Raw genomic sequence first — 144,179 nt, forward strand, 5'->3', positions numbered from 1 at the left:
CCCTTAAAAAAAAAACAGGTAGTTAAAATGATATATTATCGATCATTTTTGCAGATTTTACTTCATACATTTTTACGAAATTTAATTGAATCAAATACACCAATCATGATTTTAAAAATTAAAGGAAAATATTATTAAAAGCAAAGCATTTAGATAATTAGGGTCTGTACGTGCGTCTGTTCATCCGTACGAACATCTACTACAAGTAACAGTTAGCTCTTTAAGTTGATTAAGGCAATATGTTGATATATAATTAGGCAGAAAAGTGTATTTACGCAATTTTGTAGAAGTTTATATTATACATATATAAAAAAATATACTTTTAAATTAATATTCTGCTTTTATCTTCATTTACTTATCTTTGTAAACCTTCTTTAAGAAGTGTAAAAAATGATATACAGAAAAAACTTTCTTTTGTAAATTCAAATATTAATCTTGTTAACACGACAAGACATGCTTTAACAAGAACATAAATATACATACAATATTAGCTAAGCTTTTTGAAAAAGTCACTGAAATAAAAGTTAACTAGCAGCTATGTCACTTACTTTATAAAAAAAATATTAAATGCCTTTTAAATTTTTCATTTATTTAAGCAGTGGCTTCGCAGATGTGCTGAATTTAATTTCCAAATGTATATTTGGAAAGTGTTTCATATAATTTGGACAACAAACCAAGTAATTTAAGACTTGTAGAGTAACTTCGTTTTTATGATCATGATACTTTAGTAGCACCGTATATTTTCTTTCTGTGTAAGCCTGCTACTGTGATGTCATGCTACTTTAGTTTATCAACTATTGAACCAACCTTTTATAAATACTAATTTACATATTTTGATAACAAATAGTTTCCTTTGAGTAAACCTACTCTAAAATACACTTGCAAGCGTCTGTCATTTCATCTGTCTAATACTTTCTGTTTTGTATGTGTAAGACTGTACATTCCTTTCTGATCTTACTTTGTTTAGTGCGAGTGTTTATAATGAAACAATCATGCGACGAATGTTTTGTTGAGATTTTAAAGAACTTTTCTAGGAATCAAGTAGTAGTAAGGTTTTAGTTTTCCGGTTATGATCTCGCAAACCAATGAAAGGTCCATATTTAAGGGAAACTTCACATGGTTCCCTGGAAGGTTTTTGGCTTCTTTTTTCTACCCCCTTACCAAGAACAGCACAGATATGAAGATGTATATCAAATTAGATAGCTTTTTTACTTCAAAGATACTTATGTTTTCATTTTAACATTGAGATTTGCTTGTATGGATGTTGCTATCCTTGTTTTTATTAAGATTTAGGAAGCTTGTTGTAATTTAAAATTAAGTCCTTTGATTCTCTAAATTTTTCCTCATATCTTTATGGATATTATATTGTGGTATCCGCCTAGGTTAAATGGCAGACACCAGAGTTCAAATGACTACGGCAGTGCGAACAGACGTGGACACCTATACTATAGAGAAGCTACGCTTCTCTAGCAATCACTAAATAATAAACAGAGTCTATTCAGTTGTTCCTTTATTCAGGGTCTAAGGTTTACTAAAGTTATATACAACAAACAATAAAATACACAGATAGGAATAAGTAATCATAAACAGAATCAATATAATACATATACAATAGTCAGTTTGGGCAATAATGATCCCCCATCCATGGAAAGGGTGGGGGGAATTAACAATACAGCTTAACCATAATAAGGCTGTCAGAATCTATCATTAATTTTAGGCATAGGGAGGGGGTCGGCAGACCCCTTCCCCAGGACTCGGGGGAGGGCCCTCGGCCCTTCCCCGAACCCAGGTCAGGGTTGCCATAGGCATGGCTCACGGTTGCCGAATACCACAACTCTCCCCTCGGAAGGCTGGGAGGGGGTTTCCCTGCCAGACTTCCGACAGTGGTTGAGGCCTTCGGCCCGCTCCTTAGGGCTAATTTATATACAAACGATAATGATTCAATGGAATCCTAGTGGTGATTTTCAGGGCTGATGGGCTCCCAACGTGGGATAGAAGGTAGAGGCTGGCTTTTGTTGGACACGTAGCTCGGCGCCAGCAGGTGTCAGGTTGGCGTGGAGCACAGCCGCTGCGGGGCCGGTCAGTAACGGGGCATTCTGGTTGTTGTTGGCAGCGGCTGGGGCACTGGCTACCAGGTTGACCGTCTGAGCGACAGCCTGGCCTCCCGAGGGGCTGCGGGGCTTTCCAGAGTGTGGCCCAGGCCTGCCTGGGCGGTCATTCCCACTATCGGCTGATTGCATGGATACCATTTCCTCGGCTGCTTCCCGGCCGATAGGAATGGCATCCCAGTCTACTGAAAAGTCCCGGGACTTGGCATGGGTGAGCCTGGCTCTGGCCAAGGCCTTACGATACAAGGTTGGGTGGTACAGGAACACTTGTGACATCGCGTTCATGGCGGCCCGTACACCTCCTTGTGCGGCTGCCAGGGAAATGATGGTTAAGTGTCCCAGCAGCTTGAGGATCAACAACAGCAAACACAGTATGGCTGCGCCATCTCCCCACTCGTGAATAGCCTGTCTGAACCCAGCCCAGACATCCAGGGTTGCTTCTCCTTCCTCCGCCAGTCGGTCAATATCGTAGGACACGATCCCATGGTCTCCGGTGGCTGAACAGCTACCTTGCTGAACGCATGAGCCATACGACAGGCCGGTCAGCATGGCGGCCTTATACGCTGGGAACGCTAGCAGCTGCTGCCAGTCGTTCAGCTCAGCCTGCGAATACAAGCCTCCCGAACTAAAGTCATCCAAGGGCTCTGTCAGCAGCTGCTTGGGTGTATCCAGCGGGGGTGGCCTCTTCTTAGGTGCGGGGGTTAGCTCTATCCAGCCTTCCTCAGCGTGTACAGTTAGGGGGTAGGTGGAGGAGCAGGGAATTTTGGTGGCGTGGCCGCTATACACCTTTGTCACGGCATCTACAAATCCTGTGGGCTCCACCGGCACCTTGTCCCAACATTCATTGCTCTCCATGACAACATATTTATTGCACAGAGAACGTGCTCCCCTGGACACGCACCGGATGGGCCGGGTCTAGTTGCTGGAGCTTCCAGCAATTGGCCGCTACTTCTTCTGCTGCGGTGCTTCTCATTCGAGTTTCCAGGGTAAATCCGATGTAACCTGCATGTATCTGGGCCTGCAGGGGGACATCCACGTCCCTGGCCGATACTCTGGGCAGCGCTGCCGCGGCCGGGTCGGCTGCCACGAACAATGCTGGGTGGTTGGTGGCATGGGCCTCAAAGTCGCAGTTCACTATTGAGGTGGGGGGAGTCATGTTGATGAAGAATTGGGCTTGATGGTCAACCAGAAACGCATCCATCACCAGGCTAGGCTGGAGGCTGCGGATCAGCCTCAAGGGGCAATCTCTCCCCAGGTGGTCCCATACGTAGGTGGCCTCCCCAGTGATGCAGGACAGCTCAGAATGGGGACACTCTAGGGTCAGGTGGTCAGACTGGGACTCCACCCGTCCATTCTCGACTACATAGGTCTCTTCCTTGACCAGCAGCCGTCGCTCCTGGAGCACTAATTCGTCGGGGCTGTTGACCAAGGCGCCCACCATATCGAGGGTGAAGAACAGGGGATGGTTCAGCTGAAACGTCAGTGGCTGGGTCTTGCCTGGCAGAGTGTAGACTCGGTTCCTGGCCAGGTCTCGGCACATTTCTGGATCAATCTTGGTTGGCCGCATGAGGGTGGGGACCGAGGTCACCTTGAGGTGGCCCCATACTCCACACCTAAATGTCCACTGGGACACGGTGAGTTGACAGCTATATCCCGTTGTTTCCCTAATCTTGACTTGCTGCAGGACATGTACCTCATGGCCCAAGGGCACCTCCTGGTGTAGCGGCTCCGTGCTACACATCTTCTCCTTGTTGTAGGCTGTGACATGGGTGGGGTTGGCACAGTCCCACCCTACCAGGACGTAGCTAGTTGTAGGCCACACGGCTGCGAGCAGTAGTCCCCACAGAACCATCCACCAGTGTGAGAATCTACCAGACAGCCATCGACCTCGAGCACGCATCTGGGGATCCTCGGCTCGGGCCACGGCTGCTTCTTGGGGCTGGACACTGCTAGGCTGCTCCTGGCTAGATATAAATTTCCATTGAGCGTTATCTTTGGGTGCCCGGGGCATCCCGATACCCTCCCCAATGACAGACTGACAGGCGACTGGCGCCTGCCTGGGTGTCGGCTCCCCTAGCCCCAAGGGGTCCCTTCCCTTGTCCATGGCATGCCCAGTGGCATGGGGCTGGAGTGCGTGTGGCACAGGCTCGCCCTGTATTACATCCCTCCCCTGCCCTAGGAACTCAGGTGCATGTGGCACAGGCAAGTCCTTATAACCCCAAATTTCAATCTCCCCAGCCTCTGGTGCGGGAGGCACAGGCAAGGCTGGAGGGTTACAATACTTTGGATACAATACATTTGTCAAATTTAACTTATCCTGGCTCAGTTGGGAATGGTGGGCAGCTGGGTTCCCTCGGCTGGCAGGGGGCGCTGGATGGCGTATGGCTGGGCTCTCCCTGCGGGCTGGTGGCGCTGGCTGCTGGATAGCTGGACCCTCCCTGCTGGCTGGTGGCGCTGGCTGACTGGGGGTGACGGGTGTCACCCCTTCCTCTGGGGCTGCTGGCTCCTTCCAGGATCCAGGTATCTCGGTGGTGGTGATGGTTGTCGCCCCAGGCACCAGGGTGGGGGCGCTGGATAGCACCCCCCAGTCATCGCAGGTGGCGGCGGCGGTTGCCGCCCCGAACATCAGCTTGGGGGTGCGGGGGCGCACCTCTCGTCCTTCCCAGGTGGCGGCCCTGGATGGCGCCCCATACATCGACTCCGATGCGCTGGCTAGCGCCTCTTGCCTCTCTTGCTCAGCGGCAGCCAGGGCCTCCCCGTACACCGTCTCAGTGGCGCTGGGTAGCGCCCCTCCACTCTTGCTGGGTAGGCTCGGTCTGGCAGGCCCCATCATGTTGAGGCTGAAGGGTTGAGGCCTCAGGACTTCTGGCTCTGCAATGTTGGTGGGCTGCACGAACTCCGGTCCCAAGTGGTTGAGGCTGAAGCCCAGGCCAACCCGGTTGGGTTCAGCTGCTCCTCCCAGCACGTTGATCCTAGCTGGGATGGTTCCAAACTGCGGCATTCCTTTGGCTCGGCCCGCTGCGTTGGGGGCGGCTGCTTGCTGGAGTGTTGCTGGGGGCGCGCTCCCTTCCATGTTGGCTACTCTGCTGGGCTTTCCTGAGGGGGCGCCCTTGTCAGCGACGCGTCTCCGGCCAGCTACCTGGTCCCAGTCAGCCTTGCACTCGGCCGCTGTATGGCCTGCGTAGTGGCAACGGTCACATTTGGCAGGACGGTCACGGTGTGGCTGGGTGCGTCTCTCTTCTAGGCTGACCTCCATAGGCACAGGACAATCTCGGACGCGGTGGCCTTTCCCATGGCAGCGATAGCAGCGGCCTGGAATCTTGTCATCTGGGGCGACCTTCCCCATCTGGTGGAGACCCGGAGCCAAGGCGCCAATCTCCATTGGCTCCGACTCATCATATTGGGGCAACTGGACGCTGGCTGATCCCGTGAGCCCGTCGGTGGTGTCCACTAGGCACACACCCTCCTTCAGCTGCTTGGTGATCATGGTGACGGTAAACATGGTTCGCCTCGTGTACTCAGGTACCGAGGCGATCTCATGACCCATCATTTCACGTTTCACATTAGCGTTACGAATGCCACGATTTAATTCGTCTATCAATAATTCAAGGTCCTCGTGGCTATAGGCCTCCCTATACAATGCACACTTTGTGGATATGTATGCTTGTATAGGTTCTGTCGAGTGTTGCCTATAATCTCTGAAGGCTTGCTTCAGGGTCTGAGATTCATAGGCTGGACGAAATAACATTTCACACTCGGCCTTGACTTGTTCGTAAGTCAAGGCTTGGCCTGCCTCGCCAAACAGATGAGAGGCCATCTCCGCCGCTTGCCCCGCCAGGGATAGTAAAAGGGCGTTGCGGCGATTTAGTGTGTCATGGGGGGGCACACGGTAAGCCGCCCATGACATTTCGAGTCTCCGGATGTGGGAATTCCAGGATTGCTTGGGCGGTCCTCGATACTCCGGCAGGTTACTCAGCATCAGCTTGCGGTACTCGGCTGGAGCCAGCTGGGGATCATCCTGGAGCCATCCTTGGAGCTGGTCGCCTCCTTGCGCTTGTGGCTGCTCCATCGGGTCAGAGGGTCAGCGGCGGGACACGAAGTTTTAAGTCAATACTATAAGTGGTTTACACTTGAGGCTTTCTAGCCTAGCAGCCAACACTGTTTATCACTAGGTTGGTAGTTTAACTACAAAGATTTAAATTAGGTGTACCTAGAGTACTTGTCACTAGTTTCTGAGTTGTAGAGTAGGCTGGTAGGTGTAGATAGTTGTTGAGGGTCTGAACTGCTGTCAGGAACTGATTTGGTTTTCCTTATCACACTATAGATAGGAGGGAGGAGCTTGCAAGTCTCTTTTTTTTCTAAAAATATTTCTGTTGGATGCTATGGAGTAGCTCCGCTCCTGTGTGTGTGTGTGTGTGCGTGAAATATCCTTTCCTTGCAACGCGCCTACGCGCCGTCAGATTTGCGCACACAGGTAAAACGCGCACCTATCCCTCAATCCGCTCTCTCATTGGTCCACTTTGTCTTATTCGTCCGTTGAATTTTTTATACGTCCCGAGCTCTGCTGCGCGACCCGTAAATGTCGCTCTGTTCTCCCGGTCGCTATCTCCACACCGTTGGCGGACTTATTCAAGTGCGGGTAGGAGGGGGAGCGCGTGAGGGGACAGGGTAAAACCGTCCGTTCCCCCCTATGGGGAGGGGGGTGCTGTAGGTTTGAAGTAACTGGGTGGTGAGGTGATTGTGCCTTTTCCTTAATCCTGAGCTTATTGTTATGTCACCTCAATTGTATTTGCTTCAATTGATGGTGGGCCCCTCCCCTTCCGTTGGGATAAGGGGTGTATCTGTTGTGCTGAAGGCTTGGGGGGTTAGATTGTTTATCAATGCATTGTTATATTACATCTAGGTTCTATTTTTGGCTTTATCACAATACACAACAAATTTGCTTACCAAGCCTGTTCTATTTTTAGCTTTATCACAATACACAACAAATTTGTTTACCAAGCCTTGCTCATAAATCTATTGTTCAGCTTTCACACTAGGGTGGTAATCCCTAAACTGTGATATAATATCTGTTTTCTAGATGGGTGGCTGCGCTGTAGCCTCTCAGGATACTTGGAGTTAACGTAGTTTTTCTTCTGCTTGGTACACTACACTCGTATTTTCGCTCGCAGCTATTTGGCTTGTTTCAGCCTGTCGGCGGCAGGGAATGTCCCTTCCTGCAGCGCCGCTGGTTCGGATCCTGCTATCTCTTGCAGTAAATGTTGGCCTATTTTCAGCCGTTTGCACTTATTTGGCCTGTTTCAGCCCGTCCGCAGGCCTGTTTCAGCCCTTGAGCGCTCAATTCTCCGTTAGATGTCGGCGCTTCTCGCGGTTCTCCGTCAAGTTTCGCTTCTCTCAGCAGTCTCTCGTCCGATTTCGCTACTCTCCGCAGCTCGGGTTCCGCCACACTTAGTGGTCTTTCGCTAGGTTTCGCTTCCACAACTGCCGGATACAGAGTTAGACCTTGCTATCCAGGGTGGGTAATTCAGGTTGCTTGTGTCAGTTTTGCCAGTTTCACTGCTGGGAGTACCTTAGCCTCAGCTGCGCGTCTGCTCTACACTTGTGGTTTGCCGTAATCTCACACAGCTGTCACCAAAAGTTGTGGTATCCGCCTAGGTTAAATGGCAGACACCAGAGTTCAAATGACTACAGCAGTGCGAACAGACGTGGACACCTATACTATAGAGAAGCATGCTTCTCTAGCAATCACTAAATAATAAACAGAGTCTATTCAGTTGTTCCTTTATTCAGGGTCTAAGGTTTACTAAAGTTATATACAACAAACAATAAATACACAGATAGGAATAAGTAATCATAAACAGAATCAATATAATACATATACAATAGTCAGTTTGGGCAATAATGATCCCCCATCCCTGGAAAGGGTGGGGGGAATTAACAATACAGCTTAACCATAATAAGGCTGTCAGAATCTATCATTAATTTTAGGCATAGGGAGCACAGTTATGGATTCTCGACTACAATGATTTTTTTATCCAATCTTGACAAGTGAGGTATTTTTGGAAAGAGGAATATACGTAGAAAATGCTTATGTAAATTAGAAAATCCGCAGAAATCATATTTGCAAGTTATTTGCAAAAATCTGCAATGTTAATTTGCAAAATTTATTTCATGCCTTAAATGGCTTATTTAGAAAAAAATCTCTTTATGAAATGTGTTTATCTATAAGTTTAGAATATATTTAAGGCAAAAAAATTTCTTTACTGTTACTTTTTTCACCTTATACATGAAAAAAGCAGTTTCTCACAATTTATGATGAAAAAAGGTATAGGAACAAAAAATATGTTTTTTCTTGATGTAAAAACAATAACTGGCATAAAATCTATCATCCTAAATGTAAAAATCATATATAGACTCCTTTTTAGAGCAAATATAGTGCAAAAAGTAACCAAGACATTTTTGCAAAGTATGAAAATCTAAAGAAAATAGTTCTTTTTGATTTTGATATACATATCAGATAAATGTATATAAAATTAGTGATCAAAAACTATAAAACAAGTTATAACTTTTTCAACCCTATCATTGATTAAAATGCACTTTTAGGTTTACTCATTACAGTAGTTGCACATAAAAACTCTTTTATTAAGTTTTTAAACAAAATAAATTCAAATCATTAATTAGGCGTTTTTTTATAATGCAGTAGGCCATTTTGTAGTTAGTTTTTTGGCAGTTATTTTGTTTAATTACTACATAAAAAGAGTTTTTATGCACTACTTTGGGAATTCTTAAACCTAAAAGTGCAATTTAATCAATGACAGTGTTGAAAAAACTTATAACATGTTATATAGTTTTTAATCACTAATTTTTTATACATTTATCTGATATGTATATCAAAAGCAAAAAGAACTATTTTCTTTAGATTTTCATACTTTGCAAAAATGTCTTGGTTACTTTTTGCACTATATTGACTCTAAAAAGGATTCTACATCTGATATTTTCATTTAGGATGATAGATTTTATGCCAATTATTGTGTTTACATCAAGAAAAAACATATTTTTTGTTCCTATACCTTTTTTTATCATAAATTGTGAGAAACTGCTTTTTTCATATATAAGGTGAAAAAAGTAACACTAAAGAAATTTTTTTTGCCTTAATTATGTTCTAAACTTATAGATAAACACATTTCATAAAGAGATTTTTTTCTAAATAAGTCATTTAAGGCATGAAATAAATTTTGCAAATTAACATTGCAGATTTTTGCAAATAACTTGCAAATATGATTTCTGCGGATTTTCTAATTTACATAGGCGTTTTCTTTGTATATTCCTCTTTCCAAAAATACCTCACTTGTCAAGATTGGATAAAAAAATCATTGTAGTCGAGATTCCATAACTGTGGGAGGGGGTCGGCAGACCCCTTCCCCAGGACTCGGGGGAGGGCCCTCGGCCCTTCCCCGAACCCAGGTCAGGGTTGCCATAGGCATGGCTCACGGTTGCCGAATACCACAATATTAAAAGGGAGATTATTTACTTTTTAGATATAGGCTCTTAAAGAAATTTTGAAGGATTTATATTTTAAACTTTATCAGAGGCTTTGGTTCTAGACTTTTTTGACCTTTTCCTTTAAAATAAATAAATCTGAAATCTATTATTTTAGCATTAAAGTAAAAGTATAGAGAGACATATATATATATATATGATTTAACATAGAATGAATAACAAAAAGTTATAGGTAATACACTGTGTTTCGTATTGATACTCTTCAGTTACAATAACATTTTGATACTGACAATAAAATCAAAATTCAAAAGTTTCAACGATTTTTACAAAAAACATTAGAGGATTTTTCATGACATAATTTAAATTATAAATATTTTTTTAAAAATTTATATATATATCTAACTCTACTCCAGCTCAAGACCCTGTGACGACTTTCAATGAGATATTTAAATATCAGCCAATAGTGTCGGAATTATGAACAAAGCAAAGTAGTTTCAAAAGAGCAGAAAGCAACGAGATAGGTCCCCACCACTTGAGTCAGGTAGTTGTCTTAGTTATACATCTATACTTATACTTTTATTGCTTGTTCTGCCAGACCAACAGCCAGAAATACAGCAGAATATATATCAGTAAAATATCTGTATGTCAATCCCTGCTTTTGATACATCTCAGCTGCAATTCTCAGAGTCAAATAATTTGATTTTAGTCCCAGATAAAATTTTTGATCAAAGACCCCGTTTTTTTCTGTTGCTCCGTTCCATTGGATTAAAGATATGTGGAATAAACTTCTAGAACACATACATATGTAAACCAGTATATTAGAACCATACTAGATGTGGTATTGCTTACATAATGTCATATCAACTCAATTTTATTCTTTTTATACTTTTTCTTTGTAGATTTATGCAAAGAACTCATAGACAAAATTTCAGAAATACCTTAAATTATAAATATTACATCCAATGTTATTAAACAAAATTCACAAATTTTGTAGTGATGCTCTGAAATCCTTTCAATTCCCTTTTTTTCTCCTGTAATTCTCTTCCGTATTTAAATTCATAATAGTAATTCTATTCATTAGTATAAATAAGTAAAGGACAAAGAACCAAAAGTCTATAGATTGATGCCTAAAATGAAAAAAAATAGAGGGGAGGGTTCACCACCAATGAATTAATTTTAGTATAAAATATAGTAATAAATAAAACGGGATATTTAGAGCTGTATTTAAGCCTTTAAAACTTATGTCATACGGTTTTTTTAAAAACCGGAGAAAGGACATATTAAAGAGTAGCCTTTCTTAAATTAAAAAGAAACGGTTTAGTTAAAGAGGAGATGAAAAAATGTACTAATATCCTGTACTGTCTATATATTATTACTCTAAGGAAGGAATTTGAATTATGAAAAACAAAATTACTGTAAAAAAACAAATAACCACAATTAAGGCAAACTAATATGCCCATAAAAAAATAACGTCATAAATGTATATATATGACCAATGATAGGCCAATTACCAATTGTATGTCAGTATGACGTCACCATTTATAGGCACTAAATAAACTTCAAGGCACACGTCTGTGTATATCAACATACTTTATAAACGAACAGAAAGATGTTTTGTTAGAGAGTAGCGGTGCTTCCCTTTTAAGTGTCTATCGAGCACAGAAACAACCCAGCCCCCCCCCCCTCCCCCCCTCCTATTTGATATATTTGAAAAATATGAGGGTTAATTTTGTTATGCCTTACTCTAATGGGCTTATATCTAACATAAGGTACCCCCCCCCCCCATTCTTTGTTTTCTATTTCTTTTTACTGTTTTCTGTGCTTGACTAGACAGTTTTAGGAAAGCCACTAAAATCTCATACATGCACTGGAACAGGAAGTCTCTAAGATCTCAAAAACGACTTAAACGATACAACAAGTGCAACCTCTCCATACCCCAAAATGATTATTTGACACCCCCTGAAAAGTTCACTAAAAAACACCCATAATTTTAAAGGGTGCATTTAAGTTCATAAAAGATGTAATATCTTTGTCCCATTCTGACAAAATCCTTTAATTTTAGTTTAGAAAGTTTATCCCAATCTTTGTTTTTATTTCAGGATATTTTATATCAAATCCAACTAGTTTCAATCAGAATCAAATATTAACAAGGATATTTATGTCCATAAGTTGCGCAGCAATTACACATTTTTCAAATTGCGGAACAAAACATAACTATTATAGTGTAACAACAAGTTTAGAAAAGCATGCCAATATTTTATTATGTAAAGCAAAGCAGGCCAAATTTCTGACAAATTACGAAGAGTATGCCAATTTTTTGTCAAGTAAAGCAGATTAGACCAATATTTAAACTAGTAAAGCAGAGTATGCACAAAACGGAGTTTTAGCACACCCTGCTTAACTAGATCCACAAATAGTTATATTTTGTAAAGACTTTATTTAATACAGACTATGACCTCTTTTCATCGAAGTTTTTTTAGTCTTACTTTTAGACTAAGACTTCATTCGTTAATAACAATTGTCAAAGGCTCGGCAGATGCGCGTCTGCTGCCTGTAGACCTCAGGAAAATCAAACCTTTACAATTTTAAAAATCAGCTGAAAAACTATACCTGATCCAAATTTCGCAATTCCTCTTTTACAAAAAAAATTGCAAGGCATCCAAACAGTTTTAGATTTGAGGCCTTGCCGCGGCTGCCGACCTCTGGTAGTATCTATAATGATTTTAAAATCTTAATAATCCTTTTCAATAGAAGTGAAACCTTGCTGCATAAATGTAAGTTATTATGCACTTCATTTAAGATAAAGCCAAAAACATACCCTTAACCTTCAAGGGTGACTTTGATGGTTATTTTTGTTGTCATAAATTTTCTGGTCTTTTTATTAAACTTTAATGGATTTTAAATGTAACATATTGAATGAAATAAAACTTGTAGAGAGTTGATGCATTAAAAATAGTTAATTTTTGTCAAGGAGTATTTGCGAAAAAAAAGACGTCAGTCTAACAAAACACCTTACATACAATGCTAGTTTTTAGTAACATATTTGAACAAATGGATTTGAGTATATATGGTTTAGAATTTTAGAGTATCTTTTTAAAACATTTTTTTGTATTAAATAGAAACATTGGACTGTAAATTAAACTAGTACCCAAAAATTTATAACAACGACATCTTATTCGAAGCCTCAAAAAATCAAGGTACTTTGGTTGATTTTGATTGGATGATGTCCAAACTTTTAAACCAGTGATTTGAATCTTTAGAAGTAGGCGTTATTTTGCTTATCAGCATGGGGGCGGTGCAAGATTTATTTTTAAAACAAACTGAACAGTGTCCCTTTATGTAAAGTTAGAGTTTAGTTTACTTGGAACTTAATTAGTTAACATAAGTTACATAAGCTTATGAGGTCAATTGTTTTTTTAAAGATTAATAAAGTAGTTAGTCAAGTAAATTATTTGATGTTCTGAAGGAAAAAGAAATGAGATTTAAAGATATAGATTGTTTAAAATTCGGCATGAAAACCACATTTCCTATTAAGGTAGATACAAAGAACAGTAAGAAAAGGTCTGTTGTTTTAAAAGGTTCTCAACGGTTACTGTTAACTTCAACCTCCAGAGATAAGTAGCCCCTTAAAAAAATAACCTTTAAAATAATTTTGACTTCTATTTCTTTTTACTCATTCCATGTTGAGTTATATAAAAGCTCCCCACCCCCTCCCTTTCATTGTGCAGAGGTGCAGGCCTATTTGTATATGACGATGCTGTACGTATTGGTGCAAAAAATGGGGACAATTTTTAAATTGATTTGACGGGGCTGTTTATTTACGTCACAAGTGGGGGGAAAGAAAAGGGAAGCAGGAAAGAAACCCCCTAGAAAAGAGATGGGGGTATGACGTCACACGCCAAAACAATTTGAAATTTGTCCCCATTTTTTGCACCAATACGTACAGCATCGTATATGACTTGTAACTCAATCTAATACTACTAAACCTCTTATGTCTTAGATATTAGTATTTAATCAAAGTATACGATATAATAATACCAAAATAAACACAAGATTTAGTTTGTAAATATTCTGAACCAATATGGTTCTCCTTTACAATAAATCCTCTAAAAAGTCTTGGGAAGGTTTGTAACTATTTTAGAAGTGGGTACCACCACGCTAAGTTAGTGATAATGCCTTTTACAATTTCATTTATATTCTCCATTTTGAAGAAACGTCGTTGTTTGAAAGGAAATTTGCATATATTAGTTTAAACGAACTAACAAAGATAATAAATTAATATACATGCATGTAGATCTATCTATATGTACAATCAATTTATATTATTTCTCTAATACATGTACAATAAATTTAAAAGTATATATGTATAATCCATATAACTACCTGGCCCAAGTGTTGGGGACCCTTTCGTCTACTACCAAATTGATGTCTGTTCTTTTGTAGGGACTCGGCTGTGTTTATTTTTCCGTCGCTGATTTATCTGATTTCAAAGACCTAATTGAAAGTCGGTACTGGGTGCCCCCCCCCCCCCCCGGCCCCGTGGGTAGAGTTACAAGTAGCTCATGTCCCATCTATTCTTTTACTTTAATATATGTACATGATGTATATAGAAAAAATAGTTTAACTTAACCTTAAAGGAGGATAGATAGATAAATTCACCCCCCTCCACCCCTTCTTTTACACACTACTCTAATATTTTATGGTTATTTGATATTTATTTTAATCCTTAAATAAAAGTAACAGGATCTCTTTCTGTCTGTACCGAAGGATCTCGCTATCCACCAAACATATATGGTTCTTCTTTACAATGTACCTGCTCATAGGTCTATAGCTAAGGTTTATATCTAATTTGGGGTGTTGTTTTGAAACTGAAAAAGAAATGGAGGTCGAATTCACCCCTTCCACCTCAAATGCCCCTTTAGAGGCCTCTGGGGGCGTAGCCTCTAGTCTACAAATAAGTTGATATGTATGTATGTATAAGAAGCTATAGATAGATAGATACATGAAGATTTCTCCCATTTGTAATTGTTATATTGGCAAGGTATTTAATATGCATATAATATTAATTTCAGTCTGTATATAGTAGACAAAAAGATTATAGATACATCATTAATAGATTCATTTGTGCTTTAATTTAAGAAGAACGGTTACTCTACTTTTTAGATGACCTGACTTTAAGTGATTAAATTTTATTTTTCATTTCCATTAATCTTATTTTTTAATCTTTCTAAATGAAAAATTTAATCTTGATAAACATTACATTTAGTAAACATTACCATAAATTAATTTATAGTTTCCTTTTTTTATAATGATGCGCTTGTCATGCACGTAAGCAGCGGCATGCACAGAAATTTTCCAGTGGAAAAATTATTTTTTTGGACTGAGGGGAGAGAGGGGTTAAAACAATTTGGATGATAATCTTTCCTAGTTTAGGGGGTTGTTGACGCACCAAAACACCCCTTGACACAAGACCCTTGCTTCAACTTTAATTTACTCGATTAACAAATCTAAATGAACTCTATTATGAACTATGAAATAACTATTTGTCAATAGTGAAATAATCATTTGTCTATCTGTCTAAAATGAAAGTTCATCTTTATATATATCTGTCTGGTCTGTCAGTCAATCCATTTACAGACAGGGACAAGTATACTGAAAATATACAGGATAGAGTTAATTTATGTATACATTCAATATATAGTCAAACATTCTTACAATCAAAGCCCTTATACATCTTAAAGTCGGTCCGTCTGTCCGTTACGAGTAGCACTTATGTTTTTTTTAAAAAAAAACATGATAGAATTGTCCTATTGACATCAACCTTGGTATGATCATTCCTATAAGAGTTAGGTACAATTTAGAATGCATAGCAATTCTAATAATTACCAGGAAGTCCGTAATTTCATTATGGGATATTTTCTGAAATATTAATATTGGATTTGCACATGCCATTTTGGTTTTGCCGAAACTCATTTCTTGCTATGGTATTTTTGATGGGTATGACTTTTTATTTTCCCGATTTCTATTTGAATATTACTTGTAAAAATTCAAAAACATAACCAAAATAGTTTTTTAATTGTTACTTAAATATTTCGAAAAACTAAAAAGTCACCTTGCTTTCTGCTCTTTTGTAGCGACTCGGTGTGTTAATATTCCCGATGCTATTGGTTGATTTTATAAGGCCCAATTGAAAGTCGGCACAGGGTCATTAATAAGGGGACATACAGTTATTTCACTCCTTCCCACTCTAGTCTTTTCATTTGGTCTGTATTATAGTTCACATATATTTTCTTTGAACTTCGCTATTTACAAATATTGCCATACTTGTTTCATAGATAAATAAATTTAAGTTTAATAAGGATGACAAAATCCCTAAAAGCGAAGCACTGAAACGGTAGGACAAGCGAACATTAACACGTGTAAAGTGTCAGAACTGAATAATCATAATAAAAAGTATAAGAGTCGAAGCAAAATTATAAGTAAATTTGTTAAAAATCTGCTCGATACAGGATAATGTTTATGGACATACTTACATTTTTAGGACTTGATTATAGAGTTGCTTCGCTTTTAAAATTATAATACTTTGTTGTCCCAGGAATCTATATACCAAAAATCAGATCAAACGGAAAATTAGATCACATAAAAATTAGTTGTTAAAAAAGTAGAAAATCAATATGTTTTAAAGAAACGTATGGACATTCTGGTAATGATTATAGAGTTGCTACGCTTTCTATATCGTATCAAACAACTAAAGGAATGACCATGCAAAGTTTGAAAACGATAGGACAATTCTAACATGCCTAAATTAACGAAAAAAAGCTATCTATCTCGGACGGACGTACGGACGGACCGACCCTAATTATAGAAAAGCTTCGCTTTTAAAAACCACAAATAAATTCATCAAAATAATATTATGGTCTTAATTTGATTATAATATTATGCAAAACGCGACGCTATTAGAAAGCTTGACAAGGATAATTGTCTACTTATAAAGCGCAGCAATAACAATAAAAATATTTTGAATAAGAATTATATAAAAAATGATTTTTGGATGTAATAAATTGGAAGTTGATATGAAGAGAGCTGGGTTTTAAATCATTTAGTGGTGAGCCAGATCGGGGTGAGCCAACTTTCCACCAATGAAAGCACAGCACTTTATGAAATGCCGCGCTGTGATTGGCTGAAATTCGGCGCACCCTTATCTGGCTTATCAATAAAATGATTTAAAGATCCAGCTCAGCAAAACATCTTTTTCTACATTTGTATTTAATCATAATATACATAGCATATTAGCTATTTATCGCATCAAATTATAAACAGCATTTGTTAAAATATCTGATTTTAATCTTATGATTGTAAAATTTTATATCCGTAGAAAACTGGATTAAATGCGATGCTATACATTATTTTTCAGTATTGCTAAGAACCGGTCTTAATTCACCGGATATTAATCGGTTTCGAAGCGATACTGGAAATTACTTTAAGGTATCACCAATAAATATAAGTATAAAGGCAAATGATAAATTAATAACATAACTGCGGCAAATGTGTTTACGAGCACCGACGTACTGCCTTACATACAGACCTTAGCTATAGAGTAGCTGCGCTGCCAAAAAGAAATTTGAATAATGGTTTTACATGTTTATATTTGTTCATACATTCAAAATATGCATATGAAATTTTTTAAGTTCTTCAAAAACAGCTAAATTCGTTTTGACAAACTATCCCTTTTCAATCCTAAAAAAACAGATGCTTTCCCTAGAAGTGCCTATCGAGCATGGACCTCCTCCCTTATTTTTAAAAGTGAATTGAAAATAAGGAATATTTTATTCTCGTATTAATTCGAATCCGGTGGATAGGAACCGGTTCTCATCCATACGAAAAAACTATGTCTAGCATTGTATTATATCCAGTTTTCTACGAATATAAAAATTATTTTCGGCACCTCGGGGCTAAAAAAACTGGTTTTAATCTTATAATTGTACATTCTATATCCGCGGAAAGTTGTTGGTTTTGAAACCTCTTCGCCTATGGTATAAAAAAAATACGGAAGTATAAGTGATGTAATAAAAAATATTAAGTAGAAATGTTAGCTGAAAATATTGGGGGGCAAGTTTAAAGTGCACCTTTCTTACTTTTGTCAACCTACCACTACTAGATCTATCTTATTTAGATTTAAAACTTTACTGCTTTTATTCTCCATTTTTTTTTAGTTGAATGAAATGAACACCTAAAAGATTAATACCCAAAAACCACGAGACTTTCATGCTATTTCATAGATAATTTAAGCATAGATAGTTTAAATATGCTTACTTTTGGGGAAAATGCTTGTAATAAAAATATAAATAATTATAAATTTCATTTGGTAGCTCCTCGTTTATTAGGTACACATTAAAGTAAAATATTAGAGGGGACACGAGCAATATGTGCATAACATTACTTACGGGGTGGGGACTCTGTCTCAATTGGGTCTTTGAATATCAGCCAATAGCGTTGGAAATATAAACACAGCAAAGTAACTACAGAAGTGCAGAAAACAATTTGCTAGCTGACGAAAAAGGTCTGTCCTTTTGGGTTATGCATTTATACCTATACATTTATTAGAAACATTACCCTCTTTATACTTTCCAATAGTCACGCACTCACACTCTATAGACTACACTGTTAAAAATAATTTTTTTATTTAGTATCAATTGATACACTGGAGAGTATTGAAACCGTAAGTACGCTACAACTATATAATTAATATATAACACTATGTAATACTATATAACACAATAATTATTACTATACAGAACCCATACATTTTTTAGTATCGATTGATATGCTCTAGAATACTGGAAAATACGGTACAGAAATGTTTATTAAAATAGTACTATTTGATAGACTCTAGTGTACTGGAAAATACGCTGTAGAAAAGTTTTTTAATTTAGTACTATTTAATACGCTGTAGCGTATCAGACAATACGCAAGAGAATGGTTTATTAAGATAGTAACTATTCATACATTCTAGGGTACGAATCTGTACTGTAAAGAATAATTGAAACAGACACCATTGGTGCATACCTCTCATGGAAGTGTTTCTGCTTGGTCGTTTTAGACAAAGATGAAAGTTACTGTTTATGCTCACATTTATAGTTTTAATTTTTGTAATTATGACTGACCATAGTTTTTATTTTTAAGGATCATGTTTAGTCCTAAACATCTTTAAAGTCATTTTTTTACTAAATTTACATTTAAATTAATGTTTTATTGCTCTGCTTGGTATGTTTGTTGATATAACAAAATGTATATGTACATATAATAACCATATATTATAAACTGATCTTTCATTCAAAGTAAAACAGTTTCATACTGTACAGCGTATCAAAAATTATGATAGAGGATATCAAAAATTGCAAAGGAGTGTATTAAAAACTTACTTCTACCATATTGAATTTTATTCCCAAGAGCGTATTGGATAATACTCTACAGACAAATACATTATTTAGTACTACATGTTACTCCACAGTACATTATCTAATACCCAATACAGTATTGAAAACTTCCTTGTATCATAATTAGGTTTTTTTCCTATAATGTACGGATTGATACTATACATTAATGTGAAGAATATATAGTATTATCTGATGCTAAAAAAAAATTTTTTTTTAACAGTGTAGTACATACAATATACCAAATATGTATTAATGTTAGTTACCTTTCCACTACTGGACATGATCGTTCCTGTTTCTAAAACAATACACTCCCCCATAGATTAAGTTATATTCATACATGTTGTGTGTGTGTGTGTGTGTGTGTTTCAACAGGGATATAAAAGGATAAGACAATGGTTTATAAAATGATTTATATCCCCAATCATTATACACAAAATTACCCCTTCTGTAAATTACAATTAGTGGTTTAAACGTTTAAATACTCAACTTAATAAACCAACCAATCAAAATTCAATAAAAGTCCCCAAGGTTGATGATCCAATAAAAAAGAAAATGTTTTATAAATCTTGGGGACTAGTGTAATAAACAGCCCAATGTCCCCTCCCTTCCTGTTAATACATACAAGTTGTGTGTGTTTCAAAGTGAAATTGTGAATAATTTGCATGATAGTATGCTGGCAAAATAACACAAAAGCAAATCTTCACTTTTAGTCTGGGTGTTTTCGACAATTTTTCAGACTAGATTTTACCCAAAACTGCTTCACAAAGACACAAAAAACATCTCCCAAAAGTATACAAAATAACTATAATTTCTAACAAGTCTGATATATCCTTACATGAAATAGACAAAAGGCATGTCTTCTATGGCCTTAAATCTATATTAATCAAGCGACTCTTTTCAGTGACGCCTTAAGTAAATTAAATTTATACTCATTTGGGAGGAAAACTTAACCCTCCCAATATAAATGCTCCAGGAAAAAATAAACCTAAAAGGTTTTACAATTCCATGCTTTTGAGTTTTGTGCATTATTATGTATATTGAATGCAAACTTTTATTGAATACTGTATACTGTATATAAGATAAACCGAGTTTCCCTAATTTTCAATTAGATTCAGTGCATGCCAAATATAGGCATATTTATGCAGATTGCTAGTAACTAACAAATAAAAAATCCAGGCACACCGTTTGGGTGCTGAAAGAATTTTAAATGGAGAGATGAAATATGGATTTATTATTAGTTGGATCTTACACCAGAATATCCATTGAAGTGAAACTTGTAGCTGGCTAAAATAATGGCCTACACGATCCACTCCCTTTAGTCCATTCCCTTCAAACCTACTGGATGAAAGAACTGACCAATAAATGATGTCCAAGTTGGCAACCTGAATTAACGACATAATAATATCAACGTATATTCTATATCCATCTATAGAAGGAACATTTATAGGCATCCAGCTGACTTGTAATGGTTAAAAACTTAAGTTTATCTAAAGTTCAACCGCCGAGCCCAAATAAGGATCAATACCACCAATAAAAATAGGGATCAAAAATAATATTCTTATTCTTACTCATGGCATAGTAGCTTACACAAATTTTCGGCAGCCGCAGCATACATTAATCAGCTGATATAAGCCATCAAGTTTTAGACAATAGCAGTTGACAATTGCTGGATACCAAGACAGCTTTATTCTATTATACAGCCGTTTCTCTATTTTACAGTATGGCATGTCTGCACTTCAATTTATTAATCCAAGCAGCTGATTTTTAAAAAAAAATGATGGCCCTGGTATCCTTTTTTCCATATGATCTAAAAAGTACTTGACAATAATAATAAAAATTTCACAATAAAAACACAATTAGCTTAGAAATAAAATAAAAATATGTTTTATAAAAACTGTAAATAAAATTAAGATAGCCAAAACATAATGTAAATTCAAAAAACTTAAAATTGTACTATTTGTTAACATTATAAATATACAATTATCCTAACAAAATAGAAATAAACAATTATAAAAATTGTATATCGCTAATTTAAGAATGTTTTTGGTAAGATTTATAAAATACTCTAAAACATAGATTTGTCGTATCTATTAATTTTCCTATTGTTTTATCAATATTGTGAAATTAGCACTATTTTTACACAAGGATTTAGAGATATGGTAATGGCATATTTTCTAAATTTTTGATATTGTGTATTGTAAAAGCACATGTTTATTAACCAAAGTCGCATATGTGCATTTCAAGCAGTGTCATGGCAATTTTAATGATGACAAAAACTAATAATAATTTGCATTGTTAAATTGACTTTTAATTTTTATCTAGATTCTGTTTTAAATTTCTTAACTCCCCTAGTATATCGAAAATATAGCCATTGAAATAAATCGGGATATGTCAAAGTTATATAGTAGCTTCGCTACTAAATTTCTAAGAAACAAGGATGACAACATTCATTAAAGTGAAGCTCGGAAACGGTAGGACAAACAAACATTAACACTTGTAGAGTGTCAAAGCTGAACAATCATAATGTAAATGTATAATCATTAACAAAATTGAAAGTAAATTTGTTCCAAAGTACAGGATAATATTTAACGACATACTTACATTTTTAGAACTTGATTATAGAGATGCTGCGCTTATATTATTGTACTTTGTTGTCATAAGAATCAGTATTCCAAAAGTCAGTTCAATGGGAGAATTGTAACACATTAAAATTTGATGTTAAAAAAGTAAAAAACCAACATGTTTTAAATGGACGTACGGACTTTCTGGTAACAATTATAGAGTTGCTAAATCGTTTTCGTTTACTAAATCCTACCTCACTTCTACAGGAATCATCATGCAAAGTTTGAAATCTATAAGACAATTCTAACATGCCTAAATTAACGAAAAAGGCCAACCGTTCCAGACGTACGGGCGTATTGACCGATTAATTAGTAAAAGCTTCGCTTTTATAAAGAACAATTTCTATTTCATTACCACGGGGGTAATGCACCTTAGACTTATAAGTAAAAGGAAAAGTATCCAGATAAAAATAGTTAGATATATTATAGATAGTTATTTATTGCATCGTATTATAAAAAGCTTTCCGCGGATAATGAAATGTACAAGATGACGAAGACACTGGCTAACAAAACTGGTATTAATATTATAATTGTAGATTTTGATATTCGTAGAAAATTGGATATAATACGATATGATTTTTCAGTATGGCTTAGAACCGGTTTTAATCCAGTAGACATCAATCGTTTTCGAAGGCATACAGGTTATAGATTTATATTTTTCAACAGGGCATTTGCAAATAAATAGTAGAGCATCATCACCTACAGATTTAATTAGTTGACATAAATACGTTTCAATCATTGTTGAAAAGAAAAATTGTGTTGATTTGTATAATTCTTATCCTTTTAAGCGCCTCTAGGCTAGGAGCAAAAACAAAAGTTATATTAAAGTTAGGCCATCACTATTTGTATCTAAATGCAAAACAAATTCGTCGCCTTTCCAATACATAGCAGATGAGTAAATCAAGATACGACATACTGACATACGAACATTAATCCTATAATATAGTTGCATCCTATGAAATGTACCAAATCACAGCATGTCATAAAGCTTAGGTGGTTTCTTGTGTCATTTTTAGAGCAACATGACATCACAGAACCATGCTGGCAATACAGTAATATTATGGTGTCATCCTAAAGTATTGTACAGTTCTATAAAATTCAAACTAAGTAACAAATACATGCCAAAGGCAATTCATGTAAAAAAAAAGATAAATAAAAAATTAATTTTCAATGTTTTTATCCAATTAAGAATCAAAAAAGGATCAATTATAATGGATAAATGGTAAAGATATATTCTTTAGCATATTTAAATCCTTTATCCCTGGTAAAGGGACTCGCAGAGAATTAACCAAAAAATATTAGCTTCTCTCCCGGTGTGTCATTAGTTTTAGCTGTGTACCATCTCTATAATTTCATGTTCTCTTCCCTTTGAAGAAATACATTTTTTTTAGAAAATCGATGTGTTACTTGCTTTTATGTCTTTTATCGCCAAATTAAATAATGACTTGTAAAAAAAATCTTTCTTTGCCAAATCTTTATGTATTTCTTTTCCTTTATAATTTTGTTTATTTGTTCCAATTTTTTCTGTATATCTTAATTCTCACCTATTTATTTAGTTTATTTTTTTTATAATACTTAATTTCCTTTTCGTCACTTTTTTTTATTTTCCTATGTATATTTTTATTCTTGTTTTATTATTATACTCTAATTAGGCTTTATTACAAAAAAACTGGATAAAAAAGATTTCTAGCTAGGCCTTTATGTGATTAGCTAATTACAAATTAATTGATATTGCAAAAAAAAGGAAATCAATGTAATAGGATGGATCTTTTTATATGTATTTTTTGGACACCAAGAACTTTGCCATATAAAGGTAGCGGTTTGGTGCTTCATGACTGTCATACAAACAGCATTTATGACAATTAAATCAATTATGTCAATTAAATAGCATTAAATAAATGTGTCATGACTTATTTGTTTTAATATGAAAATATTTAATTAATAAAAGAAGAATTAATCTCACAATATAAGGAAGTAGGTTCGTTTGGCATGAATCTTATGACTTCAATAAATACTGAAATGTTTGAGTTCTCATTTTAAAGGAAGCTTCACATAGATTCTGGAACAGTTTTTGGCTATTTTACTTTAAATGAAGTCCTTGAGGTGGTTTTAAGCTATTTTTTCTGCCGTTTCTTTTCACTTACAAAGCACAGCTTCTAGATGCAAGATGTGCAGCCGCTAGTGATTAATTAGCAATTTAAATAAAAGTTTTTTTTCTAATTGTTGTATAATTATGGTCAGGTTTAAAGCTATTTTTTGTTTATTCTTCCATGTATTTATTTCTTACTTTTATATTTTTTATTTACTTTTTTATATCCTAAAAAATCCAAAAAACCTAGCATTTAAAGTTTAATTAAACAAAGTGTCAACGCTTTTTGGAAAGCAATTAAAATCTATTACAAAAGTTAGAAGAAAAATTGTATTAAAATGTCTGGAATGAAAAGGGTCCAAGAATCAACAAATAGTAGAAAAAGACAGGCAACAAGCTTATTGACGATCTTTTTAAATTCTTGATTGCCCTATCTAATGACTGTACGTCATGGTGTATATCATTGTCTTATCCCCCTAAGATTCCTGAGAAGTGAGGAAAACAAAGTATAGATCAGGAAAGGTACTTTTTTGCATATCTTGTATAGGACGTAGGGATTCGAACACGACACCTTACAATTAGCCCACGTTAGCATAACACATATAGTAGTAAATTTTGCATATATTTTGATATGGATTTATTTTATCTCCAATAATTTTATGTTGATATTGGATAATCAAATTCTAACTTTATATCTACTGAATGCACTTATTTGTAGCTTAGCTGCTCTATAACTTACTAATGTTCGTGGTTTCACCTGTGACGTGCACATATTTTTTAAAGGGGTTGTATGGCTTGAGAGGAGAAAATAGGCATTCAAAATTTCCTGGGATTTAAGGTATATTCTAATTGGCGATAATTTGAAAAACATATATGCCCCTTCTGTAAATTATCATAATTGATGTAAAAGTTTGGACACTTTAAATTTGTACAAACATATCAAGATTTTAAAAAGAACCTAAAGATTTTAAGTCAACGAATAAAAGAACGTTTTTGTAAAACTGTGGGTACAAGTAGAATTTATGATCTAAATTCCCATCCATTTCTGACAATTTGGGAATAAAATATGTCTAATATGTATGTTTGTATAATATATTGATATTCAGACTAAATGAACTTTAAATCGGATATCGGTGTTTCATCGAAACGGCAAAGAATAATGTTTAATTATATTCTAAAATATCTGAGAGAGGCTTGTGATTCATCTACCCCATTATTTCCGTCTAAAAGGTTTTTAAAGGCAAGATTTTAAAAAATCTTATATCTTATTGTTACAAGAATCATTATATTAAAAATTGATAATAAGATTATAAAATGTCTGAATTAATAAATAGAAAGTTGATGCATTCCATCTTTTGTTGTAATGTATGCACTATTAATCTAGATTTCTCGTAAATAAATAATCAGATTGGATTTGGAACTCTAGACTTAACAGGTATAAAGAACAAATAAAAGGGCAAAACGACAGAAAATGTCAATTTAAAAAAAGTAGTGTAGCAATAACAAGTAAGCAATTTCATTTTAGACTGAGAAATTCAGATATAGTACAAAAATGTTAGGAATAATTTAGCAAAAATATCCAGCTATGCAACATTAAAACTGAATAGATGATTACTTTGTTGGGTGAATGATTATATGCTTGTATTGAGTGAGGTTTTCATGCATGAGACTGTAGACCCGCAGGGTTATGCAATTGGCCCCAGAGGGTTAGAGCCCCCCGCAGGGCCTTGCAATAGGAGAAAATCTACTGTGGAAATACGACAAAACGCCCCTTAAGAGCAGTGGTTACGAAAGGGACTATACTCAAAAACTTTCTGTATTCTATGCATTAATCTATAAAGAAAGTTACACTCTTATCTCTTTAATCACATAACCTTTGGTGAAAATGCATTTTTGTGCCTTGTTAAGGAAAGTGTAAATGCATCCTTTTTTTCTAAAATCCAAATCCAAGTAAATATTCTATACAGATATACTTGTCCCTTTTCCCCAGGTAAAACTGCATTTACCTAGTCTAGACACTACGATTAAATATCACAAGGCGCAACAGTTCTTCATCATATTATTATCCTTATATAAAAGTAATAAGATGTCTGTCTGTAGCTTGAAATGTCGCTAAGCGCTAGACTGATATAGTTTTTCCTTTTCAGTGAAGCTTCTTATAGGTCCAGTGATGTCTTATAACTGTTTAGGGGAGGGGGGGGGGGGTCACACCTAGAATGCTACAAAGTAATAAGTTTTTTTTATTGTCCATTAAGATTTCTCTCACCACTGAAAGATTGAGTTCTACATTTTAGGGAAGCTTCACGTAGGTAGGTAGTAGCTAAGCTATATAAAATACATGTTGATTTTAGAAAAAAGTAATAAATGATGAACATAAATGTAATATTAAAAAAATATTTATATTGCATAATTTGGACAATAATCACGAAACCTAGACAGACAAAAACAAATGAAAAGAAGAGTAAAAGAAAACATATCTTAATTGTATAGTGAGTGTGCTACGAAAAAGCACCATTAAATGAAAAAAGCGTGTAGCGCTGTGTAGATTGGACATTTTATTTCAAAAAAGTAGCTGCTAGGTGTGAAAATTGGTCAGGAATTAAGGCATAATTCTACAATATTTCTAACAGTACAGAAGCTATTTTTTTTAAATCACTTCCTTTTTTATTTTTTGGTTGAGTACTAATTTATTTTGTCCTTTCTTAGGTATATTTTATACAATTGCATGACTAAGCACCCCTTGTTGCCTTTAAGGACACGTAAAATATTTTTTTGCAAACTCTGTTAAGATGTCTAAAATCCCGCTAGGAGGAACTAGTTATATATTTATATCTCTTGGAAGGGTGGTGATATTGTCCTCCAAAATAGCTACAAACCTTCACAGGTCCCATGAGAAGTTACACTGTAAAGGAGAACCAAGTCGGTTCAGCGGTTAACGAGATCCTTCGGTACAGACACACAAAGATCCTGTAACTTTATTAAAAGGATTGCTTATTACTTTGCGTTAATCTTATTCTTGTGATTTTTTATGTTTTTTTTGCATGTTTGTGTAATAATTTCATAATTGTGACTCTTTCATTTGTTTTTCTACTGTTTAACCATCTCTTTATTTGTGGAATTTAATATAGTTTTTACTTTTTAGTATTTCGTCAATGTCGTTTTAACAACAAGGAACAATATATCCACTCAAAGAGATCTTATAATATAAACTTAGATTTGGTAATTTTAGCATGTTTGTTTTTTAAAAAGGACTGCAATAGAAAATATTACATTTAAAAAATTATAAAGCATTTTGGGATTTTAAAAAATACTTTTAGAGACACAAATCAAACAAGCTATTGTTATTTCATTTTGGACCTCTGATTTTAGTATTTTTGTTATTGGATATCTTTGAAAAATAATATATACATCTACATTAGTTAATATGACATATTTGGTTGTAGGTAAGTATTTATTTAAATCTTATTAGACATACTAACCTATATAGAATAAATAATCAATAGATAATATTATGCAAAATGTTTGATAATCAACCAGAGGCGTGCAGAAGGAAGATATACAACCCCCCTTAGGTATCCACCCATATGAACTCTATTTCCAATTGTCTACGTCCTTTAGATTTAATGGGCGTTAGACTTTTCTAGCTTTGAGCTACAAAATCCCAAAACTTTATTCTTTTTTTTTACAAACCTAAAGTAAAGGTTTGGGGCTGAGTTGAAGCACTTAGAGTCTCAGGACGAAGCCGCAACTATTTAAAAATTTACCACTAATTTGATTAAAAACTAGGATTGTAATACTATCAATTAGTGTCAGACTTGATTAGGTAAATTCAATACTTAATAAGGCTGTCCATTTAATTTCACAAATTTTTTAAAAATTATTACTAATGGAATGATTTTTGTTCCCTTGAGGAATCCTGGTATGCATCTATGCAGGTTTTAATATATTTTTGGACAGATACATTATTGTTGTTGTTCTTATGAACAATAGTTTTATTATTAGTATACTAGCGGCTACACCCCTAGAGGCCTCTTGTGGCACTGTAATTTTTTTTATTTTTTTTTATTTCAAATATCTAATTTGAGAAATAAATTTTTATGTTGCGTTCAAGATTTTTTCAAAATTTCTCTTGGGAGGGTGTAGTACACTCCCCAAAATAGTTATATACCTTCCCGAGACAAATGAGAAGCTAACCTGTTAAGGCGAACCATACAGACAAACAAACAAACAGACACCCTGTTACTTTATTATATGGATTAACGCAACATCTTAAATTGATTATCTAATTTTGACCATAGTTATTTAGTTGTTAATTGTATGAACACTAAAATAATTGAATGGTGATGGATTTTACCTAATTGTGATTAATATGAGAATATTATGTAACTAAAATTTATTTTTAATCAAAAAAAGTATTTCCTAAAAACAACTAGAATTTATATCAAAATAGCTAATTAATTTATTCCTTTGTTTTTGAACCTGTATGAAAAAAAATCAATCCATCATCAGTTAACTTTTGGGAGATTTTTGTAAACAAAATCGCCAAATAGCATATTTATCAAACATTAATTTGATTTTAGACAATTTTTCCTGAAACTTAGTGACTGACATGAGGTAAGACTGTTCCTTGTTATATAGTAGATTCGCTAATAAAAGAGTATTTAACAGTTTTATTATAACTCCTCTTAGTGAAAGGATTCATTTTTAATAATTAGCTATCAAGTGATTAAGACATTTTGTAGATGATTGATTTAACAGATTTATCAAGGATACTCTACGGGCTGAAAACTTCAAAATAATTTAAATTGTCGGTGATTTCCCTGTAAGTGCCTAGTAGAGCACAGAAACTCTTCTTTTGAAATAAGTAGAAATAAAATCAGGTAGTGTAGTCTGGTTTTAATTATTACTTTATGCTAAGTTAGGTTATTTTATATTTTTATATTTGATAAAGACAGTGTAGTCCCGCAGTGTTAGTGAATCACGGGTATAGTCCCGCAGGGGTTAAGAATAAAGAAGACCTCCTTCTTTTGCTTTGTTCTTCTGTCTGTCTTTTATGTCTACAGACATTTTATAGAATAATGTTCTTACACAAGTTTCTCCTAATTTTTCTGACTAAAATCAAACATCCCTAAATCTTGAACATTATTGTAGATAGAGGGATAGACAGGCACAAACACTTATATAGTAACTTCTCTACTAAAAATGAGCTGTTATCAAGGTATTTTCGATCCTTGTCTTTTTGTCTCTTGTCCCATAACTTAACCTTATTTGAAATCTATGCTTTAATAAGGCAAAAAGACTGAAATCCTGTATTTATACGCACATAAGTTATATGAGCTATGCTACGCATGGTTTATTTGATTCTTGTTTTTTTGTCTATTGTCCTCTAGCTTTTTCTTAATCTGAAATCTATATCTTAAAAAGGTAAGAAAGGAAGGGTAAAATCCTCTATTTATTGGCAAAGAAAAGCAAAAGGATTGTTTTACAAAACAGCAAAAAAATTAGCAGAGTAAAAGTGAATATAAGAAATGATATGAGTTTTGGTAGACTGGAGAGAGGATAAAAAAATATATAAAAGTAATATAAGATAAGTATACTAATTACTAACTTTTTGAAGATTTAATAAAGATGCTCTTTGATTTGTTACTTAACCAGTATGTAATGTACATGGGAAATAAATAAAGATGCACCAAAAGATATTGAAAGATTAGGACCTTCGCAGTAAGAATGCTTTGGTCATTGAACAGGTGCAACTTTTCAACTTACAACTTTTAACTAGAAACCAAACCTTTGTTACTTAGCCCTATAATATTGTCCTTGGTTGTTCTAGCCTAGAAGTTCAAAATGCAAATTTAACTTTTTTCTTTAGAATAATTATTCCTAACCCTCTCATATGTAGAGGGTTCACAGCAAAGAGGGGTCTAAAATCATTTTCGCACAAAAACTTCAATGACTTTAAGACGGGTTTCAGAATCATTTTGTCTCATAGGTATTACATCACATTATTAGTCAGGCTAAATATAAAAAGTTAGTGTTATAGCTTGATTTAAATGACCCTGGAAAGCATACTTTGTGAAACACAAGTTGACAGCCAAAAGATACACTTGTCTCTCAATCATTGCAAGGTATGGTTACAGAAAATGAATCCATCAAGTAGTGGTCAAGAAGGAATTACTATGGATAGCTACTATGTCAGTCTCGTTGCAAGAGTAGCTCGTTCAAATTGCCATCTCGAGGCTATATTTAAAAGTGTCAGACCCCTTTATTTATAAATGAAAAGAATAAGTGGAGTTTTTTTTGTGTTCGACCATTTAAAAATCAGACCAAAATAAGCTGTAAAGAATGAAAAAGGCTGCCTATAGCCGCCATGATTGTTTTTAAATGCCTTATGATGGGAATGTTGAGAACAAAAACAAACATCAATCTCTAATATCAGCTGTGTAAATTAAAATAAGGTAATTTACTTTAATACAAAATATGTTATATCCCTAAATATTTGTATATTATGAAAGTGCAAGGATTGTTGGACACTATATATGGACTGAAAGAGACAACATTAGGAAGCTGAAATATGGTGTCTTAAGCTTTTAAAAGGATAATCTCATACCTTCATTTATCTGTATTTTTTTCTAGGGACGATTTTCTCTTAGAAGGGTGTTGGTACCCTCCCCCGTAATAATTATAAACCTTCCCAGGATTTATGATAAGTTACTTTGTAATATTGAACCTATGGTTTCAGCGGTAAGCAAGATCCTTTTGTACACATAGACAGACAGACACACATACATCCTATTACTTTTATCTAAGGATTCTACACTAATTAGCTCTGCTAATATTTTGAGAAAACATTACATAGGTTAGGGTAAGGTTTAAGGCTATTGTTTATGGCCTGGAATAAATTAAGCATGTCAATTATTTTGTAGGATTAATTGTGGTTTAATGTCACTCTTCTAAATATTTTAGTTTAAAACTAAATGAAGGAGACTACTTTTAAGAGGGTTACACATACGACCCTTTTTAGGCATTAATACAAACCAGCAAAATAAAACGCACTAATAAAGATATCTTCAACACTGTTTAACTCTTTTACAAGACAAAAAATAGTCTTTCTGGAGTAAGAGGTCAGTAATTGGTAAATTGGTAGGGGGAGAAAGTCACTCAAAAATGAGCCACGTGACGTCATAAAAATGAGAGAGATGAGAAGTGGGAAATGACCCCCCTAAAAAAGTGATCGATAATCCGTCATTTTATGACGTTAAGTGGATTATTCTTGAGTGACTTTCTCACCCTACGTAATTTGATTAACTTAAGAAATTTTTTATCAAAAACTTAACAATCAAGGGCACAATAAAGAATTTAAGAAGGGTTTTGAAGTTTAATTTATCCCCTATTGTCCTATTCACATATCTTAAATTACAGAGAGAACAACCTTGATAAATAAAAACAAACTTCTCGAAAAATTTATACCAATAAGCTCAGAGTTTTTTTTTCAATTAAAAAAAATTCTTTTACTGTTTTGTGCGACGCCTAAAAGAAATATAAAAACAATCAATATTCTTATGGTATAACATATTTTATTTTATAGCTTGTATCTTCTACAAAATAATATACTTATATAGGTTTCAAAAGTTGAAGATTTTTTTTTCAGTTGGTTATCGTCAAATTGTAGATATAGGTTCTGAACAGTAATGATTAAATCAAAAAGATGTTAATTTTATTAAAATGCTTTTGTTTCTTCATACTAGTATCTTTGGAAAGGAATATCTTTTTTTTTATAAAAAAAAATCAGCAATCTATATTAAATAGCAGTTGAGATATTCACATTTCCTTGTTTTTTTCAGAATCCTATTTTTATTACAATTTATAGAATAGCTTTATAAAAGTAAATCCATGTTACAAGGTAGAATTGAAATAAAATAAAATAAAGAAAATGTTCAGAGTACTATTACAATTCTATTTTTCATATAAAATAGTAAAAAAAAAATTTTCTTATTCGTTGACTTAACAACTTTTATTGAATTATGATTGGTTTGGTCATTAATTTGAATGGCTCAAGGTTTCAACCCATAATTAAAATTTACAGACAGTGTAATGTTGTGTATCATTATTAGAAAAGTACATCTATTTATCGGCCACTCTGTCTTTTAACCCTTTTTTAATCCTGCTTAACTCTTCAATTTGGAGTAGCTTCAGCCTTAGGTATAAAAATATTACTTTAAAAAATCTTATTTGATATTATATTCTCCTTTATTTTGAAAACAGATTCCATGGATTATTTAATTACAGTATGACAGTAAAAAATGCCTTGAGGAGACTAAAAACTAATAGTAACAGTGCTGCATAAAAATCCGTGGAACTGACTTGGAGTATAGACTGACAATATAAACAACGTTACTAGAATACCTAATATCTGTCGCTATCCATTTTATTCTTTATGTTTCTGTAGTTCAGCAAATAATAAATAAAATTTTATAACATATTTCATCCTATTATAGAAATGTAAGGTTACTTGCTATGTTTTTCACCTCCTTCAATTCAATGATGTGATCTAAAAAAATAAGGAAAAATGTCACAATGAGCTACAAAAAACGTCAACATTTGGATATTTAAGAGAGATTAATGTTAAATGTTGTCAGAAATTGTCAATAAATCACTTAAATTGACTATTTTGTTTGTTTTGTATTTAGATGTCTCTATAAAAAGCAACACAATCGGGGAGATTTCCTTTAACTTTCTGATATACTTTGCCATTCGTTCTATTACATATTTTTATTTTTTATTTAGCATTTTTGTTTGGATACCTTTTTTGGAATTCTCAATTGAAAACTTCTTTTCCTTTATAGACAAAGTATCCAGTAAGGTACAGGAGATGAAGTTATGAAAAATAAAGTAGGTCTAGATGACCGTTTTAGAATTTTAGGTTAGGCTTTAATTGTCCAACAGATTTCTATTAGTGTTTGCGGGTTTAGCGTCTAAAGGCTCTGTATTCGAAAGGGAAAGAAAGGGACATAAAAGTCATATATTTGAAAATTAAATAGCCTAAAACCATACATAGACCTGTGTGAAGAATCTCTTTAAAATAACGAACTCCATTGGAGGTTTGGTGGTTCATTTATAAAATAGGATTTTATTTGTGTAGATTCCATTAAAACCTAAAAATTTAATTGAATTATTATTTCCAGAACTATTTTCTATAATCCTTATTTATAATCCGTGTAAAATATCTTCAATGTTTTACTTTTTATCCTTTCTTGAAAAATTGTCGCCGAATATCTTATTTTAGTATGAAATATGTCTTTGTCTATTATTAAGTTTATTGCTAACCAACAGAGGCTTTTCAAGAAAGATGCCAGTACAAATTCAACATTTCTTATGCGCTTTTTTCATTTTATACTATTAAATAACAAGTTGATTGTGAATGTATGTTTACCTGCTAAAATCTCGTAAACAAAAGAGTAGAAAAACCTATAGACCAACAATTTTTTCAAAACATAGTAAACATTGATATAATAACTATTTAAAAGTTTCAATTGAATATGCAACCTCATAATTTAAAAAAAATATAAAAGAGTAACTACTCCATAATTGGTAAAAGTTCTTTTTGTTTGTTTATTTATAATGGGTTGTGTTTTAATAGACATTAAGATCATTTAAAATCTTACTTTATATTTAGCTCTTTAATTTATAATCATTCTAATTTAATATCAAAATCGAGTTAGCGGTTTACATTGAGGCTAAAAAGCCTTGCTTGCTGAGTTAAACATCGAGATAATTTTAGGTATTTTTATTTAATTATCATAATTATATATTCTAAAACATGGATTGACAGCCGCCAATTTGATGCATTGCTACCAGCAGCTTCTTCTTGCAAAAGGTAGTTATTTGTAGAATAAGATTTCAGCTATTCTGGCATCAACCAATATGTAGACTAGGGTTCAACATTTTTCCGGTCAGGTCAACATTGGTCTAGGAAAGTTTACAGGCGTGTTAAAAAAAAAGGGTCAACAAAACTATGTGTTAATCAGCTAAATGAAATTAGTTTTAGAAAATTGTTTTAAATGCACACCATTTAAAATTGTATTAAGATGTCTTCTTCTATAATTCCCCCTAAACAACAGACATGTATTAAATCTATTTTGATGACCAATAATTAATACTAAGTGCACATATTGCCAATACATTACAGCATGACCCTCAAAAAAGTATTTTTAAGCATCTGCAGCCCTTATTTCTCAATGAATTATTAAAAAATGCATATGTCCTATTCTCTATAGTATTCCACGTAAGTAGATAAAAAAATATTTTTTTTACCTCCATTAACACCGGAGATTTTTAGTGCTAAAGTTTTGAAAAAGTGACTGAGGAAAAAGTAACTTTTAACATGATACGACTTTTTTAGCGAAATTAAGCTAGAAATCCTTTTATTTTTGTTACTAGCAGAAACTTTATACAAAAATGAAATAAAAAATTTAGTTTTTTAGTAAAAAGCATTTTTTTACACATATTTTTTGAGTCTTTTTAGTTTAATGATATTTTGAAAAACTTACTTATTAGGCAAAATTGTTTAAGATTAAAAAACCAAATAAATCTCTATGAATATAGCAGGAAAATTGTTTTTGTTTCACAATCCTAACTTTAATAACAAAAAAGTTATAAAGAAAATAAAAATAAAACATAATGATTTTTTAGTCTAAAAAGCTTAATTTACCCCTTATTAACCCTTACAGCTCGGGCCCCAATTCCCACCTTAATAGATCGGGGGGGGGGGGGCTCCAATCTTAGTTATCCATATCAAATAATATATAAGGTGTGTCATCACTTCTGCAAATTGCCATTTTCACAGATTTTCAGTAAGATCTTATAAATAGCTTTAAACTACTTAACATTAAACCATATTAATCTTGGAGCGAAGTCAGTAATAAATAATAAAAGTAAAGCAAAGGGAAGAGGCATTTTTGGCTTTAGCAATAATTTGCGGTTCTTAACATTCAATAATATAATACATTTTGAGGAATTGATAGCTAAACAACATATAAATCAACAGTCAAAAAGTATTAAATAGATTTAAAGAATTTAATATTGTAATGTGTTATATAATTATATCTTTGGGTTTGTATTGATTTAATTTGGCTATTCCTGTAAATCTCTATTACTTTTCAGTTATTGACGACATGAACCATTGAGCCAAGCTTAGTTATTAATTTCTAGAATATATCCCTCTTGATTTTTTATTTAATCTATTGCCAGTAGAAAAAATGTTATTATTATTAGTTTGTCAAGATCTCGCTAACCGCTCAACTTATTAGGTTAAGTCACAAGTGAAGCTTTAATGAAGCTTTAACTGATTCTTTTTATATAATTTACATTCATGCAATGGTTTTGGACTATTTAACCCCCCCCCCCCCCAACATTTGTTTAGACTCATGTAATACTTTAATTTATATTTACCCCTGTAAATTAAGCATTGAAGATATATTTACCCCTTTTTACTTTTAATTTATTCATTAATTAATCTTCAAAGAGAAATCAATTAAGAAAATCCTTTAACAATATGGCGTTTGTGTGAACTAACATTTACTTACTAGTGCTAAGTTAATATTTTGCAGATGTGAATCTTATTGTGGTTGCAATTGAGGTCCGTGCTCTCTCGATCTGTCCTTTCAATCTAAAGGCACTTCCTTACCTAAGCCTTCAGAGCCATTCTGTTCGTCAAAGTTTGATGAAGTATTAGGGTGGTTGCCGCTTATAGTGGCATAATTGTAATTATGTTGGCTGTAATAAACTGCGAGGCGGACAGTTAGTCTTCTGTAAGCAATGTATCTGTATTTACTGCCAAGTCCTAAAATAATCTTTTATCTCATCAAATTATAAACAGATTTCCGCACATAATAAAATAAAAAATTTTAAGATAAAAGTTTCTGTAGATGGCTAACAAACTGGTATTATTCTTATGATTTTTATTCTAATATTCTGTAAAATTGTCTATAATGCGATGCTATTTATGATATTTCAGTATGGCTGAAAACCAGTTCGAATCCAGCAGATAATAATTGGTTTCGAAGCAATACTGGAAAGATAGTTATAACTAACACGTTTATGCAATTTAAAATATACTTCATTGTCTATCTAATAACAAACAAAAGTCCATTTAAATTCCAGATTGATTAATACAACAATAAAGGATAATTTATTTGGGTCTAAACTTTGACTTTGGGATAATCTTGAAAAACAAATAGTAGTACAGCTGCAGTCAAACATATAATTACAAATTTAGCAATAGTTATTCTTCACATCTAATCCAGCGGATATTAATCAGTTTCAAAGTCATACTGGAAAACAGTATAATACATTTTTAGTATGGCCTAGAATCTGATTAATACATGCTGGATTAGAACTTGTTTTGAGCCAAACTGAAAAAAAAATCATGTACTGCATTAAACCAACAGCCTTCTCCGAGGGCCAAAAAAGCAGATATTGATAATTCTTTTTAAAAATTTGTCTAATATCTATCCGAGGAAAGCTCACTATAATACGACAAATACATATAAATATATTTTCTTTTCTTTAGACATTTAGTTGATATTATGGACAAAAGAGTCATGGATTAATTTTCAAATCCATCAATTTAGAAAAAAAGAGTTACCTAACCTATTGTTTCTTAGTGACCTTAACCCTTAACAGTCGGGCCCCTTGCCGCACCTTAATCAGTCGGGGGGGGGGGGCGTTCAACGCCCCCCCTCATTATCTCAGTTCCTATTAGAGCTAGAGGGCTAAAATTTTTTGTGCAAGTCCCCTGTGCTATGGTGAATTTCCGACCTTAAGTAAGTCAAGGTCAATTTCCGCTTCCTTCACCTTTTTATTTAACAACCTTTGTTTTTAGGTCCTTTTTTACTTAAAAATTTCAAACGGCTGTAATTTTTTTTATTTTTAAAGCTAGAAGAAAATTTTTTTTGTAGAAAATGTTTATTTTATTTAAATTTTATATTTGAAATATCAAAACATAAGTTTCAGCGGCCGCAGCTGTACTTGGCAGCTGCCAGCCGCCGAAGTCGGCGGTCGGCGGGAAAACGGCAGCGGATCTTTATGAAATTTTAATACATTATGTAGACATGTAAGAAAAGCTTAAGTTTAAAATTTGAAGTCTCTAAGTCAAAAATTGCGGCCACAGGAGCATTTTAAAGATTTCTGGAGACCTGGAGGATCAGGACCTGCAGGATCATACCTGGAACCTGAAATTGACTTGAACACCTGTATTTAATATGAGGATGTACTACTAGAGGATATTTTAGTATTTTGGTAAGATAAAATGCTTTGTTTAAATCAAAAACAAATTTTTGTTCTTTACCTGGATGACCCTGCCAGGTTTGCTGGCATCCTGTGCCCGCCAGGATGGAGATATTCAAAAAATTCCAACTCTCAGTTATGTGTCATACCAATACTTAAAAAGTCAAGCAGTTTGGGTTCTTTATCTTTCGCACACAGAAAATGAGATAGAAAAAACCGGATGAGGGGCGTTCAACGCCCCCCCCCCCCGACCGTTAAGGGTTAAAGAAGACGTACAGATAAATTATTTTTACCCTGCTACGCTACTAAAAATGTAAAAATTGCTGAAATTTCCAAAACTTACAAAAATATATTTATTTTGTACAAAACACATTTAAATTGCATCAACTTTTAGAGATAGGTAATGTACAATTTTTTAATGACGAGGTTATACATAAAACTAAGTCTGTCCGTATGACTAACATTATTTCAATTTTTATACCAGATAATTATGTACTCTCATAAAGTTTAACTTGTAGCTGGCTAAAGTCACGTCCATCCCACAATCAACCCTTTTAACCCCATCCCTTCCCCTACTACTGGATGAGAACAGGGTTAACATCCCTTCACTCTTTCTTTTTTCTTTATCTTTTTATGACTAATGAATATCTGTTTAACAACTCACTTGGTCTATTTTTAAGTTTGCCTATTCATGATTGTGTAAGTGCTCCGCTACTTCTGGATGTCGCTATTCTTGTATGTGTATATAAAGTCCCTGTAGTGGAATTGCTTGCACACTCAATAATTTTTAACACCTTTACCCATCTCCATATAAAACCTAAAAACATAATACAAGAATATATAAAGCCAAAAAGGCGCTTAAAACCTAAGATTCTTTAAAAATAAAGAATAATGGCAGCCAAATGGTAATTTATAAAATTCCAAAGCTTAGTCTTTGAATTAATTCTTTTGTACTAAATATAATTTTTAGATCGACTAAACAACTTATTTGCTAACATGTAACGCTATTCTTATAATAACTGCATGTGTAACGGACAAAATAAACTATTGAGAAGCTACGCTTCTAAAAAAAATATTTAACGCGATATTTGTATACGTCAATTGTTAATGCCAGTTATACCTTATTTGGGGAGAAAAAAAGTAGATAAATTTATAATTCTAAATGTCTATCTAACCATTTATGCAGGGATAAGACAATGGACGATAAACTTATGAACATCCCCATTGCTGATAAACAAAATTACTCCTTCTGTAGATTACAATTAGTAGTTGAATCATTTGGACACTCAACTTCATAAATAAACCAATCAATATTTGATAAAAGTCCCCAAAGTTGTTAAACCAACGAGTAAGAAAACGTTTTTACGATACTTTGGGAACTAGTGTAGTAAACAGCCCTATGTCCCCTATCTCCCTGCAATCAATGTGTTTAAAGTTTATAATGCTATTTGTCATATTTAGATTTATAGACAAGTAAGATTACATCCATAAGTTGCGAATCATTCTTTGATAGTACTGCCAGTATATTAATATATTTGAGTTTGTATTTACAGAATTACATATACTCCTTTGTTTTTTAAAAGATTCGTTACTTTAAGGACCATTTAGGTTCAACGGTAACAACAGTTTTATGACGAACTAAATAAAAGAAATATTTTTTAAGAAAATAATCAGATAAGAGGATAAGTTAATCTATAATACAAAGTAGAACGATGTCTGTTTTCTGTCTGTCTGTTTGTTTGTTTTTAGCGAAGGATCTCGATAACCGCTGAACCTATCGGGTTCTCATTTACAGGGTAGCTTCTCATAGGTCCCGGGAAGGTTTATAACTATTTCCATAGGGGGTGGGATACCACCAACCCCCCCAAAAATAAAAATACCCGTCCCCCCAAAAAAAACATTTTTTATTCTTTTTTAAACTAAAATTAAAATAGTGGGGTCGATAACCCCCCCCCCAAAAAAAAATTCTCTCCCCTCCCAATTTTTTTTTAAAAATTTTCTTTTAAATCTAAAATACGAAAAATTGGTTTGATCAAACCTCTTGGGGCAAAGCCCCTAGAGGCTAGGGGTGAAGCCGCTAGTAGATGATAAATTGCCATACCCTCAAATACTTAATCCTTAAATGTTGATTAAATTTATTTGTGAAAGAGTTTACTAATTTATACCAAATGATAAAAATGTATAAAGGTTCACAGAGTTTTAAGCCAAGGACTCAAATAAAACTGTAGATATGATTCAAAATATTTTGATAGCTTTGATAACTTTTAAAATTTAAAAAAAAATGTACAGCACCATTAAGAAAATAATTCATTTGATTGAAAAAAAGCACTATTAGTTATATTTATCAAGTATTTATACTACGATTTTATTACCTTGAAAACAGATCAACAAAATAGTATTGCTGTTTTTAAAATGAAATTATAAAAATGACTTTTATAAGACTAATCATTTATCAGATTTTCTGTTTTTTTCATCCTAGATTATTATCTTTTTGTATGAATATTTGTCTATTTTTGTGTTGGTCAAAAATCAAAACAAATCAGATATAGTTTTAAAAATCTATTTTTGGGAAAATAATGAAATTGTTTCTTTTTCATACTGGTATTTTTTACTCTTATTACAAATCATAGTAATGCTATAAATATTTAAGACATAGATAATTTAATATTCATAAATGTAAATACATAAATATCAGAAAAGAAAAATATTGAAAAAAATGGCACAAATCATAATTTAATGTCTAAAAGTAGCGTAGCAACAACAAGCTAACATACTATGGTTGTATATCAGCTGCTTTACTGTTAATTTGCCAGAAGAAGAAATTTTAGAAATCTATGAATAAGTAAATTTTATGTTTAACTAACTTATCCTTAGAATTAATCCTTTTTTATTAGAATCAGGATGTTTGCCTGTCTGTAGCGTAGACTTTCCAAACTGATATGGATCTCCTTTACAGTGAGGCTACTGAGGGGTCCAAGAAAGGTTTATAACCATTTAGGGGAAGGGTACTTACATCTTCCCATGGAAAGTAGGTAAGAGAAAATAACATTTTTGACACTTTTGAAAAACCAACCGACATCAAATTCCCCTCACCCCTTTCCTCGAGTGCCTCTATAGATGCCTCTAGGGGCGTAGTCGCTATTTATAAAAAAAATGTACAGTTCTAATATTGTATGACAGTGTCCTAATGTAACTCATTTTCTAAAAACACATCTGAACAACAACCAATAAAATATTGAATGAAGTACTGAGTTGTTTACAAACAAAATTTAATAAAACGTACTATGTACTACTTGTATTGTCAGGAAAAAGAATACATAGGTATCAGTGTAAAACACTTGAAGAAGAAATTGTTAAAAAACTGTATCCCCCCATTGCATCAACCTTGTGCAACCTTTTTATTGGGTCATTGAAAATATACCAAATGATGTCGCTTAAATTAACACAGCCAAGTAGCAGAAAATAATTTAGAAGCAGACGAAAAAGCTCATTGAAAAAGGAATGGAGGTAGTTGTCTGTACATACATCTATACTATAGATCTGGTACGTAAGTAATATCAAATGTAATTTAACTGCTTTATAGATTTTTAGGGATTTAGCAGCTCTTTTTGTTAACATTTTAATGGACTAAAAAAAGAATGATTAAGTTTCTGACTATCTATGGTTATCTAGATTTGTTTTTAAAAGCGAAGCTTTTCTATAATTAGGGTCGGTCCGTACGTCCGTCCGTCCGTACGTCCGTCCGTCCGTCCGAGATAGATAGCTTTTATTCGTTAATTTAGGCATGTTAGAATTGCCCTATCGATTTCAAACTTTGCATGATGATTCCTGTAGTAGTTGGGTACGATTTAGAAAGCGTAGCAACTCTATAATCATTACCAAAATGTCCGTACGTCCATTTTAAACATGTTGATTTTTTACTTTTTTAACACCAAATTTTCAAGTGTTCTATTTATCCGTTTGATCTGATTTTTGGTATATTGATTCCTGGGACAACAAAGAACAATATTATAAGCGAAGCAACTCTATAATCAAGTCCAAAATGTAAGTATGTTCATAAACATTATCCTGTTTTTAAGCAGTTTTTCAACAAATTTACTTACAATTTTGATTCGACATTTATACATTTATGTTCCGATTTTTCAGTTCAGATACTATACAAGTGTTAATGTCCGTTTGTCCTACCGTTTCAGTGCTTCGCTTTTATGGATGTTGTCATCCTTGTTTTTTTTTTGTAAATCATAACTATTGTAAAACAATTTGTAATGGAAAAAATAAACATGTCAGACTTTCAAGATTAATTAAACTTCCTTGCTATATTATTCTTTTTCTTCTTCTTCTAATGTAAGAAAAAACCGTAAAGGATATTTGTGAAGATCTAAAATATTTTGGAACAAGTGTTGAAACCAAAATAGTATATAGTTGGGGCTGCAAAATAATAGTTACCATACAATCAAACCAAAAGTTTTGTTTTGGGAATTTTTCATAATTTTCTTATTTTTATCATGTCCGGACACCACCAAACAAAACCACTTGTGCTGTTTGGAAGGATTGCCTTATTTTTCATTTTTTTTATTATTATAAGCCTAACAATAACTGAAAGCCATAATGTTGCTTAGGTTGCTACGATTTCTAAATTTTACCTTAGTATTACAAGAATCATCATGCCAAGTTTAAAATTGATAGGACTTTTTTAACACACATAACCTTAGGAAAAGAGCTTTCAGTTACAGATTAAATTACCTTAATTTTAGAAAAGCTTTGCTTTTAATTTTAGACTGACATAGAAATTCTCGGCAAAATTGTATGATAACTATAAAATATCATTCTATTAGTTGGGTAAGGGAAGTGTGCAGGGGGGATAATTCCCCTGTGGGACACTTGTTCATAGTAGTAAACACAATATAATTACAAGAAATAGAGGATATCCATCCTAATATTGTTTTACTAGAGTTGGCTCGTTATAACTATCTCCCTATTGGCTAGTTTTCTATATGCATATTTATTTCTCAATAAATCTATTTTCCTCACCCGGCATTACTATTTAAACGGAAGTAAATATTTAATAATTTAAATGATCTTAAAAAGATCTTTTAAATTATATTTTTTTCTTTACATTACCATCACCAAAGGGTTTATTATATGATTACAATTTTAGTTCAATATTTAAACACACAAAGTGTCGCCACAATCGAATTCTTTTAAAACAGAGTTTTCTTAAATTTATTTTATCATAAATTTAAATTTTCTTTTTTATGATTAGAAATTAAATACTTCATTATAATGTAAATAGCAACATGAAATGAAAAAAATGAATTTGTTTTTAATAAAGTAAAATAATTGGTCTTATCGTTCTGGGCAATGAGAGTTTATTATGGATTATTGGAGCACTATGAGTTTTCAACGAAAAGTCCTTGGAAAACTTGAGCTCGTTTATAGACATTTATTTCCTATATAGATCTGACATGGATCTTGAAGTAATTAAGCAGGCCGTTTTGTACAGGTTAAAAATTGGAAGATTTCATTAAATAAAAGTTATCGCAAATATACTTAGTAAATAATGGCAAATAGACACAAATTTCATTTGGCTGCTAAAAGGGTGATAGCTAATAGTTTTTTTTTGTGAAGTTTCCCCTAAAAATAAATGGTTACCTACGTATGTATCAGCTCATTGTTTGACCTTTTTTGTCCTTAAAAATGTGAATGAAAAAGTAGATGTTCTTTATATTTTTTGATAGATTCCATGACTAAAGTACCGGGTCAACAAACTGGTATTTCTTTAATAAATTTTATGTTACTGTTTGTAGAAAATTGTCTACAATACGATACAATACATGATTTTTCAGTATGGCTCAGAACCTGCGGATATAAATCGGTGGATCGAGGCCATGCTGAAATACGGGGTTTGCTCCTCTACCTTTAAAATCTTTATTAGAACTACAATACTATGAATTCAGCAGGAGAATTGAAATACTAAACCATTGCAGACAGACTTACAAATTCAATTATCACTTACCAGATAGATAAATACATATTTTGATAGATAGATACACTTATAATATCCTATTATATAAAGTAAGTTTTTTTGTCTCTAGCGAATGATCTCGCTAATCGCTGAACTAACAACAAAAGGTCCTTATATGTCCCGGGATGATTTTAGCCTTTTATATTCTTATAAAAAGTCTGTGTATGGTGTTAGGCTATTATTCTCGCCTTCTATATCAATTTGATATACAGTCCTAAGATGCTAGGGGCGTTGCAGCTAGTATTTTTGATAGACAAATGTTTGTATTTTGTCTTACATTCAGAAAACATTTATATGAGTAATATTTTATTTATTCCCTCAATAACATAATTGTCTGAGCTATTTTTCAATATCAAAGACGACTTTTAATTAAATCTTGAAGATGATAATCCAGAGTGAAAGATATTTTTAAGGTAACGCTTTTATATAATTAGGGTAGGTCCGTCCGTCCGTCTGCACGTCCGGAATGGAAAGCGTTTTTAGTTAATTTAGGCATGTTAGAATTGTCCAAACAATTTTAGACTTTACACGTTGATTCCTGTAGTAGTTGGGAACGAATGAGAAATCGTAGCAACTCTATAATCGTTATCAGAATGTCTGTAGTTCATTTTAAACATGTTGATTTTTAACTTAATACAATAATTATCTGTTTTTTTGAATACTGATTCCCAGGACAGCAAAGTACAATGATATAAGCGAAGCATCTCTATAATCAAATCCAAAAATGTAAGTATGTCCTAAAACATAATCCTACATTTTAAGAATTTTTTAAAACAAATTTACTCACAATTTGTTTCGGATTTTATACATTTATATTCTGTATATTCAGTTCTGACACTCTAAAGGTGTTAATGTTAGTTTGACCTACCGTTTCAGAGCTTCGCTTTTATGGATGTTGTCATCATAGGCGTCCAAGGGGGGGGGGGGCGTGGGTAATGGGGCGATTACCCCCCCCCAAAATTTTTTTCATTTTACTCCCCCCATTTAAAATTTACCCCTACCATGGGGGTGCCGTAGGCACCCCCAACCATTTAGGAGGGGGTATTTACCCCCCCCAAACAATTTTGGGGGGGGGGTAAATACCCCCCACAAAATAAAAAATCTCTAATAAAAAAAAAATTTGCGCGCTTCGTGCGCATTTTTAATACTAAATATTTAATAAAATTTAAATTACCCCCCCCCAAAATTTTACCCCGGGGGTAAATTTTGGGGGGGGTAAACTAAATTTACCCCTGCCAACAGGTTTCAGGGGGGTAATTACCCCCCCCCCCCCAAGCAAAGCAAATTTTACCCCCGGGGTAAAAATTTTGGGGGGGAGTAAAAAAAATTTGCGGCGCGCTTCGCGCGCCATTTTACCTCCCTCTTAAAAAAATTTCTCCCCCCCCAAAATAAAAATCTTGGACGCCTCTGGTTGTCATCCTTGTTTTAAAAATAATTCACACAAACCAATTATGTAACTTAATCCTGTCACATTGCATGACCTTAGAAATTATCATATTATGTTACTTAATGTGAAAGTTTATAATTATGTATGCTTTTGCCATTGCTTATCTAGCATTAACCCTGTCCTTTGCTATGATAAGGATATGAGTTTTGTTTCATTAAAGATTCGAAACCCAATCAAGACCATAATTATAATTAGTCGAATCTGCAAATTAGTATATAACTATGGTTCATTTGAAATCTTTGACAATGTTCTTTAATTTTTTAATCGAAAAATATCTTAGGAGGGTTGTGGTGAACTTAGTAATAGTGTCTAACTTTTTATCTTTGTGACGTAACAAAAATCCATCTCTTTTTTAGGGGTTTCCTTTCCCACCTCCCCTCTCATCCTTCGATTTTTGTTACGTCACAAAGATAAAAAGTTAGACATTATTACTAGGTTCGGGTTGTGGTGCAAAAAATAGTTGTAACCCTTCCCTGGACCTTTGAGAAGGAGAACCATATTGATTGAGTGGTTAGTGAGATCCTTCGGTACACACAGACACTCATACAAATTTTAAAAAGTTTAAGCAATTATTTGTTTTAAGGTATTATCTTGCAAGTTTAGATCCTTCAGGTCTGAACGGCTAAACGCTTAACAATAGGTCCAAAAAGGGTATGTTAAGCCTCTTAAAAAATAATACCCTACTATTTCTATGGTGCCTTTAAGGCTAGATGCGTATGCGGTAGTAACATAGCTAGGGTTAACAACTGAAATAATGCATAAATACTAATTATATACATTATACAATCAGTAAAGTAAATTTCAAAGTAAAGCTAAATGCAGTTTAGGAATATTATTAGCAGTGCAGCCTACATATTTTAGGGGTAAATGTAAAAAACTATGTAAATAATCTAGGGAGCCTATTCTATCCTATTTTATAAAGTAGTAGCTTTTTTTGTCTGTAGCGAAGGTTCTTGCAAACCACTGAACCGATATGGTTTTACTTTATAGCGAAGCTTCTTATATGTACAGGGAAGGTTTTTAACTATTTTAGGAAGGGTATTTCCACCCTCCCAATAAAAATGCCCCCCGCCCATTTTTTTAAAAACTCAAATTTAAAATGGAAGGCGTCGAATTATTCCAATCCAACCCTATTATGCACCTAGAGGCTACTAGGGGGCGTAGTAACCTCTAGTACAGTTACATAAAGTAGTTTTGTCTTTTTTTGGTTGTCTGTAGCTAAAGATTTTGATTGGGTTCTTTATGGGATGGTTTTAGACTATTCATTTCAGCCTATGATGATTTAGGCCTCATGCTCTTCCCTACCACTTCGAATACAGAGCCCCTAGATGCTAAGGGTGTTGCCGCTAGTATTTTATATAATTTTCATAAGAAGATCTTTATCATGTTTGTACATTTTTGTAATTTTCTCTATCAAGAAATGCGCTTATATGGGGTGAATTATTTGCCAAGATGACCACTTTTCTGCACTACCTCTCTAATTTCGATCATTTTGGTGTACAATATGTATAAGTTTGATGAAAGATCAATAAAAAAAATATTTCAATTTTTTTTAAAAAGTTTTTGTTACCTACCTTTATGAATGAACACAGTAATAGTGTCTGACTGATTATGACGTAACAAAAAAAAAATAGCCAATGAGAGGCCGTTATTGACCAATGGTAAAATTTATAGTGGCCTCTCATTGGCTAATTTTTTTGTTACGTCATAATCAGTCAGACACTATTACTGTGTTCTTATGAATGTCTAGATATCTAGACATCTAGACATCCAGGGACTCTGAAACTTTTTTTTCTGCAATCCAGCTTCCTTGAATAACCCAACGGACCAAAATATAGAGTATTATCGATATCATCGGAGAGGTAGTGCAGAAAATTGGCTCACTTGGCATAAAATGCATCATGGATGTTGTCTTCCTTGTTTTGCTTTCAAAGCAGGATGCATTAATAATGTAAACATGTAAGGAAGTATACACTTTTCATTTTAATTGAAATCCATTTAATGCAGTGCAGTGTAAATTAATCAGATTTTCAGCTATACTAGAAAAAAGAGTAGAAAAGAGAAAAATTAATAAACAACGGTTTTGAATGATTAAACCGTTAAACCGTTTGAAAATATAGAAATCATATAAAAATATCATGCATATTAAACTCCTAAACTTTATTTTCGAAATGTTTTTTATTAAATTTGGTAAACAATATAAATTGTTATATGTGGCTTATTTCAAATTTAAACTTTAAAGAGATAAAAATAGGCGGAGTTGACCGTAAACAACGCTTCAAGTTTGATGACATGGTTTTTGAAGGGTAATGGATGGAGATGGGGGAGTTTGTGTGACCGGAACCTAACCATAGCTTGGGTTGGGGGAGAAGATAGGGTTAGGTAAGGTAAGGGGGAAGGTTTATAAGACAATGGTTTCTAGAACACGTAAGGTATAATAGGATGACCGTAAATACGCGCAAGAAATTTGGGGTGGGGGAAGATGCGAAGTTTAATCCGTGAAAGTTATAAATAAGGTAACTTTAATATCATATCCTTATTATTATATTAATTCTTTTAAAATCAACATCAAATCTATCACGATGCCAAGAAAATCCTCTAAAAACTTGAAGAACCAAACTACTGAAGATGCATCTGTAACCTGCATTCAAACAAGATGCCAAAAGAGGAAAGAGCAGCCGGAAGCCAATAAGACCGCTGTTGCCACGAAACAGCGTAAACTAGCCGCCAACAAAACCACTGCTGCCGCGAAACACCGCAAACAAGACGCCAACAAGACCGTTGTTGCCACGAAACAGCCGGAGACTGAGCCTGACACTGTCAACGTTGAGATTGAGCTTGTTGACATTTCCAGCAGCTTAACTGCAAGCAGTGTCGATCAGATTGACATCGATGGTATCAGCAACGAGGCTTCCTTAGAAGATGTCCTCACCACCGTTGGTAGCTACACTGACCCCGACATAACCAACCCCGCCTTCTACACCTTGGAAGCACTTTGTGACAACATTAACTTTTTAGAGCTGCGACCATTTGCCACCAGACATTATTATAGCGTCATCTGTTCAGTGGACCTGGATGATGCCCGCCATTTACAGGATTTTCAGCTGCCGTTTGAAATTGAGGAGGAGATTATTGATGTAAGTGACAGCGAGTAGGATATCATTAATATTTTTATTTCATAATTGTTTATTATCATTATTATTAACTACATTGATTTCAATTAGACCTGTGAATATAAAGTAACATATGTACAAATTTTATATATTCATTAATATTTTTTTATATATTAAGTCAGATTGTTTATTTATTGTTAAACTGTATATTTATTTTTATAGTCAAAATGTTTATTTATTAAATTGTATAATAAATTTAAGAAACAAACATCATTGGTAATTTTTTTGGTTTTTGTAGATATTCATTACCGTTTAGAAAAAAAGTTTCTTTGGTTTTTAAATTCTTGCTATAAACATGATCTTTTATTATTACTTTCAAATCTATAAATTTTAGAATATAACAAATTCGAATGTTTATTCTAAGTTCCGGATTTTTCTCACAATTATGTCACAATATCAAATAAGATTTGAATGGATGTATTTAACCCTTTACAGTCGGGCCCCTTGCCGCCCCCCTTATAATCTCAGTTCCTATTAGAGCTAGAGGGCTAGCATTTTTTTGTGCAAGTCCCCTGTTTGATAACGAATTTCCGACCTTTTATGAGTCTAAGTCAATTTTCGCTTCCTTCACCCTTTTATTTAACAACCTTTGTTTTTAGGCCTTTTATTACTTAAAAATTTCGAACGGCTGTAATTTTCTTGTTTTTGAAGCTAGAAGAACAATTTTTTTCCAGAAAATGTTTATCTTTATGTAAATTTTACATTAGAAATATCAAAATATAAATTTCAGCGGCCGCAACAGTATTTGGCAGCTGCCAGCCGCCGCAGTCGGCGGTCGGCGAGAAAACGGCGGCGGATCTTTATGAAATTTTTAATCTTTAATAAGTTATGTAGACATGTAAGAAAATCTTAAGTTTAAAATTTTAAGTCTCTATGTTAAAAATTGCGGCTACAGGAGCCTTTTAAAGATTTCTGGAGACCTGGAGGATCATACCTGGAACCTGAAAGTGACTTGAACACCTGTATTTCATATCAGGATGTACTACTAGAGGATATTTTAGTATTTTGTTATGATAAGATGCTTTGTTTTAGTCAAAAAAATATTTTTGCTCCTTACCTAGATGACCCTGCCAGGTTTGCTAGCATCCTGTGCCCGCCAGGATGGATATATTCAAAAAATTCCAACTCTCAGTTATGTGTCATACCCATACTTAAAAAGTCACGCAGTTTGGGCTTTTTATCTTTCACACACAGAAAATGAGATAGAAAAAACCGGATGGGGGGGCGTTCAAGCCCCCCCCCCCCGACTGTTAAGGGTTAAGCCTAAACATTATCTTTTTGGTATTCTTAGGTGTTAAACGTTTTTCTTCATTTTGGGCTATAAATAAGCAAAAAATCAAGAGATTATCAAGTTTTGATTATAATTGAACTACTCTTGATAACAATTAGCAGTCCATTTGATTTATTTACTTGTAAGCTTCACTTCAATGCATGTTTTCATTCTTGATTTAAAAAGGGTTGAATGTTAAGTTGCTTAAGATTTATACTAAAATATTTATTACATGAGATCAAATTGACAATATGTTTACAAATGAAATATTTTTATTAATTATTACTATTGTTGTATATTGTAAATCATGATGATTGTGGTCGGGTTCATAAAAGGTCAGATCCATGTAATCCAGATTCCAAGAAGGCATGTAAGCTATCCACTGTTACAAGAAAAGCTTGCCTGTAAAGCTGGTTCCGGAAAAGAGTAATTAATATTAATAGTAAAATGGTGATGTTGTTGTCAGGAGCGGTGGCTCGGTGGTGGCCCAAGCAGGACAAGGTGGGTTGGTTCAGGTATAGAAGTATTAAACTATAATAGTCACGTATGATGTAAATATTAATATTTGTTGGTAAAAAATTAGGTATGGTGTTATCTATCTTTAACAAAAGTACAAAAATTTATATCGAATTTAACAGGTAATCCTTAACTTTTTTCAAGTTTAGAATTCCATTAGTTTTAGATTTAGGTAAGCTTATGCTGATAAATATTGTATAAATAGATATTTTAGAGTAATTAGATGTATGTGTGTGTTCTAATCTCCAGGAAATTTCAAGGCATGGATTTTGTTCAACTATAATTTTCAGGAAAAGCTTGGTATTGGTCATACACAGATTATATTTGCTTCAGGAGTGTGTCAATTTCCCAAAGGGATTTGGACCTTTGAAAAAACAAGGATGAAAACATACATAAAAGCGAAGCACTGCAATTAAAGGAGAAACGGATATTAACACTTGTATAGTGTCAGAACTGAATAATCAGAATATAAATGTATAAGAGTCGAAGCAAAATTGTAAGTAAATTTGTTGAAAAACTGCTTGATACAGGATAATGTTTATGGACATACATATATTTTTATGACTTAAGTATAGAGTTACTTCGCTTATAATATTGTACTTTGTTGTCTCAGGAATCGGTATACCAAAAATCAGATCGATCGGATAATTAGATCACATAAAAATTTGTTGTTTAAAAAGTAGAAAAATCTACAGGAATCACCATGCAAAGTTTGAAATCGATAGGACAATTCTAATATGCCAAAATTAACAAAAAAAGGTATATGTCTTGGACGGACGTACGGACGGACCGACCCTAATTATAGAAAATCTTCGCTTTTAAAAACTTGATATAATTATCTATTTATCTATCTTTTAATTCATTTTTTATCTATGAAATTATCCATCTATCTGACAGCAACTTTAAATGACGATATGGCATTCTTTTATATTCTTTATTGTTTAGCAAAACTTTCCAGGAAGGGGGGGGAGGCTGTTTATTACACTGGTCCACAAAGTGTCATAACAATTTTGGGGACTTTAATGAATTTTGATTGATTGGTTGATCAATTTGAGTGTCCAAACGTTTTAACCACTATTTATAATCTACAGAGGGGGTTATTGTGTGTATTATCAATGGGGATGTATATCAATTTATCGACCATTGTTTTATCCCTTTAGATCCTTTAAAAATCTCTAGTTATTTAATATTAGAGTGACAGTATAATTTCTACCTTAACTTTCCCGCAATTGTTCTGTGACTAATTCTGGCACAAAAAGATAAATTTAGATTGCCCGTAGGGCTTTTTCTAGAGGGATACAGCCAGTTGGGATGTTCCCTTTCTAAAAAAATTATCTTACTTTTAACCTGTTAGATTATTTTGTCAAGAAAGGCAACATCTATAAGTAGCGAAGCGAAAAAGATGAACAAACGGACAAATTTAGTTTTTTTGTAATCATAAACAATGTGAGGTATTTGACTATTTAACAATAGAAAATCACGAAACCTCTTTTTTAGCATGACCGACAAACCGATGGATTTAAGAAATTGTATGCGGGATGTCTTTCGTACGAATATGATCAGCAGTCTTTCATAAATAACAGCCGAGGAAATCAATTTTCTGCATAATGTTATAGACGGACAGGCAAAGCGTATTATAGAGTAGCCTCGCTACTAGCATGGATATCATCATCCATAGTAACAGAATTACAGGCATTCAACCACCATTTGGAACAATAGAGAGATTTCAGTACTATTTTACAAATATTGGAGAAAAATAAATAAGATAAATAATACATTTCCATGTCTTTCCATCTGAAACATGATCATCCTTGTTCATGATTAAAATTCCCTTTCCAAAAAGCAGGAAGAAACACTTTTCAATTGCTGCGGGGCAAATTTTGAAAATTTAATTTGGGAAAAGTTTTGTACGGATGACAAAGCTTTAATCAAATCTTTTAAAACTTTTCCCTTAGGATGGTAAACAAAAATACAGGTTAGGAAAGGGTTTAGTATTCTAGTAAACAAAAATACAGGTTAGGAAAGGGTTTAGTATTCTAGTAAACAAAAATACAGGTTAGGAAAGGGTGTAGTATTCTAGTAAACAAAAATACAGGTTAGGAAAGGGTTTAGTATTCTAGTAAACAAAAATACAGGTTAGGAAAGGGTTTAGTATTCTAGTAAACAAAAATACAGGTTAGGAAAGGATTTAGTATTCTGGTAAACAAAAATACAGGTTAGGAAATGGTTTAGTTTTCTGGTAAACAAAAATACAGGTTAGGAAAGGATTTAGTATTCTGGTAAACAAAAATATAGGTTAGGAAAGGGTTTAGTATTCTAGTAAACAAATTACATGTTAGGAAAGGAATTAGTATTCTGGTAAACAAAAATACAGGTTAGGAATGGGTTTAGTATTATGGTAAACAAAAATACAGGTTAGGAAAGGGTTTAGTATTATGGTAAACAAAAATACAGGTTAGGAAAGTGTTTAGTATTATGGTAAACAAAAATACAGGTTAGGAAAGGTTTTTTTTTTATTCTAGAAAACAAAAATACAGGTTAGGAAAGGGTTTAGTATTCTAGTAAACAAAAATACAGGGTGGGAAAGGTTTTAGTATTCTGGTAAACAAAAATACAGGTTAGGAAAGGGTTTAGTATTCTGGTAAACAAAAATACAGGTTAGGAAAGGGTTTAGTACTCTGGTAAACAATTAGTAGAACAGGACAGATTTAGGAGGTTCAATCCATTTTTATAGAAGCAGAAATATAATCTATGAATACGGTTTTGAACCTCTAAAAACATAATGTATGGTTCCATTTTCCCCTCTCTTGGTTATGATTTCATCATGGCCGATAAGAATTTTGTAATGTACCATTCAATACCATTCAATGGAGACGAAACTGGAATGGTACATTAATGTTTACATACTACCGTATTAATAAACATTAAATTCCTTAATTAAATCGACATAATATTAATGGAAAAGCAAGTGCGACGTCCGACTTTATGATTCAAAACGCGCCAACTACATAGTTTCTTAATGCTGTGTAACCGATCGATTCGTTAGTAATATCTACTATTATCAGTGGATTGTCCAAAAAAGGGTAATTAAGTGGCTGCGGCTGTAAGCACCAAAGGTAATTATAGTTATTTCTCGTATCGTATTATAAACGGCTTTCCGCGGATATAGAATGTACAATTATAAGATTAAAACTAGTTTATTTAGCCCCGAGGTGCCGGAGGCACCGGCTAAAAAAACTGGTTTTAATCTTTTGATTGTACATTTCTATATTCGTAGAAAACTGGATATAATACGATGCTAGACATAGTTTTTTCGTATGGATGAGAACCGGTTCCTATCCACCGGATTCGAATGAATACGAGAAATACAATTAATAAACCAGCTTTATGTACAACATCTTTATTTAATATTATAATACAAGTGCACAAAAAAACTACTAAATTTCTTACAAAAGATTTACAAAAAAAGAACATCAATATATTTTCAAAAATGATTATTTAAAAAAACTGAGAAATTTCTTACAGGAATAATAACGTTCAACAGTAGCAACGTTTATGAATAGAAAATAGCATATAGGAATCAAAATAAATCAAATATAAAATACAAATGCCAGTATGACAAACATAACAAAAAAGTATAAAACTTGTAGAGTTATTTTGCTACTCTTTTTCAATTGTTTTTTTTTCAAAAAAATCACTCAAATTTTATCAATTATTAACATCTTATAAAAATCACAATTATGTTGAATTTATTTACAATTTTTAATAGTATATAAAAATTCACCCATGTTAACCAAGTAAGATTCTTAAAAAATGTATTAATAAAGAGAATTAGGTTTATAATAAAATAATATCTCATAGCATAATAGCCAAATATTTAAAGGTGCAATTTGAAAAAATCATTAAGGAATAAATACAATATTGGTTATAAGTATAAAAACAACAACTTTTAAAAGGGAATGCTTGTAAAAAATCAGTCTTTTTCTTTAAATCACAAACTAGAAACCTAACTTTTATTTCCCAAATGTTTGAAATAAATCTACAAAAATTACACCCTTGCTTGAATCTTGAATGACAGTTATTAACAATAAATCAATTTAAAACAAGCCATGTAAAATAAAATTGCATGATTTGATTTTTGTAATGTAGGTTAGATAAAGGATATATGATTGCAATGAACTAAATAATAGAAAAAGATTTAAACTTTCTTTAATGGAAAACTTCTGTTCAAACACATCTTTATTTATTGCAATTAATTTTCATTTCATTTTCAAAATATATTTGTAAAAAGAAAGACTTGAGCTTTCTTCCTACCTTTAAAAATAAGAGATTTTTTATATTATAATATTGGGGAAAGAATAATTTATCATCCATTGTCTTATCCATCTATTGATGACTACTAGTTGTTCAGAATGTCTACTTCGGTTTCTTGATAATGGAAATTGTTTATGTTTTATCAGCTCTGCAAAAATATTAGAAAATCGAAATTTTTACTACAGCAACAGATACTCTCCCCCCAATCTATTCCAAATTATAATAAACTAAATTCCTTAAGGGTCAAATGAAACTTGTCTAAGAAAATGTGGAAGAATGTTATTTTGTGTGGTATATTGTTTCCTTCTAACATATTTTAGCTATCAAAGAAAATTACAAATTAAAATCTATTCAATTTATTAAAAGTCAACTCTCATTATGTTTTATAGAAAGATGAGTTTTGTGGAAGTGTTTGGACACCAAGTAATTAAGTTTTGTGGGTAAAAGTTTTTGCTAATTGAGAAGTAACTTTTTTTGTATTGGTTACTTCTTTACAAATATTTTTGGTTTACTTTTTTGCGTTGTGTTTTGATTATTACTTTTTTATCAGAAGTGTAGCTTTAAATATGATAGGGCTGACTGTCAGTCACAAAGACTAAAAGAATGATAGGACTATTAATGATAATATTAACAACAGTTTATTAAATTTTTCTACCCATTGTAAACTGAATAAGATTGAATAATATATATCGTAACAGTGTTATTTTAAATCTACTAAAAAGGGTAATTTTGTTTATGATTAAATTTTGTGAAACACTTCCTAAAGTGCTTCTAATGTAAATTATGGTTCTTGTATTTAATTAATTCTTTTTACATAATTTCAATAAATAATAAAAGAACTAAAAATAGCCATGTTGAAAATTAAATCTTTTTCTTTTGAGGATTTTCTTTTAATTTGGAACATTTTTAGTACATAATTAATATTATTCAATAAAGATATGTTTTATGGCAATGTTGTTTGCTATTATGGCACCTTATATTGATAAGAATTATTGCACTTATTTAGAATTTTATAACGGCTAGAAAGGCTACCAACAACTACCCCCCCCCCCCATTAGGGGGGCGTTATCCCCTAATGAATATCCTTGTAGGTGAAGGAGGGAGGGGGTAGAGTTGGTTTACTCCACCTAGCAACAAAACAAATTATTGCAAAAACAAAATTGTTTTTATAACAAAAATATTTACTAAAATTAACATCAACTTTTTTATCATCATGATCATACAAATATCTTCTTCAGAAATATTTTTTATTAAAGTGATGAGCTCCTTGATAATAGTGATATTGTCTATTTCTATAAACAATTGTTAAAGAAAATCACATAAACCATTTTCTCGTATTCATTCGAATCCGGTGGATAGGAACCGGTTCTCATCCATACGAAAAAACTATGTCTAGCATCGTATTATATCCAGCTTTCTACAAATATAGAAATGTACAATCATAAGATTAAAACTAGTTTTTTAGCCGGTGACTTCGTCACCTCGGGGCTAAAAAAACTAGTTTTAATCTCATAATTGTACATTCTATATCCGCGGAAAGCCGTTTATAATACGATGCGAGAAATAACTATTCAGGTGTTGGTAGTTTTTAAAAATCATTACAAGTTTAAATTCATAAAACTTAATATAAAAAAGATATTTTTTGCACTATATTCTTAATCTTAATTCAAAAGATGAAATTATATTAACAATTCCTAATGTATTAAGTTCAATTTTTCTTTTTGTATGTGATTTAGTTATCCAGTGTCATAAAATCTACTGGACTATTCACCAATATAGTTCCTGGAATAGGTGCCTTTTACGGTAAATGTTCCAAAAATCGAAAAATTCTAAAAAGCTGCTGGCTTCTTATGCCACTTATAAGAATGTTTGCACGGAACATGTAAGTTAAGCCGTTTGGCAGCTTTTAAACTTAATAGATTTTTTTTGAGAAAATCGATCCCAGGATCATTGTACCGTAAACTGCACCAGATCCAAGTTTGCTTCATATCGGATTATAGATTATGTGATTGGTAGAAATTTGTACAGTTGTCTTTTAAGGGTTATTGGGGAGGAGGAGTGTAATTAAATATGTTCTCGGTCCTGTGGTGGTGAGTTTGGTCGGCTGTGCTCTGAAGGCATGTGGAAGTGCAACCTAAATATGAATAAGTGAAGTTTATAGTTGATCTTTTTTACCCCTCATTTTACACCCCTTAAAAGGAAAAGCTTAGGAAAATTGTCACACCCCAACACTTTATAGCCTAAAAACCTTTCTTCGAATATCACAAAACTTTTTTAAAACTGTGTAACAATCGGTACAGCCGTTTATCAGATCTTCAATTTGCAAAAAGAATGGGATATGTCCCAGCAAGGTATATGTTGACTGACCTACCAAACGACAATTAAACTTTATAGTAGCTTCGCTACTGTCTATACCTTTGAACTGGAGAGGAACTTCTTACTGGAGAAGTTGGAACAGGCAGAGTCACGGGCATTCCAGTGGGGCCAGATATACACAGGGTAGCCTTAACATATTTATATATATATAGATACATACTGATAAATATATATTGATAAATACAAACTCAAATGTGCAAATCCTTTGATTTAAAATGGAAAAAATGCTTTTATACCACCACAAGAGAAGACTTTATTCGAATATTCATACTTAACAATTTTGTCTACAGTTACTTTAACTTTTTAATAGCAGCTACACTCCTCTAGGGGCACTTTAAAAGAGGGAGAGGGAGTTTTAAAAGGAAAATATAGAATTTTTAGGAGATTTTTTCCTATCGGTGATTTCACTTAAGAGGATTTAGTTATCCTATCTTATAAATCTTCTTTGAATCTTAAAGAAGCTTCATTGTAAAGAAGAACCCTATCAGCTCAGGGGTTAGGACGATCTTAAGCTAGAGCCACACACAGACAGATAGATAGGTATACTACAGCCTGTTTCTGTGCGCAACTTATGGACACAATATATCCTGTTTGTTTTTGTGAATAGAATGCAAGACAAAAAAGTGACAGGTACAGGTAGAGGCAGGTGGATGGAATTACATTTTAACAAGAACAACAACATCCACAAGCGGAACAGTCTATTGTGAATATAATTAAAATCATAATAAAGATAGGAAAATTTTTCTTACTGTCTGTGTCTATAATACTTGCCAAGATCTGTTTGTTATCCTATTCTATAGGAATCTTTATATTACTTTCAGGAAACACCATATATAGAGAAACAATGATTCATAAGGAAGAGTGTTTATCTTATGTTAAGCATCAAATGGCTAAGCTTTTTAACTCATATATGTTTACAGAGTGGCTGCCCTCTTCAAAGAAAATAGTGTCTATCTTAAGTTATAAATCAATTGAAGCTCTGAATGGCTAGACTGAAATAATCTTAGATTCAATTCACTATAAAAAATTTGAAAACTAATGTAATTCGATAAAATACTACTACAAAATGTGGACTAGTATTGATATAACTTTCAGAGAATCTTTATAGGTTTTAGTTGATATACAACATTGAAATTTTTATTTCAGGGATCTAAAGAGATATGCCAATAGTCCATAAATTGGTAAAAATACAAAAATGATAATAAAAATAATACATGATTTTATTTCCATCAACAAAAGTTCTCATTTTTGTTGTTGTTGTTGAATATTTTAGAGTGTTTTCAAAATGTGCATCTGTTTTCTTTTGTATCCACATGGATCAGTTTCTTTAAACTATTTATCTTAATCTTCACACAAAACAGTGAAAATGATTATACTTTTGAATCCTACTATTTCTAACCTATAAAGGTAATTGATTCTTTTTATATTTTCTAAGTGTGCCCTGTAAAAAGGTTAGGGGTAGTACAATTATAAAAACTACATATAAACACAATGTGCAAAATCCTATAAATACGCCAGGTTAGCCTAATGTTAGGGTTAATGTTAGCCTTACAAATTAAGAGAAGAAAATTAAGACTTAGGAAACCCTTACGAGCCTAAGAAATTTTATAGGATATGAATCAATCTTTTATTTAAGGCCACACTGTTTTGTTACCTAACTCTTTTTAAAATTCTCATCTAAAACTTTTAGTATAGTTTGTAACACTTTATCAAGGCCAAAAACTGATTTCCACAGTTGTTAAATATTAGAACATGACAGTATAATATCTTTCTATGCTTTAAGTGAACAAAAGTAACATGAATTCTGTCTGTGCTTGTGTCTGCCTGTCCTTCTGTCTGTCTGTAACGAAGAATCTCGCTAAACGCTGAACTGATATGATCCTTTTAAGTGTAGCTTAGCTTAGATCCTGACTGTCCAACCAATTATCTACCTTTCAATGCATGTCTAATAAGGAATTTTAAATCATAAATTGTTTGTTTTTATATCTTTTCATCCAATTATCTGACAAACCACATATTGATGTTGTTATATTCCAATGATTATTAAGAAAATACATAATTATCCATGCATTTCATATCTTTCTGGCTATCCAACTATCTATCTACATACCTCTTGATGTCTGTAAGAGTAAGATGAATGTTCGCTTGCCAGATCCCCAGTTTCTAGTGACAGCGGATTCTAAAGAAAGAAAAAATCATATGCATGGCATTTTTAAAAACATTCTCTCATCCTAAATTGTCTGTCTGTCAATATTTGTTTTAAGTATACTCGTCATTTGGTTAAATTACTTTATTTGTCTAGTAGTTATCTTGTTTTGTCGTGTATTGGTCTTGTATTTAACTTTTATGTGTCTTGTTTAGATTATTTCTTTGTATATGTCTAGTATGTGTTGTGTTTTGTCTTATTTAAACTAATTTTATCTTTTTTTGTATTTTATTTTCACTAGCGGCTTCGCCCCTAGCCTCTAGAGGCTTTGCCCCAAGAGGTTTTATCAAACTAAGTTTTCGTGTTTTCGATTTTTTTTTTTTGGGGGGGGGGGTAGTATTTTTCGTTTTTTGGGGGGGTTAGGGGTGTTCCACTCTCCAAGAAATTAGTTATAAACCTTCCCGGGACCTATGAGAAGCTACCCTATAAAGGAGAACCCGATCGGTTCAGCGGTTAGCGAGATCCTTCGCTACAAACAAACAGATAGACAAACAAACATCGTTCTACTTTGTATTATAGATATATTCTATTCAATTGTAAACAAACGTTGTCTACAAAATTTATGTCTATTGGTCTGTCGAATGGTTAGTAGGGCAAATACATACCGGTATATTGTAGTTTGGATGTGTGTGCATGTTAATCAGCATTGTTGTACTCTAAACAATTTTTACTAATTGGTTTTATAGCAAAGAAGCAACTTTATAATTTTGCCCGTCCGTATGTCTGTCTCATACATTTTTAAGAGAATTTGGCTGCATTTAAAGATAGACGACTGAATTCTTTTGTGATTCTCAATCTAACTATCTATCTATCTATCTATCTATCTATCTATCTATCTATCTATCTATCTATCTATCTATCTATCTATCTATCTATCTATCTATCTATCTATCTATCTATCTATCTATCTATCTATCTATCTATCTATCTATCTATCTATCTATCTATCTATCTATCTATCTATCTATCTATCTATCTATCTATCTATCTATCTATCTATCTATCTATCTATCTATCTATCTATCTATCTATCTATCTATCTATCTATCTATCTATCTATCTATCTATCTATCTATCTATCTATCTATCATATAAAACCTGTTGTTGTTGTTGTGTCCTGGTAAAAGAAGAATATTCACTGCCCCTCACATTTCCAAATTCTTGTAATCCAGTCTAAAACAAAATAAATTGTCTAAAACTTAACAGGAAGGTAGTGGCCATTGTGCTATTTATTGCACTAGTCCCCAATTTTGTTTTCATTTTCTCTTGTTCGTTGGTTTAAGAACTCTGGGAACTATTATTTGTTTTGGTTGGTTGGTTTATTTAGTTGAGTGTCAAAACATTTCAACCACTAATTTTGATCTATAGAAGGGGTAATTTTGTATTTAATCATTGATGATGTACATTCATTTATAGCCCATTGTCTTTTAGATCCCTTTAGTTCCCTGAAAACTTGAAAAACAATAACATCTATGTCCATAGTTCATAAGTAACCGTATCATAACCTTTGCGTCAAGTGTGTTTATCAAGTTTAATAAAGCTATAAACCTAGTTAGGACGAACCTTTCCAATAAATAACATAAAATCAAAATCATGTACTTGCGGCTTTTTACCTAATTTTTTAATAATTTGAAGATCATCTAGAGATCTTATTGAACACACATACACACAACAAATAAATGCTAATACTCTGGTATATGATTAAGTGACTATACCTGCGAACTGTGTTGATAGGCAACGTTTACATGGAGATGCTCGCAAGATTTCGTCTAAAATTAATATTTATTATTGAATTCGTAGCTTTTACATGTCAAAAAAAGTTTAAATATGGTTAAAACTAAATCAAATTCAAAAATATATTTCAGTTATAAATGATTATCTAAAATATATTAGGTTTTGGTAATTTGATTTTTAATATCCGCTGGTTCTGAGCCATAGTGAAAAAAACATGTATTGTATCGTAATATATTTTTCTCGTATTCATTCGAATCCGGTGGATAGGAACCGGTTCTTATCCATACGAAAAAACTATGTCTAGCATCGTATTATATCCAGCTTTCTACGAATATAGAAATGTACAATCATAAGATTAAAACCATTTTTTTATAATACGATGAAAGAAATAACTATTCTTAGTGTGGTATTTATTAGCAGTTTGACTAAACAAAAGCTTTTGACTATTTTTTTTTGTCTATATTGAAATTATTCAAATTTAATGCTAGATATTGTTAATTGGATGTTGCACCAGATTTTTATGTATTCTATTGCGGTTATACTCACATCTGGCTAAAATAACAATACTTCCCCTCCATCCCCATCCCCTCCCCTTCTACTAGATGACCTAACTGACCAATAAATGAGGATCATGTTATAAACTAAATTGACTACAAATTTTGCCCTGTCAATATATGCACGTATATTCTGTATATCTATTGCTAAAGGATGTACTGTACTTCAAACCATTTTATGAACAAATCCCCTAGAACCTAAGGGCAGTCTTATAAACTGCATGCATTAGGGATATTTTTGCACAACCTTAAAATCAGCAAATTCAGCTAACACAATATCTTGAAAAGTTTTGATTTTAAGATTTGCACATTTTGAGACGATATAATTAAATGGTCTTAATTAACTAACAAACTATTTGTCTATTTAGTTATATTAGGGACAGAGAAAAATATAAAGATTTACAAAATTTACTTTATGTTTTTATGCTCAGTAAGATATTCTAACGGCAAAATATTCAAATGTTAGATTCATTGATAAATAATAAATTTAGATAATTTTCAGGCAAAGAGGGAACATTGTGTGTTTACTACACAACTCCCCAAAGTCTTATAATAACGTTTTCTTATTCGTTGGCTTAAAAATCTTGGTGACATTTATTAAATTTTGATTGTTTGAGTGTCCAATCATTTCTACCACTATCTTTAATCTTCAGAATGGGTAAGTTATGTATCATCATTGGGGATATACATCAATTTATCATTGTCTTATCCCTTTAGATACTTGTCACTTATAATGTTTATCCAATATTTTATAAACACGATCTTTATCGACTGAAATCCTGGTCTGCCCTATTCGAATATTTTTAAGAATACTAATATATGTGTGTGTGATTGTTTAGCAGTAGTTGTAAATGTTATCCTTGATTAGCGAAAATTAATAGCATGCACATAAACCAGCAAACAAATATTTAGCATTTATTTTGTTTCTAAATAAAGACCCAGCTATGATTAATACAGACATCTGCTACAGTGGCTCAACACGTTTCGCATCCGCTCGTCGTCGGGGAGGTGTTAGGTTTGAATCTCGGCCCAACAACGCGTCATAACTGAAGACGTTAAAAATGGTTTTTGCTGCTGCTATATCAGGTGCCCGACATAAATAGTTAGAGTAGAGGGAATGTCTTATCCTAAACAAGGCGCAACTCATTACCATGCACAGATAGACTTCTCAGACAAAGATCGTGCAATCTAGAATTTAGTTGTAAAATGGGGATTACTTAACCTAATACCCCGGGTGTTTGGACGGAAAAGGAGAGATTTGGCTCCCCTTAGTTATCCTAGGTTGTTGGACCTGACGTTAAAGTGTCATGGACAGCAGCCTCGCCCGTATATTTATAAGGTAATTGATAGGTAAATGATCAATGCAGAGCTTTTCTACAAAATAATGCTTTTTAATCGATCGATGGTTTATGGGATATTAATGCTTGACAAAAAAACATATATACGCACATTCTGCTACTTCAAGATTATTTTTGTATCAATGAATAAACGTTGTAAATTTAGTTGAAAGTTTGAAACAAAGGAATTAAAGGGTTTGGTGGCGAGTTTACAAATGGTCCCACATTTTAAATAATATTTGTTTTCTTATTAAATATTGTAATATTTCTTTCAGATAGATAGATAAACAAACGAAGAGACAAAACATAAAAGATATAGACACAAAAAATGAGTGATTGGTCTTAAAGTGCCTGCCAATCACTGAAAACTCTTCCCTTTTTTAAAATCAATTGGAATGAAGGGGTGCGTAACATACTATCACCTGCGAGCCCTAACCCTGCAGAGCTGAAAAGTACTCAATATAACCTTACCTAACCTAAATAAACAAAACTACCTCCCTCTCCACACATACATATAAAATTAGATAGATAGACACACCTGTGTGTAGTGTTGATTACAGAAAATGAGCTGTTCCTGAGATATTGTTGTCCATAGATGGAGATATACCAATTGACTGGTATATAGATATTTATAGATAGATAGATAATTAGACAGAGAGATAGATAGATAGACAGACAGATAGATATATATATAGATACAAGTACCTGTGTATAGTGTTGATTGCAGAAAATAAGCTGTTCCTGAGATCTATCCCGCTCCAACCCGCGGATTTCTGAGTCTGAGTCCATATTTCGAGATCTAAATAGAAACGAGAATAAAAATCTACAGATGCAACACTTGCATACAATTTGGAAATTAATTTAGAGCCAATAAATGTATAAGTATTTATGTAAATATAATTCGGTTCACACAGATATACAGAAGGGCATCATGTTACTTTTATATATTTTTTATTACCTTCTTTTAGAAATTCCAGGCTCCAAATCCTCCCAGCTTCCAAGAATATCTGGATCCTAAACATATGAACAATATTTTTGTAATTTTTTTTTATTAGAGTCGCAATTTTCGGTTAAAGAGATCTTTTAATTATTAAATCTTCTTATTAATTAAAATAATTTTTTAAAATATATTATTTACTGTATAAAAGTTAACTATTTTTTTTGTTTATCGTTACTAAATTACTAATAAACATAATTGCCCTTTTAATGCAAGCAATGGTTACTTAGATATTAAGACTCATACTGACCTTTGTCCTGACTCCCAGTGAAGAGATGTCGTCAGTACTAGCTGAGCTTGTAGAGGAACTTGTAGGTAACATTACTTCTAGATCTAGACACAGTTATAGATACATTGATAGATACTTCGATAGATACTTCGATAGATACATTGATAGATACGCCGATAGATACATTGTTAGATACACCAATAGATACATTGATAGATACATCGATATATACATCGATAGATACATTGATAGATACATTAATAGATACATCAATAGATACATCAATAGATACATCGATAGATACATCGATATATACATCGATAGATACATTGATAGATACATTAATAGATACATCAATAGATACATCAATAGATAAATTAATAGATACATTGAAAGATACATTGATAGATACAATGATAGATACAATGATAGATACATTGATAGATACATTGATAGATACATTAATAGATACATCGATAGATACATTGATATATACATCAATAGAAACATCAATAGATCAATAGATACATCGATAGATACAGCGACAGATACATCGATAGATACATTGATAGATACATCGATAGATACATCAATAGATACATCAATAGATACATTGATAGATACATCGATAGGTACATCAAAAGATACATCAATAGATACATCAATAGATACATTGATAGATACAATGATAGATACATCGATAGATACATCAATAGATACATCGATAGATACATCGATAGGTACATCAAAAGATACATCAAAAGATACATCAATAGATACATCGATAGATACATCGATAGGTACATCAAAAGATACATCAATAGATACATCGATAGATACATCGATAGATACATCGATAGATACATCGATAGATACAATGATAGATACATCAATAGATACATCAATAGATACATCAATAGATACATCGATAGGCACATCAAAAGATACATCAATAGATACATCGATAGATACATCGATAGATACAATGATAGATACATCGATAGATACATCAATAGATACATCAATAGATACATGGATAGATACATCAATAGATACATTGATAGATAGAGTTAAAGGTATGAATTAATAGATATACCAATGCAATAGCTATCCATTTATCTTTCTAAATTCCCTTTTATCTGCAACTCTCTATAAACCAATAAAATAAATGGCTCTCTTTATCTGGAGCGAGTAGATAAATATTCTGGTATGAAAGTTTTTGAAATTGGCTGCTAGGTATGCCTCTGAGGGCCAAAGGATGCATATAATAGAGTTAGGATAGAGGAAACAGTGAAACCTTAAATTGCACATTTTTTAACTAGTGGCTTACATTCAACAACAGTAAATCAAACTTTGTGCATTTTAATGTCTTTATTATGTCATAGATTTTCAATATTTTGTAATTGATTACATGTTATGATTAGAAAATAGCCAATATATTTTGCTCTAAAACTCAAATGTCTATTTTAACCACCAAAGTAATTTTAGGAAAGTTATTTAAAAGTTTGCCCCCTTGCATAAAATTAGGCCTACGGACAGGTAATCTGAAAAGACACAGCTAAATATTAGACAACTAACCGTTTGATTATATGAACTTTGTCTGTAAGTTCTGATAAAGGTGGTTCAAAGATGCATAAATTTATTGGCTAAGGCAATTTTATTTTTACAGTAACTTATTTATTGCACTAAAACTTATTTTCTAACGTGGTTCGTAAACTAAGCCAGTTCCCGACATGTAGTTGACATGCTCTTATCTGCTTTTGACCAAGAAATATTTTTTTTCTGAATAATTATCCCTTCCCATAAAATTAGCTTAAACTTTTGGGACACTTTTTAAACTAAGTTTTCATGAATTAAATGAGTTTACATTTAAGGCCACATTTACATTTTAAATTTTACTTATTTGAAAAGTTTTAAGCTTTAGATGGTTATTTTAAAAAATTACCAACAATCTTAGAATACAGATTTGTAATGATCAATAATGAATGAATCCATTAGATGCAAAGCAAATCTATTTAAAAATCAAACTAGTTTATGCATAGATGCTTTTGCTATAAGGGAGTCTTAACACTAGATTTCAGAAGTCTTATCTTTTTTTAGCAGCCGATTTCATTTTTCCATTGGCAAATAGATAGATAGACATTGTAATTGACAGTATAGCTTCGCATCTAACAATTAGGGCACTGGAAGTCTGAAAGCCGTCTGCCATCCCATTTTTTTCACAAACTTTTTATGTAAACAATTTTGTCCAACTTTTAGGGATAAAAAATGCATTTTTAAATTTCCTGGTGTAGATTGGTAGAAAATAAAACCAGGTAGAGAACCAGTTATTCCAGGAATTTTGGTAAAATTGAGAATTTTGAAAATAAGTCAAAAAGAAAAAAATCTTTGAAATGGACATTCTGACTTTCAGGTATTGATTACAGGGTTGCTACAATTTCTAGATATCGTTAAGAAATCAACATCGCAAGTTATAAATTGATAGGACAATTCTAACATGCCTAAATCTGTTAAGGACACAAAGACGAACGTACATGATAACCATCCTTTAAATTAAAAAGCATCACTTTTATTTTGTATCAGCCTTTTTATCCCACTCCATGATTGAAACAAATATTTGAAAACAATATGAGATAAAATTAAAAATAGAAAATTTGTAGAATTTAAAAATTTTTTTTCAAAATTTAATAGTATCTTCTAATTGTTTAGTAAAAAAAGGGGGGTCTATGTCAATCTTTAAAACAATCTTTAATACTTAACTTAGACGCAATTTTTTTTATTGTCAAAGCAAATGTACAAAATGTCCACTGTGATTTTACGCGGGTCAGAAAGTCTAGTCAGTTTTATATGCTTTGCATTCCAATAAAAGCTATTTATTTAATAAATGTTTTGTATAGATTTTTATGTTTAGTACTGTAAACAATATATTTAGTTTCTAATTATATTATTCAAAATATTTGGGATTTTGTTTGCCTGATACTAAACTAATAAGATTCTCCAATTTTGAAAATCGTAACATAGGTCCACCAGAATATTTAGGCTAATTTATCTTTAATTTAAGTATTGTGTTAAAACATTCACAAAATCAATGAATTCATCATCTTTAATACCAAGTAAAACAATGTTTAGAAATGTGTCTGAAGCTTAAGATCTTGCTAAACCAATCAGGTTGTGCTTTTCCAGGAACATACCTATTGGTCTTGATTTGATATTACGCTTTTTTCAAGAGATTAAAACCACCCCCCCTTTAAAAAAAACGTCACTTAAAACAAAAAACAAAAAGGATTTTGTTAACTATTAAACTGAATGAGTTCTTCATTTAAGGGGAGCAATAGGAAAGAACATGGGTCCTTGGAAGGTTTTAGGATATCATGTAACCTTCCTTTACATACAAAGCCTTTAAAGGAGCATGACACGGCCGCTAATAATATCTAATATATCTACCTGTAGGATGACCGCTCTTATTTCTATTTCCATCCACCATATCCAAGTTTTGACCATCCTTCCCAAATGTCGTCATCGATAAAATTGCAGGTCCGCTTGTATTTGTGTTCAAAATACTAAAATAAAAATAGTAGAACAGAGCAGACATAGATTTTAGAGTATTTTAAATAGGTACTTGAAAAAAATATAAGTTAAGTTACTAAATTTAGAAGCTTTTTATAATGCCTATAAAAAAATGAAGTCATAAATGATAGGCCAATACACAGACTAAATTACCAATGGCAGGTCAGTATACATCTTAATTGACCAGTAAGACGTTACTTTTTATTGGCAAAATAAACAGTTTCTAAATTTAGTTTAAATTCTATACTTTATCTTGATTTATTGTTAATTTTTCTCAAGTGTTTCATTTATTTTATTGCTGGGCTCCATTGAACAGGCCAATTCAACGCTGAATAGTCTGTGTCCGGCGTATAAACAGCCAGCCGCTTGTATACTAAAGTGTCTACCTGCTGGTTCCGTTTTCATGTAGAAGACTGGCAAATTCTTTATCTTTCCATTGAGCAGCTGTTACTCTAGTATTTTTATATATTTGGGCTTTTATTCTTTGCTTAACAGACATTTCTTTTGTACAGACAAGATATACGGAAGAACTCAATGATATTTCAGGCTGAAATATTGACAGACATACAAAATGTACAGAAAATTATAAGTTTGAATATCAAGTTCATTCGATAAATATACAAACTAACAGACAAACAAATATACATACCAACATAGAAACGTAAAGATAAACATACTGACTGACAAATGTATATATATAGATTTAAATATAACCATAAATACAGACATACAGACAGATGGACAGACATATAGAAGGACATAAAGTCAAACATGAAGACATGTCATCCAGTCAGACAAACAGACATACATACAAATAAACATCATTACACACATATATACAGACAATCCTACATAAAAACAGACAGACAGTCATACAAACAAACAGAAATACAGACATAAATAATATATATACCAGTTGCAAAAAAGCCAAATGTATAAAATTCCTGTTGCTATCACATCCCCCTTCTGGACTGTGGCTCCTCTTTATTCGCTGTCTCTTACGGAATAATATCAGAGACAATAGTATCAGCAGCAGACCAAATATGATACCAGCTGTCAGGGCTGAAAGTATAGATAGATAGATTATAAGATGAATAGAATACATCGAAAGATAAGAAAGAGATGAATTGTTAGATGATTAATAAATATCTATAGGGTAGATAGGTTAAAAGATTGATGTATTGGTAGAAAAAAATATTAATGAATACTTTTCAAAGAATAGTAATTTTAATGAATACATCTCTTTAAAATCTATTAACATTAAATGTGGTTTTCTTATTTCTTATATGAAGTTTCCCTAAAAAGGAGAACTCAAATTCTCAATCAGTTTAATATTTCTGGAAATTCTAGGCTTAGACAAAAAAAACTTATATAGACTACTTTACTAGGAAATTATAAGTAATAAGTAAAAAAAGCAAGGTATTCTTTTATTAAATGAAGAAAAAGAATGTATTGGTCAAAAAAAACCTAGTTGAAAAACACTTTTCTTCTCTACCTATTGTAATGTTAATATAAGTAAAGTGTTTATAAAATATAAACAAAAATTAATCACTTTTCAGCCAATAAGTAAACAAAACAACTGGGGTTAACCTAAAACACCCCCCCCCCCCCTCCTTCTCTTATTGATAATAGTCCCGAAGGGAGTTTGTCTGTTTATGTTTAAAGAAAGAGAAACAAGAGGGGAGTGGTGGCAAGAACAGATGACTATTGCAGACCATCAGCTGTTTTGTGTAGACACCAATTGAGGAAATTGATTCGCTTAAAAGAAATTGATTTATTAACAAAAGTTTGTTGAAAATACAAATCAACACAGACCTAATTTCATAAATTGTACGAAATATTTCAGGTGTCCGTAGGTGTGTTATCCTATCTATAATACAAAGTGATGTATGTCCGTCTGTCCGTCCGTCCGTCTGAAGCTTAAGATCTCGGTAACCACTAAATGACTGGATTTTACTCTTTAGGGAATATACCTACTGTTCCTGTGGTGGTTTTAGACTATTTTCCTGAGGGTGGGAAATCCAAAATCTCCCCAACTCTTATTTTCTTTCTTTTAGGAACCTATTTTTATTATCAAGCGGTTTACGAGATTACCAGATTACCAGATACATTTACAAAAACAAATAGTCCATCTTAGTACATATTTAGTATATTGTATTGTATATATAATGAAAGGTTCTGTGTGACCATTATATTTCATTATATAATATATTTAATTTTAACTTAAAGGATTATAACTTTTTATACAGTTGAACACCTTTATACGTATTCTGTTAGGGCTTTTATTTTCAAATGAAGAATCTGGTATCAAATTTTTATATAATTAATAATTCTAATAAAAAAAAGCTATATGCATTTTCAAAAATAAGAAAACCAATTACTTTGTATGTTTTTGGGCATTTTTAATCCATAACCCAAGAAAATGGACTAAAACCATAACAATTAGTTCATGAGCACCGACAACAAGCAAAAAAAAATGTCTAAAAAATCTTTAAACAAGTTCAGAAAATGTGAATTGTTGTCATAGAGGAAGAAAAAACAGGGGGATGGTTTGAGAAAAGGTAAAGAGCTATGGACAGACAATAAATTTAGAGTATAGATGTATAAACAGATTCTGCATTTAAAAAAATATGTCTTTCTAAAATCAATTGATTTAATGAATAAAATATTGAAAATATAGCAATGTACATTGTACAGATTTTTATGATTTTCAGAAATTGAAAATAATTACATTCATTCATTTGGTTGCTGATGTAAAAAGAAGAGAAGGGCATGTATAGAGTCATAAAAGAGCTGCAATGATTTACATATATTTAATAGGATGTAAAATCCTTTTATCAAAGTCAAATATAGATTAATTTTTATTTGCAAATTCATTGGAAAAAAATTCCGGACTTAGTGATAGACAAAGTGAATTTAGAGTAGCTTCTCTGCTAAATATAACATATAAATAGACATGCGCAAAAGCTACGTAGGAGCTACGGACAGTTCTAATATTTCGGAAAGGGGAAAGGAAGAAAGTTATCTATCTATTACTGGGAAAAACATTTAAAAGCCCCCTCAAAAGGAAAATATTTTAAAAACAAATTAAACCTATATTGATTTTATTTTGAACCTTAATATTGCTATTTTTAAAAATTGGCATTGATATCTACTTTCCGAAATGATTGTATTGTTAGCAGCTTGAAGTGAAAATATTTTACTGAAAGTCCAAATTTTTACAGTTTTTATAATTTTTTGACAATGCTAAAATTGATTTGTTTCCTTCATTAATTTTAAGATATATCCATTATTTATTAAAGAAAAACACAAATATATGTTAAATTTTATAGTTAGGGCATTGTTTCTAATAATGAAAAATCCTGTATAAAACTCGGCCATTTTAGGGTCCAAGCTGTCAAATTTCTTGACCAATATGAATATGTTAGTAGGTCTTTGCCATAGTTCTATGTAGCCATATACCATCGACCCCTCTATACTCTAACTTTATTGGACAGACAGACTAACACGGAATAACTGTAGAATTCCTTTGCTATTAATATCAAATGTCTTACTAAGTGTCAGTATGCATTTTTTAACTTCTCTAGTATGAAGTTATTTTACTTACCAATAATAGTGCCAGGAGACATTTGTTCATATTCATCATCTGTCAGAAACAATCCCAAAAATGTTGACGTTGATGTTAGAAGTGTGGTTGTAGACGAGGCCTGCGGTATTGATAATTTTTAATATTTCATTTCACTTTTTAAAAGAATGAAAATGAGCTTTTTATTATATTAGTCCTCAGAGTTTTAAAATAATATTTTCTTATTCATTGATCTACCAACTTTAAGGACTTTTATCGAATTTTAATTGGTTAGTTCATTAAGTTGAGTGTCCAAAAGCTGCAATCACTAGTTGTAATCTATAGAAGAAGTAATTTTGTGTATCATCATAGGGAATGTACATCAATTTATTGGCTATTGCCTTATCCTTTTAAATCCCTGAATATTTTTGTATATGTATAACCACTACCGGGGGGCCCTAACATTGAAGTATCTATACCTGTGGTGCGCTAACCCTGCGGGCTACCCGTACCCAGTACCCAATATAACATATTTTAACCTACCCTAAAGTAGTAAAAAAACACGGCCCAACAAGGCACTCTGAGTAAATACCTAGTTTCTGATTAGAAACAGAAATATGGGACTAAAAAAATTGGAAAAATAATAAGAATATCAGCAATGCCTTTGTCAATGTAGAGGTTGAGGATGTTGTTGTGGTAGTTGTAGTTGTGGTTGTTGTAGTAGTAGTTGTAGTTGGCGGTGGTATGTCCACAAAGAAATAATGGTCGGTACGTCCAACAGCATTTTTGATACTCAGAGTCAAACTAAATAAAAAATATTTTTTTATTATCTTAGTATCAATTATTGTATTATTTCTCTATTATCATCTCACTTTATATCTATCTTTCCCTCAGGCAATCTATCTCAATTCTCTATCTTCTACGGATATAGGAATTGCACAAAGTAGAACAAATGCAATTGCCAATTTTTAAGACTTTGAGATTTAGAGGACTGGCGCAGAATGCCGCTGAATAGTTACTCTTCAAGCAGACCAAGCTTAATGTAAAATTGAACACAAACGCTAGCAGACAACGAAGTTTGAAATTAACAAAATAAGAATATTCTCGGAACAAGAATATCTAATAAAATCACCCATTCATCTATCTGTTAATCTATCTATTAATCAAACTATTGACCTATCTATTGATTCATCAATTGATCTATCAATTGATCTATCAATTGATCTATCTTTCGATCTATGTTTTGATCTATCTATTGATCTATCTATTGATCTAACTATTGATATATCTATTGATCTTTCTATTAATATATCTTTTTATCTATCTATTGATTCATCAATTTATTTATAAACTTATCTATCTATAGATCTGCCCACCTGATATTTTGAGTAAGATTAGTGATAGCAATACCAGACTGAAAAGTATAATCTTTATCACTAAGCTCAACTATTGGAAGCATCTCGTAATCTATTTCATCAAACTCATCAATTGTAGATCTAAAATTAATAAATAAAATATAAAGAGTAGAACAGTACATTGATTTCTAATCACAAATAAGAATTTAAGTTAAAATTTGTATTTTGCATGGGTTGGGTTAAAATGCTGATACCTATGCAATGACAAGGATAACAACAAGTAGCAAATCTTAAAATTCATTGCTGAGCTGTGCAAAAGTAAGTAATAGAGCCTTTGTTTTGCGGTCATAATATAATTGAACATCAAGAAACCTTTATAAAGAATATAAGTTTAGACATACAGCCAGAGATTTTGAATTATAGAGTAGCTTGCTAACTAAAAAATTCAACCTACCTTGTTTCATTTTCAGCTAGAATATACCATATTATGTCATCTTCCTATAATAAAAAAAAAGATTAAAAACAGTCAATAGCAAGAAAGATGCAGGACGTAGAACTATGTATGTTTTATTACTGAAAAAGACTTATATTTAGAATGTGAAGTTTCCAAACGTAAATAACTCAATCTGTTCACTAGATTGATAGATTTTAACGTACAAACAAAATACCTCATCCATAATTACAGGGGTGTTTGGGGTTGGAGGTACCCCCTCCCAAAATAGTTATAAATCTTCCTAGACCTATGAGCTTCAATGTTAGGAAAACCATATCGGTCCTGCGGTTAGCAAAATCTTATGATACAAATAAAAGACACATGGACATTGGACATCCTGGTACTTTTAAATAAGAATATACAATCAAATGTTCTAAAGACAGTAAAATAAATAGAGTAGACAGTTAATTGGATTCTTATATTGCACTGTTGTTATAAATGTGTTCTTACAATAAGGGAAAAGTTAAATTTGTAGCAAGACATTTTTTAAACTTAAACTTGATCTTTTATGCAATTTCTAAATGTGCAGCTGCTTAGGCGATCAACAACTTAAGTTTTAGTTTTAGCTAAAAAGGAAGGTAATAATTTAAAGACAGTTTTACATGTCTAAAAGAGCTAATGATATTGGCGAATTCTAAAAGGTTTCAACTATAAAAAAAGTGGACCCTTTTACATAACTTTCACTGGCAGTTGTTTATTAGAAAGGTACACCACACCGTATAGTGGTCTTCTCTAATTATGGAAATAAATAAGGTTTAAAAGTTCTACTTCAACTCTATAAACAGTTTTTTATCGAAGATTTTGACTTTCCACATGGTTAAAAATGAGTTTAATTTGTGTGGATTCTTCTTATCAAATTTGCTAAAATTTAGTGTAAAAATTTTGTTGTTTTGCCATCTAACCTCAGAGAAGTTGTAACTAAGGTTTTACAATCTAGTTAACCATCTATACTAAACATAACCCTTCCAAATTAAAAGCAAAGCTTTTACACATTTTGTTCAGCAAGTCTGACTGTAATAGAGGTTTTATTTTATTAGCAATGACTAGCTAATTCGCAACTAGCCTCAAGGAGATGAGGGAAAGGTCAGAAAATAGCGTAAATCCAACCCAAGACATTTATCAAACTTTCCTGAAAACTACAATTGAGATCTACACAAAAAACCTTACTACTTTATATAATATAGAGTGATCAACACAGTTTAATTAAACATGTTGTTTTTATTTGATAAGTCCAATACACAGTGTTTCATGTTAAAAACAATCTTCAGTTGGTTATAAATAAAAAGACATGATGCTTTAATGAGCATAAATTTTATACTGTTTAATAAAACAAAAGATAATTTATTCCTACAGTGGAGGTAAGGAATAAGTGGGGGGGGGGGGGGTGATTTTGCATAATAAGAAGGGAAAGGTGGTGAGGTATTTAAATTTTAGCATTTAATATGACTAATGTTTCTTATTTAACACATAAAAAGGCAATATGTACTTTGTAGTAATGAATATTATGCATGATATATATAAAAAAATTGCTATAATATGGCCATACAAGGTTAAGTTTGGTCCAGTAAGTTACGATACTATATAATAGGATAGTATCAATACATATAAATAATTTTTATCATTATTCTACTTGATTAAAACTTTAAGGTTACTGATAAGAAGTAAAACTTTATAATCATTTCAATCAATGCTTCTGGATATTATCATCCTTGTATTTTCTTTTTTTTTTATAATATTTAGTTTGTTAATAGAAACAAAGTAAAACTTTTAAAAAAATGTCATTTAATTTGAGAACAAAAAGGCTTCTTGAACAAACAAACAGCTCTACATACATACTGGTACATGTATAATGTATATCTCTAAAGATACTAGCCGAATGGAAAGTTCTTTTCATTGAATCTTTATCATTGTCTTGGATGGTTTAGGTAATTTTTTAACCTCTTCTAGAGACAAGGGGCGTGGCAACTAGTCTTGTTATAAAGAATAGCTCCTCTTAGATTAATATTTACCTCAGGTCTTGGCTTTGATTCAAATTCAAATCTTATTTCCACACCATCTTCGTCATAGATATACCTAATTCATAAGAATCATGATAATTAAGATCATATAAACGGCTTAAATATTTTCCTATTAAATTTCAGAATTAAATTAACAAATATATAATTTTATAGGAATTACAATTAAACTAAAATTGTTTTATTGCTTGTAATATAATCAACTAAAGCACCAGAAAATTTGATTTTATATGTTTCCACCTAGTGGTGCAATTTTGAACTAAAATTAAATATTCTAAGCTATGAATTTGACGCCCATAGCGGACATATTTTGAACTAAAATTACCTAGTTTGTGTGTTATCAATCAAAGCAGCAGTGAATACAATATTCATTATTTTAGAAGTTTCTTCTCCGCTGTAAAATATTTCTCCTTTTTTCTCTTGACTCCAAACACAACTGAAATGTTTTATACATTTATAACAAGTAGGTATTACTTTTAATTTATAAATGTTTTCTTTTCATCAACATTGGTATGCTTGATAATGTTTTAATAATATAGTAACAGGATGTTTGTCTGTCTCTTTGTTTGTTTGTAACAAAAGATCTCGCTAACCGCTGAACCGATCGGGTTCTTCTTAACAGGACATCTTCTCATAGGTCCTTGGTAGGTTCATAGTTATTTGGGGGAAGGGTACTACAACTCTCCCAAAAAAATCGCAAAAGATAAAAAAAAATATAAAAAAAACGCCGCCTAGCAGATATTTTTCGTAAACACCTGATCCTAACATAGATCGAATAGAAAACATTTTACGTTTCCCTAGAGGCCTATAGGGGCGTATCCGCTAGTTATTATATATAGTAGTTTTAAGGTTAAAAAGTAAAGAGTAAAGACATAGATAATGATTCAAGCAAAGATGCATAACAAATAAAAGCAATACTAGTAAAAAAATATCTAATTATTTAACCATTTATGTACAATACTATGGTTAGTTGGTCCGAAAAATTAACATTATTAAGTCATAAAGTAGCTACGCTACTTAGTAATTAGACCAACCTGAATCTTGAGTCAGTTTCTAGCAGTGATGGTTTATGAAAAACCTCCATTGATTCTCCAAACTAATTACATAATGCAACTTTGTAAAAAGCTTTTCTAGTATGGGTTTGAAACCGTTTAATATCCGCTGGATTAGAACCGATTACCAGCCATTCTCGGGGCAAAAATAACTGGTTTACATATATTACAATTTTTCATTTTAATGTCCGCGGAAAGCTGTCTAATATTATGATGCAATAACTAACTATTCTATAATTAATGTTTATCAATAGCCAAAAACATTCAAAGATATTTTAAGTTGCCGTATGTAAGATTCATACTTACAGACATACCTGAATCCACTTTGCTGTAAATTTTATTTTAATTTGTTAAACACAAAACTTATGAATGTTTACTTAAATTTCTCATGAGATAGCAAGATTAGTATGACAAATTAAACAAACAAATACGTATAAAAACAAATAACGGCTATAACAAGAATATAACATTAGCAATAGTATAACTATAATCAATTTAATCACAGTTATAGCAAAGACAAAATTAAGACTTTTTCAAGTCTCATTATTATCATAGGATAATATAGATAAAGAGTAGAAACTTTAATAATAAAGAAATTGAAAACAATAAGATAAAAGAGAAAATCATGGTAATTAAAAAAAGGGAAAAGGGATTTTTTAACCTATGGAGAAAAAAGTAGAAGGTAAATAACCTTCTTGCTGCGACTAAAAACACATATTCATCAATTGAAGAGTAGCGTCGCATGATAAAATTATGAAAAAGTAATATACACGATTAGCTAAGATATTTGCAGTTCTAAAACAAACAAAACTAAATGATAAACTTGTCAAATGATTCAATACAAAATGAATTGCAGGACTGTGCAGACAAAGATTATGGTTGGACAGTAAAAGAACTTAGGAAGCATATAGAAAGGCCTACAAACAACCACATATACAAGTAGAACAAGGATGGCAACATCCTTAAGCAGTCAATTAAAAAAAGTATTATGATTGGACAAACATGAAAAGTCAGTTAGAGAGTAGATGTTTAATGGTCATTTCTAAAAAAGTTGCATTACATCCCGTATTAAGAAGAATTTCTCTTTCTCCCAGTGGATCCAATAGTTGAAGGCTGACTGTAACTGGCGGGTACCCGGTCTAAAACATAAAAATAAAAATCAATGAATCTATCTATCTATCTATGTATCTACCTGTATAACATTGCACCCAGTCCTGAAAGTATTGCCCCTTGGAATATTTTAGTCAACACTATCTATCTATCTATTCATCTCTATCTAAATATATTTCAATCTATCTATCTATGTTTCTACCTGTATAACATTGCACCCAGTCCTGACAGTATTGCCTCTTGGAATATTTTAGTCAACACTATCTATCTATCTATCTCTATCTAAATATATTTTAATCTATCTTTCATTCTATCTATCTATGTTTCTACCTGTATAACATTGCACCCAGTCCTGACAGTATTGCCTCTTGGAATATTGGAGTCGACAAGATCAATAATTTCTACAATAGCGGGTGTTGCAACTTCCACGTCGAAATATCTTTCATCCCTAAAAAAGAATATATAATTAGTCAGTATCTATAAATGCAATCGCTGACCTGTAACTCTTTTTTTTTCGTATCCTTCTGTTATTTGGGGTATAGGTAGATTTCTACAAATTTCAGGAGAGCTTTTGTGTTTTAGGGGCCAGTTTTAAGACTAGTTTAAACGGATTCAAAGAATTAACATAGGTGTTTAAAAGCTCATGATTTTAAAATCCTTTTAAAAAAATAACAGGATGGTCTTCTGTTTGTCTGTCTGCCTGAATGTTTATACCAAAAGATCACTTTAGCCGCTGAACCGATACTTTTTCTTTTCGAAATACCCCTTTAACTTAAGAGCACCTAGAGCCTTCTAGGAACTAGGCCGATAGCAATAATAAAAGCAATAAAATTAAATTAAAATTTAATTCTTAGAAACTTTGTAGTTATTTTAACGTGTTACCTTATCTGAGGTATTTTGGTACATTTGTATCCTTATTTATTTGCAAGCTTTTTGGCTATAAATAATTATCGAGTAGCTGTTGTATTAAAAACAATTATTCTGACCCTCCCATATGTTTATTGTCCATATTTAATGTGTTGGTCAGGAATGATCTTTGTGCTCTTGGTATGCTTTAATCATACTTTAAATTCTGTTACACAATACAGAGGAAAGGGTGTATGGATCTTCATTTAATATTTTAGAAATAGGGAAATAGGGAAAATATTTTCGCGGACATACAAATAAGCCAATAAAACAATAACAATAAAAAGCTTCCATTTATTGGATACTAGCGGTTACGCCCCTAGAGACATCTAAAAAACACTTGATGGGGGCTGGGGTGAGTTAACACTAGCAATTTTTTTAGGAAAGTAGTGGTATTCTTGTTCTTTTTATAAACCTTCTCATGAGAAGCTACACTGTAAAAAAGAATCATATCAGTTCAGCGGTTAGAGAGATCCTTCAGCACTTCCTTTTTCTTTTATATTAGGATTCATATAACTAGCTAATAATACAAGGTTAGTTCATAAGAACCTTGGGGTTTCAAAATTATAAACATTATATTTTTTATTTACATTGACAAAAAAATGTGTATTCACTATTTTGAAAACCTTACAAAAATGCGCCACAGTTATAAATATCATATGATTAATGATGAATAAAAAATATTTTGCAAATATAAATAACAAATTGACCATAATTCCTCAATGTGTTTTTACAACGCATTCAATTTTTTTTATATAAGAACGAAAATAACAAAAAATTGAAATACTGTAAAGTCTAGACTAAGTAGATACTGTAGAGTATAGACTAAGTATATACTGTAGAGTATAGACTAAGTATATACTGTAGAGTCTAGACTGTGTCAATACTGTAGATTTAAACTAGATCTTTTTTGTTAAGATTACTAGTTTTAAAAGTTAGTAGTTTTATGAAACCTCCTAATTTTCTAAAATGATCCTTGGTCAAATGTTATATGTTATATTTTTTACACTTGTGGTTTAATTTGATACATTATTTTGAGTTTTATCCTATTATTATTTTATTTTGAATAACTCACAGAATATTTAAAGAATGACTTTAATAAGTTACTGGGAAATCGTTCTTGTTATGATTTTTGCCTAAATTAGCATTCCGTCCAAGCAGTATAAGTTAGTAAGAACACAAACTGATTTGAAATTTAGGTTTATGCCGAGTCTTGCTTTTAGTAAAGATTTTCATGAATATTTTTTGTGCTGTTATCGTATCAAACTATACATTTAAAGTCTTTGAAGAAACTATGAAGAAGAAAAATGTAAACTACAATTTGTTATTCATTATTACTTATCCATGCTACAATTTTGTTGCTCTTATAAATAAAGTAAATTTATAGCCACCTCCTGAAGTAATTAATTTGTCATTATGGTAGCAAGTTAATTAAAAATAAATTACACTTAAGGAAAAGACCTTTAAAAAGGTTTTCATAAATTGGAATAGATGCAGCCTAAATGTCAGATAGTTACATCCGATATGATAAAAAGACAGACTGGCAAACTACAGATTACATATGTATAAATAAATAGACAATATCAGAAGGACAAATAGACATATTCTAAAACATACAATTAAGATTGTAGACCAATAAATAGACAAACAGACAGACAACTAAGTGGATTGACAAACATATAAATGGATGGACACAAATTTTTATACATGCATACAGTAAACATCGACTTACAGACAACTGTAAGGTTATGAAAAAAGACAGAAAAATAAACAGACAAAATTGACCAACTTGTTAAAAAGCTACAAATAATAGGCAATTTCTCACATCGTATTATAAACAGCTTTCTGTGGATATAGAATGTACAAGATTAAAAGCAGTTTTTTTAGCCGCTATGTGCCGAAGGCTTGATTGTACATTTTTATTTTCGTAGAAAGCTGGATATAATACAATGCTAGACATAGTTTTTTCGTATTGATGAGAACCGGTTTCTATCCACCGGATTCGAATGAATATGAGAAACAACAGTGACCTCTTCTACACCATATCTCTGTCAAATTTGATATATTTGCGTTTACCCATACACAGGGATGGGTTAATGGATTATTAAATTCAAAATTATATTAAGTATACATTAAATAATTAATAAGATAAAACTGTGAATTATGATCAGTTGCGTTATAAGTATCGAAAAGCTTCATTTAATAGAAAATCTGATTTTTTTGCACTCCCCTTTAAATCTAAGAAGTGTGTGTGACTTTTTGGCTTAGCACAATCCCCTTGGCTTATATACACCCCCTTTCTGCAAGCCTCTTTTTATAATTCAGGATTTTGAAGTGTTTTCTAAAAAATCTTTGTCTGTCCTTTTCTACTATTTGTTTGTAATAATAATTATCTGTTTTTAGTTTGTCGTAAATTACCACTATTTCAATTACTTTTATTTGCCTTTACTACTTTTTGTTATTAGACGTAATTACAAAACTACTAAAAAAGATAATTTTAAATACTTTTCATTTGAAGGGGGCACATATATCCAGAGTAAGGGGGACAACGGGCTGTCCATTACACTGGTCCCTAATGTTTTATTATAAAATTTTCTTAACTACTTTAGGTTCTTTGAGTGTTCAAGTGTTTCGACCACTAATTTTGATCTACAGAAGGGGTAAATTTGTGTATCATCATTGGAGATGTATATAAATTTATCGGATATTGTTTTATTCATTTAGATCCCTGATATCTTTCCAACTTTATAACCAAACCCTTGAACCTACAATCATTGTAATTATTGCAGGTATATTTTGGCTGAATTAAATAAACATATTTTTTGTGTAGCTAGTAAAATCTAAAAACTGAGGGTAAATTTGTAATTGGGAAATATACACAATTTTATTCAAATAGTAAACAATTGTTATATTTTGATAATAATAAAAGCTTGGTCCGTGAATTGTAGGGGCTTCTTACAGAGGTGGATTAGCGTAAAATAGACTGAAACTATTCAAATAATTACTTTATATTTCCTGTATTAAGGTAATCAAATTTCAGAGAACAGTTTCATTTAACTCTACATACATTTGAGGAAAAAACAATTCTTAATACTTATACATATATTTTTTAATAGTTTGATGTACCCACTGCAAAGCAGCCTAAAACCTGATTATGAACTTTATACTTACAGTCTAATGTTTTCTATAACTATTTTGACATAGACACACACACACATCCATATACTTTAGCTGTTCATATGATTGTTATACTAATCCAAACATACATTCAAAAAAAAATCCATTTGAGAAAAAAACGAAAAAATCTGTTTACTTATGTTAATATAACTTCCTTATTGCTTGTCAGTTTTATCATTAATATTCACTATTTGACCTACTTTTAGACAAAAATATGAAAAAATAGAAAATCTTAGTGCTTTTTATACAAATAAGCGCCTATCGAGCATGTAAACCCTATATATTAAGAAAGGAATTAAAGAAAATGGAGGTTCGTTTTTTCTTATGCATGACCACAGCGAGAGCCCTATACCTGCTGGGCCCAAACCCTTTTGGGCTACCAACTAGCCAATATACCCGAACATAAAGCTTCCTCAAGTGGGAGGAACAATCGGTTTTTGGTTAGCTAGATTATTAGGAACAGTCATAAGTAAAATTATAAAATTGCTTAAAATACATGGTATTATTTTATTTTCTCCCCTAATTTTGTTTAAAAACAATGATTTAGAACGTAATCTTTTCGTTTTTACACATAATTCTATTCATTTAATTGATTGAATTAATAAAATAATCAAATAATTACAAGTATTTTAAATAAAAGAGTTAAATATAGAAATTGTATTAGTAAGTGCTAAGGAAACAAATTTTATAATCCCTATATAGTGTTTTTACAAAATAACTTGAAGATACTACAAGAACGATTCGATCCATTAGTAATGCAGCAACAAAATGAGATTAAAACAAAACAATTGACTTTTTTTCATTTGTTGACTTAAAAACTTAATATCTATTATCAAATCTTCTTTAAAACATTTCCTGTCTCATAAGATTGTATGATTTTATTTTCAAGGAGGGAGGGGACATTAAGTTGTTTATTATAATGGTTCCCAAAATTTTATGATAACGTTTTCTTATTAGATGGCTTAGAAACTTTAGGCTGTTTTATTGAATTTTATTGGTTAGTTTTTTTAGTTGAGTGTCAAACGTTTCAACCACAGCAGGTTGTAATTTGCAGAATGGGTAATTTTGTGTAAATTTATTGAGGATGTAAATCAATTTATTGGCCATCGTTTTATCCCTATAGATCCTTGGTTTTCATGATTTCTTCCGATTCGTGACGTTCTGTTGGCCCATAGATAAACCCTAATTTTAGAGTAGCTGCGCTACTAAAAATGGCAGGATTGTAAGGAAGCCAGCAGCGTCTAGGTTTTTTGTTTACTTTATTGAAAATACAATAAAGCCCGACACTTCAATATGTCGATACTAATCAATACATTTAATTTACATTTTCTAAGAAATTCTCGGGAATAATAGGGATATTGTTTTCTCGTATTCATTCGAATCCGGTGGACAGGAACCGGTTCTCATCCATACAAAAAACTATGTCTAGCATCGTATTATATCCTGCTTTCTACGAATATAAAAATGTACAATCAAAAGATTAAAACCAGTTTTTTTAGCCGGTGCCTCCGGCACCTGGGGGCTAAAAAAACTATAATCTTTTAATTGTACATTCTATATCCGCGGAAAGCCGTTTATAATACGATGCGAGAAATAGCTATTAATCCATTTGAATCATGCAATACTTGTAAAGGAAAAAATTTCGACTAAAGGTTTGTAGCTAAAACTCAGAACAGTTTATATTATATTTCAGCCATCTCCAAAACTTCATTGTGAAGAAGAGCCATTTTGGTCCAGCGGTTAGCGGGATTTTTAGGTACAGACGAAAAAAAACTTATTGATACTTTTATATATTGATTTGTTTATCTGATCCAGTTCTACTATTTTTTTTTGATGAACAAATGTCCCTTTGACACAATTGAAAATCGATGAATAAGCACACGAAAAGCGATTTTATTTTTAAAGCGAAGCTTCCATACAATTAGGGTTAAAAAATTTATAATATCTTATATTGCTTTGGCTCATCTATTTTTATTAGATCTGTCCAAGGAGAGATTGTACAATAGACTAGATATTATACGGGTACCCAAAGTCGTGAAAAATCGTATATATTCTCTAGTTCATTGGTTGAATGTATAAATCTTGATAAAACTAGCAGTGATTAAACTTTTCAATCCATAGTTTTAGGTTCCATTGTATAACCTCATAATACACCTAGAATTATCCCAAAGAATTCTAAACTTAATTAATTTAAAGCAACTTTAAAATTGCGATAAAATATCCCCTAAATATATGAATTCTATAGACATTTCTAAAAGTACTAAAATAAAACCTAGTTTATTCTTAATATTTTCCCAATTATAATGTGTATTTTTAGTAGCGAAGCTACTCTATAATTTGAAATGTCCGTCTGTCCGTATGTCCGTCTGTCTTAGTTTGGGGGAAACGTGATTTTCTCGGCTCCTATAAAAGTTAAAAAGCTGAAATATTTTGACCACATTCCAATTATTAAGGAGCACAATTTACTATAATACGATAATGGCGGTCGGACCGCTTTTTAGCAGGTTTTAGGCTATTTTTGTATATTTTACATTTTTCTCCATATCTTTGGGTTTTATGGTCCGATTTTCAAAATTTTTTCAGTTGTAGATATCAAAATTAAATTTCTTGTCGTTTAAAGAAAACAACTATGACGGTCAGACTGTCCTTAAGCAGGTTTTAGGCTGTTTTGTATTATTCACATTTTTCTCCATATCTTTCGTGTTTATGGCCCGATTTCCAAAAATTTTTTAGTTATAGATATCAAAATTAAATTTCCTGTCGTTTAAAGAAAACAACCATGACGGTCAGACTGCCTTTGTTGCAGGTTTTTGGCTATTTTTAAATACTTTAGTGTAAGTGCAATGACTCTCCTGCTTAATTTGGATATTTGGAATTATTTTTCCAAATTAAGGTATGAATAAAGAATATCCCCTCAATAATTTGAAAATATTCAGATTTGTATGTTGTGTAATTAACCCATGGATAAAGATAGGGCAATGAATAATAAAATATATTAGGAAGGAAAATTGATGGAAATTTGTACAATTTATAAGCTACTGCCGACGGCCATGCTTTTCGGGGACCTTCAATTTTAGTTTATTTTTTTTTCTAGGGTTGTTTTTTTGTCTTGGTAAGGTTAGCAAGATCCTTTGGTACAAACAGACACACAGACACAGATCCTGTTACATTTAGTATACAGATTATTTAAAGAGGAAGCAAACTAGTATTAAAAGTGCTATCTGTTTATTTTCTTTCTTTCATAATATGCTTAAAAATTATTTTTCCTTCGATTAACATATCTCTATTACTCTTCCCTAAATTATTCCATTTCTATTTCCAATATTTCGTTGTCAATTAACCCTTGAATGGGAATACATTTTCAAAAAAAAATACATCAAATATTATTATTCAACTAGCGGCTGCTGTGCCAGCATTTAGGGATATTTAACGGGGTAGAAGATAATTGAAAAATAGAACAAAATCAACCCATCCAGCCAGGGCTTATGTGGAGCTTCCTTACAAAGGAGAAATCTATCAGTTCAGTATAATTTTTGTCTAATATATTTTGTTACAAAAACACATCCAACAAATATTACATTAAGAACATTTATCATGAAACCTAAATAAATATATGAATTATGGTTTGTATTTTAAAATATTTTTTTCTTTGGAAAACATATCCCTGTCAAAATCACTGATCAATTTTTGAAGCCAAATATAACTTTCATGCAATCTTTTAAGGTGTTTTAAAAATGCAACTGTTTAAAAAAATAGCATTATTTCTAAAATGTTTAATTTAGGTAGTGCAACTATGATAAATTTTGGGCATGTCTGTACCATTCTAAAAAAAGATATATCGTTAGACCTAGTGCCTGTACATCAACTCATTTTTTTCAATTTTTCATAAGATAATATAGTAATTTGCTATTGCATATTTTCTTTTGTAACGTACAAACGTCAGACATCACGTAATAACCAGGCAGATATAGGAACACAAGGGATAGTACAACTGAAGAAAAGTTTTTCCACTAATCAAAATTATATTATGTGTTTTTTTTTATGATATTATACATAACTGCTACCTTAAAATATTCATTAGCTTTATCAAGTGATATACCAATACCAATATCGAAGATGTAGCTGGCAAAAATTAAAAGCAGTAGAAAATTGTTATGGTTCATGCTCTTCCAAATCAAAACAAATCTTCTAAAATGGAGTTTAAGGTACTAATTCTTGGACTTTTTAGTCTTCATAACGTCCTTAAGCCTTACAAAACTAATTCAATCCTTAAAACATACAGAATTCTTAAACATTGAAACCTATGGGTATTTGTTGATTAATTTTGACTTTTTATTCCCATGGTTATATCCCTTCGATTCGTGGACACAAATCGATGAAATATGATTGGCTAAATAAGTCCATATGGAATTCAAAACTAATTAACTGTGTATATTCCCTTTTTTATAGACATGCTAAACATGTAAGCATTGGGTTTTATCGACAAATACGGAATATTATCGACTTTCCTGATACTTCCTTTGGCATCATGACAATCATTGACACCTAGAAACCTATATCCACGCTACAATTGTAATATCGACTGCACAACATAGTTGAGTGAAAGTCTTCAAAACTGATATATTATAGACACATTTAAACTATTACATATTAAGAGCTTATTCATTAAAAATTATATACTGTAAAGCTACTATAATGATAACATTATGATTTTAGTTTGATTTTGATACAATAATAGCAACAATGTTTAACAGGGAGTGTTTCCTGTTTATTTGAATTTTGTGTCAAGGATGATAATATCAATGAAAGCGAAGGTAGGTATATAATCTAATTCTTATTTTTGAATTTCAATATAACAACCCAAATACATTTATATTCAAACTACAACCAATTTTTCAGAAAAAACTTCAAAAAAATAAACCTTACTACTTCATATAATAGGATTAAAAATATAATGTTACTGTTTTATTGCTGCGCTACTTTTTAACAAAAATATACTTGATTTTATACTCAAAATGTTTTAAAATTCCTGTACCAAAATGTAATAGAATTTTAATTTAATCAAATTCTGCTATGGCCTACTTTAAAAAAAAAAATTCCAGTATAGCTACGAATATAATTCTTTTCTCCTAGATTAAAACCGGTTCTAGACCAGACTATATGCATATATATTACATTACAATTTTTAAAAAATACACAAATCACATAATTATGATTTTTATTTTACTATCCACGGAAAACATTCTATAATCCGATTCAATAATTATATTCTAGGCTAACGAGGATTACAATAGTAGGTTATGTGAAATAATTCGAAGGATCTAGCTCACCACTGAACCAATATATCCTTTGTTTCTTCGTCTGTCTGATTTTTTAAGCACTGCTTTTACATTTTAGGATGTTATCAAAGATTCCCTTGAATTTGGTACATAGAATCAATTATGTTGTAAAATAATCAAAAGTGAAACAAGGTTAAGTATCATTTCAAAGTGTTTTCACTATATGTATAATACAAAGACAAATTTTCATTAAAATTCTCGGTAACACCTTGATACATCAGGTTCTTATTTTCAGGGAATTTTTATGTGTTTAAGGGTTTTTCTACAAGTTCGGATATATCAAGTAATACCGCACAACCAATCCAGGAATAAGTTATAGCCAACAATCAAAATAACAGCTGCAAACAACCTTTCGGTTTAATCTTAATTTTAAATAATAAATGTTTCCAAAATATGAAAGAAACCTATCAACTATTATTGTCATGCGTTTGACATAGCAGCGGTAGTAATTTTTAAAAATATAACACAGTTTGAACAAACACTAAATTTTATTGAAAAATAGAACTAGACATATTTACTACAAAAAAATTTACTTCATTTTATCATGAAAACATTATCAGTAGTTTTTAGTAGAAAAGCTACTCTTTTGTCTGTCCGTCCGTAACAATTTTATCGGCTAAAACAGCAGACTTAAAACATATATTTTGTGGCCTGTCAGTCCATCAGTTATGCGAAACATTTCACTTCATAGAGCAAAAAATGGTTCATTCGGATTCTATTTGAGAAAGATAATTTCTGACAAATTTCACCTTTTTGTCCGTCGAAAAATTTAAATTATCAAATTCCTCTGTTTAATTATTTATATATACCTTACTTTACTCGGTCGTTTGCATGACATTTCTCGAATTGTTCACTTTTTTATATCAAGATGATTCGCTTCCAATGTATATTGTCATCCTTGTTTTATTTTCTTCAAATACAAAGTTTACAATGTTCACCTTAAGTTGTCAAATCAGTTTGGTTAAAATATACCCTAATATTTTTTAAAATCTTATTCTTAGTTCCAAACGTTTTTATGTTTTAAGTTGCTAGTTTTCTAGCATTAAAACGTAACTTTAAATCAAAAGGAATACTTGATATAATCTAAATATAGACTTTTTTCGATTTTTTGTCAAATCTGATCAATTTTGATAAATTTAATTGTTTTAAGATTTATCAATTTTCATAAATAAGGCTTCCTAATCTTGAAATAGAGAAAAAGAGTAGCAAAATAAATCTATTATTAAAACTTTTTTTAAGCACCCTAAATCAAAAATGGTTAATTGGCCTTTTATATAAACCTAAATATCAAATACAATATTTTTATCATTTTAGAATTAATTTAGTCAAATAAAGAGAAACAGATTTCTAAATTAGGGGTGTGCGAAACACAACGAATATATAGACAGCCTCTCCAAATATAAAATTTGAGGCTTGTGGTAATGTAAGCAGATTATTCTTGGGGGGTAATAATGAAAAAAAAATTTATGGGCGTGTTTTACCCGCCACCCTTTTCTCTCCAGAATGTTTTTCCTCGATTTTTTTTATTTGAATTTATATTCATGAGTAATATTTTATTCAGATAAGTCCTAATAATTCTTTTACAGATATTTTATTTAAATCTTTCCAAAATTATTCACCCTACTTTTTTTTATTAGCGCAGCTAATCAATAACGTGTGTTAGTCTGTACGTCCCTGAGTATATAAATGACAGATAAATATAAATTTCCAACTCAAATGTAATATTTAGTGATTTCTTGACAAAAGTGACTAAAAAAATGTATTGTTGTATTGTTTATTACAATAGTCCCCAAAGTCATACAATAACTTTTTTTTATTCGTTGACTATACAACCTTGGGGACTTTTCTTGAATTTTGATTAGTTGGTTCATTATTTAAGTATCCAAAAGTTTCAACAGCTTAATATAATCTATAAAAGGGGTAACTTTGTATATCACCAATGCAATGGGGATGTTCATTAATTCATCGGCCATTTTCTTATCCCTTATTATATCTAGAATAGCTGTCCCCTTTACTTGGATTAAATTTCCATTGTAGTTGACTTTTGTTAAATATTCCATTGAACAGTTAATCTCTACTTCCATTCAGAGATATTGGATTATGTATATTGGTTCATAAAAAGTTAAACTTTTCCTGTCATAATTTATTCAGTTAATAAATTATTATTATGACTTCGAAACCGAATAATATCCGCAGGATTAGAACCAGTTCTCAGCCATACTGAAAACTCTGGTATAGCTTTGTATTAAAGGCAGTTTTTCAGGATTAATAAACAAAAATCATAAGATTAAAACCAGTTTGCCTCCTCGGGGATAACAAAACTGGTTTTAAAATTATAACTTTTCATTTTTATGTCCACGGAAAGCTGTCTTTACTGCAATAGATAACTATTATTTCGCCTATACTTTTCTTTATTCATGTTATTCAAATAAAGAATAAAATCCTTTTCCACAAAAAAAACCATATGCTATGGTTTATAATAGCATTCAATAGTTATTCTATAAAGTGGTATGACAGCACAGTATCAAGCAAGCAATGGCTGAAAATATACTGGTATACCATGGTAAAAGCCATTTGTAGAAACCAACTAAACGGACGTTTTCCTTCTATGAAAGATTATAAAATGTTTATACACAATGAAGAAATCTTTATAAATGAATGAATTATTGTAAAATAAAAGTAGATAAAAACAAGAAAATCGTTGATTAGTGAACTTAGAACATTATAAATTATAGAGTAGATTCGCTACTAAGAAGGAAAATTTTGTAGATTTTTTTTTCATTTAAGTTTTATTAATGAAATTTTTACTCGAGACAGCATAAAGTACCGCCAAAAATATGACGTTATACAATATAATGACCAATGAGAGGCCAGTATAAATTTTACCATTGGTCAATTACAAAAAATACTGGCCTGTCGTTGGTCATTTTATTGTACTTTAAATGTAATTTTTTTGGAGGCACTTTTACGCTGTTTCTTTTTACTCCTCTATTAGTAAAAATCTGCTAAAACGTATGACAACCGCTTATGCAAATGACATTTATATTTAAACTTGTTGTATTGATTTTAATATTAGTGATTCCTAAAGATTTGATGAACAGTAATATTTGATAGAGTAACAGACTATTTAGCACATATTATACAGTTATATTATGATATTAAATAACTATATAAATCTAATATTATTTCGTCAAATATCAAAGATTTTTTAGGATAAAAGGGAAAAAGGGTTTATCTAATATTACTAGTTTTTATTTTTGGGGTTTTCCGATGGTTCCATGCATTGGTAAAGCTACTATGCTTAAACAAGGATGACAACATCCATTAGTAGCAAAACAAAACATTATAGATGAACAAACGGACAAAGTTAGCCAGAAATTCTTTGTCTAAAATTAAATATACACCTGGAAAGTAAAAATAACGAAATATTTTTATAAAATATGTCTTAGTCTTTTGTAAATCGACCTATAGACCAACGAACGAAGAAAATTTTATACTGTATAAGGAATCTTCAAAAAAAAACAGCCGTATATTTTGAATAGGAGCCGAGAAAATCCCACATGTTACATGCTGTTTTTTACAGACAGTGGGACAAACAAACGTTTGTACGGATATTTCGAATTATAGAGTAGCTGCTAAAAATGTTTGTAGGGTTGTTTGGTATGTTTTTTTGTAATGCATTTTGTAATGCTTTTTTGTACTAATTAGCTTCGTAATGATTGTCCAACTTTCCATTGTCTGCTATAAGATATTTATTTTTTGGTGTTATTAAGAAAACACTGGAAAGAGAACTGATTTTGATTAAATCATCTTATTGTTAGAAAACTATAATTAGATCAATTTATTTACATACAACTTTATGAAATACGTAAATATTAGAGTTTTTGTTTTATATATTAGAACAGCTATATCTATAAAAGAGCACATTTTTGAAAGGACAGTTAACTATAGGAGATAAAGATATCAAATATAGAGGGAAATTGTATGAGAAAGATAGAGAGATAGAAAGGTAGCAACTATATAATAATTGATGTTCAGCTAACTGAACTGTCATATATACTCCAATAATAATAAAGTTGTGCTTTAATGGGGGGGGGGGGGGAGGGTTACCTCCTACCGTCCTAGAACCAAACTATTAATATATAAATGTATCTATCTATCTATGTAAGTGAGAGTATTGACAGGTGACAAATGTTAATGACAGTTCTATTCTTATGGCTTGTCATTATAATTATCATTCACATACACCCATAAACATCAGGGATCTTAGGGGATAAGACAATGAATTATATATTCATATAAATAACCCAATAATAATAGACAAAATTTCCTTCTTTATTGGTTTATATGTTTAGACACTACAAGTTTTGATCCAACCAATATAATTCAACAAAAGGACCCAAACAAACAAGCAGACAGACATTAATGTGACATTACTACTTCAACATGTATGCCATCAAAACATTAGATATTTTTACAGCACAAACTGTCTATTTGCTTTAACTTTACATATCCTTTTTAAAAGCGAAGCTTTTCTATAATTAGGGTCGGAACGTAGGTCCGTCCTTTACAGTCTTTTAGTTAATCTAAACAGGTTAGAATTGTCCTATCGATTTTAAAATTTGCTTGCTGATTCCTATAACAGTTAGGTACGAATTAGAAAGCGCAGCAACTCTATAATCGTTACCAGAAAGTCATTATGTGTACGTCCATTTAAAACAAGCTGATTTTTTACTTTTTTGACAACACATTTTTGAATGTTTAAATCATACTATTAATCTGATTTTTTAATACTGATTCCTAGTACAACATAGTACAATGTTATAAGCGAAGCATCCCTATAATCAAGTCCTAAAAATGTAAGTATGTCCTTAAATAGTATTCTGTATTTATGCAGATTTGCAACAAATTTACTTACAATTTTGTTCGACTTTTATACATTTATATGCTGACACTCTACAGTGTTATTGTTCGTTTGTCCTATCGTTTCAGAGCTTTGCTTTTATGGGTGTTGTCATCTTTGTTAAATAATTCAGCACTACAATACTTATAATTAAGGGGATATTAAATGTTTGTACAACCCAATAAAGTTTTATTAAAAGTACCCAAAGTTTTTGATCTAACCAACGAATAAAAGATCCTATTTTTGATACTTTGGGAACCAAAATAATATCCAGTCCAATGTCTCCTACTTCCCCATATATAATCACACAAGTGGGTGTTTAATTGTTTCAGGGTTAGAGGGAACAGATAATATTCTGAAAAAACAAATTGTACAACACGACAGACAAAAACCTTTGATAAGTCTCTTTAATATTTAAAGCTTGCCATTAACTATCCGCAAGTCAAAAATAACTTCTCTCTAAGTATGACATCTTTTTATTTGTGGATAAATAAAAGTAGAAAACTAACGGGAAAAAAATTATGGAAAGATTGTTTTTTCTTTATATGAAAATCTCTTTCTGGAACCCTAAAAGCGTCTAGTGACTCCAAACCGTTTATTTCATAATTTTAAAGCTCCTGTGGAATGCTTTCAACCTGCGGTGCCCAATCTCTTATATATTCTCCTAACTCTTAGTCAACCTAGCCTAAATTCGACATACAAGTTTTGATTTACAGTCTACCTTAATTTGGAGGAAAATATTCCTTTGACAAATGCTAATGACAGTCATATTCTTATACATGTCAATCTAATTATAATTTTGTATGCCCACATTTATTGTATTTTTTTATTTGTTTAATTATAGCTGCACCCCTAGCAGTATTTTAAGTATTAATTAGTAAGATGTCCGTTTGCCATTACTGAAAGATTTCAAAATCTTTAATAAGTAATTTCATAAAATAATTGTCAAATACTTTACAATTCTTTCTTAACAATACCTGTCAAAAATCGTTTTCATTTTTAGATATTTGGTGGTTGAAAATGCAAACAAAATATCCTATAAACAATTGGAAGCTTCTCTAAATAGTAGTGTAGCTATAATAAATATATCAAGAAACATACTTTGGAGAGGATGAGAAAGAGAGAGACAGAAGATGAGCGAGTGAGAGAGAGGGAGAGAATAGGGGAGAGAGAGGAAGAAAAAGAAGGGAAAAAAGAGTTTTAATTGCTGAATAAGTCAAAATGTACTCAAGTCTTGCAGACAGACGAACGGACGGACATACAATGTATATAGAAAAAAAATAGTAGGGGAATGAAAACCAGTATTTATCAAATTAATTCAGTTTCCTGACCCTTAATGATCAAAAGGTATGGTCAATTAAAAAGGGAAACAAAAAAGTTTCATTATTAGGCAAATCCCTCGAATTATAAAGAGAGTGCTACAAAATTCCCTCAACTACCAAATTCCTCTTATTTTTCTCAAAAGAAATAGTATGAGCCTGTAGAGGCTTATAACCCAATGTGACACTTATGAACTTTATTTAATCTAAACTAAACAAAACAAATAATTTACTAGGATACCAAAAAGATTGTACAAGTTAAAAAAGAACAAAGGCTATTAACCTATATGATAATGTTTCAAAATTGTTTTTGATGTAACACTCGAGAAAAACTCATTCTTCTCCCCCAACCAAAATAAAAATATTCTATATATACAATATACATGAGTTTATAAGTAGAACAAAAGAAGTAACGAAAAAGTAGAAAACAAGGACAAATATGTTTTTGATATAAGCAGCTTTAATATTTTTTATCATATATGCAGCTGTTTAGTTATATAGAATTAAAGACCCAACAATTAAGAAAAAGGCCACTTGAATATTACTTTGAACTTTTTGGGTGATAGCTTTTATTTAACCTTTTAATTGGATGGTTAAACTTTCAAAAAAAACAATAGTTGTACAATTAAAGCGTTTTGCCAACTTTCATCTACTTTTTTTCTAAAAAATGTACCTTTTTCTCTGGCCATAAGTTCTTTGAAGTTGGTTCTCTGATCTCAAGTAAATATGAGAAACAATATAAGACAATCGAGTCTCTTATTTTGCCATCAAATCACTCTAATCCAACCAACTATCATTATTTATTATACCTAGCAAAGCTGACAGACCAACTCAAAAAGACGTTTATATAGAGTAGCTATTCCTCTAAAATATGCACAAATAGTTATGTTTTTGTTTATAAATATTGTAAAGAAGTTTAGTTTTTGATTTATAATATTTCAAAACGAAAAATCTTCGAATTTACAAGTAGACTATGCATACACCCTTCTTTAAAAATTAAAACTTGTGGTGAATCTTAAACCCTTTTATCTCCTAAGGAACCCTAAACCTAGGTTTTTATGGTCCTTAAATCACCTAAGATAACCTACTGGAACCTTACATATGCTTTCTAATAAAATAAGAGGGGGGAGTTGTGGATGCTCTACTGGTAGTAAAAGGGATATTAACAGTTTTGATTTATGATATTTCAAATGCATAGTTGCAGAAAAAAGTGCTATTTATTTTAAAATGCTGCCATTTGTTTTTAAGGAATATGTACAAGGAGAATTATATCCATAGAACATTGAAAAGTATTATTTTGGGAATAATACATCTAACAGGTTCTAAGCTATTTTATAAGAATTTTGCAATGATTCAAGATCAATGACATCAAAATATGTTTATGTTGATGATATGTCAGCAATGACAACTTTTATGTAATGCCATAAAGTCGACATAAACCATTAAAAATACGTGTAAAGAAAGTTTTGACATTTGATAGGGGACACCTGAGCTGGATCTTTAAATCGTTTTTATAGTGCGCTGAATCGGGGCGATTCAGAGGTGAACCGCAGGTGCGCTGGTGGTTAGCCACAGTGCCCCTATAAAACATGGATTTTTATAAGATTTTCGGCGCGGTGTTGTTAAATCGCCTGCGCACTCACTAAAATATCGATACGTGCCGATACAATTTTTTAACTTAAACTGGGTCAGTACGGTGTTTTATATAAAAAAAAATATAAAATTTATTTTAAAAATAACTATAAAATGTTTTCACGATAGTTTTGCAATAAAATATTAAACTAATTTTAAAGAAATATTTATTTATTAAATATGAATCACCCCGATTTAGCGCGGCAATGCCACTAGTTGAGTACCATTGCCGCGCCGGTTCGGCGCAACTGACCGCGCTGAATCGCCCATGCCATTTCAATTTAAAGATTGGTATTTAATAATTTGATGGCGCGCTGAATGAATCGCCCCGGTTTAAATCACCTATAAACGATTTAAAGATCCAGCTCAGATTTAATAAAATAAAAAAGTAGCCTAAAACCATCACAAGACTTAAATAAAAATAGCCAAAAACAATATGTGAAGAATATTTTACAAATGTAGTTATCGAAATCATAATTTACATAAAAAAATAATATATTATTTAAGAGGATGGGCAGACAACTATGAAGGTACAATTATTTAGTAGAAACGCTACTGAAAATCTAAATATCTGTACATAAGTTATAGTTCGCATTACTTCACATTTTCCCACGGATTTAAGGATATACAAAATCAAAATAAATGATTTACCTAAATACAAGATTTCAAAAATTGTTTTACATTGTTACTGCTTTCTCCATTAGATAAAATAGCTTTTGATTTAAGAATACATTTGATTGGTTTAAAGACTAGATAACATATCGATAAATTAGGATGGAATTCATAAAGAAAATCTTATTTTTATCATTGAACTATTCCTGTAGGTCTGACACATTTTTCTCAACCAAAAAGTTAAACTCGGAAGTATTTGCGTTTACACGATACAGACAAAATTCAAAATTAGCTATTTTTAAAACACGTCAAAAAAACAAAGAAACTAAAGCCATCCTTTTATATAAAGTAGTAAGGATTTTTGTCTGTAGATTAAGATTTCGATAACTTCAGAACTGATTGAGTTCTTCACTACAGGTTCCGGGGCGATTATTTTTTTATTTAACCCTTAGTGTGGTTTTAGACTAATTTTCTTCCTATCCCATACTTTAACCCATTAATGACAATAGGGTCTTAAACGACGTACAAATTCAAACCTATACTATCACTCTATTTTTTTATGCTGTCCTTTTTAAATGTTTGTAAATAACTGAATAGAGCTTCAAGTTTTGTCCTCTACATTGCTTGGCCTCTCACTTCATTCGATGACCAGATGAAATCATATTTTAATGGCAGAAGTGGAAAAAATAGGAAAATATTTCCACACCAGGTCTAACTTTTTTCTTTTAAAGAATTAAAACATACTTATTTATAATTAATTATAGCATTTGTTATATATTTTTAGTTTCTGCTAAGTTTTCTTTAATTTTAGTTAGTTTACATACTTTTTTTTGATAAATTGTTGTGCGTCGTATTTGACGCATTCGGACTAATCATTTTAGCCATTGCGTCCTTTTTGACCTTATAGGACTAATCATTTTAGGATTTTACTGTATAATCTCCTATAATCTACTAGTTGCTACGCCCCTAACCTCTAGGACGTGTGGGGGATGTCAGGAAAATAGCTTAAAACCATCCCAAGGTATTTATAAAGCTTCCCTGATAAGTAAAACCAATTCAGACCTTCAATTTCTGTAATCTTTGGCTTGAGCCAAAAAACCTTACTACTTTATAGTATGGAATACAATACAAGCAGCGGCTACGCCCCTAGAGGCATCTAGGGCCCCTTAGATTGCAGGGAGAGTCAAATCCCCTCTTTCAATTACATTTTTTTAAAGAAAAAGTATTTTTTTTAATTTTTTTTTCTTTTTTTCTAGGGATGATTTCTCTTAAGGGATGGTGGTGGTACCCTCCTTCAAAATAGTTATAAACCTTACCAGGACCTAGTAGAAGCTACCATGTAATGGAGCACCAAATAGGTTCAGTGGTTAGCAAGGTCCTTTGGTACACACACAAAGACATACAATAACATGTTACTTTATTTTAAGGATATAAAAGTAGTAGCGCAGATAATCTACAACTAGGGTCTGTCTGTACGTCCACCTGTCTGTATTTCCATAATTGCATCCAAATAAATAATAGCTACCTTACAACTAGGAAATGTATGTATGTCTGTCTATATATCCAAAATTACAGCCAATTAAAGACTGTAAATATGTTTCTCGTATTCATTCGAATCCGGTGGATAGGAACCGGTTCTCATCCATACGAAAAAACTATGTCTAGCATCGTATTATATCCAGCTTTCTACGAATATAGAAATGTACAATCATAAGATTAAAACCAGTTTTTTTAGCCCGTGCCTTCGGCATCTCGGGGCTAAAAAAAACTTGTTTTAATCTTATAATTGTACATTCTATATCCGCGGAAAGCCGTTTATAATACGATGCGAGAAATAACTATTATACTTATTGCAGCCTAGCTGTTAATATATTCATAAAAAAAGCGCAAATACTCTACAATTATGGTCTGTCTGTATATACGTCCGTCTGTATATATACAATTGCATCCAAATAATTAACAACTACTCTACAACTAAGAAATGTATTGGCTAGGGATCTAAAATAGTAAGTCAATGGCCGATAAATTGATGTACTTACATAGGGATATTATACCATAAAATCTTTCTGTAGATTACATTTAGTGGTTGAAACATTTGGACACTTAATAAACCAACCAATCAAAATACAAATACAATTCCCCACAGTTGGTAAGACAATAAGTAAGAAAAAGTTATTATAAAACTTTAAGGATTAACAGGGGCTGGGGGGGGGGGGGGTTGAGGTGTTGTCATGTATTGGGTTGTTCAATATAATTGTCGACAAAATCATATTTTTTTGCTAAACATTGTAATAAAGTGAAAGGGTATCTATCTGTGTATCTGCTTAATTGATATGCTTCTTTTTTTACTTTGTAGCTTTTCATAGGTCCTAGGAAGGTTTACAACTATTTTTGGGGAGGTTACCACCACCCTCCAAAGAGAAATCGCCCCTTGAAAAAGACCCCCCAACACAAGAAAAAATAGAATTATCTCAAGTTCTCCTAAAGGCATCTAGGGGCGTAGCCACTAGTACTAAATAATCATATTCTGAATTGTTTCCTACAGACAACTGGACGTACAGACCGACACTGATTGTAGAGTATCTGTGTTATGTATCCTTTTAATAAAGTAACAGGATATACTTTCTACATGTGTCTGTGTGTTGTGTACCAAGGGATCTCACTAACCACTGAACCGATATGGTTCTCCTTTACATGGTAGCTTCTCATAGAACCTGGTAAGGTTTATAAATATTTTGGGGGAGAGTACCACCACCCTCCAAAGAGAAATCGCCACTTAAAAATGACCCCCAACACAAGAAAAAATAGAATGAACTTAATGAAATTAATTCTTTTTAAATCTAAAATAAAAAATATTGTTGTAGAATTCAATGACCTCTCCCCATCCCAAGTGCCCCTAAAGGCCTCTAGGGGCGTAGCCACTAGTACCAAATAATTATATTCTGAATTGTTTTATACAGACGAATGGACGTACAGACATACACTGATTGTAGAGTATCTGTGTTATGTATCCTTTTAATAAAGTAACAGGATATACTTTCTACATGTGTCTGTGTGTTGTGTACCAAGGGATCTCACTAACCACAGAACCGATATGGTTCTCCTTTACATGGTAGCTTCTCATAGAACCTGGTAAGGTTTATAAATATTTTGGGGGAGAGTACCACCACCCTCCAAAGAGAAATCGCCACTTAAAAATGACCCCCAACACAAGAAAAAATAGAATGAACTTAATGAAATTAATTCTTTTTAAATCTAAAATAAAAAATATTGTTGTAGAATTCAATGACCTCTCCCCATCCCAAGTGCCCCTCAAGGCCTCTAGGGGCGTAGCCACTAGTACCAAATAATTATATTCTGAATTGTTTTATACAGACGAATGGACGTACAGACAGACACTGATTGTAGAGTATCTGTGTTATGTATCCTTTTAATAAAGGTACAGGATCTAAATACATTCTACATACATGTGTCTGTGTGTACTAAGGGATCTCACTAACCACTGAACCGATATGGTTCTCCTTTACATTTTAGCTTCCCATAGGACCTGGTAAGGTTTATAACTATTTTGGGGGAGAGTACCACAACCGCTCTAGGAGAAATCACCCCTAGAAAATAATAAACCCCTCTCATTATTTTTTAAAAATTTTTCTTTAAAAACTGTAATTGAAAGAGGGGGTTTGACTCCCCTCAAACCCAAGGGTCCCTGGATGCCTCTAGGGGCGAAGCCGCTGCTAGTATAGTGTTCCATACTATAAAGTAGTAAGGTTTTTGTCTGAAGCTAAAGATTATAGAAATTTCGGGTCTGAATTGGTTTTACTTATCAGGAAAGCTTTATAAATATCTTGGGATAGTTTTATGCTATTTTTCTGACATTCCCCACCCACCCTAGAGGTTAGGGGCGAAGCAACTAATAGATTATACAGTAAAAGCCTAAGATGATTAGTCCGATATGGTACATAATAGACGCATGGGAAAAATGATTAGTCCGAATGCGTCGGAAACGACGCAAAAAAAAAAACTTTTTTGGTATGCCACAAATCAAAAAATACAAAAATACAAATGTCTTACAATCCCTTAAGGAAGCTGTGTTTAAAATTTCAAGTGATTCTGACGACAGGGGGGAAGTTAGGCACTAATGGGTTAAACATATATACTCAAGAAACTAGGGGTGCAGCCGCTGGTTATATTAAAAAATATATAAAAATATAAGACATTGAAGAAACAGCTGGGAAATTTATATCCTTTCAGAAAATTGTGTTACAAATTCTATTTTTAACCATGACACAAAATAAATCTGGGCAAATAAAGACAGAAAAAAAAGAAATATAAATGTCAAGAAAATAAAAATAAAGAAAGGAAAAAAGAGATATAAAGATTTACAGGGTAAAACAGAAAGAGAAAAGAAATTAAGGAAAGAAAGTAAAAAAAGCAAAAAATATGTGAAAAAAGAAAATAAAAAAGCTACTGAAGACTTAGAAATCTAAAAAGCAACAAAAAAAGATAATAGCAAGAGACAGAGAGAAAAAAATGGAAAGAAAAAGAAAAAATAGAAAAATAGAATAGATCTAAAAATTTTAAAAGCTTCTTATTGGCCATCATTAATTTTCAGGATATTTTTTTGGAATTACATATTTGCCAATTCTTTAGAATATGGTTTTGATATGTCAGTTATAAACAGATCTTTTTTATAAAGTAGCTTTGCTTATGACTAAACAAGCCATAATTAAAGAGTATTCCATGAAAGCAACATAATAGTGCTTAATTATCCCTCATATATTGGCAAAAATTATTGATATAATATAACACAGTGTATATTCAAGTAAATAAACCAGTGAGGAATTTGGGTAGATTTTTGTGTAATAAGGCGAAAGATAAAAGTAAAATGTAGCTTTGACTATGACCTGCCAAAATCGTCCTATTAATTCTAAACTCAGTGTGATGTCTAAAAAGTCTAGCAACTCTAATAGCAAATCATATAAGTCCTTACTTATTGATTTTTTCACAAGTGACAATTTTTAAAAAGATTGCTAAGACAATTTGGCTCAGCGTTATTAGCGAAAAATCTAAATTTGGTGACCGATTTATCAATTTTAAATTGAAAAACACAGCAAGAATATTTAATTTGGCTCAACGTTATTAGCGAAACGTCTAAAATTTTGTGACAAATTTATCAATTTTAAATTGAAAAACACAGCAAGAATATTTAAGCTGTTAACTTTGCATATTGTAATTGTCCGGTTACGGCCTTGCCCTATTTATAAAGTAGATACTCAACTTAAAATACTAGATTTACCACTCTAGTTAATCAGAGTTCACTTACATACTCAACTGTTTATGTAATTGAAGTAAATGAAAGTTATATAACTGCCAGGGATTAAAAGGATAATGATATTTGAATAAAGTTACATCTTTTACTTCCCAGCTACAATGTTTAGCTACCAAAAGCAGATTTTTACACACACTGAAATTATTTATTCTCCATTATCCTATCCTTAAATCCTTGTGTAAATGTTAGATTAATTATAATACCATAGGGAGGAAAGTTGTAATAATTTGGCATAACATATTATACAAATACAAGTTTATACAAGTACAATTATTTTCATAGGTAGCGCTGAAATAACAAGACGGCAATTGTTTGTAAATACAGCAAGTATATTAATTTATTTTTAAATAGATTGAAAACAAGGTTGTTGTTTTTATGTCCAAACTCTAGTAGAAGCCTTACCCCTATATTCATGGGCTCTTTACCTGCGGGTCCCTATCATTGCGTGACTGCACCCTGTACCTAATATAACTAAAATAATCTTACATAAGGTAAAACAGTAACCCCCTCCCTTCTTTTTCATCAAAGATAGTGAGGAGGGATTCTGTCCTTCACTAGGAACATTGAGGAAAACCACTTTCATTATTTTAATCTTGAAACATATTTAGCCATCAGAATGTCCTTTAATAATAATTTTAAGGACCCTTTTATATTTTCATAAGTAACCATAATTGTTCTATAATAAAAATACGACTTAGAGACATGTTTTGCTTGAAACAAAATAGTAGAATTTTTACTAAGAGCTTAATAAACATCAGCTCATGATAAATATGTATATTACAATTGTTGGTCTTGACAATGTTAGTTTGTACAGCCCTATCAAGATTTAACATTACAAAGCAAAATTAATAGCTAACTTATGCCAGAACAGTTAATAGATTTTAAGAGGAAGTATAATTTAAAGTCTATTGTCCTATTCCTCCCTCACTTTCACAAAACGCTTGGAGGTTACTCTCAAAGTGCTTTGTTGAACTCAGGAGGGAGTGATAGTTTCTTTATTACTTTAGGTCAGGTTAGATTAGGTTATATTGGCTACTGGGCAACCCGAGGAGGTTAGGGCACCTAAGGAAGAGGCTCCACAGGGTTAGTCAAAGTGAAAAAAAGTAATTCCTCTTGATTTCAATTTAAAATTAAAGGAAGATGGGTTTTCAGTGCTCAACAAGTACTTTAAAGAAAAGCACCAATTAATTGTTAAATCTAAACTTTGTCAGCCCGGTTCTACTATTTATTTATCAGAATATTTATCGAATATATGTATAATAAGTTTATTATATCATTTTATAACCGGAAAAATTAATAGGGAATACAGTTTCAGTGCTAATGTGTTTTAAGTAGTATCAGAACATTTTTATGAAACAGCTAGTTTATACGGAAAATGCAGGGAGGGAGGCAACATTGAGCTGTTTAGTCCTCAAAGTTTTATAATATCGTCAACAACTTTGGGAAATTTTAATGAATTTTGATTAGTTAGTTCATGAAGTTGAGTTACAACTACTAATATACCCATGGAATAGGTAATTTTGTGTATCATCATTGGGGATGTACATCAATTTATTGGTCATTGTCTTATCCCTTAAGATCCCAGGCAAAATGTGTCCAATAATAGCTCAAAAGGGGCACATCCTCAGGGCAGGTTTTTAGCCATTTGTAAAGAAATATAAGTTCGTGTCTCGGCACAAATTGAAAATTGCTCCTAAAGTTGCTTTTAAGACATATAAAACCATTTTTTGTTTTAAAAAAAGCTATAACATATGTTTAGTTGTATTGAATGAAATGTATTTTTAATAGGTTTTGTTTAACTCATAATGTTTTATGGTTTTCATGAAGTAATTAAATTGATATTATATTATTTTGAAATTTATATACAAGTTGTTTGAGTAAGAGAATTAGAAGAGTCGAAACTAAGTTACTTTTTAAACTCTAACTTAAACAAAGCATTTTATGTAACCAAAATACTTAATTATACTATTTTAATACATAAAATATAGGTGTCTAAGTCAATTTCATGTATATGATCCAGATCCTGTAGGTCCTAATCCCCAGGCTACCGGGCTCACGTTTTAGGCAGTGTCATGGTATATTTTTCTCATGGAAAAATATAAAAGGCATGGAGCTTGGGCGATTCTTGGTAGTGAATATATTATTTTATTTTTATAAGAGTAGCACGAATTTTTATTTGTTCAACTAATTTATTTCTCTTTTATATACACATATGAATTTAATTTAATAGGAATTAATACATTAATACATTTATTTTAAAGGTTTTATAATGTAAAAATCAGTCAAACTAGCTTTTAAAACGACTAGGGAGAGATGAGACATTGGACTGTATATTTGACTGATAACCAATATTTAGGCACATTTTAAAACTTTGGGTACTTTATTAAATCATGATTTGTTTGAAACGAGTAATTTAGTTTACCATAATCGGGGGTTTTGAATTAATATGTGAACCGTTTATTTTTATTTGAATCTAATAGGTTATAGAAACTTTTGAGCCAAATATATTTTTGTTGATTTTAGTGATGCGTGAAATATAAATTCATCATGTGATCAGTAGTAGGAACTTATTTTTCATTCATTTATTTAAAAGCAAGCGGTAAATATAAGGTTATTGAAAAGTATCCAGCTAAACTAATTAAAGTACTTTTATGTGTAAGTGCCTATGTGTCATGAACTGTTAGTGTATACTTCTTATTAGGAAAGATTCTTATGGGTACTGGATGGGGTGTCTGCCATTAATTTGATGTTTGGGGTAGGTAATTCAATGCTACCTCCCCCTGATTTTTTTTGTCCTGTCATACGATTCGTTTTGTCAAAGTGATCAACCAATAAATGTTCATTGTTGATCTTTAATACTTTGATGCCTGCGGATACAGACATGAAGAATTCAAATTCTTTTAAAGTCTAGGTGATACAGGGATCTTCAGGGATAAGACAATACAAGAAAATTCTATTTACATTCATAATGGTGATAAACAAAATAACCACTTCTATATCATGGAACAACGATTACAAACAAGAAATTATGTTTTTAAGTCAACAAGTGAATAACCTTTTTTTCTAAAAATCTAGTTATAAATTAATTTCTAATGTTCCCAACTTCCCTGAGATAATAGACATATTTTAGAAGGTTTCTGCTACAAAAAAATGTTGTACTTACACAATCTTTGTCTCCTCGGTGGGATTCTTGACATTCGTGAATGCCAGGTGACACTTCCACTTGCCACCATAGCCAGGCTGGGACCTCTCTATCTTTATACCACACCGTTTGTCTGTCTTGTTCCAGTACACACCGTCATCTATCTTGGGTAGGCCCTAGACATAGATGGATAGATAGATAGATAGATAGATAGATAGATAGATAGATAGATAGATAGATAGATAGATAGATAGATAGATAGATAGATAGATAGATAGATAGATAGATAGATAGATAGATAGATAGATAGATAGATAGATAGATAGATAGATAGGTAGATAGAGATAGATAGATAGATAGATAGATAGATAGAAGCATACATATGTTTAAAGTTAGTTCTAAAATAATGCAATATTAGAAATGTAAATAAAGGGAAATCAAATAGATGTTTCTGCAATGTGGCAAACAAAATAGCGAGGCTACTTTAAAAGTATGTATTTAGTTTATATGCCTACTCTTTATCTTATTTAAAAGGAAAATTAGATTTTCTAGATATAACAGGTCTAATATATAGGTCTCAACAAACTTCAAGTGAATTTGTTGCAATAATACCTAAATACAGAATTCTATTTTATGACATACTTTTTAGGATTTGATTATAGAGATGCTTCGCATACTAAATTATTAACTCCCTACATTATCAGATCATTTTGAATAAAGGTGGGAGGGTGTACAAAATTAAGGTAACGCGACTGAGTTAAACAATAAACTCCCTTGCTGATTAGTTTTATTGTTAGTTTGTATGAAATGCTTTTGTATTAGGGGGTTGAAATCAGGGCCCGGCAGCCGCGTTTAAGCCGCAAATTTACTCTGTTTGGATTACTAATTGTTTTAAACGGACGTGTTAACATATAAACAGGTTCAGACATATAAACGAATGTTGTTTATAAAACATTGATAGATATGTGGTTTATTAATTTTTTTTTGCGGCTGCCGAACCTTGATGGAAAGTTAAATGTAATTAACAATAGTTTTTGACATCCCCTGCTTTATATTACAAATTATTTTTTTTCTTTATTCAAACTTATTCAAATCGTAGATTTTCTACAATTGGGTGGAATCGTTGGTGTTCATGAAATTTAATTTAAACATAATTTGAATATCAATTATACGACGAAAACTTTTTTAAAATGCCTATTTTGAATTGTATTTTTAAGAAGACAAATTTAAAGAAATTTTTTTTATTGACATTTTCTCTAGGGAGGATAATGGTCACCTCCGTCAAAATGGTTATAAACCTTCCAAGAACCCATAAGAAGCTACCTTGTAGAGAAGAACCTTATTAGTTCAGTGATTAGTGAGTTCCTTCGGTATAAATAGTTTATGTTGACTATAAACGATTATATAAAAGTTGCCATGGTTGACATATTATAACATTTGACATTTATTTCAAATGACATCAATGGCCTTACATTATACATATGTCGACTAATTGACATTGAATAAAACATGGTATGGTTGACATACTACAGAAATATAGGTTTTCAAATTTTAACAGGGTAGAAAAATAACTATAATTTGTGTTTATCATATATTTACTATTTTCAACTATTACATGGTTTCGCCTCTATGGCAGTTGTCATCCTTGTTCTTTATACCAAATTGTTTACATTAATTTGTAGTATTATATATTATGTTTGCTAATTTGCTTCTTACATACAGTAAAAATTTTCAAAGAAACAGAATGTCTGAGTGTTCATATATATTGCTTTACCAGTGTAACTATTCCTAACAGTGAAGCTTCTTATAAGTTCAAGTATTTTTTAAAGACAACTTTCCCACAGAAAAATATCAACCCCCCAACATTAAACCTTTAACTAAGATGTTGGATTTTCCTATGTCAATCAAGCTATTGTTTAAAATAAAAAAAGTGTCTAGCAGTACTTGATTTTTTTCCTCTTCAAAAATTTATTGTATCGTAGTTTTAGACATGTTTGAATCGTCCTATCTATTTTTAACTTTGCACATAAGTAAGAAACCTTCATATATCTGATGGTCTATTTTATTTTCTAATACATTTGATGAATAATTCCCCTCTTAAAAATTAATCAAATTTAACCCTTTTAACCCTCATATTTAATATGTAAACATTTATTCATTATGATATCAAGAACAGTAATGTTCATAGCTCATAAGCATGAAAGAAAAGAAAAAAACGAAATAAATAGCAAAATCAATATACTTTTTTGGGTATTTGTGTGTTTGAATGAACTGGTATATACAGGTGTGTGATCATGAGGACAACGTAGGACAATGCAATTTGACAGTCAAACAGTTAGATCGTATTTATAGAGTAGCTTTACCTATATAAATTTTCCAAGATGATTTCCCTCATATATGAAACTTTACTCAAGAGCACTTGCAAAAAATTCAAAGTGTTTTTATAGTGTAACAAATTTAACAATGAGTATAATAGGAAACTGTCAGGGAGGAAGGGAACAATGGGCTGTTTATTGCACTAGTGTCCAAAGTTGTATAATAACGTTTTCTTTTTCGTTGCACAAACAACTTATTGACTCTTTTTGAATTATGATTGGTTGATTTATTAAGTTGAGTGTCCATTTGTTTCAACCAGTGTGATTGCAATATATTTTTAATATGTAATTTGTGTATTATCATTGGGGATGTACATCAATTTATCGGCCATTGCCTTAACCCTTTAGATCCCTGGCAAAATGGAGTGTTTTTATGTATAAAAGATTTTGATCAGGCCTTTAGAGCATCTGTTTTTTAGTCTGTTTATATGTTTTCTTTATGCTTATCTGTCGTAAAACATTCTTTGGGAATAGTCCCTTTCGTAACATCGCCCCATAAGGAGCGATTCGTCGTATTTTTAAAATGGCTTTTTATAGGTTATTTTAGGTTAGGTTAGGTTATATTGGGTTAGGCGATTGCCCCACAGGGTTAGGTAATTGGCCCCGCAGGGGCTAGAAATAGGAGAAAGCTACTGTGAAAAATAAGAAGAATCGCCCCATAAGGTGCGATGTTACGAAAGGGACTATACCCAATCTTTTTGTTTTGGTTGTTTTGAAAATGCGTAATTTTTTATAATTTTATGTGAAAGATGCCAAGTATGGCAATTTATTGTGTTAAAAGGGGGTTGAGAGCTAATATTTCAAGAGATGTTCAGGGGTTAGGAACTGGCAATAGAAAAAAAGGACGAAGCCCATTTTGTTCCGAATTTGTATCACTTTTGAAAAGTGCGACTCCAGTTACGTCATATTTTTCTTTCCCGAAAAAGGGAAGGGGGGAAGAAAATCTCTTCAAAAGAGATGGGGAAACCCCCCTTTTCTCTCATCTCTTTTTTCTTCCCCCCTTCCCTTTTTTTTCTTTCCCCCTTCCCTTTTTCGGGAAAGAAAAATATGACGTAACTGGAGTCGCACTTTTCAAAAGTGATACAAATTCGGAACAAAATGGGCTTCGTCGAAAAAAAGGATTTAGCTCATGACAATAATATCAAAGTTTAATCTATTTGACATTTCAAACGGAGTGAAACAAAAATGTTTTTATAGATGATTTTTTTATTCAATGTTGACATTTTCAAACATTCAAAAATCAAACCTCAAAGATTTTTTTTCTTTTCTGTTCGAAGATTTTTCAAGACTTTTTCAGTCTGTATAAAAATGTTGAGGTTTTAACTACTGTCGAAAAATTCGACAGAGAACAAAATCGTAGCAATATTGGTAACTCTAGCCAATTTTCATATCTCAAAATTCATAATCAAAGCAATAAAAGGTTTTAATCTATTTTATTATTACAGAATTTAACATGAAGTCCTTATATGATTATCAAAATAGCTTTACAATTAATTTGTACACATTTGTTAATTTCTCGTCATAATTCAAAACAAATATTATAAATTTTCACAAGATATTTGTTCCAATATTTCTGAACAATGTACACTTGACAAAATTAAAAATATTTCTTTAAACAGAAACAGTAATAATTTAGATTTTTGAAAGTTAAAATAAATAAAATGTATTTTAACGAAATATCTTAATCGTGACTTTGTGACTGTATGAACTTATGAAAGGACAAACAGTTATTAGGAAGATTTCAATTAACAATACGAAAGAAAAAGAAACAAAAAGCAGCAAGATCGACAGACTAACAGACAAAGTATCTTGTATGCAGGATGCTCTCTGAAAAAAAATAACAATTTCTCTCAAATGGCAGCCAAGAAAATCACATAACATAGAGTAGCTTTGCTACTAACACTCTACCATTTAATATTTTGTAAATTTGAATTTGACTTTGTATCTTGAACAAGCATAAAAGGGCAAAATATATTTCTCAAGTTATCCTCAAGAATATATCAAATGCTTTGTTGTTGTCAAGGTGTAGTTAAATATTAATAATTTTCATGGATAAAGGGATTGTACAATGGACAACAAACAAAATACTTTTCCAATTATGATAGACAAAATTGCCATATATGAAAAAAAGAGTAAATGTTGTGTTTTATTATCTTGTTCAACCTTTAACTTGATTTATTCTTAACCCCTAATTTTTTTAAGCTAACAAATGGTAGACCAAGTTTGAATACTGAAATTGCCATTAACATTTTCTTCAATGTCTCCTTTTTAGTAGCGAAGCTACTCTATAATTCACTTTGTCCGTCAGTCAGTCCGTAACGCTATGGGGGAAATGGGATTTACTCAGCTCCTATAAAAGATAGAATGCTGAAATTTTTTGACAACATTCCTATTAATAAGGAGCACAATTAACTATAAAACTTCAATGGTGGACCGCTTTTTGGCGGGTTTTAGGCTATTTTTTGTATTTTTCACATTTTTCTCCATATCTTTGGTGTTTATGGTCCGATTTCCAAAATTTTTTCAGTTATAGAAATCAAAATTAAATTTCCTGTATCTTAAAGAAAACAACTATGACGGTCAGACTACCTTTAAACAGGTTTTAGGCTATTTTTATATTTTGCACATTTTTCTCCATATCTTTGGTGTTTATGGTCTGATTTCCAAAAAATTTTGAGTTATAGATATCAAAATTAAATTTCCTGTCGTTTAAAGAAAACAACCATGACAGTCAGACTGCCTTTATGCAGATTTTTGGCTATTTTTAATTTTTTCCTTATTTTTCCATTTCTCTTATGTACATGTCCGATTTTCCAAATTTGGTAAGTTAAGGAGATAAAAATTAAATTTCCTGTCGTTTTAAGAAAACAACCGTATTCCCATCCATGAATTTTTGGCTTCGCTACTTATGAATGTTGTCATCCTTGTTTCTTTTCTTTCTAATGTCTCGTTTTTTAATGAATATTGAAATTAATACAAAATGAAGAGCAATAAGATACTTCTTAAGTGTCGTTTAGTCGACAGTAAAAATCTTAATGGTTTGGTTAAAATTATATTAAATTAATAAGGCAACACTTCAAGACTGCCGAATTAACGTAAATATTTACAAAGCAAGTTATACAGTAACTTCGCTAAAGTACTATTTATTTGAAATGTATACTTAATATTGTAAGAATCAAACATGCACCATTCCATAGACGACAGACGTTTACACCTACTGTCAAACTATAGAGTAGCCTCGCTTAAGAGGTAAATTATTTACTAATTGTAGGTGTAGTTGTATATTCAATATTGTTATGCTCAAATATGCATCTTTATAGGACGGACAAAATGACGTTAATACAAAGCAAGTTATAGAGGAGCTTCGCTACTATTCCATAGATATTACTAACCTTAGATGTAGTTGTATATTCAATATTGTTATGTTCAAACATGTTTCTTTGAGTACGGACAAAATGACGTTAATACAAAGCAGGTAATAGAGTAGCTTCGCTACAAATCTAAATGATTAACTAACCTTAGGTGTAGTTGTATATTCAATATTGTTATGCTCAAACAGACACCATTGATAGATAGATTTGGATTCACAGAAAATTTCCAATGGTTCTCCCTCCTTCACTATTTGGTAAGGTTTACTCTGGGTCACTGGACAAATAGGCAATAGAAATACAATTCAATAAACGGCTGCATCCCTAGCATCTAGGGGATGGAAAGCAGTTAAATAGCCAAAAAAAAACCTTGATTTTAAATTTGAACCTTTCCTTTCAGTTGTTAGTGAGATTTTAATGTGTAATAAAAAAACACTTAGTCAGAGTTCCCTAGTTATAGAGAAGTTTATCTACTCATAAGCAAACTGTTAGGCTTTTAGGGATGTTTCGTTTCTTTTAGGATGTTTTTACGAATATTAAACTAGCTAACAAAATTTGTTCAAAATAGAAACAATTTTGAGTTTTATATAAAGTTTACCGTGTTATTACAAAGCACAAAATATTTATCTTCATTTGGCGTTCTCCTCTTTTTATCAATTTTGAAAATTTTTATTCCCCCCCCCCCCCCCCCGATAGAACAACTATTCTAGTTTAGGTTAGGTTTTAGGCTAACCGAGCGCTGCAGCTAGGCAGGCAAGGGGCCGAGCGCTGCGAAGAAACAATTTTGTGCTTTTTATAACGTTTGTATCTTCATTGTACTTTGTATTCATTGGGATTGAGATAGGTAAATGGAAAAAATTTAAGTATCGTTGTCTCTAGTTTCCTTGTCTAATTAAAATCATTAAAATTTGAAGGTCAATTTATTTTCACTGTAATAAAAAGAACATATAGACGTACAGTTATGTACTAATAATAGAATAGCGGTGGTACGGGATTATGGAAAACGATAACATTAACAGCTTTTTATGAAATTTATTTAAGACATGTTTTTTCACCCCTCTGAATTCTGCCTATAATAGCATAAAAGTGTTTTTACAGAACTGATAATATACTGCGAAATTTGTCATTAATATTATAGACTAAAACGTATAGTTTCCCTTAAAATCATTGGTCCTCCGTTAAGTGGAGGTTTTCGGCCTTGCAAAAGACAGGTAACCCCTCTTTCTTATTTTGTAATAAATGGGTGGGGGGGACGGGGGTATTTTTTCGTTTGTTGATCATCACTTTAGGTCAGATTAGATTAGGTTATATGTGTACTGGGTAGCGCTGCAGGATTGGGGTCCCTAAAATGGTTAAGGATATGTAAAAATACACACCCCTTATTTTAAATTTATTTAACAATAAGGTCGAGGTTATTTGGGGAGGGGGGGGGGGGCAGTTGCCTATGTTCGTTTTCAATAGACACCCCTTTATCCTCCAATGGCAAATCATTGGTTGTTGGGAAAAAACTTCACAAAAGACGAATGTAAATCTTTTAATGGATTTTGCGAAAATCCTCTACATAAGAAAGTTTAGGGGTGTTTATGTATTTTATATGGATTTCTTACAGGAATAATAGTTTGAAAAACAATAATTAAACAGGTTAGTCATTGCAAAGTGTTAGATTTATAATTATAGCTAAGTTCCTTAAATACCACTCTTTCTAAAAGTAATTGGATGTCGGTCACTTAACATTTCACCAACCTCTGCTTCTTCTTTATAGTGAAGCTTCTTTTAGATCATGGGAAGGTTTATGATCATTTTAGAGGAGGGTATCACAACCCTCCCTAGAGATTTCGCCCAAAAAATAAAGTACAGGGTCGCCTTACACCCCCCCCCCCATTAGTTCTTCCAAAGTGCTTCTTTTTCCACTTTTAGTAAATTTATTTACTAACATCGGAATTTTTAAAAATTGTATTACATTTCATTTCATATGCAAAATATAGACATAAGTGTCCTGTCCTCCAAACTAATTTAAAGTAACAAACGTTATATTTACGCATAGGTAGTTCTTAAACTTAATTTTAGATGTAATTATATGATTACTTACATACAAAAATGTTACTGTGTTTTAAAACTATGGTCGTGTAGTATGGAATTGTGTTGGGGGGTGTCGGCACCCCTTGCAAAAACTAAATTGGCCCCCAATTGTCAAATCGTTTCAATTAACCATATATCGCAATTATTACTGTAATTCAATGACATTAGTATAACTATGCTAAGATCAACAAGTGTGTACCATGAAAAGTATAGCATTATTTATTCAGCTTTAACCGAGATCTTTAGCTTTAGACCGACAGTCTCTCTCATATTTAAAATTGTATTTCATTCCTATTTCGACACTGTAAGCTGACTTCACTAAAACCAAACAAAATATTAACTTCCACATTTTAAAGTTTTTTTTATTCACTTTTTCACTATTTCACAATATTGTTCTTCATTTGATTCTGAAAATACAAAAAATATACTCATAGTTTTTAAAAATTTATAACTAAAATTATATTTATAAAAATAACACTTGTCAATATATAGAAAAGTTATAGCTTATAGAAATAATTTTTAGGATAATATAGCTCAAATGTGTCACTAGTACTATTAACCATTGTCAGAACAACATACATTCAAAGTAAGGAGATCTAAGTTTTTTTTTTTTTAATTTACGATTATTAACCAGTATTCAATCTTTTCCACCAATAAATATAATCTACAGGAAGGTTTAACACAATTGGAGATGTTTAATATTAAATTATTTGATGTCTTATCACTATAAAAAAACTATGTGCATTGCAAATAACTTCAACTTAAACTTTTATGGGAATTAAAGCTTATATAAACTAACATCCCGGTTATAAAAAGTATAAATAAACTCTTTTCTCGTATTCATTTGAATCCGGTGGATAGGAACCGGTTCTCATGAATACGAAAAACCATGTCTAGCATCGTATTATATCCAGTTTTCTACGAATATAGAAATGTACAATCATAAGATTAAAACTAGTTTTTCTAGCCGGTGCCTTCGGCACCACGGGGCTAAAAAAAACTAATTTTAATCTTATAATTGTACATTCTATATCCGCGGAAAGCCGTTTATAATACGATAAGAGAAATAACTATTCTCGTATTCATTCGAATCCGGTGGATAGGAACCGGTTCTCATCCATACGAAAAAATTATGTCTAGCATCGTATTATATCCAGCTTTCTACGAATATAAAAATGTACAATCATAAGATAAAAACAATTTTTTAAACCCGTGCCTTCGGCACCACGGGGCTAAAAAACTGGTTTTAATCTTATAATTGTACATTCTATATCCGCGTAAAGCCGTTTATAATACGATGAAAGAAATAACAATTATTGACTTTCATAGTAATAAAACTAAAGCGAAACGGGTTTATAAAAAGCTGTACAACGCCGATAACTAATAATTTTGATTTTGCAATATATTTAAAAGATTTTCAAAAGCTATATACACTTTTTTAACGTCTTCAAAATACTGATAACTAGCACATTTTAACTATGACTCACAATTTCCAAAAGTGTCGTTGCTAGTACTATAAACTTTAATATTATACACTGCACTTACTTTTTTATCTTATCTTTCTATTTAAAGGGAAATTCTTAATATTAAATTTTCTTAGAAGTTAAAAGTGAAAAGTCATGACCAAAAATAGTTCATATTATATGTCAGTTTCATAGAAAAAATAGCAATAATGATATTTGAAGGTTAGGTTAGGTTTAGCAAGGTTCATAGAAATCCCACAGGGTTGAATACTCCAAGAAGTGATATAAGTGATTTGTAAATGAAAAGTTAAACTTTAATGTTTTAATTTTGAATCATACTTCATAGGACTAATTTTGTAGATACCTTTTAATTTCTATTTGTTTAAAACAAAAGTATAACATGTTAGATGATTTCTATAGTTGCTAGATATAATATCATGACAGTTTAATTTTAGTCTATAGTATCACACTGTTATTGGTGTTATAGTATTGAAAATGATTGACTATAGGAATTGTTTTTGTTTGCACTTTGTAACTTGTGGATTAACAACAAACGTCCTTTTTGTATTCCCACAGAAAATTACAGAGGCAGTGCCCCTAGCTTCCCCTGTAGACCTTAAGTTGTTATTAAATCAACTTAATACTTATTAGTCAATACTAGGATAGCGTTCAAAAAGGTATCAATGATTATTATATTATAATTGTTGTATTAGACAAAGTAACGACAAAACGTTTGGAATTATTTGATAATAACTTTTTACTGTAAATTACGAACACAGTAATAGTGTCTGACTGATTATTACGTAACAAAAAAAATTAGCCAATGAGAGGCCGTTATTGACCAATGGTAAAATTTATAGTGGCCTCTCATTGGCTATTTTTTTTTGTTACGTCATAATCAGTCAGACACTATTACTGTGTTCTAAATTACATCCAAAAATAGCCTAAAACATGCACATAAGATAAATAAATCCTTTCTGTAAAGATGATTTAAAACTAGTGTTAAGCTATCTGGTAATAAACTAGTTTTTTTTCATTTTATTATGGTATGCATTTGTTCCGCTACTTTTGAATATTTTTGTCTTGATTTTAAAAAATTTATTAAATAGGATATGTAGTATGTACATTTATTTAAGTTAAATATATAGTTTGTGAATTTCATAGTTTTCTTTATGAATGGAAAAGATAAAGATTTAATTCTAACAGAAAATATAAATACATACATTATTTCAATTTTTATTTTCGCAAGTCTATTTTTCTTATTTATTTCTGGTATGAGTTTTTTTTCCAAAAGTAGGGTAGGGTGTTTAAACTAACCTATACCAATTGACATAAAACCTGCCCTGGTTCAGTACCAAGCTTATTTGAGCCGTTTAAAGGATCTTGCTCAGCATCCATACATTCCATTGAATAAGTGTTAATACTGTGCTACTAGATATCATTATCTACCACAGTTAGATTTTTAGGATTTTGTTTTAAACCAATTCACAGCAAAAAAAATAGATTGAACTAACAGCGAAATAACAATAACAATGTTTTAATAGAATATTGTTAAATCTGTTTTAATATATTTTGTGCAGTAGTAGCGCATAAAAATAGTTGACATTTAATTATTTACAATAAGTAGTTACTAAGAGATTTTTTTTCTTTATGTGTTTATGTGAGTAAATTACATTATAGGAAGCTATAATATTCAATGATCATACGGACATAACCAAAACCATATAGAAGCTTTTCTAATAAAAAATTGAGATAAAAGAACAATGTTTTTAAAAAGTTACTCTCGTGAAAAATGCATAAAAACTTGACATTTTCAATGTATGCATGCAATAAAATAATCAGATAACAGGGATAAAAAGTAGAATAAAAAGATATTACATATGAAATGGTATATAACTTTTAACCCTTACAGATCGGGCCCCAATTCCCACCTTAATAGATCGGGGGGGGGGGGGGGGTCATATTGACCCCCCCCTCTATCTCGGCTTCTGTTACAGATAAAGACGTAAAATTTTTTTTCTGGTGGTTCATGTGTGTAGAGAAAATTACTTTTTCTAGTCATAGCAGTCAGGCCGCTCCTTAGCCGCTTTTTAGCGGCCAGCCGCTAAATTTTAAAACAGCTGTAGAGCGGCCAATTTTGCAGCTAGGATGACAAAATTTTAGGACGAACTTTTATTTTTCATAACAAAAAAAATACTTTTTCTGATTATCGCCGAAAAACGGCAAATAACGGAAACCGCCATTTTCGGCGGTTACGGCGGTAAAACGGCGGTTGGCGGCACCAATTAATATTTTTATCTGTTTACTGTTGCTCAAGGATTTACCAAAAAAATTATAGGTCTCTAGCTGTAATAGAAGCCACGATATTCATGATATATGTCTGTAGTAAAAGCCGGACAAAAATCGGTCATAAAGTCGGTCAGGGTGCGGTCAAACGGTCATAACACCACTTTTCTCATAAGGTCAGTATTCACCCAAAAAAATTTAGGTTTCTACCTTATACACAAAAGTCATAATGTAGAAATTAAGATTTATTTAGAATTTTTTTTTAATTTTTGTGCTACCCAACCGACTTTGACCGGACACCACGACCGACACAGACCAGATATCCTAATAAAATCAACTCTTGCCGACGTATAATTACTAAACTTAAAAAGTCATGAAGTCACAACTCTCTATCTCACCTACAAAAAAAATGACATTGAAAAAACTAGAGGGGGGGGGGTCAATATGACCCCCCCTTCCGATCTGTAAGGGTTAAAGAGTATTTATTTTTGCTGGGTTGACCTATCCTCCCAAAAACAAGGATGACAACATTTATAAGTAGCGAAGACATACGGAAAAATTTGGTATAAATCAAAATTAACAAAGTAATTTTAAATACATGTTTTTATATATGTTTATTTATTGTATCGTGACTTATAGACCAACAGACCAAATAAATAACTTTTGTATGATTGTTGGAATCAGAAATTATCCAAAAAAAATCAGCTGTCTATCTTGAATATCAACAGGGAAAATCACGAATACCCTAATCATAGTTGACAGACGGACTTTTTGAATCATATCTTTTTAATAATGGGAAATAATTACAAAAGTTAACATTTTCTAATGCATTTCCCTGTTTGAAAAAGAAAGAAAAAAATATTTAATTTCTAAATGTCAATGCACCCATTAGATCAAATGAATATCAACCAATTTTGGATTAATTTTTTATAAAAGTATAACATATAAACAATTTCTTACTTTAAAGGACAAAATTTGTATTAAAATAAATGAGTTATCTTACAAATGTAAAATTCAGTGATTTTTGGCTTTATCTTTAAAAAATTAAAATAAAAAGGTCTTTCTTTCTTGTTAAGTCTATAATATTTTTGGCTATTTTTATTCTAGACTTAAGTTTAAGTAAGGTTTTAGTCTGTTTTTCTGCTCTTACGTACCCCCAGAGGCTAGGGACTCAATCGCTAGTTAATAAAATAGTACTAATTCTGCATAATTGCGTCTTGAACAGCTTAGGAATATTGTATGGAAGACTTACCTACCCGTAAAGTAAAACTCTCTAAACCATGTCTTTTGTATAACTTACAAAGTTATATCATGAAAGATCGACAAAAAGAAAGAGAAGAATGAAAACTTTATTACGACAATTATTCAAAATTCATATTTAGATCAGTACAATGATTAAACTTATCCTATTACATAAATCAATAAGGTTCTACTGTAGCTTTATTTTTCGATAATTACTGAACCGATTGGATTCTCCATTTTAGGTAAGCTTTCTAAAGGTCCCGAGGTAGTTTTTGGCTATTTATTTTTAGATTTAGGTCTTGATATAGATATATTCTATTGCTTACCCAACCTCCCTTCTTTTAGGGGTACCACAGATACTAGGGAAGCAGCCGATATCCTATCATATATATAAAGTACTGATTTTTTTGTCCAAAGATTGAAATTTCAATAACTACTAAGCCAATGGTCCAATTTAGCTCTCTATTTGAGGGTGCTTCATACAGGTCATATGATTGTTTTTTTGTCTATATAAATTTAAGATTTAAGTCTTATGATAAAACAGAGAGCCCCTAGATTCTAGGCGTGGAACCGTTAAAATAAACAGTACAAACAATGAATATGACAATTGTTTTGCCTGTTCAATGTTTGATTAAAAAGTTTTTACCCAACAATTAGGCTCAATTCATAATAGTGAGACACCTGAATAATACACAGTTAGGACTTCCTGATAAAGGTCGTGCAATCAAAGGGTTAGTTGTTTGCAATCGTTGGGTTGTTCGCATTGGTTACTGGTGCAACGATGTTATTAGCCGTCTCGAAAAGTATATTCTCCGGCTATATAAATATTTTGCCGTTTGAGAGATCTAAATAAAACTCAGAAAAAACACACAAACATCTTATTACTTAGTTCATTCCGTAAATTATTTAATTAGCATCTATTGTTTTAATAAATTGATTTTTAGATAAAATTACAGTTTTAAAGAAATTTTATGGCTTCAATATTTAGATAAAACATGGTTAAGTAGCTTTTTTCAAAACAAGAATGACAATCATACAAATTTAAAGTTACAACAGAAATTAAATACATTTGATAGAAATCTAACAAGACATATGTCAATAGCTATAGCTATAATACGAAAAAAATTATCTATCGCATCGTATTATAGACACCTTTTCGCGGATATTGAAATGGCAAATTTTACGATTGTAACCAGTTTTGTTACACCCAAGGGGCCGATTCACAGTCTAACAAAACTGGTATTAATTCTATGATTTTTATTTTAATATTCGTGAAAACTTTTATGTTATAATTTGCTGTACATAATTTTTCAGTATTCCTGAGAACCGGTTCTAATCTATCGGTTATAAAGATCTTGAAAACATAAAACACTGCCTATTTCTAAACTTTCTAGCACTATTCTTATAAACATGTAACAAATGAACACGAATTTTTAGGGGAAAAAATCAAAACACTATCCCATTGTTTAAGTCTTTACTTTACGATTACTACTAAACCTAAACCAAGGGACCATAGTAAAATTATTCGACCTCCGCAGGGTTCATGGTTTTACTGTAGTATGACATCACAGCTCAGTCATAGACTAAAGTCTACTGTAATACATTTGCAATTAAAACGTCGGGATTTCCTTACTATAAAACCAATTTAGGGGAAATTTAACCGGGAATATACTCATCAAACCACGGTTAGGTTGGGTTAACGTCCCGTGGGGGGGATTAAAAGCCGGTGCACAGGGGGGGCGGGGAAAGATGGTAAAGAATACCGGCTTTAGCCTTAGGGTATGGGGGTTAAAATATTATATAAAGGGAAGGGGGGGGGGGAGGGAATATTGAAGAGAAAATTTTGTGCTCGGGGAAAAGATGTGGTTATAGTTGAATTATTTCATAATAAAATCAACAGGTTCAACTTAGATAATTCCAGGGATCTTAAAGGATAAGACAAATTTTTATACATCATTGATAATGATAAACAAAATTACCCCGTATGTAGGTTAGAATTAATTCAATGAAAGAAATGTAGAAATGCAATAATTTGGCTGCTATATAAGATACATTTATTATATTCACTGTGGAGATTTTCCTGTACTAAACAAATCTAATCTAGGTTTGTCAAATTGACTGCTCCGCAACTTATATATTTTTGTATACTTACATGTTTATTACAAAATAAAATTGGATAATTAGTAAATAATAAATGTGAGTAAGACATGGTTTATCGTTTTAAATGGTAAATGATAATGATAAATTAGGGTTTCATTATATGTCGTTTGAATTTCACTAACAATCTTACAATATTTCACATTAATTCAATACTTTTCACCCCCCCTGCAAAAGCCATATTGATTGCTTGCTTAGTTAAAACAGTTAAAAAGGTGTCAAAAATCACCATTAGGTTCAAAATTTTAGTCCATTTCGTGAAAAATGCTCTGAATTTAACAACAAAAAAACATAACTTGATTAATAATGATGAATATCTCTTTCTGTCCATGATTAATCTAAATAATAATTTAATTAGATTTAAGATCAGGGTACATTAATATAATATAATGATTTTTGGTATATTGATTCCTGGGACAACAAAGTATAATGTAATAAGCGAAGCAACTCTATAATCAAGTCCTAAAAATGTAAGTATGTCCATAAAAATTATCCTGTATCAAGCAGTTTTACAACAAATTTACTTACAATTTTGCTTTGACTCTTATAAATTTATATTATGATAATTATTAAGTTCTAACACTATACAAGTGTTAATGTCCGTTTGTCCTATCGTTTCAATGCTTCGCTTTTATGGATGTTGTCATCCTTGTTTATATACAAGGTAATATTTTTTCTCTGAAGATAAAAATTTGAAATTTATAGGTTTTTTTTTTGGGGGGGGGGCTGTGTTTTTAGGCTATTTTCCTGAAACAATTATCCACCCCAGAGGACTACATTAGTTTCAAATGCCTCTCTTAGGTTAGGTTAGATTTTAAAAAAGAGCCCCGAAGCTGAATATATTAATACTAGCAACTACGCCCCTAGAAGCCTCTAGGGACACTTAAGGTGGGAGGGGGAAAGCAGAGTATTAAAAAATAATTTTCTTTGGTTGTGGTAATATTTATAGGGAGGGTGGAGATACCCTCCCCCAAATTAGTTAAAAACCTTCCCTAGACCTCTAAGAATCTTTACTGTAAAACAGAATCATTTCGGTTCAGCCGTTTGCGAGATCCTTCGCTACAGATAAAAAAGCTTACTACTTTATATAATAGGATAAAGATAATTGGGTTTAGACTTTAGAGTACTTATATTCTAATTTATACCAGGGAGGGAAAGAACATTGAAGGATAAATTATACACGTTCTCTCATTCCTTAGATTAAAAACTTTAGGGACTTTTAATAAATCTTGATTGAATTGCACAAACTAGCAGTGTCCTAACTTTTGCACCACAGAAGCGTTAGTTATTGTAAATCATAATTCATATCGTTCATTGTCTTATCTCTGAGTTGTCCTAAAATAGAATTTAGATATTGATTTTTCTATTCTTTTGAAATTTTTAATTGAAATAAATATTTAATTGATGTCAATATTTACATATTTTATTATTAGTTGTAATAATACATTTCATGAAAATACAATAATATTGAATAAACTAGAAGCTTTCCCCCTAGCCTCCTGGAGAATCACATTAAAAAGAAGGGTAAATCTTCTCTTTTAATATTTTTGGGCTTTTCAGTGGCTTAGGACCGATTTTCCATTTTAAAAATCATTGATAAAAACATGTCAAAGCTGTGCATTTGATAGGTCCTATTATAGTTAAATATCTTTAGAGATCTTTATGGATAAGACAATTGTCAAAAAATTAATGTGCATACCCAATGATGACCAACAAAATTAGGTTGACAATTTTAGAAACTGCCAGTTTAAACCAACCAATCACGATTTTCCAAAGTTTTTACACCAATAATAGAGAAAATGAGAGTATAAAACTTTGGGTACCAGTGAAATTTTCAGTCCTATGTACCTTCCCTTCCTTCATATCGTTATAAACCGACATTGTTTAGCTAAAAAAGTACCAAAAATAATACAATCTAACAAGGACAGTCATGCCCATTAACAATAAAAAAGCTAAATAAATACGTTTTAAATGATAAACGACGTACAGACCCTAAGTATAAAGTGGCTACGAGTACATTGAAAGAAACATAAATAAGACACTTATGGAAATGCGAATAAGTATTATGAATACAACATAAACAATATATAAGTCTGCAATCACTTTCGCATAGCTGCAAATAATTACTACAGCACAAAGTATCTCATTAAAATTGCTTCTCAACTTGAAATAAACCAGAGATCTAAAGTGATAAGACAATTGCCGTTAAATTGATTTAAATCTCAGTGGTGATACACAAAATTACCCCTTCCATATATTAAAATTCATGGTTGAAACAGCACTCAACTTATTTACCCAACCAATCACAATCCACTTAAGTCCCCAAGGTTTTTTAGCCAACGAATAAGAAAACGTTATTATGAAACTTTAGGGACTAGTGTAATACACAACTCATTGTCAGCCCTCTGAAATAAACAATATATTTACTTTTATTTGTTTTGGGAAGATAGAGGTACTCTCCCCAAAATAGTTATAAATATTCTCGGGACCTATAAGTTTCACTATAGAGAAGAACTGTATCGGTTAAACGGTGAGCGAGATCCTTCATTTAGGACGGACATCCTGTTATTTTAAAAAATGATTTTTGCAAATATTAAACACTTTTTCAATATAGGGGGAGGGATAGCACACTATGTAAAGTAGGTTTATTGTTTTCTTAATCAAAAACAGTAATTCCTCATCTTGTTATACATTTATGTTTTGTGTCATATGATAGATAGATAGATAGTAAGGAAAGTAAGATAGCCTAGTACCATCTATTCCTAGAGACCACAAGTGGCATAAGAAGATACAGTGAGGGGGAAAGAAGTCAGTCCACTTCCAATCTTAGTTTTAAATTTTTTTTGTGGGTGGAGATTCATTTTTTTGGGGACTATTTCACTTTTGGGTGGGTGGGTTAAAAGAACCATTTTTTCAAACCTATATGGACCTATAAATAGATTTACTGTAAAGGAGAACCATATTAGTTTCCAAGTTCCTTATGTACACACAGTCAGACAGACAAACATCCTGTTACATATACATTATTATATGTTGTCATTCAAATATCCCTAAAAAATGTAGTAATACCAAAACACACAGAAAAAAGATGGATAAATAAGTTTGAAGAGTGTTTATGTACATATTTCTAAAGAGCAAAGCCTCTCAATAATTACTTTGTCCATCCACAAGTACGCCATTTATCTGCTCCCTTTGTGTCTTATTAAATAGTTCTTTTTAACCTTCCTATTATATAAAGTAGTAAACATTTTTTTGTCTGTAGCGATGGAGCCTGCTAACAACTGAACCGATATGGTTCTCCTTTACAATGAAGCTTTTATAGGATATTTAAAAAATACTTTTAGTTAAAATTGAAAGTGGGTTTGGGTCTATTTGCCCTCCCCCCTCAAGAGCCACTAGAGGCCTCCAGGGGCGTAGACGCTAGTATATAATAGCACAGCAATTCTATAACGATCAATTTATGAAATTATACTTTATCCTATTTTTTTAATGTATGTCAAAATACAAACAAAAGTAAATTCTTAAGTATCTTGTTGTACTTTTCGTTTATCTTGCATAATGGAAGCTGTGCCACTTAAGAACATAATTGTCCTTGTTTGTCCCCGAAAAAGGCTGATAATACCAAAACATACAAAAAGTAGATGAACTAGAAGTGAGCCAATGTTTTCAATAACAACACAGAGAAACTAACTAAAAGTTAGGTAAATACAATAAAAAAAAGTAGTTATACAAAGATTATATTATCTCATAATATAAACAGTTTTAGGAAAGATATTTGTTTTAGGTTTAGCCAAAATCAGTTCCAACTAAAAAAAATTTGTTTCACTTTGTTGGCATTATTCTCTTAGAACTTTATTTTCAATTTTGAAAATTAGGTTAGATTAGGTTATAGGCTATGTAGGCAGGCTAGGGGGCCGAGCGCTGCGGCTAGGCAGGCCAGGGAGCAGAGCGCCACGGCCAAGTTTCATAGTTTTGTCGGGGGGAAGTCAAATTTTCAAAATAAAAAAAATCCTAAGAGGATAATACCACTTTGTTTCTGTCTTTTGTCTAAAAAGCTGTAATTAACTTTTTCAAGACTTGTAAATTCACATTACCAGGATTTTTTCCATCAAATCAACATCTCATCAACAGGGATAATCATGCAGGTCCTGAATATTCTGGTCTATGAGAAACTTTGAACGGCTCCTGTTGCTTTCATACTTCAAATCTTACACTTTAGATACATAAAAATCATGTAATTATTAAAAATCTTATTCAATGTTTATTTATGTAGAAACTGGTGGATCACATTAGATTAGATTATGAAGGAATAAAGTTTTTTCGCTATGGTTAAACTACATGTTAGCATTTACCCAACTCTACTTTGTTGATATCTAAAATTTCTCCTTCACAGTAATATGACAGAACAATTTCAGGTCAGAATTCCTGAAAGCATACTGTATTTCTAATGAGATTATCACTCTTCAGAAATAACTTTTGCTCTTTAAATACTTTGCTTGTTATTCTTCTCTTTACCTAAGTAGTATAGGTTTATCCCTATCCAAATTCTTTTTTGTTTAGTTTTTTTTATATCCTTTTCTATCTCTATTTTTTCCTCTCTGTATACCAAACTATCTTTCTATCTATATTTGTACATTGATATCTATTTATCTAACTTTCTATCTCTATCTTCTCTATTTGTATGAAGGGACAACACTCGATATCCTGCAAAGCTTCTGTTTTTGTCTGTCCTCAAAGATATAGAACGACCCAATATATAGAAAAGTTTTAATAAAGTTTGAATACAATTATAAAGCCTTCTATAGAATTTGCTTCAAATATAGTCTCTGAAATGTAGGAACATTTTAAAAATCAAGACTAATATAAGGCTTCTTTTATAAGGGGCATGTGTATTGTGTAAGCGAGATCTTTCCAATCAGAACATTGTTCTAATCAATATGTGTATGAGGTAAATTTCATAAAACATTTGTACATAGTAATACTAATAAAAGTTCTATCAAGTTTTGTTTATTTGTCGGATTGAATAGCTTAGGGTTTGGTGTCCTCAGAAAACTGCAAAAGTTAATAAAAATATAAAGCTCAAAACAATAAACACGTCCAACTATGTTAAAACTGCTCCCCTTCCCCCTGAAAATAAAATACAAGGAATAATATTTTTTTTCATTCCCCAATTAAAAATCAAACTAATTCATATCCTTAAAATTTGCATCATTGTATGCTATTTATAAAGTACTTGGTTAATTCTATATAAACATGGTAGCAAATACATATGTAGATTTCTTTACAGTTGTGTTGTTTGTGTCTTATTCTAAAAACAGATGCTGTGAGAATTGGTGCAAAAAATATGACGTAACAAAAAAAATTAGCCAATGAGAGGCCGTTATTGACCAATGGCGGCCACTACCATTGGTCAATAACGGCCTCTCATTGGCTATTTTTTTTGTTACGTCATATTTTTTGCACCAATTCTCACAGCATCCTAAAAACAAACGGATGACAACACAAATAAAAGCATAGCTCTAAAATTTAATAATAGGACAAACGAACAATCAGCATAATATAATCTTTAAGTTTAAACAAAACAGCTTGTAAATTTGTTACAAAATTTCGTAATTATAAAATATTGTTAAGGACCTAAGACTTGAGTATAGAGATGATTCGATTAAAAAAAGGTGTACTGGATATATAAAAAAAATTATAAAATTATAATTCTAAATTATACCTTACTGTAATGGGAATCATCATGAAAATTTTAAAATCTATAGGAAAATTCTAACGATAATTGCTATACATATGGACATACGTATGAAATTTCCTAATATAGCTGATTAAATTTTAGGGAATGTCTTTTTGTCTGTCTGGCATTTCATCTTTATATCTTTCTGTTTGTTTATCTGTAAGTTTATCTTCCCAGTGTCTGTCTGTCCTTGTGTTTGACAGTTTGTCTTTTTGTCTGTTTGTTTTTTTCAGACAGTCTTTATGTCTAATTATCTGGCTGTCTATCTGTATGTCTGTACATTTGGCTATCTTTCTGAATTTATGTCTAACTTTCTGTCAGTTCATCTATCTTTCTATCTGTGTATTTAATTAAATGCTGTTTACAATAACAAAAGGATGATGAATACATGAGAAAACTTTAACCCATTTTTTAGTATCGCAGCAACTCTTTAATTAGGATATATAGACATGACTGTTTGTTCATACCTTATTATTGGAAGTCACTTTTTTGTAAATACTTTTCATTAAAAGAAGTAAAGCTCCTCTAGAGTCTATTTTATTGTATCCTTTTTTTAACCTGACCAGCACCAATACAAGGCTACTCTGATAGTTGAAGTGTAGCAAACTTTTGGATAGTTTCATTCTTATTAGTTTGTATGCAAGTTTCCTAACAAGTAAAAAAAAGTTGTAATAAAGCAAGAAATAATGTAGGTAACATATGATACATTGGCGGGTAAACTAACATTTTTTTGCATCGTATAGATCCTGTATATGTCTGTTAAAAGTGTTCTAATTAATCTTTGTCAATTTTATTATCCTTTCTTTGAATTTTTATACTGTTTGACTCAATCTCTGCTTGTTACGGTTAAATTAATTAATTAAAAAAAAAACATCAAGGGTTGAATTTCTGCATTATTATTTGGAGAAAGATCGATTAGTTGCCCATTGTCATATCTCTGACTCCATGGCTATTACATACACAATTTTTGTTAAGCTACTAAATAATTCAAACTTCAATATTCTTTGCTGTATACAAAAAGAGATTTAATCCTGGGAGGGAGGGGACAATTGGATGCTTATTACATCAGTCCCAAAGTTTTCTGATTCGATGGCTGAACAACTTTGGGGATCTTCATTGAATTTTGATTAGTTGGTTCATTACGTTGAGTGTCCAAACGTTTTAACCACTAATCTTTCTAAACAAAGTAGGGTAATTTGTGTATCATCATTAGGGATGTACATCAATTTATCCGCCATTGTCTTATCCCTTTAGATCCCTGGATTTAATCATAGAATATTTTAAAATAGATTGTACATATATTCTAGAATATGTAAGGTAGATGTGTGTTTGTATGTATGGTCCTTTTAAACATTGCTAACAATTTTTTTTAATCTTTAATTTCTTTGCATGTTTTAATTCTTTTATTTTTCTTAGTGATAAGTAAGAATATTATAGCTTGCTTAAAATTTTTATGAAAACAGTTGATCTTTTAAAAAACTTTAATTAGCATTTAAAAGGAAAAACTAAATCCTAAATTTCTATGAAAATCTGTTAGATGTACAAACAAGAAAAAAGATTTATTATTTTTTGAATAGAATTATTACAATAAAAATAAATTATTCATAAAGAATTTTGTTGTGAGATCCCTTGCAGTTTTATATTTTTGTTATGCGTAGAAACTAAAACTATTTAAATAAAATATTAATGATAAACACTCTTTAAAAAAAGAAATATTACCACCAAAAGTTTATGTCCTCAAAGGTGAATATATAATGGTTTCACTTTAAGTCGTACTGCTTATTGTGTATTATGGTTAGTCATTAGTGTGAGGGGGTCGGGCAATTCTGAATTTTGGAAATTCAATCCTACATAATACAATCAATACCCTCTTCTTTTATAAATCTCTCATAGAATAAACAGATAAATTAGAATAATCTCTTTAGTTGACATAGAATAAACCATAAATTGGGTTTTATAGTTATTTAGTAAAATGAAATTACAGTGCAAATTTTGCTTCAATGCATTACAAAATACTTAAGTTTCAAAGTGATACTTATCGTCCATAAAAAAGTAACATGATGTCTTCTGTGTGTTTGTAGCTTAAGAATTTACATACGGACAATTCAGAATTGTATAGTAGGATTGCTCACCAGGGAAATAAAGGGATAAGATAATAAATTGATTTACAACTCCAAAGATAATACACAAAATTACCTTTTTTATAGATAACAATTAGTGGTTATGACGTTTGAACACTCAACTAAATGAACCAGCTAATTAAATTCATTGAAAGTCCCCAAGATTGATAAGAAAACGTTATTATAAAACTTTTGGGACTAGTGTATTAAACAGACTATTGTCCCCTCCCTCCCTGTTGCTAACACTAATTTACGCAGGGAGTAAGGGAGGGGACATTGGATCGAATATTCAATCTTTAGGAGTCTCAAACTTTGGGGACTGGCTTAAAGGGAATGTGCAAGAATTTAGCAGTTTCTGACTGAGTTTGGGGACTTGCGCAAGAAATGCCGTTACTCGCTATGTTAGTTTTGAATATATATAGTTTTGCAGACAGAGAGTAGTTCAAATATAAATACACTGCCCTCCCTCCCATACTATATTTCACTTCCTTCATCCCCACCTCCTTTTCAAAAGTAGACAAGAAAGGGAAATGGAGAAGGGAGGTGGGGGAAATAAACAGGATAAAAAGGGGCAGGAAGGCGTGCGGGTCATATACTTGCCCATCCAGCTACACGCCTGCCTGCCCCTTTTTTCCGTGTTCACATCACTTGCCCCCAAATCTCTTTTCTCTTTCCCTGTCATCTGAAGAGATCCAGGGAGATATTTCTAGTAATTAATTACAGAATGGTTATGTCAGTCTGTAATACTGGTAATCTCATTTTCAAATGATTGCTTTTTTTCTTGGAACTTTTTTCTTAGTTTATGGTTTTCTAGATTTAATCAACAATCACTTTACAATTTCCACCATATTTTCGGGATTATTTTGGTTTTCATGGCCTTTCTTCAAAAACTCTTAAATTGAATTAATTGCCCATTGTCCCCTCCCTTACTCCCTGAATTTACGGAAGATAGGGACAGGTGTCAACATTTAACCACTTGACATTTATGACCGTGTTGAAACCAAGATTTATAGCGGTTTGAACTGTTAGTGGATTTTTTTACAATACGGTTTAAAAATTGAGGGTTAGGGTTATTTTTTATATTCACATTAAATATTAAATTTGAATATAAATTAGTGTATTACCTCGTTAATCTTTCATAGTGAAATTACCAGTGTTTTCTCATAATGTGTCTGTTGAGCTTATTACTTTAAAAAGATTACAAAGTAAAGATAGTTTTTTCACTATTCTACCTAGTACCTAAGATGTTAAGCTATTAACCTGACTTAAAGTAACAAACAAACAAAAGACAAATAGCACTTTAATAGAAGCGCCGAATGATCCTTGTCCAATAAAACATATTTCAAATGTAATTCATAACGGTATCACTAAACCTGTCAATTTTACAACATGTTAAAAAAGACTCTAAATATAATAAATAGATAAAAGCAAACTTATAAGTATGAAATAACAGTATGAAATAGTAAAAGACAACCTTTGTTTTAAGGTATTTTTGATATAATTTTTAATATAAAAAAAACGGCCATATTATATTCACTTTATGGTATACGAGTTGTTTAAAATTTTGCCAATGAGATATTTTAGAATATTTGATTGAGAAATGTAAATCTACTTGAGACATTGAGACAATGAAGTTTACATATTCTAAATGTCACTTGCAGTACCATTTTCGCATACTAAACTAATAAATTGCAAAGATATACCTATTTTCAGGGAATAGTTCATTGTAGAAGTTAAATGTATAAAAATAAGGATGACAACATCCTTAAAAGGAAGCACTAAAATCAGACGGAAGGTCAAATGAATATAAACTTTTTATTGTAGTGATTGAACTTATTAGAAAATTAATATATGAAGTTTATAAAATTGCACTTACATTTGTTGCAAAATTTCTTAAATATAGAATTTTATTACTTTATATGACATGATTATAGAGATGCTTTTATCATAAAATTGTACCATGTTGTCCTAGAAATTATTATTCCAAAAATCTGATAAAAAGGATAATTACACCATACAAAAAAATTATTCTTAAAAACCTGCACGTTTTAAAAAGACTTCCTGGCAACGATTTAAGGAATCAATTAGAAATCGGTAGGACAATTCTAACATGCCTAAAATACAGACGTACGGCTTATAAAAGACAGCTAATCAGAGGCAGTCTAAGCGATCACAAACATATGTAGAGTAATTTTTTTCTCTCTAAAGTTCTAAAAGGCATATTATTCTTTTTATATTAAGTAAAAAATTAATCCTTATACTAAAGTAACAGGATGTTTGTTTGTCTGTGTGTGTATCTGTGTGTCTGTACCGAAGGATCTCACTAACCGCTGAACCGATTGGGTTCTCCTTAACAGGGTAGATTCTCATATGTCCGGGAAGGTTTTTAACTATTTTGGGGGAGGGTACCACCACCCTCCCAAGAGAAATCACAATAAAATCGAAAAAAATTTAAATATTTTCGCCGCATAGTGTCGCTAGCGTAGTCGCGCTGCGTAGAAGCATGAATTTAAGAGCTGATAACATAGACAAATTATTTCTCAAATTAGATATTTAGAATAAATTAAAAACATTTAAATGCCACTAGAGGCCTCTAGGGGTGTAACCGCTAGTATGTACATTAAACAACACTTTGAAATTTTGTAATATAAAAGTCCTAAGTACGGCCTTTAAAAAACATTAAATGATTTACTAATACCTGTAGATTTGATGTGATTACTTGATCATACCTTATTTATAATCTTCTCGTACACTTTAAAATATAAAGGATGTCAGAGCTATCTTTTACAGACACAAATCCGGACCGACCCAGTCCATTATCCCTGTAGGAAAAAGATTTGACACAAAGCTATTGATACACAAAGAATAAATCCTAACCCTATTGAAAAATGTTCCCCGTCTTATCATGCTTCGTTTTTACAAATATGGCAAAAGTTATAACTTTTTAAATAAAATATCTTATTATGTTAATAATCATAATTCAAAAGTACAGGTTGGGTACTAGATGAATTAACGCTTATTAGACAACCAACCCTTTTTTTCGTTAATTTTTAACTGTGAACAGTTAGTTGTTTCTTAATCTTTATTTTGTTCTTCGAAAATTGGCAACTTTTTTGTCAGGTGACATTTAAATCATTAAAAATGCCTTTTTCTATATGCACCTCAATTCAATAAAGAATGGGGACTTCCAGACAAAGGAATATCAGTTAAAGTGATGATTACTTTACTTTAATTAATCCCTAGTGTTTAAGCAAATAATGAACTACTAAGTTTAAATCTATTTTTTTCAGTTTGTATAAACACTGTTATTTATATTTCATTGAACTTAAAAAGTTTGAATAGTCACCTATACTATAAAACTGGTGTATTATGTCCCTGTCAAAATTTGTCTGTAGTTAGTTTATAAACATAAAGATTTTCGAAATTATGTCAGCCATTGTCACTTTTATTTAAAGCCATGGAGTCGACATTGATGAAAGTTAATTGATATATTATAACTTGAATGTTGCACCAGAATAGCAGGTATTCTGATAAAGTATACTCGCAGCTAACTAAAATAACAATAACTCCCATCTACTCCCTTTACATAATCCCCTTCTCCTTCTGAATAAACGAACTAACCAATATTTAGGAATGTTTGTTAGGAAAGTTCTTAGAAAAGGCTTTTTGTAAAATTCAGATTTACAAAAAAGAAATAACACAGAGCATGTACTTTCACTCATTACTATTTCTTGACTATCAAAACCTCCATTCTTGTGTTTTGAAAAATCTTATTTTTAGTTCATGCAGTAAGCTATATTTATCATTTTCTTAGGATTATGACACGCATATAGGTTATTCTGTTATTCTGGTGTATAAGCCTGATATTTACATCAACCTCATCACCAACATGCATTGATACCAGAAATCTATATTACTCTCTTTAATAAATCATCTAAAATAGATATTATTAATATAAAATCCATAGTTTTATTTTAAAACCCCTGAAAACTGCGAAAACATTTTTCCGTCTCAATAGACACATACTAACTTATGTTTTCCCTCTAGTTTCTTTAGGATGTGGGTCTATTTCGACAAATTTTTAATAGCAAATGTTAAAAAAACAGAAATTATTATACTTTTTCAACAAAAGGGTTAATCATATGTATTCTTGCATTTGTATGATGAAAAAAAAAAGAATGCTGCTTCCTCAAAAATATTGGATCTCTTTGCCATAGGTTTCATTGTTCCAAAAATTAGAAATGACACCAATTAGGGTAATCACTAATCACACCATACAAAAAATTGTTTTGAAAAAAGTTAAATCAACATGTTTTACATGGCCGTACGGACATTCTAATAACTATCATAAAGTTGCTACACTTTCTGTATCATGACTAATTGTTAAAGTAATTATCATCCAAAGTTTGAAACCAATAGAACAATATTTAATGTGTTTAAATTAACAAAAAAAGGAGCTAACTGTGACGTACGGACGTAGACTAATTATATGAAAACTTCCCTTGCAAATAAGTATTTTGCTGAATTTAACCCACACCTTAAAAGATTGAGAGGAAGTGTAAAAATCTGAGGGATAATTCTTTAATTCTATTATAGAATTTCACACTTTAGTTAACTTGGAGATAGATAGATATATAGATGAATTGATAGATAGATAGATAGGAAGATAGATTAGATAACAAAAAGGTAGATAGATATAGCTAAATAAAAAAGATCACAAGATGAAAGATATGTATAATTTATTAATAACAGATATTAAATAATAGAAAAAGAGTTAAAAAAAGATGGATAGATAGGTAGATCGATAATACATAATGATAATAGATAGATAATAGGATAGATAGATTCATTGGAAAATATACATCTAGATAAATAGATAGAGAGTGAGATAGATGCTTAGTTTACTTTTTGCCTAGATAGAATATAAAATTCAAGATATTTTTACTCAAAGATTAATAAATTTATAAATATATATGTATTGTATATTCAATCATATTGTCAAATATACAGCATGACCCTCGAAAAAGTATTTTTAAGCATCTGCAGCCCTTATTTCTCAATGAATTATTAAAAAATGCATATGTCCTTGTTCTCCATAGTATTCCACGTAAGTAGATATAAAAATATTTTTTTTACCTCCATTAACACCGGAGATTTTTAGAGCTAAAGTTTTGAAAAAGTGACTGAGAAAAAGAATTTTTTTTTGTTTCTCTTATTTTTTGGATGGTTATATTATGTTTTTCTGGCAACTGAATAATGAGAAACAAAGAAAAACAAGTTAACTAAATATTTCTTTTTTATTCCACCAAAAAATATAAATTTTTAATGGCAAAAAATACTACTGAATGAATTTATTATTTGCAAATTTTAGGTTATTTATTAACCCTTATTTAAAGAAAAGGATTAATTATGACAGTTGCTCCGCCTACTTTTCTGACATCTCAATTATTTAATAGGGGGTAAATTAAGCTTTTTAGACTAAAAAATCATTATGTTTATTTTTATTTTCTTTATAACTTTTTTGTTATTAAAGTTAGGATTGTGAAACAGAAACAATTTTCCTGCTATATTCATAGAGATTTATTTGGTTTTTTAATCTTAAACAATTTTGCCTAATAAGTAAGTTTTTCAAAATATCATTAAACTAAAAAGACTCAATATGTGTAAAAAAATGCTTTTTACTCAAAAACTAAATTTTTTATTTCATTTTTGTATAAAGTTTCTGCTAGTAACAAAAATAAAAGGATTTCTAGCTTAATTTAGCTAAAAAAGTCGTTTCATGTTAAAAGTTACTTTTTCCTCAGTCACTTTTTCAAAACTTTAGCACTAAAAATCTCTGGTGTTAATGGAGGTAAAAAAAATATTTTTATATCTACTAACGTGGAATACTATAGAGAACAAGGACATATGCATTTTTTAACCCTTACAGATCGGGCCCATATTCCCACCTTAATAGATCGGGGCGGGGGGTCATATTGACCCCCCCCCTCTATCTCGGCTTCTGTTACAGATAAAGACGTAAAATTTTTTTCTGGTGGTTCATGTGTATTTTTAGAGAAAATTACTTTTTCTAGTCATAGCGGTCAGGCCGCTCCTTAGCCGCTTTTTAGCGGCCAGCCGCAAAATTTTAAAACAGCTGTAGAGCGGCCAATTTTGCAGCTAGGATAATCAAATTTTAGGACGAACTTTTATTTTTCATAACAAAAAAATTACTTTTTCTGATCATCGCCGAAAAACGGCAAATAACGGAAACCGCCATTTTCGGCGGTTACGGCGGTAAAACGGCGGTTGGCGGCGCCAATTAATATTTTTATCTGTTTGTTGTTGCTCAAGAATTTACCAAAAAAAATTATAGGTCTCTAGCTGTAATAGAAGCCACGATATTTATAATATATGTCTGTAGTAAAAGCCGGACAAAAATCGGTCATAAAGTCGGTCAGGGTGCGGTCAAACGGTCATAACACCACTTTTCTCATTAGTCATTGATATCTCAGTATTCACCAAAAAAAATTTAGGTTTCTACCTTATACACAAAAGTCATAATGTAGAAATTAAGATTTATTTAGAATTGTTTTTTAATTTTGGTGCTACCCAGCCGACTTTGACCGGACACCACGACCGACACAGACCAGATATTCTAATAAAATCAACTCTTGCCGACGCATAATTACTAAACTTAAAAAGTCATGAAGTCACAGCTCTTCATCTTACCTACAAAAAAATGGCATTGAAAAAACTAGAGGGGGGGGGGTCAATATGACCCCCCCCCCCCGATCTGTAAGGGTTAATAATTCATTGAGAAATAAGGGCTGCAGATGCTTAAAAATACTTTTTCGAGGGTCAATCTGTATGATGTGATAAAACAGATTAACTGATGCAAATAAACAGATGAAACAAATTGATAAAATTATTTTACGCTTAAATTATCAAAAGGTTGTAGAATCAGATATATCAAAATGTAAAAATACTAGAGGCTATGCCCCTAGCATCTATGGGCTCTGAATTATAAAGAACAGAATGATTTAAAACTGAAAATGAAATAGACTAAATCCATCACGGGGCCTATGTAAAGCTTACCTAAGATATAAAACTTAATCAGCTCAGTAGTTAATGAGATCTTAAGGTCTAGACTATGAACTTCTTTATATAAAAGGATATATATTCTGTAAGTAATTTTAAGGAAGGAGGGTTTTGAACAATTACCACTGAAAATAATCCACCCCATTTCTCCCATTCTCAAACATACTTATAGAGTAGCTATGTGCTGCTAAAAGTTCGCTTAATTACTTCTTTTTATATGCAAGTATAGAAACTTGTAGTAAAGGTTCAAAAGTTAGGAAACACTCATTACTTACGAGTGTTTCTACATTCTTACTTTATACACGGACAATTATATCTATAAGTAGCGTAATGACAACCAATCTTAATTTAGATAGGAGATTTAAAAAGCATATAAGAAGGATATAAACATCCTTAAAAGCTAAACTCATAAATAAGACGGGAGGACAAACGAACATTAACACTTGCATAGTGTTATAACTTTGAGATGAGATGGACAACAACCTGCCAGATGGTTCATCCTGCACTGTACATCAAGGACCTGCTAAGCTGAACCAGGAGGGTTCTTACGTGCTGGGGAGAATAACAGACTAATGTAAAACCGAAAGTTATCCATGATCCTCCATTGTTAAAGAAACCACTAGAGAATCCATTTGTGACCGAATTTGTTGATGTAGCAAGACGCTGATAAGTGTTAGAACTTAATAAGCAAATGATTAATCTATAAATTTGAACGAAAATGTACAAAAATCTGTTTTAAAATTGTGTAAATACAAAATACTATTTTAGGACATGCTTACACTTTTAGAACTTAATTATAGAGATACAATTACTAATATATAAGATTTGCCTTGACTTATGGAACACCTAAAGTTAGAAGTACTCATTAAAGTTTCGAAATTAAGAGTTTTCAATTCAATTTATGCACATACACGCAGGGATAAAAAGGGATAAGACAATAAGATATACATCCCAAATTGAAATAAACATAATTACCCTCTCTGTTGAATAACAGTTTTCACAGCCCTATAACATTTTCAAAAAAGTATCCAAAATTTTTAGAATAACCAATAAGAGGCCGTAGTCTAAAACTTTAGTTACCAGATCAATCATCAATTTACAGTCTAAAGCTCCCTCCTTCCCTGACGAACATGCGTATATTCTAATATCAGTGTAAATATAAAACAATTTAATAAAGCATATTAAATTTTTAGATGTCCTGTTCTACCCAGTGTCCTACCATGTTTTTTAAGTAAAATGTTTTGATTTCCTTCATTATTTGTTATATTTACAAATTACTATTGCCCTTTTAAAACCTACTTTACTTTCATCTAAATGGGTATATGTTTTAAATTGGCAAAAGTACACATTATTTCAAGTAAAATTCATATGTAAGTAATTTAGGAATATCTTTGCTATAATTAGAAAAACTAAATTATCTGTTAACACTTTTTAAAGTCTTCAAAGATTAAAAGATAGAAAACACACCTTATTGAACTAAATCATATTAATGGTCATCTTAAAACTAAAGTACTTTAATGTTTTGTCAAGTAAGATCTTATAAATGGCTGTAAAACACGGTATTACGGAATTAAATTATTGGTAAAATGTCTAACTTAAAGAATTATGCTATTTTGTGTTTTATTTCGGCTTAAATCTTTTATAGACCTCTAATATGAATTTTCATAAGGAAACAATAAATTTTGAGTCAGTAAATTTTACTGAAAACTTCACCAAAGCGAAATTATCAACCTAACCCTTCTTCTAAATTAATCTATGAACCTTTGCAATCTGTCTTTGATGTGAAATGTAGAAAGTATATTCTTTGTTTCGGATAATTGTTTGGAGCGCAGCTACTCTATAACTTGAGTCTTTATTTGTTATTTCGCAGAAGTATTGTATGTAAAATTTATACATCTTTCTTGATTCTTTGTACATTGATTTCCAAAGATAAGCTTAACCCTTAACGTTCGGGCCCCTTTCCGGACCTTAATCAGGGAGAGGGTGCAACACCCCCCCCCCCCCCCCCGCACATGTTATCCCAGCTCCTAATAGAGCTATAGGGCTAGAAAAATGCATGTCGGTTTAATCCCCCCCCCCCCTAGCTACAATTTTCACTCTATTAGAGTACGTGATAATCTGGTGTAAGATCCAAGTATTACTTAATTGACCTCCCGAGAACAGACTGTTACATTCCTGGCTGTTTCTTTTTATATAGCAGTTGCTCAGCCCTTCTTACTAAAACCAAATACTGTTATTAAAGGCTATACTGATAGATTTGTAATATTATAGACACCACGGTAAAAGTTAGGATATATACATTTTAAAAGATAAATAACCAACAAGCCAAAAAAAAAAGTTTTTTTTTTTGAATTATTGATATAATTATCCTAATAACAAAAGATCTCTCAGACCACTTAACCGGTTAGGTTTTCTTTTCTATGGACGTAATATAATGAAATATCAATAATTTTGATGATTTTATTCATTTATAATATAAGTATATTATCTGATAAGATATTTTGAAAATATTCCTATCTCTAGATCCTTGTTTTAAATAAGTGCAGACAGATAGATTTATGTAATTCAGGAATAGATGGACAAAACTTTAATCTATACTTTAACCATAGCTCTAAGAAGCTGCACACTCAGTTTTAAGGAATCCAAAGCCGCAAATTTTGGACTAGGTGGCGCAGCTTAATTCAGCCGCGAGTCTAGTAATTACTAAACCGAACTTCAGAAACTGCTATATCAACTCCTATTTTTTAGAAAGATCTGGTTTTGGGGTTAAAACACACAATTTTTTTTATACCTCTAGCTAAAATAGAAACTGATGTATTTAGGGAAGTCTTATTTTTTTGTTCATAGAAGAGGGTTAAAGTTTTTTTTATTTCAATATAGGGAATTTAATGCAATCATTTTTGAGGTGGTTTACTTTTGTGTTTATCTGTAAAATAATATTAGACAATGACTGGATAAGACATCATCCCATTATTTACCAATTAAGGGGAATAAATTACCAACATGAGCAAATTGTACAAATTTGCAGCTACCCCTATATAGAGGATAATACATTCTTTCTTTTTCATTTTATAAACGCAGCTTCTTTATTACTAGTGTATTTCTGCCCTCAGGTGCTATGTAAGGTCAAAGTTATATTCATGTTGTGTGTAGATGTCTCATAACATTAAAAAATATATGGGAAATGGAGATGTGGACAGCCTCCAGACTCAAACTTTAAGCTTAATTTTCATAAGCTAAAAAATTACCCCCCCCTAGATTTTATAATCCCCCCCCACCAAAAAAAGTAAAAGAATTGGACGTCAGTGTAGAGGGGTATTTTCCAGGGGTAGTTTATCATGGGAGGATTAAGCTACCATCCACTTAACTAGTAATTGTTAAAATTTAAATATTCCAACAAGGGACTAACCAACATCCTGCCATATCAGAAAAATCTGAAAAAAGTTTTTTGCTTCTTCACTTATAGGAAATATCTGTCCTTGTTGTTAATACTTTATGAGCTAATACAATATTGTTATTTTATTACTGTTGTTGGTAGCGTGCACATTTTTATTATTTTTATTACACCTCCAGCAGTGAATAAAATATCATATTGCAACCCTCACAGTGAAATTTGTGTGGATATTTTTCCCTACATTTTTTTTTCGTCTATTATTTTTTTTATTTTCAGCAGTTAAAGTACTGTATAATTTGTAATGGTTTTCTTTTCGTCTGTAAGATAATGCTAAAGGAAAACGTAAATTTATTTGCTGCTATTAAGTATAGGAGATTGTTTTTTATTGTAAAGATTTCCTCTATCAATAAGCATCCAATATGATATTTATTGCTAAAAACCTGTATCTGCAACCTTATAAAACTCTTTTTTAAATAACTTGTTGATATAATTACATAAAAATTATACTTCTTAAGTTTTAAAACTCCAATTTAGATGTTTATTTTCCGTAGTGATCCCATGGTATGGTATATGTGTGTATTGGATTAAAAGATCAGCTAAGGATTAGCAAAAGAAAAGCTCAAATTTGCCAAGGATAGGGGAGGTAATTATGTAAAACACATAATAGGTCCATACTCCTATCTATAATACAAAGTAGAACGATGTCTGTCTGTCCGTCTGTCCGTCTGACCGTCTGTCCGTCCGTCTGTCTGTCTGTCCCTTAAGATCTCGGTAACCACTGAACCGATCGGATTCTACTCTTCAGGGTATCTACCTATTGGTCCTGTGGTGGTTTTAAGCTATTTTCTCGGGGGGTGGGACACCCCCAACCCCCCCAAAAACCAAAAAATCCCCCCCCATTTTTTTTTTTTTTTTTTTTTTTTTTTTTTGAAGGAGTTTTCATGGTCCTTTATGGTCTCTCGCAATAATTTTTTTTTATCACCTCTTGGGCAAAGCCCCTAGAGGCTAGGGGCGAAGCCGCTAGTTATACATATATAGTAGTAAGTTTATTTTCTAAAGCAAAAAAAAACTCGGAAAATGGTGATCCTAATATTTCTACTTTTTAGGAAAGATTTTTGATTGTCTTTGGTTGGTTTTAATGTGGTAAGCCGAAGCGTTTCAGCTCACCGGTTGCGAGTTCGAATCCAACGAGCCCCTAGCCTTGAAGTATTCTACCAAAACAAACTAGCAGGATTTACTCATACAGAAATTATATTTAAACTGAATACATTTACAATGGGTGATTACTATATATATACAAAATAGATGATAACAATGAGTTAGGTTTGAAGGGGGTGTGGGAGACAAGGGCGTAGCCCGCGGCGGTAGGCATCTGTGGGGTAAGCTGCAGTAAAGGGGAAGGCACCACCTCCCGGTAGGATAGTTGCCTGAGGGGCGCGGGGTTGCTAAGTGTCCGTGCCCCTCCCCTATTTAGCCAGTCCAATCTGACCGCTGCTGATGGGGTCATCTGGGGTCATCTGCGGTCATGAGGTGAATGGTGATATAATAGGATTAGTGCAGAAGGCTTGACTTGATAAGCCACTGCGTAGCAACTCTGTAAAATGCCCGTCCGTATGCTGCCGTATTACCACATTAAATCACTGCCATGACCTTTTATAGAGTCTAGGGTCGATGCAACCAATACTTTAAAGGTTGTAATTTTTTGCATCCGCTAGTAGTATGTATGGAGAATTTTCCAAAGGGTTCTTCAATTTTCTTGATTTTAAAAAAGTTTTCTATTACATATATGATATGCCCGCTTTATAGATCTCTAAATCAATCTAATTTCATTATTTTTTCATCAATACCACCCATAAATAAATATATACAGGAAAAGACGGATATTTATATAATGGTTGCCATAATCAATGAAAAATCAGGTAGAAAAATTTTTTGGTAGGTAACCAACTGATAACATAACCCCCTTCATCAAAATTGTAGGGCCAAAAACAAGTGCAACTTATTTCTTAGCAATAAATATTAAGACTCCAAGAAAAACAAATTAAAATAAAAGGAGTAATTATCTGTATAAAGTTGGTCTATTTGGTGTATCTATCCCCCACGAGAATTGCTGGTATCTTTTTTTGTAATTTAACATATAATTTATCCCATCAAATACATACTGATACCAATTGTTTCAATTGCAAAATAAATATAAACATACGCTAATCTAAGGAGAAATAGAATATAAAGTTCAATCGCGTCTAATATATAGTTAAAGTTCTAAAAAGTTTCTTACTGCTTTTTTAAAAATTGTTTCAAAAGGTAGCTTCTCATAGGTCCCGGGAAGGTTTACAACTATTTTGAGGGAAGGTACCATCACACTCCAAAGAGAAATCGCCACTAGAAAATAATAATCCCCCACAAAAAATGGGTTATCGAACTCCCCCCTCCTCAAGTGCCCCTAGAGGCCTCTTAGGGGGGGGGGGGGGCGTAGCCACTAGTAGTATACGTTTAAGCATAACATTACTAAATGTAATAAAAAAAATCATTAATTATTACGATATGTGACAAAATAAGCTGAATAATACATCCACAAAATAATCTTTTTTTCTGCAAAACTAATGTTTTTATAAAGGCAGGAAAATACCTAGATGTTATTTTTGGTAGCGAAGCTTCTGTATCATAGTTTTTGTCGATTTGTCTGTTTGTTTAAGAATTGGTAATATTAAACCCTTTTTTTGGATATAAGCTTTGATCATGGGACGTCCTCCAAGCTTTTATTTTGAAGGCTTAGAATGAAGTTTCAAAGGTTGAAGGGGGTAATCTAATATATTTTTTTAATTTGATGTGGGTAAAATGAGTGATTTCAAAGATTTTTTTGGGTTGGTGGGGTAAACACACCCTTACATACCCACCCTTGAACGTCTATTGCTTTGATAAAAATGGATAAAATTATCCTCGTTTATTCTTACAATAATAGGATAAAGAACAATAGTAATTTGTATAGGGCGTGTAATGAATTTTTTCTGGGGTTTATCGTGTATTTAAATAGTATTTAAACATATCGTACCATATAAAGTTATTTCTCGTATTCATTCGAATCCGTTGATGAATAGAAACCGGTTCTCATCCAGCCGTTTATAATACGATGCGAGAAATAACTATTTTTGTTTTATAATCTTGATCTCTCTTACTGATTGATTTTTTTCATTTTAATAGAGCTTTGTATAGGATGTTTTTAGGCCTTCTTTTAAGTTAATGGGGTTGTTGGAATTATATTTCTGATCCGATCCTCCCGTTTTAAACCAGCTCCAATAGATAATATATATCATCCTAAAAATGACTATAGTTTTGGCACATATAAACCCTTTACTTTCATATAATTACAAGAAAAAGGGAGGGGTGGGTAACTGCAAACTTTATTTATAATCATTTTAATAAAAAAATGCTTTCAATGATCCTCCTAATCATTATTATAAAAGAATATCGCTTTCAATGATCCCTCAAAAAGAAAACCAAAGCACCCTCTTATTCACACTCCTTGCCCCTTCGATTACGCCCCTAAATGCTAGGGCCTTATCCGTATCCGAAGTCTATGAATATTTTTTGATCTCTATAATCCAGTCCTAAAACTGTAAGTCTGTCCTTAAACAGTATCATGTATTTAAGCGTTTTTGCAACAAAATTTACTTACAATTTTGTTTAGAGCTATACATTTATATTCTGCCTATTTAGTTATGACACTCTACATGTTCGTTTGTTCTACCGTTTCAGAACTTCACTTTTATGGATGTTGTCATCCATGTTTTCTATATAAATACCAGCGTAGTCCGAACAATAATACCTAATTGACCTAATTCTTATGTGCAAAACCTACATTAATGTTTATTTAAAAACGTAAAATAAACAAGTAAAATTATCATAAGTTGCGGAGCAACAATAGCTCAACAATTGTGTTTGCAACATGCCCATAGAAGGAATGGCTCTGTAGGCTAAAGTAGACGGGTCTAGTCTTTAGATTGGAAGGAATGATCAAGAGAGTAAGGGAATTAATTAGCCCCCTTTCCCAACCGATAGAGGATTCAGACATTTGTCCGCGAATAACAAAATGAAAAATATTTATTATGCATATTGAAACAACTGAAAATGGCTTACTTTTAACTAATTGTTTAGCAGTTTATGAAAAACACTAGAAACTAGGCATATCAATTTATTAAAGAATGACAATTATACCCAAAACATTTATTATCTTATAACATTTTTGTATATTATTGTATATTCTTTATATATTTCTTTTCTCACAGATTTTGGGTCGCTAATAACTTATCCGCTAATAACTTATCTTTTTTTGGGAAAGTAACTTAGCTCCAGGGATTGTTTGAGGTTATTTTATCTTTAAATATTTGTAAGGGATGTTTTAGACTAGCTCTCTACACACTCCTATTTATATCTTACAAAAAGCGATCCTAGAGTCTAGTGGTGAAATCACCATTTCTCTTTTTAAAGCAAATTAACTGTGTCCGTCCGTCAGTTAGTTCGTACAGAAGGCTCTGATGTTGAAAGACTTTTTTTACAACAGCAGGATTCAAATAACGATAAGGCTCAGGGATAGTGAAGCTTATGGATGTTTTCATCCTTGTTGATATAAGCATAAGAGCAAAAGGAAAGACAGGAAAATGTTGATTGTGAATTTTTATTTGTATTCATATACAAGGGCACAGTCAGAGATTTGACAGTGGGGGGGGGGGGTATAAACAATTTGACATTATTAACATAGTACCCCTTTCGAGGACTGGACCCCCTCCTCTAAACAAATTTGCTAATAAATTTAAAATAAAAGAAAGGGATAACTATTTTATTGTTTGTGTATTATTGAAGTTCAGCTCAAGTTAAGTTATATTGGTACCTTGGTAGTCCTGCAGAGTCAGAGCACCGCAGGTATTGGCCAACCAGGTAGGGGTTCCCAGCTGGGATAAGACATAGACAAAATTCATTTTAAAAATGTAAGTTGGTGGGAGTAAATTTTCAACCCTCCGAATGAATACTCCTATGTCCATATGTGTCCAATATTTTTATTCTTTTCCTTACGTGACTTGAATAATATAAATAGAAACCAACGAATATAGACTATACTATTACTAAATATCATGTTTCTTAGAGAAAACATAGTCATAGATCAATAAAAGTCAATGATTACAGCCATTATTAATGCATGTATTGTTTTTTAGAGAAAATACTGTTTTTAAGGTTTAAAATTTCCAATTACATACGACTAAAATCAAATAGACAGATTTTTTAGATATCTTGTTCAACAAAGTGAAACTGCTTATAATAAATGGGAAATGGGTTTGAATCATTTGTTCTTAATTGCCATTGTCAATGTCATTGATCCTACTTCTGCTATGCCATATGCATGTGTTAGTGTAGGGGGAGTGCAATATCCAAATCTAAAGTTTTCTACAAAATATTCACCAATTTATTATTTTTAATGTTTGTAAGCTCATTTCTTCTCTAACATCAAAAATTATTCCCAAACAAAAAAATTACTATTTTGACCTTACAAAGTTATATACTCAGACAAAATCTTCATTTATTGTAATATGAATTTTGTCTGACTCCTATTCCCCCCACAGTAATTAATGTAATGATAAGGAAATATTATATCAAAGCTGCCATGCTTATCTGCCAATTTGATTGACCATAGTAATGTTATGAGAAGGTCTACCTTTAATTTGTATTATTACATTATATTTATATCATGTTTTATACTAACACAAAGTTATAAAAAATAATTAGAAATTTGGTAGGTATGCTAAATAAAAAATCTACATTATATCACAAAGTGATGAAATTGATAATAAGTTTTTTCTCCTTTAACTATTATTGGTAATAATAAAAGAGTCAAATTTATTTTAGTGGGGCTAAGAAAGATATAAAACTAAATGGCTATAGAATTATAAAATGTTTAATGAAACCTTTTTGAAATTGCATATAATTCAAATCTATTGTAATTAAATAATCCTTTATAGCACATCAAATTTTAATTTTGAAAATATAATAATATTTTTCAATTTGCCAATGTTTTGCCACCAAAAAAAGGCAAAAAGTCTAATAATAAATGCTTTAAAACTTTCAAGATGATTTACAATTTTTGTTGTTTCAAAAAATATAATTTCTAATATTTCAGTTTAAGACTATCCAATCTATGTTAACATCTAGTACATGAAAGGAAATCTTAACAAATGTTACCAAATCTTTTTGATATAGCTTCCATGAATATTATATAATATTTTTAAGGTTTACAAAACATATATGTAATAATTTTGTTATTTTGTAAAGAAAATGTATCCAATGTAGAAATTGTTAATATTGTAGTCTGTCTTACCAGAAGCTTTTTAAGGTGTCTATAAAAGATGACGTCATACTGGCCTATTATTGTTCAATTGAAACGTATGGTGGTCTGCCATTTGTAATTTACTCTGTGAATCGGCTTATTATTGGTCATTTGTACTTTTTGATATCATTTTTTATAGGCACTATTATACGCTTGTTTATTTGATTATCCTTTTCTTAGAAGCTCCATATTGTTTTTTTAAGAATCACATTTCTACCTGAAAGCAAAATTAATAAAAACTATAATAAAAACACTATAAATAAGCAAAAGAATGCTTACACATAAATATTTTTTTCTTTATTTTATCAACAAGTGTGTTTATAAAAAATGATCATGTTTAAAGGAATAAAAACTACCAATCTACGAATAAAAGTAATAAGATATTTTCTGTATAATACTTTACTACTTTATTATAAAACAAAAAAAAGAAACATTAAATATCTAATTTAGATTTATTTAAATAGACTTTTGTAATTTATTTGTGTTTTTTCCTTTGCAGAATAAAAACCTGAAAAGTTTGTAAAATCATATATGGGCTGTACATTACAAAGATGTTAGTTCGATAAAGTATCATTAAGTTGAGATGGACCAATAGCTCCTAAAATCATTATTGTCTGTATGTTGGTTTACCGTCAAAATCAAACAAAAGCATTAGAGTAGCTTTGCCACACTCGAAAATAATTTGCTGAGTTATGTTATAAGCAATTTTGCAATATATTGGAAAAACCATTGTGACAAAATATAATACATCTTGTCCCTTGCTTTACAGTGAGATAAATATGTAAAAAACGGAATTTGTAAAATATTGGAAAAATCAAATTGTGACAAAATATGATATATCTTTTATCTTACTTCACAGTGAAACAAATATTCTTAAAATGGAAATAAAAATATTTGAGAAAAATAAAACTTCTACTTTTCTGCACAGTCGGAAAATTAGCAAAGAGGGAATTTTAAAGCACTTTATTAATAAAAGAAATCATTTTATTGCCAAATTCTAAATACACACCTTCTAAATAACTTTGAACGAGGTTATATTGTTTTTAAATGGAACTTAGATATATTAAAGTAATAGTTGTTAAATTTATATCATAGTGAAATTCAAAATAAATATATCATGGAATACTACTAGATTAAAAATTCAACTTTTATATCTTTTTTATCATTGTGTTCCATTCCCTAATAATTGTCTCAAGTATAATGGATGTTATGCTTGTATATCAATGTAAATATAGATATGTAGATAGATAGATAGATTCATGAATGTGTAAATATAGATATATAGATAGATAACAAAAAAACATGGACAATTATGTTCTTTAGAATCCCAAAATGAAATAGATTATGAATATTTAGTTATCTTTATATAGAAAGGTTTTTTTTTGTCTTAAGATTAAGATATCAATAACTATTGAACCGATTTATTTCTTCATTACAGAAAAGTTTCATATAGGTCTCGGGTTGTTTTTATATGCTATTAAGTTTTTTAGGCTTATCCTATTATATAAAGTAGTAAGCGTTTTTTGTCTGTCCCGAAGAATCTTGCTAACCGCTGAACCGATATTGTTCTCGTTTACAGTGAGGCTTCTTATAAGTCCTGGGAAGGTTTTAAACTATTTTTGGAGAGGGTTTCTTCATCTCCTCCCCCCCAAAAATATGTTTTTTTACTTCTTTGAAACTCAAATTTAAAATGGGATGAGGTCGACTTTTCCTCCTCCTACCAGTGCCCCTAGAGGCTTCTAGGGGTGTAGCCGCTAGTTTTAAATAAA

The 144,179-nt window shown here is 31.7% G+C and overlaps 1 protein-coding gene across 1 annotated transcript; it reads right to left on the reverse strand.

Annotated features, from left to right (window-relative positions):
- Window positions 1–54,132: 54,132 nt before the first annotated feature.
- Window positions 54,133–110,964, reverse strand: LOC145323824 (uncharacterized). The gene is made up of 24 exons (XM_080166385.1): window positions 110,847–110,964; window positions 108,626–108,753; window positions 102,755–102,909; window positions 76,705–76,822; window positions 76,329–76,403; window positions 75,247–75,308; window positions 74,538–74,648; window positions 74,207–74,270; window positions 72,159–72,202; window positions 71,726–71,845; window positions 71,012–71,153; window positions 70,392–70,491; window positions 67,729–67,846; window positions 67,171–67,236; window positions 66,662–66,777; window positions 63,239–63,321; window positions 62,950–63,005; window positions 62,697–62,790; window positions 60,082–60,135; window positions 59,465–59,539; window positions 58,972–59,022; window positions 58,271–58,339; window positions 56,200–56,288; window positions 54,133–55,918 (listed from the first exon to the last, which is right to left on the reverse strand). Exons 1-24 carry the CDS (start codon window positions 110,902–110,904, stop codon window positions 55,849–55,851), a joined length of 2,118 nt encoding a protein of 705 aa, XP_080022511.1. The 5' UTR covers window positions 110,905–110,964; the 3' UTR covers window positions 54,133–55,848.
- Window positions 110,965–144,179: the final 33,215 nt, after the last annotated feature.

This window comes from Acartia tonsa, chromosome 7 (assembly GCF_053477335.1).
Source record: "Acartia tonsa isolate MP-2025a chromosome 7, ASM5347733v1, whole genome shotgun sequence".
Classification (NCBI taxonomy): domain Eukaryota; kingdom Metazoa; phylum Arthropoda; class Copepoda; order Calanoida; family Acartiidae; genus Acartia; species Acartia tonsa.

What these genes read in the sequence shown, in the direction of transcription:
- LOC145323824 (XM_080166385.1), bottom strand. Translation starts at nt 110,904, where the DNA reads ATGTGGAAGTTAATATTTTGTTTGGTTTTAGTGAAGTCAGCTTACAGT. An exon ending in GAGAAATTCTTCTTAATACG is followed by an intron (nt 75,309 to 76,328) that starts GGATGTAATGCA and finishes TTATGTAATTAG; the next exon opens with TTTGGAGAATCAATGGAGGT. An exon ending in CTAGCTGAAAATGAAACAAG is followed by an intron (nt 71,846 to 72,158) that starts GTAGGTTGAATT and finishes TATTAATTTTAG; the next exon opens with ATCTACAATTGATGAGTTTG.